At 50.6% G+C, this 104055-nt stretch overlaps 2 protein-coding genes, 2 long non-coding RNA genes and 1 pseudogene across 8 annotated transcripts; 1 reads left to right on the top strand and 4 right to left on the bottom strand.

Moving 5' to 3' along the window:
• Positions 1 to 11580: 11580 nt before the first annotated feature.
• On the bottom strand, positions 11581 to 19372 carry LOC120383462 (C-type lectin domain family 2 member D-like). Its single transcript, XM_039501619.1, has 6 exons — positions 19327 to 19372; positions 16837 to 16929; positions 16251 to 16426; positions 14092 to 14195; positions 12027 to 12471; positions 11581 to 11595 (listed from the first exon to the last, which is right to left on the bottom strand). The coding sequence occupies exons 1-5, from the start codon at positions 19370 to 19372 to the stop codon at positions 12321 to 12323; spliced, it is 570 nt and encodes a 189-aa protein (XP_039357553.1). The 3' UTR covers positions 11581 to 11595; positions 12027 to 12320.
• Positions 19373 to 19574: 202 nt separating this feature from the next.
• Positions 19575 to 24997, bottom strand: LOC120384037. The gene is made up of 3 exons (XR_005588609.1): positions 24651 to 24997; positions 20049 to 20123; positions 19575 to 19639 (listed from the first exon to the last, which is right to left on the bottom strand). It is a non-coding gene; the product is annotated as an uncharacterized LOC120384037 (long non-coding RNA).
• Positions 24998 to 28159: 3162 nt separating this feature from the next.
• Positions 28160 to 56795, bottom strand: LOC120383460 (annotated as a pseudogene).
• A 3124-nt stretch (positions 56796 to 59919) lies between these two features.
• Positions 59920 to 61795, bottom strand: LOC120384038. Its single transcript, XR_005588610.1, has 3 exons — positions 61633 to 61795; positions 61376 to 61485; positions 59920 to 59976 (listed from the first exon to the last, which is right to left on the bottom strand). It is a non-coding gene; the product is annotated as an uncharacterized LOC120384038 (long non-coding RNA).
• Positions 61796 to 65177: 3382 nt separating this feature from the next.
• LOC120382844 (C-type lectin domain family 2 member D-like) lies at positions 65178 to 99359 on the top strand. 5 transcript variants are annotated; one of them, XM_039500268.1, is made up of 7 exons: positions 65178 to 65468; positions 68112 to 68160; positions 78235 to 78447; positions 90772 to 90870; positions 93825 to 93997; positions 96019 to 96125; positions 98114 to 99359. In XM_039500268.1, the coding sequence occupies exons 3-7, from the start codon at positions 78369 to 78371 to the stop codon at positions 98271 to 98273; spliced, it is 618 nt and encodes a 205-aa protein (XP_039356202.1). In that variant the 5' UTR covers positions 65178 to 65468; positions 68112 to 68160; positions 78235 to 78368; the 3' UTR covers positions 98274 to 99359. The 5 variants fall into 5 exon arrangements, with proteins under 5 accessions (XP_039356202.1, XP_039356203.1, XP_039356205.1 ...); XM_039500269.1 differs by lacking the exon at positions 65178 to 65468 and adding an exon at positions 67180 to 67210; XM_039500271.1 differs by lacking the exons at positions 65178 to 65468; positions 68112 to 68160 and adding an exon at positions 68592 to 68632.
• The last annotated feature ends 4696 nt before the right edge of the window (positions 99360 to 104055 follow it).

Below are 104055 nucleotides of genomic sequence, written 5' to 3'. Positions count from 1 at the left end.
AGCTTAACTTTGCTTTATGTTAGCAAAGTCTTGACCATTACTTGAGTTTAGGCCTCAGGCCTCATACCAGGCCTCTGATACTAAGGTTTATATCTCCGGGCCTCCTCTTACTACATTCCCCCACTTTTTGTCTTTTTATGGGGAGGATGTTTACCCATCGTCCCGGAAAAGCATAATGCATGGACTGAAGATAACCCAGTGGGCTAAACACTGTTATGTGGTTACCTTATTTTACTATCCATACACTCATGCCCCATCTGTCTGTTTAGTCTGCACATTCCCTCGTACGACTGGCAGACAGTTTTCATTAGCCAATTTATTTAGGCCCCTTATGATGGGCCTGGGAATGTTAGGCCCGGGACCATGACTGAGGAATGTAATATTATGATTGAGCCTTAGAGGCACTCCCAAATAATTAATTTATATGAATTATATGGATATGGCATATATATTTGTAGCATGTATGGGCATATATGTATAGTAAGTGTACATATGACACCACCTTATATCCAAGCATAACCATGTTTTTCCAGTCTGCTGGTGTACTTTGGCCCTTTTACTTTTGTGACACAGCTAGAAACACACTCATATTAGGGCAATTCCAGTGACTATCTCTCTCATTATTAGTAGCAGGCTGAGTGTTTTAAAATACTGGGATAGGGAGTGTGATAGTGTGTCCCACACTGCTATGTATATGAGAAGTAAAACAAAAATTTGGAGTAGTGACACTACCACTGAGGCCTTTATATATAAATATATTGTAATTAGTTACTACATGTACTGTCCATTCATGTTATAGGTTATCCTTAAGGCTGGTTGTCACCCTCTGGTCAGCTTTACTGGGCAGGAAACAGAAGTGGGTAGCTTTTCTGTTCCATTGGTTGCTGTAGATCCAGTTGTTTCTTATGGATGCTGTCTTCCAGATAACCTACTGAATGGACAGTAACCAATTTATCAAATATTGCTGTGTCAGGATTTAATATTGGTACCCAGACACTGAATAAGATTGTTTTGAATAACATGTGCCTCAGTTAGGATGCAGTCACCGACCCAAATTATGACTGGCACTAACAGGCAATTTGTTTACCCAATTTGTAGTTACTATGTAACTTAGTTTCTTTACCAAATTTTTTTTTTTGCCTTCATGTTGTTTGCTGCCATTCGTTTGTTGATTTTTACCTGTGTGTTGGTTCAACAATTTAGCAAGGTTATACATATTGTACATGTACAGGAATCATACAATACAGCAATAATATAGCAGTACAATGGTAATACAGTAGTACAGCAATAATACAATTGTTTTTACACAGTAACCAAGCTGAAATTAAATGACAGTTTTCCTGGTCCAGCTAGTGGTTTTTAGCTGATTGTTAACTTAATTGTCCATATATGGTAGATAGAGGTGTATTTGACCAGTCTCTTATTTATAAAGCACTTCATTTTCCTTTTCTTGATGCTTGGAGGTTTCTTCACTGTATACTGATATTATCTGGTGTCTTCAGGGTGTGATATTTTCTGGCATCTTTGGTCTGTGGGATGCAACTTAAACAACTTTTGTTAGTTAACAGTAAAGTTTTGTTTGTTTGTTTGTTTGTAAGCCCTCGAGGAATTCCACCGTGATTTTAACAATTTCCATCCCACCATCAACCTCAGCCTAGACCAATCCACACAAATGGTCCATTTCCTAGACACTACTGTGCTAATAAGCGATGGTCACATAAACACCACCCTATACCAGAAACCCACTGACCGCTATACTTACCTACATGCCTCCAGCTTCCATCCTGGACACACCACACGATCCATTGTCTACAGCCAAGCTCTAAGATACAACCGCATTTGCTCCAATCCCTCAGACAGAGACAAACACCTACAAGATCTCTATCAAGCATTCTTAAAACTACAATACCCACCTGCTGAAGTGAAAAAACAGATTGACAGAGCCAGAAGAGTACCCAGAAGCCACCTACTACAGGATAGGCCTAACAAAGAAAATAACAGAACGCCACTAGCCATCACCTACAGCCCCCAACTAAAACCTCTCCAGTGCATCATCAAAGATCTACAACCTATCCTTAAAGATGATCCCTCACTCTCACAGATCTTGGGAGACAGGCCAGTCCTCGCTTATAGACAGCCTCCCAACCTGAAGCAAATACTCACCAGCAACCACACACCATACAACATAAACACTAACCCAGGAACCTATCCTTGCAACAAAGCCCGATGCCAGCTCTGTCCACATATCTATTCAAGTGACACCATCATAGGACCTAATCACATCAGACACGCCATCAGGGGCTCATTCACCTGCATATCTACCAACGTGATATATGCCATCATGTGCCAGCAATGCCCCTCTGCCATGTACATTGGCCAAACTGGACAGTCTCTATGCAAAAGAATAAATGGACACAAATCTGACATCAGGAATCATAACATTCAAAAACCAGTGGGAGAACACTTCAACCTCTCTAACCACTCAGTGACAGACTTGAAGGTGGCAATTTTGCAACAAAAAAACTTCAAAAACAGACTCCAAAGAGAAACTGCTGAACTGCAATTAATATGCAAATTAGATACAATTAACTCTGGCCTAAACAGAGACTGGGAATGGTTGAGTCATTACACTAATTGAATCTATTTCCCTATGTTAAGTTCTCCTCACACCTTCTATGGGTCATCTTAATTATCACTTCAAAAGGTTTTTTTTCCTCCTGCTGATGATAGCTCATCTCAGTTGATTAGACTTTTCCTGTTGGTATGCATACTTCCACCTTTTCATGTTCTCTGTATGTATAAATATCTCCTGTCTGCGTGTTCCATTCTATGCATCCGAAGAAATGAGCTGTAGCTCACGAAAGCTCATGCTAAAATAAATTTGTTAGTCTCTAAGGTGCTACAAGTACTCTTGTTCTTTTTCCAAACTTAATACACAGTTTTAACTTAGTTTGTTTACAATGTAATAAGAACAATGTAATCGGGACCGAGCCTTTTATAACACAAGCTATACTTTTGCAATTGTTGTATAGACATTCATTTTTATTTGGGGTGCATTACTAATATTTAATACTCAATGTAATGCTTAACGGCTAAAATAAATGTTTACAATCTTTCATGAGAAGGTGTATTGCTTTCCCTTGCTGAACACTTTGTTCTTAGTAACATAATTTTAACTAGCTTTTTTAGAGTTAATTTGCTTGTGATACCAACTTCATTCTTGTTAACTGTTTAGAAGCACAAACCTTAACAACCATTGCTTCCCATTAACATAACATAACAAAAGAAAAGCATATAAAACTAAACCAACTATAAAATTAAACCAAAATAATTTTTAAATACAGATACATGCAAATACTTTGAGGGTATTTGAGGGTATACTTTTATGATGCTCTGTTATGTTTGGGAGCCAAAGGTGGAAACCTGTTGAAAATGTGGAAACCTGTTGAAATTGTTTGGTTAGCTTTATGCATAAATTGTTATTTTAAAACATTTTGGTTATGACATTCTTATAACTATATTTAAAAGTGCAAGTTTATAAAAAGCCCAAACAAGAAATTGACATTTTGTTAATGTTATTTTCACCTTAATGTTGAGGTTTCCCCTTACATTTTTTCTTTGAATAACAATTTAAAAAAAAACTTAAAAAACAAAACTGTAATTGATAAAAGAGAATTCTTTTTGTTTGCAATTGCATTATTTGTTGAGGCAGAAATATATGTACATATATTTGTAACTGAAACCTTTTTGAACTTTGCACAAAAATTGGTGCTAATAATACTATGATTACACCCCAACCATGATTTTAAAATAGTGTGGTACCACATCTCATATATATATTTTTAAAAGGGTATAAAATTGACTTTTGTTGCAACAAAATAAAAATAATTTAAAAAAATAGTCACGTGACACACACAACATAGACACAAGACACACACATGACATACAGGACAAACTTACAATTAAAAACAAATGGCGCCAGAATTCTATTCATAACTATACAAAATAACACAACCAAAAATAAAAAGTAAAAAGTTATTACCTTATTTAAAACTTGTAGCATAAATTTGATTAAAAAAATATTAGTGTTTGCCAAATGTACTGTATTCATTTGGTAACAAGGAATTTTGCATTACTTTATATTTAACATTATTTTAAAACTCTGCTATATGGAAATAAGAAAAGCCCATGTTTCAAATATTAGTTAGTGGTTAAGATTAGAAGCAGAGAGTGCATTTCTGTTGCTTGGCAACCATATCTTCAAGAAAGTTAGGAATAATTCCAGCTGTTGCATTCCTGAAGGGTTAAAATAATTAATTTACTGGATTTAAAGTTTTTACCTTGTTTTATTTTTGTTTCTTGTTTTGTTCTGTTTTCAGATACACAAAGTCACTCACACACACACACACACACACACACACACACAGAGTCACTGACACACAGACACAGACACATTGTCTCACACACACACACAGTCACTCACACACACAGACACACAGAATCACTCACACACACACAGACACACACTGACACAGAGTCTCTCACACTTACACAGAGTCATGAACACACACACAGAGTCACACACACCCAGACAGATTGTCACGCACACAACCACAGACACACAGAGTCACTCACACACAGAGAGAATCACACACACACACACAGAGTCGCTCACAAACACAGTCACTATAACACACACACAGAGTCACTCACTCACACACACACAGAGTCACTCTCTCACACACAGACATAGAGTCACTCACACACAGACACAGAGTTACTCACACACAGAGTCACTCACTAACACACACAGACAGACACAGAATCACTCACTCACACAAACACACACAAACATCGAGTCACACACGCACACAGGCACAGACTCACTCATACACAGAGTCAAACACAAACACACACACACACACAGACCCAGAGTCACTCAAACAAGCACACACAGACAGACAGTCACTCACTCACACACACAGTCACGCACACACACAGAGTCACTCTCTCACACACACACAGACACAGAGTCACTCACAGTGTCACTCACACACACACAGATGCAGACTCTCACACTCACACACAGAGTCATGCACACACACACATTGTCACTCACACGCACAGGCACACAGAGTCACTCACACACACACAGACACATTGTCACACACACACAGAGTCACTCAGACAGACACAGACACACAGAATCACGCACACATACACAGAAACACACAGGCACAGAGTCACTCACACACACACAGAGTCATGCACACACACACACAGACACACAGAATCACTCACACACAAACACAGACACATTGTCACTCACACACACAAAAACACAGAATCACTCACACACACACACACAGACACACATAGTCACTCACACACAAAGAGTCACACACACAGAGTCACGCACACACACAGACACACAAAGTCACTGACACACACAGAGTCATGCACACACACACAGAGTTACACACAGACACTGACACGCAGAGTCACACACACACAGTCACGCACACACAGTCACACACACACAGTCACACACACACAGACACACAAAGTCACTCACACTCACACACACACATTGTCACACACAGAGTCATGCACACACACTCACACATTGTCACACACAGAGTCATGCACACACACTCACACATTGTCACACACGCAAACACGACAGACACACAAAGTCACTCACACACACACACAGAATCACACTCACACACAGAGTCACTCACTCACACACACAGAGTCACTCTCTCACACACACATACACACAGAGTCACTCTCACACACACACAGACATAGAGTCACTCACACACAGAGTAACATACACACACAGAGTCTCACACACACAGGCACACACAGACACAGACTCACTCACACACAGAGTCAAACACACACATACACACAGACCCAGGGTCACTCTCACACACACACACATAGACAGTCACTCACTCACACAAACACACACACACACACAGACACAGAGTCACTCACAGAGACACACACAAAGTCAAACACACACACAGAGTCACACACACAGACACAGAGTCACTCACACACAGAGACACACAGAGTCATGCACACACACACAGAGTCACACACACCCAGACACATTGTCACGCACACAAACACAGACACAAATAATCACTCACACACAGAGAGAATCACACACAGACACAGAGTCACTCACACACACAGACACACAGAGTCATGCACACACACACAGAGTCACACACACCCAGACACATTGTCACGCACACAAACACAGACACAGACACAAATAATCACTCACACACAGAGAGAATCACACACACACACAGAGTCACTCACAAACACAATCACTATTACACACACAGAGTCACACTCACACACACAGACATAGAGTCACTCACACACAGACACAGAGTCACTCACACACAGAGTCAAACACACACACACACACAGACACAGAGTCACACACACGCACACACAGAGACAGACACAGAGTCACTCACACAAACACACACACAAAGTCACACACACACAAAGTCACTCTCTCTCTCACACACAGTCACTGAGTCACTCACGCACACAGACACACACAGCCGCAGAGTCTCTCTCTCTCACACACAAAGTCACTCACAGACACACAGACACACAGAGTCACTCACACACAGACACACAGAGTCACTCAGACACAGACACATTGTCACACACACACAGAGTCACTCACACACACAGACTCAGAATCACTCACACACACACACAGACACACTCACAGAGTCATGCACACACACACAGAGTTACAGGCACATTGTCACTCACACACACACACAGACACACAGAGTCACTCTCAAACACACACACAGACACACAGAATCACTCTCACACACACAGTCACACACACACACTGAGTTATGCACACACAGACACAGAGTCACACACCCCCAGACACATTGTCACGCACACAAACACATACACAGACACACAGAGTCACTCTCACACACACAGAATCACACTCACACACAGTCACTCACACACAGTCACTCTCACACACACAGAGTCACACATACACACACACAGAGTCACACACACACACACACACAGGCACACACAGACCCAGAGTCACTCACTCACACAAACACACACACACACAGTCACTCACGCACACACACGCAGTCACACACACACACAGAGTCACGCTCACTCTCACACACAGTCACTGAGTCACTCACACACACCAGACAGAGTCACTCACAGTGTCACTCACACACACACACACAGACGCAGAGTCACACACACACAGAGTCATGCACACACACAGACACATTGTCACTCACACGCACAGACACACAGAGTCACTCTCACACACACAGACACAGAGTCACTGACACACAGACACAGACACATTGTCACACACACACAGAGTTACTCACACACACAGACACACAGACTCACTCACACACAGACACAGAGTCACTCACACAGACAGACTCATGCACACACACACAGTCACACACACACAGACACACAGAATCACCCCCACACACAGACACACAAAGTCACTCACACACAGACATAGAAAGTCACTCACACACACACACAGACACATTGTCACACACACACAGACACATTGTCACACACACAGACACACACACAGAGTCACACACTCTGAGACACAGTGTCATGCACACAAACACAGACACAGAAACACAAAGTCACTCACACACACACACAGAATCACACTCACACACAGAGTCACTCACACACAGAGTCACTCTCACACACACAGAGAATCACTCACTCACACGCACACAGAGTCAATCACACACACACCCACAGAATCACTCTCTCACACACACACAGACACAGAGTCACTCTCACACACACAGAGTCACACTTACACACACACACAGGCACACACAGACACAGACTCTCACACAGAGTCAAACACACACACACATACAGACCCAGAGTCACTCACACACATAGGCAGACAGAGTCACTCACTCACACAAGCACACACACACACAGTCACTCACACACACACAGAGGCACAGAGTCACCCACTCACACAAACACAGAGTCACACACACACAGGCAGAGTCACTCTCTCACACACACACAGTCACTGAGTCACTTACACACACAGATACAGAGTCACTCACAGTGTCACTCACACATACACACAGATACACACAGACACAGAGTCATGCACACACACATAGTCATGCACACACAAACAGAGTCATGCAGACAGTGACACATTGTCACTCATACACAGAGTCACTCACAAGACACACAGAAACAGAGTCACGCACACACACAGATACACAAAGTCACAGACACACAGAGTCACACAGAGTCACTGACACATTGTCACACACACACAGAGTCACTCACACACAGACACACACAGAACACACACACATTGTCACTCACAGACACACAGAATCACTAACACACACACAGACACACACACACAGAGTTATGCACACACACACACACACACACACAGAGTCACACACCCCCAGACACATTGTCACGCACACAAACACATACACAGACACACAGAGTCACTGACACACACACAGAATCACACACACACACAGAGTCACTCTCTCACACACACAGACATAGAGTCACTCACACACAGAGTCAAACACACACACATACACAGACCCAGAGTCACTCACTCACACACACAGACACGGTCACACACACACACACACAGAGTCACACACACACACAGACTCACTCATACACAGAGTCAAACACACACACACACACACAGACCCAGAGACACTCATATACACACACACACAGACACAGAATCACTCACTCACACAAACACACACACATACAGTCACTCACACACACAGAGACACAGAGTCACTCACACACACACACACAGAGTCACACACACACAGGCAGAGTCACTCTCTCACACACACACAGTCACTGAGTCACTCACACACACAGATACAGAGTCACTCACAGTGTCACTCACGCATACACACAGATACACACAGACACAGAGTCATGCACACACAGACAGAGTCATGCACACAGAGACACATTGTCACTCACGCACAGACACACACAGTCACTCACAAAACACACAGAAAGAGTCATGCACACACACAGATACACAAAGTCACTCTCACACACACACAGACACACAGAGTCACTCACACAGAGACACACAGAGTCACTGACACACAGACACAGACACATTGTCACACACACACAGAGTCACTCACACACACAGACACACACAGAACACAGACACATTGTCACTCACAGACACACAGAATCACTCACACACACAGAGACACACAGAGTCACTCTCTCACACACACACAGTCACACACACACACAGAGTTATGCACACACACACAGAGTCACACACCCCCAGACACATTGTCACGCACACACACACACACACAGACCCAGAGTCACTCACTCACACAAACACACACACATACAGTGTGACTCACACACGCAGACAGACACAGTCACTCTCTCACACACACAGACATAGTCACTCACACACAGACACAGTCACTCACACACAGAGTCAAACACACACTCACACACACATACACATACCCAGAGTCACTCACACACACAGTCACTCTCACACACACACAGAGTCACTCACTCTCTCACACACACACACAGAGTCACTCTCTCACACACACAGGCACAGAGTCACTCACACACAGGCACAGAGTCACTCACACAGAGTCAAACACACACACACACACACACACACAGACCCAGAGTCACTCACACACACAGGGCCGGCTTTAGGCCAATTTCACCAATTCCCCCAAATCGGGCCTCGCGCCTAAGAGGGTCCCACGCGCAGGGTGAATCCCTTCCCTGGCTAGAGGCGCCTTTTTAATTTTTACTCACCTGGCAGCGCTCTGGGTCTTCAGCAGCACTTCGGCGGCAGGTCCTTCGCTTGCTCTGGGTCTTCAGCAGCACTTCGGCGGCAGGTCCTTCGCTTGCTCTGGGTCTTCAGCAGCACTTCGGCGGCAGGTCCTTCGCTTACTCTGGGTCTTCAGCAGCACTTCGGCGGTGGGTCTTTCGCTTGTCTGGGTCTTCGGCCGCAGGTCCTTCAGTGCCGCCGAAGACCTGCAGCAAGTGAAGGACCCACTGCTGAAGTGCTGCCGAAGATTCGGAGCGCCGCCCAGCGAATACAAGCCCCACATGGCTTTTTACCCTTTTTTTTTTTTGGGTGTGTGTGTGTCATCCCTGCTGGGGCCCTGTCGAAACTGTTTGAATTGGGCCCTGCACTTCCTAAAGCCGGCCCTGCGCACACACACACACACACACACACACACACACACACACACAGTCACTCACACACACACACAGTCACTGAGTCACTCACACACACAGACAGAGTCACTCACAGTGTTACAGTCACACACAGACAGACACAGAGTCACTCACACACACACAGACACATTGTCACTCATACACACACACAGAGACACAGAGTCACTCACACACACACAGACACACACACAGACACACAGAGACAGACACAGAGTCACTCACACACAGAGTCACACACATACAGAGTCACTCACACACACAGTCACTGAGTCGCTCTCTCTCACACACACAGTCACTCACACACTCACACACAGACACACAGAGTAACTCTCTCTCTCACACACACAGACACAGTCACACACACACAGACACACACACTGACAGTGTCACACACACAGACACAGAGTCACGCACACACAGAGTCACTCACACACAGACACAGAGTCACTCACACACAGACAGAGTCACACACACACACAGACAGGCACAGAGTCATGCACAGACACACACACAGAGACACAGAATCACTCACACAGACATACAGACACAGACACAGAGTCTCTCTCTCTCTCTCTCTCTCTCTCACACACACACACACACACACACACACACACAGAGTCAGAGTCACTCACACACACACACACACAGACTATTTACCGCTCTCCATTCTGAAAACTGATAATTTATTCCTACCCTTTGTTTCCCATCTTTTAACCAGTTACTGATCCATGAGAGGACTTCCCTCTTATCCCATAATGGCTTACTTTTCAAAAGTCAATTTAAATTAAATACTTTTTAAAAAAAAGTATATATTTTTTAGAAATCTAGACCTGTTATGTGTAAGTTGCATTATCCTTATGTTAAATTTGCATTATCCTAATAAAACATTTACTTTATTCATATCTTTTGATATCTCATTGGCCCTGACACCCCCCCGTAAATTCGAACACCCCCCCTAATTTCAATCCTGGGGAAACTACTGCACACACAGACAGCGTCACTCACATACACACAGTCACAAACACACACACACAGAGGGCTGGTCTACACTAGGTTGGGGGATCGATTTAAGATACACAACTTCAGCTACGTGAATAGCATAGCTGAAGTCGAAGTACCTTAGATCGAATTACTTACCGTCCTCACGGCGCGGGATCGACGTCCGCGGCTCCCCATGTTGACTCCGCTACCACCGTTCGCGTTGGTGGAGTTCCATAGTTGACAGGAGCGCATTTGGGGATCGATATATCGCATCTAGATGAGACGTGATATATCAATCCCCGAGAAATCGATTGCTACCTGCCGATACGGCCGGTAGTGAAGACGTACCCAGAGTCATTCACACACAGACACAGAGTCACACACACACACACACACACACACACACACACACACACACACACACAGAGTCACACGCATATTCGCACATAATAAACATATACACTCAAATACAGGGAAACTCGGCTATAAAGTGCCCTGTGATAACACAAATTCGGATATAACGCAATCATAAGGTGGTTCCTGCCGGCCCAAGCGCACAAAAAAAAAAAAAGCGCTGCAGAAGCACAACCCGCCCCCCCCCCCCCCCAAAAAACCGTCTGGAGCGCTTTGCAAGCTCTTTGCAGACTCAAGCTCTGTTCATATTAGAACGGTTCTCGTCAAAACCACAAGGGCTAGAAACTTACACTATAAAAAAAAAGAAGAAAAAAGAAAAAGAAGTTGGGATTTTGCAGAATCTGAGCTTGTTATGAAGGTCACAGAATTATATCAAGGGGAACCCAACGTTCACCTTTTTTAAAAACCAAAAGGGTTTAAAAGCCAGCGTGGTAACAGAGTAATCTTGCAGGAGGTTAGTGTTTGTCACTGGGTTTTCGGCAGGCGTCTGCGCAGAGCCATGGCTGCAGAGGTAGGATGCCCCCTGAAAATGACCATGGTGGAAATTCTTTGATCACTGAAGAGTTTGCAGCGGTCCCTTAAGCTTAGACAGGGTCCCCTCTGGCGGCGCCTGGCTTCCTTCTAGTGCTGTCGTCTGGCCGGCTGCAGATGAACCCTCTCTCCGAGTAGCATCTGGAGCTGCTGACACCGGCGTCATTCAGGAACGCGCACTGCCCTTCCCCTCTCACTGGAAACCTGCAACAGGCAGGAAGAAGGACTGTAAATGAAACCAACAGGCATTCCCTAGTCCATCCAGAGAAACCGCCGGGTCTGCGGCTCAGGAGACCTGCTTTCTAATCCTGGCTCTGTTGCTCTGACAAGGTCGTTTCCCCTTTTATTCTTTGTCTTGTCTGTATAGACCGTGAGTTCCATAGACGCCACGGGACCTGCAGCTCTGTGAAAGGAGACTGTGGTTCCGTTTGATTTGGAAGGACTTTGCTGCTGGCCTGGGGGGGAGCTGGCCGAAGGAACTTGAAGAGGCCAGCTGGGGGATGCCAGCTTGGGGCCTGCCCAACTTACAGCCGGATTTCAACGCCCTGGAAGGGGACTGAACCTTTTGGACAACCAGCCTGGAGGGCTAGGCCATGGGAAACCCATGGGGGCAACCCAACAGGAGGAGGTGACCATGGGGAAGGCCCAGCCACCCTGCACCCAGCCACATAGGGGCACCAGCTGGTGAGTCGCTTCTGGATGTGGAGCTCACTCTGCAGTGGGACCCTAAGCTGCTGTCTCATAAAGGGCAGGAGATTCCTCTTGGTGTTTCTTGCAGGGCTTTCCATGGGTTGATGAGGCTGCACCGTGTTTGGCCTCTGGAAGTGGGAAGGGAAAACCACTCAACTAGCAGCTGTTTCAACATTTGGTGGGAGAATCCATGGGTCTAGGGATGTCCGTGGGGAGCGTGGACTGTGGTTTCAGAGCACAGAATTGCCATACTGTCTCCCCTTTACCCGTGGCTTCCTTGTTGTTCTCCCTGCTTCGCCTTTCCTATTCTCTGTCCCCCATCCTCTTGGTCTCCTAGTCTTCCCCTCTCATTTCTTCCCTGCCACATCTCTCAGGTCCTTCCTACCTCCCAGCCTTTCCCATTCATTTCCTCTTTCAGCCCCCAATTCATCCCCACACAGTTTCATTCCCTTCTTCCCAGCACCAGCTATAAGCCCGCTCCCCAAGGCATGAACATAAGAGCGGCCATACTGGGTCTGACCAAAGGTCCATCTAGCCCAGTATCCTGTCTGCCAACAGTGGCCAATGACAGGTCCCCCAGGGGGAATGAACAGAACAGGGAATCATCCAGTGATCCATCCCCTGTCGCCCATTCCCAGCTTCCGGCAAACACAGGCTAGTGACACCATCTCTGCCCATCCTGGCTAGTAGCCATTGATGGACCTACCCTCCATGAACCTTTTTAGTTCTTTTTTGAAGAACCATGGGAACCTGGCTGTACTTTGTGAGGTCCCAGCTTCGGCTATCAAGTGGCTTCTCCCACAAGCTGTCCAGCCCCACCTCTCTGTAACTGGAGGCCACATAGGAGCTGCAATCTCTCACCTCTAGGGGGAGTCATGTCTTATGGGCTCATCTCTAAACCTCCTATACTCCATGCGGATGTCACCTTGCTCTCTGTCCCCCTCTAGTGGCTATATCATGTAAGAATTGTGCCTATCTCTTTCTTAGTAGGTTTAACCCTTCAGCTGATGTAAGTAGAAGGTTTTGCTTTTTAGATCCCGAGGTCCAAGGTTCTGCTCCTGCTAATGATCCAAGCCCAAGGGATTGCTACAGTTCTCAGTACCCCAGAGAGTGAAGGGAGAGAAAAGGACGCACATGTTGTTGAATTCGGTTCCATTGGGCCATTTCCAGGTCTGGTTCTGCTCCTTCCGTAGGCCAATCCAGTGGTGAGAGGGCCCTTTATAGCACAGCATGAAAACCTACGGAAAGCAAAGCAAAATATCTACCATGCCCCTCATTCTCCGGCCTCAGTTACCCTCCACCTTTGATTCCCCAGGCGCTGCTCTCCCCCTTAGAAGCATATGCTTTGGTATCCACTTAACTCTGATGCATGTCCTCAAAGTTACCCTCTTGCCCCAAATTTAGCAGGAGAAATTTCATAGGTTCATAAAGTTTGGGGCCAGAAGGGACCCTTCTACCTTCCAGTCTGACCTTCTGTCTAACACCGGCCTTCAGCTTTCACCCAGTTCCTCCTGCTATTGAGACCAGTAACTGGTGTTTGGCTAATGCAGATCTTCCAGCCAGGCACCTGGTCTGGATTCGAAGCCCTCAAGAGACGAAGAACCTGTCGCTTCCTTCGGTAGCTTTTACCAGTGATTAAGAACCCTACCATTAAACATTTGTTCCTAATCTCTGACTTGAATTTGTCTTCCGCTCCCAGCCATTCTTGTTATGACTTTCAGCCCTAAGCTAAATGGCCCTTTACTAGGTATGAAGGTATTTATATACCATAATCAAGTTGGATTTGGTAAATAGTTTTTGGCCAAAAAACACTGAAAACCAAGATGTCAAAAATGATTCATTGTGAAAATCTTGAAATTAACTCGTTTTGACCTTCAGTTTTGAACTGACATGGGAAATATTTAGTTTGACCCTGAACTAAATGTCTTGTGGTCTTTCATTTGGTTGAGTTAACTCACCCAAATTCAGTTTCGGTTCAAAATGAACCAAGTTTTCCCCCCTTGGATTTTTCGTTTTGGCCACCAAACCAACAAATCAATTATTCACACACCTGTAGTTGTGAGGTTAAATACTCAGGTACTCCGGGAATGTGGGCCAGCTAAATAAGTTGGCTTGGAAGGATTAGATTATTATCGGTAAATGCCGATAAATGTCTGTTTCATCAACACCCACTCACAAACTGATGAAAAAATATTTTCATCTATAATTGAAATTTACAGCTGGGCAAAATAACAAAAATGCTGCTTGGGAACTTACTAGTGGCTGGTTTAAAGCTATTAACCGTGTTCTTTGCAATATGATGCGGACAATTTGGGAATGTCTACACCGCACGCTAAGCGAAGGTCTTTGGGACTTGTGTTTCCAAGCCCGTGCTGGAATGGAAACCCAGACATTTGAACGGCGCTGGTGTGTCCCTGTGGCGATACACAGGCCTGGACTGAAGTCAGAACTGAAGCTTCCCGGCCTCGTGGCTGAGGGGTGAAAACATTATATTTTTCTAGGGTTCCTAGTGCCCTCTGGGGCGTTCTCCATAGTGGGCTGTGGGAGAACTTGTCTGTCTGTCCTGCGGGAATTGACCAGAAGTATTTTGGGCGGTTTTAGCCCATGAACACATCCAGCCGAGCCATTTTCAGTCTGTAAGTTCCCTGAAGCCAGACTCCTAAAGGTCAAAAAGCTTCCGTTTTTTGAATCTCAACCCCTACTGCAGGAGTAGTCAATACGTGGACTGCGGGCCCATCCAGGCTACCAGACGCTTTGGAACGTGCTCAGAAAACTTTTAAATGATTATTATTATTTTCTCTGGAGTCTGGCCCTTGACCTTGACCAAGAAATGTGGACCCTGACAAAAGATAATTGACTACCCCTACTCTACTGTCATTAAAGAATTATTGCTAACGCCCCCTACTGTCTGAGCCTCCTGCCACTTCCCCATTACTGCGAAAATGTAAATTGATCGTCTTAAAAATATGCTTAAAAACAAACATTGAGATTATCTGTCAAAATAAAAATTGAGTTTGGCCGAGCCTAGAACTAAGTGAGGGCAGTTGCTCTAAATTATGCTGCTGGCTTAGTATCCCTGGTTGACCTCATGCCCATGATGCATTGGGGTTAGCAGAACTCTTGTTTCACAGGGTCTATGCCACCTACACAGCAGAGATTCCCCGAACGCTGGCCGTTCAGGGCCGGCATCCCCTTGCTTTGCACCGCCTGAGCAGTGTGGGTCAGTGGCTCGCTCTGAAGAATTGCCTGGAACCCTCAGCTGTGTTTGCAACACGCAAGCGTCTCTCCCTCACCAGGTCCTGCTGGGAGTCAATCACAGCCAGGGAGGCGCTGAGCGAAGAGCAGTTGCTTTGACTGGATGTCCAGTTCCCTTCCGTCTCAGAGAAGAAGTAGCATTTGCCTCGGTTTCTGATCCAGCCATCCGGGCACGCGGCGTCGATGGGGGGCGGGCAAGCCTGGGGGGTTCTCACTGAAAATAAGCAGGTAGCGCTGTGGTGAGAGATCGTCCTGCTCCTGGAGTTGTGTCTGAATGGGGGTCCCTGCCAGAGAAGGGACTCAGACCACCCAACCGAGACACACCCTACATCCCCCTCAACCTCTGCCTGACCCCCAGGCTCCCCAACCCCTGTCCCCCTGGGGGAGCCCAGTGCCCAGCCTGTACTGTGGGCACTGCTTGGCACTGTAGGTGCTGGAGATCCAGGCCCTTCCTCTCTCTCTGAAGTGGGAGAAAAGGAAAGAGTCTGGAGAGACTTTTCTTCAATGGAGGAGTCAGACTGTGGGATAGGAGGTTGTGGGAAATGGGTGGTCTAGTGATGAGGCCACGAAAGGAGTGACTGAGAATTAGCCTCTGAGATCAGGGGGTCAGGGCTCTGCACTCACCGGCCAGTGCAATTATAACGGAGACCAGCACTGCGATGATGAGACACAGAGCAATTGGAATCTTCTGATCTTGAATGCACTGCAGGCTGAGAGCTGAAAAATAACAATATTGAGGGAGATTATCACAGGCAGAAAATGTAGCAGCCGTAGAGTAAGAACTGTAATGATTGGTACATGCCTCTTGGCAGGAGAGGCTAAATCTAGCTCTGTATATTTCACCACCTCGCCTGCACAGACTGACTGGTCTCCTGTTCCAATGCCACAGCTTTAAACACCCTGCTTATCTTCTAGGGCCAGATGCTAAGGGTGGGTGAATTGTCAACAACTAGTTTTGCAAACAATTTTGAAGTTACTTTCATTTTGGAAGAGTTTGAAAACCCACTTTTTTTTCAATTAAAGAAATAAATTTTGTCTGTTTTTTAAATTATTGAACCTCCCCCCCCAAGAACTGGGTTTTTGGTAAACTCACAGTCCCTCTCCCCTACAGTTTTTTTAGATAATGGTTTTAATAAAAAAAAGCCAAAAATTTGAAAATGAAAACACAAGGAATGATGAATTTGGATAACTTTTTGTGAAAAATCTGTATTTATTTTTAAAAGGCCACTTTTCAATGAAAAAACGTTCAGCCAGCTCTACTAACCACCTTTTGAAGATTGGAGACTTTGGGGCCATATGGTCATTGATGGGGAGAATGGTTTTCATGGCCATCACTCTGTAAGTCGATGCGAGCCACGGTAGTGAGGACGCACTTCACCAACTTAATGCGCTTAGTCTGGACATACGCAATTGACTGTATAAAATTGATTTCTAAAAATCGACTTCTATAAAATTGACCTAATTTCGTAGTGTAGGCATACCCTTCGTTAGTTGAGAGCTACCAGGACAGCCCAGGATTTGTCTTAGAAGAGCAGAGTGCTCAAAAACAGGCATTTCCGTTCCGTGGGAAATTCTGGTTTTTTAAAAAAAAATCATCCTGAATTGGGATGAAACGTCAATATCAACATTTCCCATGTTTTCTTTTGATAATATCGAAATGTCATATAATGTTTTAATATTATGTATAATAAATTAATATATTATCTAATTAATATTGAAATTCTTATAATATAAAAGCCAAACCAAAAATAACAATAAAGGCAAAACAAAGCATTTTCAAACTTTTGTCAAAATTGAGAGTGTTTTGTGGAATGTGTTGATTTCAATGAAACTGCATTTTCCGACAGACTGTTCCATTGACAAATTCTGATCAGCTCTGTTATAGAGGGTATAAAGTCACCACAGGGACAAGATTTTCAATCGCTCAGCTCCCGTTTAGGCACATAATGAATTAGCCAATTTTTCAAAGGCATCCACAGTTGGATCATGTATGAGGATTGAACCTGGGACTTCTAGATTTAAAAGCAGGAGCAGCCACCCTTCCTGTCTAATTGCTCAAGCCCAAGACTTTGAAAAATGACTAGTTATTTGGGGAACCTCAATTTTTGGACATCCAACTTGGAGGCCTCTTGAAGTGGCCTGTTGTGTGTGTATTTTTTAGCACTTTCTGATAATCAAGACCTTCTACAGGGTTTCAGCTATGCAAAACCGGGGGGGAAATTTCCATCCAAACTTTTTCTCAAAGGAAAATCGAAGGTTTGGGGTTTTGGCCAAAATGAAAATTTGCACACACAGTGTCTGGTTTACTTGGGGCAGAGGGAGCGGGGGAATTGTTAGAAAACTGGAAAACAAAGTTTTGAGTTTTGGCAGTTTGGGGCCCAAAATGTTTGGGGTTTGGGCAACAATTTTCAGTTTTGATGTAAAGTCAAAAATTTTCAGCTGGAATCTTAATGACAAATTTTTTTTGTTCACACTCAGTTTTTCTGCAGGGGGACAGGGGGAAGACCAGCATTGCCCAGCAGGCTGTAGTCTTAAGGAGAGCATCCAGTAGACACCCAAGATCATTAGTCATTTTGGAAATCTTGGACCAAATTCCTTAGTATTTGTGGGGTCTCAGTCCTGCCAGTTCTCCATAGAGATTTTCAGGGTAGAAAAATCTCCTGAATTCTTAGTCATCATAAAGAAATTAGTTCCTTCTTAGTATATATTAACGAAGCAAATAAAAGTGCAAAACCTCAATTTATTTTCTCCTTTCCAAGGCACATTATAAGCATCTGTGAAATCTCATATTTAAGCCAGTGATGGCCAATATGGATGGTCCATTGTCCTCAGACTCAAGAGATGTGGGTTCTGTTCCTGACTTTGCTAATGACCTGGTGTTATCACTGTAGCAAAATCACTTCCTTTCTTGGTCTTTGCTTTCCTTCTCACCCTTTGTCTGTTTATTTAAATTGCAAGTTCTGTGGGGTAGGATCTGTGTGTCTGTGTGGTGCCCAGCACAACGGGGCCCTGATCTCAGCTGGGGCATGGACTGTCTCTCCTTGTGTGTTTGTGCAGCGCCCGGCACAATGGAGCTCAACTTAGGTTGCTACTGTAATCCACAGAATTATTTACTTGTGTCTGTTATCCTGTCTTCCACCGCTCTCAGGACAGAGAGCATGTGGACAATCACCTCTACACTTGCAAAAGAGATTGTCTGTTCTACAGCCAAGTACCTTCCCTTCTGCTCCATGCAGGGCCTAACGCCCTGTGAAATGTCCAAGCACCCATCCCGCTCCCTCCATGTCTACAGAGCTGTTTTTAATACAACCATCATTGCTTCTCTCCCTTCCAAGTCTCCAAGTGACTGGCTTTCCACATACCTGGCATCTCCAACCCACACAGACTGTGCCAGTCCACACTTTGCCTGGTTAGAAGACTCCAAGGGCTAGGAGAGGTGAAATGAGAGAGGGATTATATCCCTTCCAAAATCTTTATCATTAATTGATTTAACTGCCGATATTCTTGTTATCCATATAAACATCCAATCCCTCCTTGAATCCTTTCTAGTCTTTGACCTCAATAACTTCCTGTGGCAGTGAGTTCCCCAGTTTAATCACCCATTGTCTGACGGCCTTTCACTACCCCAGTTCTTCAGCTGGCCATAGAACCGTCCATGATATAAAAGATCTGACTGGCTAATATAAAAAAACAAGCATGAAACAAACATACCAAACCCTTTGCAGCCCTTTAGCTCATCAAAAAGGGAGTCACCCCTCCCCCTTTTTCTGGTCCCTCTACAAATCACATCACCAGGTCACTCTGAAACTTCTCCTAACCAAGACAAAAATATTTACTAGGATCTCTAGTTGCTTGTGGCCTCTCTTCTGTTCTCTTGTGGCCAATCAGCAGCAGGACTGTTGTCTCTCCACCTACCAGGAAGCAAAAGAGATTGTCACTCAAGGGCAGTTATTTTAATTGTGCACTTTCCCTTTAAATCCATCAGGAATGGGTTACGTGATAGACCTAATGCAACATGCATCGCCCCATCCGAACCCTCTCCCCATCCAGCTGGGTGTTTTAAATGCATGTGTTGCCTGGCAATCCCCATAGTCATTGCGCCCCCGGCCTTAATAGCGTCCAATGCCTGACAGTCCCCACACCGCTGGCACAGATAAATCACCTCCCTACTCGCTTCTCCCCTGCTCGCATGGCCAAGCATCATAGCTGACATAGCGTCACACTGAGAGCACATGCTGCATTGCTTTGTCCACCACGACCATCTGCCCCCGGCCCCCAGGCTGAGATAACAGCCCCAGGGCCGCCCAGAGGATTGAGGGGGCCTGGGGCAAAGCAATTTCGGGGGCCCCTTCCATAAAAAAGTTGCAATACTGTAGAATACTATATTTTCATGGGGGCCCCTGTGAGGCCCGGGGCCTGGGGCAAATTGCCCCACTTGCCCCCGGGCGGCCCTGAACAGCCCAGCTTTTTCCCAAGCCTGGGCCAGGAGCATGCAACGTACTGGCAGAGTGCGTGTCACATCCCGCTCCAGCAATTGGGCCACCCAGAGGATAACAGCTTACTACTGCTGCCAGATAAGGGTAAAGCTAAAGTGGGCTGCGCTTCTCCCACCACATTCAACCTCCACAGGCTCCTTTTAAGTATCTGAGCCATGTGATCTCCACTGGAGACGTACCCAGGGGAGGCTCTAGAGCCCAGCGGGGCAAGCACCCGCCTGGGGCGGCCCTTTCCCAGGGGGGCGGCAGGCTGGGCCGGTGGACCTGCCGCAGTCATGCCTGCGGGAGGTCCACCGGAGCCCCGGGACGACCGGACTTGCCGCAGGCATGACTGCGGACGGTTCGCTGGTCCCGCGGCTCGGCTGGACCTCCCGCAGGCATGACTGCGGCAGCTCAACCGGAGCCGCCGGACCAGCGAACCGTCCGCAGCTACGGGAGGTCCAGCTGAGCCGCGCGATCAGCGGACCCTCCGCAGTCATGCCCGCGGCAGGTCCGCTGCTCCCGCGGCTCGGGGGCGCCTCCCGGGCATGATTGCTTGGGGCGGCCAAATTTGTAGAGCCGCCCCTGGACGTACCCTCCATGTAGCGGTTACCACATAGTTCCCTTCCCACGGCGGCAATGGGGTGGGGGGCTGTTCAGCTGTGTCAGTGAGACTTTCCCCCTTGCACAGGCACCTGGGAATGAAGATCATTGGGGTCTGCGTCCCTGTCCCTCACTCAAGCCCTTAGCACCTCTTGCTGCTACGAATTCTATCGATCTAGGTGCCTGTGGCTGTAATATTTGAGCACCTACTTTGCTCCCATTGTAATTGTATCTGTTAATAACAATAGCTAATTGTGTTACACTATAACCCAGAGACTGCAGCTGAGATCAGGGCCCCGTTGTGCCGGGCGCTGCACAGACACACAGCGAGAGACAGTCCCTGCCCCAGCTGAGATCAGGGCCCTGTTGTGCTGGGCGCTGCACAGACACACAGGGAGAGATGGTCCCTGCCCCAGCTGAGATCACGGCCCCCTAGAAACCAGGATCCTACCACCAGTAAAAAGAGCCTCTAAATGAATGTGGTCCTGGGGAGAGCAAGAGGTTTCATTCACCACCCGTTGGGCTGCCTGTACATGCAGACGGGAGATAGGCTTATAGGTTTGAGATCAGCAGATGTATTTTTCCCCACTGTCACGGATCAGGGCAACTGCACCCGCGTTTCCCTTCTAGAGTCCATCACGGCTTCTGGCTCCCCAGCTGTCAGCAACCCTGGGCGGAGACACCTGCGTCTCTCCCTCCTGACTGCGAGTTTCCCAGGCTGTGGTGCCTAGTACGACTATCTCACAAGCCCGTTCACCTCTGCAGGCATAGGCTGGAGAGGGGAGATAAGGGGGTAGGACAGGGATGACTCAGTGCAAGCAGGAAAATATTACAGTTCTTAAACTGAAAAGCAGGGGCGAACACACTGGAGAAAATTCATCCCCGGATCCCTTCTGATCACTGCTGGCTCTGCCTCAACCTCCGTTAGCACCGATGGGCCCGATTCATTGTTAGCCGGATCCTGGAACCGCAACGGCTGCTGCACCAGAGCTTTGTGCCGTGTTTTGCACTGGGTGTAAACGAGCTCCGAGTGACTGAGCCGTGGTGGCCTGGGCACATAGGCACCGACTTGTCGTTTTCCCCAGGGGTTCTCCACCCCAAGGCCCCGCCCTCGCTCCGCCTCTTCTCATCCTCCCTCCGCCCCCTCCCCAGAGGCCCCACCCTCATCCTGCCTCTTCCCACCCTCATTCCGCCCCCTCCACCAAGGCCCTGCTCTCAGGGGAGGGGAGGGGCCTCAGGGAGAAGTGGTTGTGTGGGGGTGCGGCTGCAGAGGGAAGGGGCAGTGTGGGGGCGGGAATACTGTTTGGGCGCTTCCCCCACCTCCACTGTGAATAGGGCCGCCCAGAGGATTCAGGGGGCCTGGGGACTTCAGTGGCGGGGGTCCTTCTGCTCCAGGTCTTTGGGGCACTTTGGCGGTGGGTCCCGGAGCGAGTGAAGACCTTGCCAGCCCACAGCGTGTTAGAGACGGTGTTATTTATCATTCAAAGGAATGGTGTGCGGAGTACAATAGACACACACACACACGGGGTTATCTTGTGTCTCTCATCTTACACACTCGCATATAGGTCTCTCCTGAAACCTGATCCTCTTCCCAGCATGAGGTCACATTACAATAGGCACCCGGGAGAGAAAACAGGCGCACAGATCGGGGGGTGCAACGGGTGCACACCCGCACTACGGAACAACTCAGACACACCAGAGCGGGTAGAAATCCGACACGTGTCTTGGTGCGTTGTGTGGGCATGAGGACTAGGATGCACACACTGAGGGGGCGTGAAGAGAGACACATGCCCATTTGGCAGCAGAGACGCAGCGTCGTCCTTACCCATATGCAAAGTACGCAGCTGCGTAGGGTACCGGGAAATTTGGGGCACCAAATTGCCCCAACTTTCCTGGTGCCCTACGCAACTGCGTGCTGCTCCAGCGGCCAGCCCGATCCCCCGGCCGGCTGAGCCGCCCAGGAAAACTGCCCCCACCCCTGCTCCGCCTCTTCCACATGGCCCCCGCCCTGCCTCTTCCCACCCCTGCTCTGCCCCAGCCCCGCCCCCACGCCCCCCCGTCCCCCAAGCCCCCGCCCCTGCTCCGCCCCCGCCCCACCCCCACTCCACCCCTTCCCCAAAGCCCCTGCTCCGCCCCAGCCCTGCCCCACTCCACCCCTTCCCCAAAGCCCCTGCTCCTCTCCAGCCCTGCCCCACTCCACCCCTTTCCCAAAGCCCCTGCCCCTGCTCCGCCCCAGCCCCGCCCCCACCCCTGTTCCACCCCAGCCCCACCCCCACTCCACTCCTTCCCCAACGCCCCCACCCCTGCTCTGTCCCAGCCCTGCCCCACTCCACCCCTTCCCCAAAGCCCCTGCCCCTGCTCCGCCCCAGCCCCACCCCACTCCACCCCTTCCCCAAAGTCCCCGCCCCTGCTCTGCCCCAGCCCCGCCCCACTCCACCCCTTCCCCAAAGCCCCTGCTCCGCCCCAGCCCCGCCCACTCCTCCCCTTCCCCAAAGCCCCCACCCTGCTCTGCCCCATCCCTGCCCCACTCCACCCCTTCCCAAAGCCCCTGCCCCTGCTCCACCCCAGCCCCACCCCACCCCCACTCCACCCCTTCCCCAAAGCCCCCGCCCCTGCTCTGCCCCAGCCCTGCCCCACTCCACCTCTTCCCAAAGCCCCTGCTCCTCCCCAGCCCCACCCCACTCCACCCCGTCCCAACAGCCCCTGCCTCTGCTCCGCCCCATCTCCCCCATCCACCCCTTCCCCTGAGCAACATCCCGGGGGACTGCAGCCGGGGTCAGGCACCCTGCGCTCACTGGGCGGCGGGAAGTGGAGCCACCCGGCCCCAGCCCCCTCCGCTCCGCGAGCTTGTGCTGGGGGGAAGTTTCCCCCTGCCTCCAAACCTGCTCCTTCCCCCTCCCCCACAGAGGCCTGAGAATGTCCCGTCCAACCACACACCCCTGTCCCCGCGGGAGGCTGCGCAGGGCACCAAAATGTCTAGGGACGGCCCTGCAGAGATGGGTCTGTAATGGAAACTGCGATGGGCTGTACAGACCCCACGCTCCCCAAGAAGGGGGTTGTGAGAGCCGGGGGAGGGGGGCAGTCAGCCCCACCCGTTACACCAGTGCCTGGAGAGAGGAGTTAAATGAGGAAAAACCCAGCTCAGAGGTGGATCTCTTGAGCTAGCCCCATGGACGAAGGACGGACACTGAAATGTCAGAGCCTCCTTGGCTGGGTCCTTTTGCTTCCCAGAACTAGTTTGGTTTCCTGTTTTTTAGGATGAACAGAAGAGAACCCGGGAAGAGACTGTGAGAAAGGCCCAGCTATGGGCCGCGGTGGGAAGCAGCCGGGGGATACAGCAGAGGGTCTGAACATACGCACCTTATGTGCTTCTGACAGGGTCCCTGGGCTGGCGCCAAGAGGAGAAGATGGGCCTGGGTCCCCTACCAGCCCACCTTAGGATGGGAGCCTGAAGACTCAAGCTTGAAGTTGTGCTGAAGCTCCGGCGGGAATATACCAGACCCCTGGCCTGTTGGACTCCAGGTGTGGCAGGGGATGTGCTGGCCCGCGACTAGATTCTGTTCCTCTCACTCCCCTGAGGGCCTCTTCACCCACTTTTGCTCTGTGATGTAAATACAAGCTACTTCCAATTCCCATATAAGGAGATTTCCATTAGCACAAGTCCAGGCTGTTTCTCCCTCCTATGGCAGCACTGCCTGCTTTGATCTGATGCCCACAGACGTCTGCGAAAGGCCGGATCAGGCCCCCAGTCTCTTTCGACCTGCCTCATAATTTACCGCTCCAGGAAGGACGGTTAAAGCGCTGGACTAGGACCCAAGGGCGCTGCCACATGTAATTCCTGGCTCTGCCACATGTTAGGGGACTGTTGCCCCCTTACTGACATTCAGGGGGGGTGTTTGGTTGCTAGCTCCCAGCACTAAAAAGGGAGGGGTCGCTGGGAAATCAGGAGCCTGAGACTGACAGTCCCCAGGAACAATGTGGAGAGGCCAGTGCTCCAGGTCAGCCTGACTGACAGGGTGGGCTGGCTAATCAAGGAGTCAGGAGGCCAGGGGGGTCCCGTCCTCCATGTGAGCTGGAATTGTCTGAGTCAGATGGAGTGGGGCCGAGCTAAGGAGAGAGCAGGGGCCCAAGCTGAGCTGATGGGAGCGGAGCTGCAGCCCAAAAAGCCAGAGCACAGCCCAGAGAGAGCAGCCCTGCCCTGGGAGCAGAGCTGTAACAGCTGGAGCCAGAGAGGCCAGAGAAGCAGCCCAAGGAGCTGAAGGCAAAGCAGCAGCAGCAGCAGCCGTGATGAGGCAGAGCGGAGCTGGAGCAGTCCGGAGCTGGGTGCGGTGAGCAGCTAAGGAGAACGAGGGGGACCCTGGGCAGTGGGCCCAGCACAGGGAGGCGCCTCAGCCAAGAGGCCCTGCAGGCCAGACTTGGGGGGGATTGTAACCTCATAGGTGGCAGGTTTGTATAATTTTTGGTGGTGCCCAAAATGCTGGTGGCCCCACTGGCTCTCGCCCTGTGAGCCGATATAAAATGAAGCTACAACGCGTCAGTGCCACAAGATTACAAGGGTCAATTAAAAGTGAAAAGTCAGAAGCAGCACTTGCCTGCTTCAATATACAGTATTATATTTTGTTGCACCTGTTGTGACAAAGTGGGAATGTTCTTAATGTTTTCTCTGAATACTGTGTGGGTGCCTCAGTTTCCCCTGCAAGATGCCAACTGAAGGTGTTGGGGACAAAGAGATTAGGTGGCCTCCTTGTCCGGAAGAGACACAAAGGCCAGAGGAGGGAGTGTCAGTTTGGAGCTGGCTGGGGAAATGGGGAGAGGCCCAGAACTTGGGTCTGGGCTCCCCACCCGCCAAGATGGACCTGACTGAGGGGTCCTATTTTCTGTACCTACAAGCTCTGTTTTAGACTATGATCCTATCGTCTAATAAACCTTCTGTTTTACCAGCTGGCTGAGAGTCACGTCTGACTGCAGAGTTGGGGTGCAGGGACCTCCGGTTGCTCCAGGACCTGCCTGGGCACACTCGCTGCGGAAAGCGCACGGTGTGGAAGGGCTGAATGCTCCGAGGTCAGACCCAGGAAGGTGTCAGCTTCTTGCCCTGGAGACAGTACGCTGAGAGAGAGGAGGCTCCCCCAGAGTCCTGACTGGCTTTGTATGGAGTAGTTCCAAAGCATCCCAGCATCCCCTTCCACACCATGCGCTTCCCAGAAATCCGCACAGACACTGACACTCCCTCCTCTGGCCTTTGTCTCTTTTCCAGGAATTAGGAGGCCACCTGATTTCTTTGTTCTCCAACACCTTCAGTGGGCACCTTGCAGGAGAGCGGCCCAGGCCATCAGTTGCCCGGAGACAGGATTTCAGCCATTCTCTATGCAGACGGCATCACACTGGCCCTCTAGGGCTCTACAACAATCACACCCCCTTATCCCACCATCTAGATCCTTGAGAAATTCATAGGGGAAACTGAGGCACCCACACAGTATTCAGAGAAAACATTAAGAACATTCCCACTTTGTAACACCTGTATACAACTAGTTATATACTTCAAAGGGGTGTAAAATAATCAAGTATTGTGCTAAACACAATGATACTCCAAACTGACCATCACATTTAAGTTGCACGTTTTTCCCCTCAGGTGAGGGCTCTGGGGTGGGGCTGGGGATGAGGGGTTCACAGTGCAGGAGGGTGCTCAGGGTTGGGGTGCTGGGGGCGCAGGCTCTGGGGTAGGGCAGGGCTGGGGATAAGGAACTTGGGATGCAGACTGGCTGCCCCAGGGCTATGGCCAGAGAGGATTCCCCCCACCACCCTGTTACCGGCAGCAGCAAGCTCCAGGGGAGGGACCCCTCCTCTCCCCCGCCCCTGCAGCACACTCACTCTGCACCACAGTCACTGCACATGCTCCTAGGGACTCTCTCAGGTCCAGAAAGCCCACTCGCCTCCCCTATGGTGGGTACCGGGTGTCACGGAGTCCCTGGGCGATGCTCTGGAACTGCTCCCCACCAAGCCAGTCAGGACTCTGGGGAGCCTCCTCTCCCTTGGAGCAGACTTGTCCAGGGCAAGAAGCTCACACGGCTTCACCTCCTGGGTCTCTCCTTGGAGCATTCAGCATCCTCTGCCCCTCCATGCCCTTCCCACAGTGAGCCCGCCCCGGCGGGGTCCTGGAGAAGCCACAGGGTCCTGCCCCCCCACTTTGCAGTCAGACGTGACTCTCAGCCAGCCAGTAAAACAGAGGTTTATTCGACAGGAACACGGTCTAAAACAGAGCTTGTAGGTACAGGGAACCGGACCCCTCGGCCGGGTCCATTCTGGGGGCAGTGAGCCAGACCCCCCGTCTGCACTTCACTCCTCGTCCCCAGCCAGCTCCAGACTCCCAACCCCCTCCAGCCCCCCCTCCTCTCTGCTCAGTTCCTTTCCCGGGCCAGGAGGTCACCTGATCTCTTTGTCTCCAACACCTTCAGCTGGCACCTTTGCAGAGGAGGGGCCCAGGTCATCATTTGCTAGGAGACAGTGTCAGGCATTTAGGTGCACTGGCCCTTTGCTCTGTAGCAATCACACACCCAGATCCACAACCTAGATACTTAAGAACTGCATAGGGGACACTGAGGCACCAACACAATATTCAGAGAAAACATTAAGAACATTCCCAGTTCGTCACACCGGGGCGGGGGGGGGTTACCATCATGTGTGGCCTCCCCACCCCTGCTGCTGCCCTTGGGTGCCGGGGGAGGGGAGCGGGGGAGAGAGCTCCCAGGCACCTGTGTGCCTCCTTCCTCCTCCTCTCTCCCTCTTCCCCTCCCCCGGTGCTCCAAGAGGCTGCTGATCTCTATAGCCTTAGGTAGAAGCAGCACAAACAAAGGAGAGAGTCACTGGCTGTTTTCTTTCAGGCAGGGAAGCTCCGAGGCGGGGGCAGGGGAGAAACCCAGCTCCAAACATTGGTGGAGCAGAGCCCTCAGCCTTGAATATTCCTGGTGCTTAAGCACCTCGAGCCCATATAAGATACCGCCCCTGCAGGAGGTTAGTGTTTGTCACTGGGTTTTCGGCAGGCGTCTGTGCAGAGCCATGGCTGCAGAGGTAGGATGCCCCCTAAAAATGACCATGGTGGAAATTCTTTGATCACTGAAGAGTTTGCAGCGGTCCCTTAAGCTTAGACAGTGTCCCCTCTGGCGGCGCCTGGCTTCCTTCTAGTGCATTCGTCTGGCCGGCTGCAGATGAACCCTCTCTCCGAGTAGCATCTGGAGCTGCTGACACCGGCGTCATTTAGGAATGCGCACTGCCCTTCCCCTCTCACTTGAAACCTGCAACAGGCAGGAAGGAGGACTGTAAATGAAACCAACAAGCATTCCCTAGTCCATCCAGAGAAACCGCCGGGTCTGCGGCTCAGGAGACCTGCTTTCTAATCCTGGCTCTGTTGCTCTGACAAGGTCGTTTCCCCTTTTATTCTTTGTCTTGTCTGTATAGACCGTGAGTTCCATAGAAGCCAGGGGACCTGCCGCTCTGTGAAAGGAGACTGTGGTTCCGTTTGATTTGGAAGGACTTTGCTGCTGGCCTGGGGGGGAGCTGGCTGAAGGGACTTGAAGAGGCCAGCTGGGGGATGCCAACTTGGGCACTGCCCAACCTACAGCCAGACTTCAATGCCCTGGAAGGGGACTGAACTTTTTGGACAACCAGCCTGGAGGGCTAGGCCATGGGAAACCCATGGGGGCAACCCAACAGGAGGAGGTGACCATGGGGAAGGCCCAGCCACCCTGCACCCAGCCACATGGGGCCACCAGCTGGTGAGTTGTTTTTGTGGATGTGGGGCTCACTCTGCAGTGGGACCCTAAGCCGCTGTCCCATAAAGGGCAGGAGATTTCCCCTTGGTGTTTCTTGCAGGGCTTTCCATGGGTTGATGGGGATGCACCGTGTTTGACCTCTGGAAGTGGGAATGGAAAACCACTCAACTAGCAGCTGTTTCAAAATTTGGTGGGAGATTCCATGGGTCTAAGGATGTCCACGGGGGAGCGTGGACTGAGGTTTCAAAGCACAGGATCTCCATACTGTCTCCCCTTTACCTGTGGCTTCCTTGTTGTTCCCCCAGCTTCGCCTTTCCTATTCTCTGTCCCCCATCCTCTCGGTCTCCTAGTCTTCCCCTCTCATTTCTTCCCTGCCACATCTCTCAGGTCCTTCCTACCTCCCAGCCTTTCCCATTCATTTCCTCTTTCAGCCCCCAATTCATCCCCACACAGTTTCATTCCATTCTCCCCAGCACCAGCTATAAGCCCGCTCCCCAAGGCATGAACATAAGACCATAACAGTGGCCATACTAGGTCAGGCCAAAGGTCCATCTAGCCCAGTATCTTGTCTTCCGACAGTGGCCAATGCCAGGTGCCCCAGAGGGAATGAACAGAACAGGGAATCATCAAGTGATCCATCCCCTGTCTCCCATTCCCAGCTTCTGGCAGAGGCCAGGGACACCATTCCTGCCCATCCTGGCTAGTAGCCATTGATGGATCTATCCTCCATGAAATTTAGTTCTTTTTTGAAGAAGCATGGTAACCTGGCTGTACTTTGTGAGGTCCCAGCTTTGCCTATCAAGTGGCTCCTCCCACAAGCTGTCTAGCCCTGCCTCTCTGTAATTGGAGGCCACATAGGAGCTGCAATCTCTCACCTCTAGGGGGAGTCATGTCTTATGGGCTAATCTCTAAACCTCCTATACTCCATGCGGATGTCACCTTGCTCTCTGTCCCCCTCTAGTGGCTATATCGTGTAAGAATTGTGCCTATCTCTTTCTTAGTAGGTTTAACCCTTCAGCTGATGTAAATAGAAGATTTTGCTTTTTAGATCCCGAGGTCCAAGGTTCTGTTCCTGCTAATGACCCAAGCCCAAGGGATTGTTACAGTTCTCAGTACCCCAGAGAGTGAAGGGAGAGAAAAGGACGCACATGTTGTTGAATTCGGTTCCATTGGGCCATTTCCAGGTCTGGTTCTGCTCCTTCCGTAGGCCAATCCAGTGGTGAGAGGGCCCTTTATAGCGCAGCATGAAATCCTATGGAAAGCAAAGCAAAATATCTACCATGCCCCTCATTCTCCGGCCTCAATTACCCTCCACCTTTGATTCCCCAGGCGCTGCTCTCCCCCTTAGAAGCATATGCTTTGGAATCCACTTAACTCTGATGCATGTCCTCAAAGTTACCCTCTTGTCCCAAATTTAGCAGGAGAAATTTCATAGGTTCATAGAGTTTGGGGCCAGAAGGGACCCTTCTACCTTCCAGTCTGACCTTCTGTCTAACACCAGCCTTCACCTTTCACCCAGTTCCTCCTGCTACTGAAGCCTGGTCTACACTACGCGTTTAAACCGGTTTTAGGAGCATAAAACCGATTTAACGCTGCACCCGTCCACACCAAGAGGCCCTTTATATCGATATAAAGGGCTCTTTAAACCAGTTTCTGTACTCCTCCCTAACGAGAGGAGTAGCGCTAGTATCGGAATTGCCATATCGGATTAGGGTTAGTGTGGCCGCAAATCGACGGTATTGGCCTCCGGGAGCTATCCCACAGTGCACTACTGACTGCTCTGGACCGCAATCTGAACTCGGATGCAGTGGTCAGGTAGACAGGAAAAGCCCCGCGAACTTTTGAATATTTCCTGTTTGCCCAGTGTGGAGCTCCGATCAGCACGGGTGGCGATGCAGTCCGAAATCAAAATAAAAAAAGAGCTCCAGCATGGACCATGCGGATGTGATCGCAGTAAGGGCAGGCAAATCCGTTCTATCAGCGCTCCGTTATAGAAGACGAAATTCAGAATCATTTTTAAAAATTCTCCAGACAGATGCCATAGCAGGGACTCAGCGCACTGCAGCGTGACTGCACTGTTAGCTAATGTAACGCCAATATTTAAAAAGGGCTCTAGGGGTGATCCTGGCAATTACAGACCGGTAAGTCTAACGTCGGTACCGGGCAAATTAGTTGAAACAATAGTAAAGAATAAAATTGTCAGACACATAGAAAAACATAAACTCTTGAGCAATAGTCAACATGGTTTCTGTAAAGGGAAATCGTGTCTTACTAATCTATTAGAGTTCTTTGAAGAGGTCAACAAACATGTGGACAAGGGGGATCCGGTAGACATAGTGTACTTAGATTTCCAGAAAGCCTTTGACAAGGTCCCTCACCAAAGGCTCTTACGTAAATTAAGCTGTCATGGGATAAAAGGGAAGGTCCTTTCATGGATTGAGAACTGGTTAAAGGACAGGGAACAAAGGGTAGGAATTAATGGTAAATTCTCAGAATGGAGAGGGGTAACTAGTGGTGTTTTCAGTCCTAGGACCAATCCTATTCAATTTATTCATAAATGATCTGGAGAAAGGGGTAAACAGTGAGGTGGCAAAGTTTGCAGATGACACTAAACTACTCAAGATAGTTAAGACTAAAGCAGATTGTGAAGAACTTCAAAAGATCTCACAAAACTAAGTGATTGGGCAACAAATGGCAAATGAAATTTAATGTGGATAAATGTAAAGTAATGCACATTGGAAAAATAACCCCAACTATACATACAACATGATGGGGGCTAATTTAGCTACAACGAGTCAGGAAAAGATCTTGGAGTTATCGTGATAGTTCTCTGAAGATGTCAGTGTGCAGAGGCGGTCAAAAAGCAAACAGGATGTTAGGAATAATTAAAAAGGGATAGAGAATAAGACTGAGAATATATTATTGCCCTTATATAAATCCATGGTACGCCCACATCTCGAATACTGTGTACAGATGTGGTCTCCTCACCTCAAAAAGATAGTCTAGCACTAGAAAAGGTTCAGAAAAGAGCAACTAAAATGATTAGGGGTTTAGAGAGGGTCCCATATGAGGAACGATTAAAGAGGCTAGGACTCTTCAGTTTGGAAAAGAGGAGACTAAGGGGGGACATGATAGAGGTATATAAAATCATGAGTGATGTTGAGAAAGTGGATAAGGAAAAGTTATTTACTTATTCCCATAATACAAGAACTAGGGGTCACCAAATGAAATTAATAGTCAGCAGGTTTAAAACAAATAAAAGGAAGTTCTTCTTCACGTCAACTTGTGGAACTCCTTACCTGAGGAGGTTGTGAAGGCTAGGACTATAACAATGTTTAAAAGGGGACTGGATAAATTCATGGTGGCTAAGTCCATAAATGGCTATTAGCCAGGATGGGTAAGAATGGTGTCCCTAGCCTCTGTTCGTCAGAGGATGGAGATGGATGGCAGGAGAGAGATCACTTGATCATTGCCTGTTAGGTTCACTCCCTCAGGGGCACCTGGCATTGGCCACTGTCGGTAGACAGATACTAGGCTAGATGGACCTTTGGTCTGACCCGGTACGGCCTTTCTTATGTTCTTATGTTCTTATGTTCTTATGTGACAAGCGTAATGGAAAGCCAAAGAATCAAATGGACGCTCATGGACTGGAGGACTCAAGCTATCCCACAGTTCCTGCAGTCTCCGAAAAGCATTTGCATTCTTGGCTGAGCTCCAAGTGCCTCTAGGGTCAAACAAACAGATTCCATGGTGGTTCAGGGCATAGCTCGGCAATGTACACCCCCCCACCCACCCCAGAAGTAAAAGGGAAAAAATCCTCTCGTGACTATTTAACATGTCACCTTATCTTTACTGAATGCTGCAGATAGACGCAATGCTGCAGCAGTCAACACCAACATCCTTGCTCCCACCTCCCCCGCTATGGGTGGCTGATGGTGCAATATGACTGGTATCCGTCCTCATCATCATGAGCTTTTTGGCACATGGTGCAGTGCAAAAGGACTGGTAACCATGCCGACTAGCATCTGTCAGGTCCCCCAATGTCATGTGCACCTAATTTTTCATGGTAGATGGTGCAGTATGGTTGATAACCGTCTTCATCATAGCAACAGGGGGCTGAGCTTCATCAGCCCCCACCCTTCATGTGTAAAGAAAAGATTCAATTGCCCCTGGACTAGCAGCAGGATGCTGGGCTCCTCTCCTCCACACTCCTTAATGTCCTGTCTGGACTATCATAGCAGCTGGAGGCTGCCTTCCACTCATTTATCACTAACAAGTCACTGTGTCTTATTCCTGCATTCTTTATTACTTCATCACACAAGTGGGGGGACACTGCTATGGTAGCCCAGGAAGGCTGTGGGAAGAACGGAATCAACAGGTGGGGTTGTTGCAGGAGCACCCCCTGTGAATAGCATACAGCTCATCATTCCTGCAGGATCTGACACAGAGCAGCTGTGCTCTCTGGTTCTCTGATACAGTGGTTCTCTAGTACACTTGCCCATATTCTAGGCAGGACTGATTCTGTTTTTTGATACCATAAAGGAGGGATTGACTCAGGGAGTCATTCCCAATTTTGTTTTTGCGCCCTGGCTAAGAGCAGCCAGGGGCACTTATGACAGCAACAGATGGCGCAGTGCAAAAGGACTGGTAACCATGATCATCTTTTTACCAATTTATGGATTGGTAGATGGTACAGTATGGTTGGTAACCATCTCTGCTGTCATGCAAAAGCAAAAGCATGCTGCTGTGTAGCGCTGCTGAATCGCCTCTGTCAGCGGCATCTAGTACACATACGGTGACAGTCACAAAAGGCAAAACAGGCTCCATGATTGCCATGCTATGGCATCTGCCAGGGCAATCCAGGGAAAAAAGCCGCGAAATGCTTGTCTGCTGTTGCTTTCCCGGAGGAAGGAGTGACTGACGACATTTACCCAGAACCACCCGCGACAATGATTTTTGCCCCATCAGGCACTGGGATCTCAACCCGGAAATTGCAAGGGGCGGGGGAGGCTGCGGGAACTATGGAATAGCTAGGGAATAGCTACCCACAGTGCAACGCTCCAGAAATCGATGCTAGCCTTGGACTGTGGACGCACACCACCGAATTAATGTGCTTAGTGTGGCCGCGCGCACTCGATTTTATAAAATCTGTTTTACAAAACCGGTTTATGCAAATTCGGAATAGTACCGTAGTGTAGACGTACCCTGAGACCAATAACTGGTGTTTGGCTAATGCAGATCTTCCAGCCAGGCACCTGGTCTGGATTTGAAGCCCTCAAGAGACGGAGAACCTGTCGCTTCCTTCGGTAGCTTGTACCAGTGATTAAGAACTCTACCATTAAACATTTGTGCCTAATCTCTGACTTGAATTTGTCTTCCGCTCCCAGCCATTCTTGTTATGACTTTCAGCGCTAAGCTAAATGGCCCTTTACTAGGTATGAAGGTATTTATATACCATAATCAAGTTGGATTTGGTGAATAGTTTTTGGCCAAAAAACACTGAAAACCAAGATGTCGAAAGTTAACTTAGAGTTAGAGTTAACTAACCAAAATTCAGTTTCGGTTCAAAATGAACCAAGTTTTCCCCCCTTGGATTTTTCGTTTTGGCCACCAAACCAACAAATCAATTATTCACACACCTGTAGTTGTGAGGTTAAATATATCGTGCTGGAGTGGAAACCCAGACATCTGAACGGTGCTGGTGTGTCCCTGTGGCGATACATAGGCCTGAACGGAAGTCAGAACTGCAGCTTCTGTGGGTCTGAACTATCCTTTTCTAGGGTTCCTAGCACCCTCTGGGGCGTTCTCCATAGTGGGCTGTGGGAGAACTTGTCTGTCTGTCCCGCGGGAATTGACGAGAAGTATTTTGGGCGGTTTTAGCCTGTGAACACATTCAGCTGAGCTATTTTCACACCTGCAAGTTCCCCGAAGCCAGACTCTTAAAGGTCAAAATGCTTCAATTTTTTTTAATCTCAACCCCTACTGCAGGAGTAGTCAATACGCGGTCTGCGGGCCCATCCAGGCTACCAGACGCTTTTGAACGTGCTCAGAAATCTTTTAAATGATTATTATTATTTTCTCTGGAGTCTGGCCCTTGACCAAGACGTATGGACCCTGACAAAAGATAATTGACTACCCCTACTCTACTGTCATTAAAGTATTGCTGATGCCCCCTACTGTCTGAGCCTCCCGCCACTTCCCCATTACTGCGAAAATGTAAATTGATCATCTAAAAAAATGCTTAAAAATATTGATATTCTCTGTCAGAATAAAAATTGAGTTTGGCTGAGCCTAGAACTAAGTGAGGGCAGTTGCTCTAAATTATGCTGCTGGCTTAGTATCCCTGGATGATCTCATGCCCATGATGCATTGGGGTTAGCAGAACTCTTGCTTCACGGGGACTATGCCACCGGCACCAGGAGAGATTCCCCCAACGCTGGCCGTTCAGGGCCGGCATCCCCTTGCTTTGCACCTCCTGAACAGTGTGGTTCAGTGGCTCGCACTGAAGAATTGCCTGGAACCCTCAGCTGTGTTTGCAACGCTCAAAAAATGAGTCTCTCTCTCACCAGGTCCTGCAGGGAGTCAATCACAGCCAGGGAGGCGCTGAGTGAAGAGCAGTTGCTTTGACTGGATGTCCAGTTTCCTTCTGTCTCAGAGAAGAAGTAGCATTTGCCTCGGTTTCCGATCCAGCCGTCCGGGCACGCGGCGTCGATGGGGGGCGGGCAAGCCTGGGGGGTTCTCACTGAAAATAAGCAGGTAGCGCTGTGGTGAGAGATCGTCCTGCTCCTGGAGTTGTGTCTGAATGGGGGTCCCTGCCACAGAAGGGACTCAGATCACCCGACCAAGACACACACCCTACATCCTCCTCAACCTCTGCCTGACCCCCAGGCTCCCCAACCCCAGTCCCCACTGTGGGGGCCCAGTGCCCAGCCTGTACTGTGGGCATTGCTTGGCACTGTAGATGCTGGAGATCCAGGCCCTTCCTCTCTCTCTGAAGTGGGAGAAAAGGAAAGAGTCTGGAGAGACTTTTCTTCAATGGAGGAGTCAGACTGTGGGATAGGAGGTTGTGGGAAATGGGTGGTCTAGTGATGAGGCCACGAAAGGAGTGACTGAGAATTAGCCTCTGAGATCAGGGGGTCAGGGCTCTGCACTCACCGGCCAGTGCAATTATAACGGAGACCAGCACTGCGATGATGACACACAGAGCAATTGGAATCTTCTGATCTTGAATGCACTTTAGGCTGAGAGCTGAAAAATAACGATATTGAAGGAGATTATCACAGGCAGAAAATGTAGTAGCCGTAGAGTAAGAACTGTAATGATTGGTACGTGCCTCTTGGCAGGAGAGGCTAAATCTAGCTCTGTATATTTCACCACCTATTCTGCACAGACTGACTGGTCTCCTGTTCCAATGCCACAGCTTTAAACATCCTGCATATCTTCTAGGGCCAGATGCTAAGGGTGGGTGAATCGTCAACAACTAGTTTTGCAAACAATTTTGAAGTTACTTTCATTTTGGAAGAGTTTGAAAACCCACTTTTTTTTTCAATTACTGAAATATTTTTTTCTGTTTTTAAAATTATTGAAAAAAAAACAACAAGAACTGGGTTTTTGGTAAACTCACAGCCCCTCCCTCTCCAGTTTTTTAAATAATGGTTTTAATTAAAAAAAAAGCCAAAAATTTGAAAATGAAAACACAAGGAATGATGAATTTGGATAACTTTTTGAGAAAAATCTGTATTTATTTTTAAAAGGCCACTTTTCAATGAAAAAATGTTCAGCCAGCTCTACTAACCACCTTTTGAAGATTGGAGACTTTGAGGCCATATGGTCATTGATGGGGAGAATGGTTTTCATGGCCATCACTCTATAAGTCGATGCGAGCCACGGTAGTGAGGACGCACTCCGCCAGCTTGATGTGCTTAGTCTGGACATATGCAATTGACTGTATAAAATTGACTGTATAAAATTGATTTCTATAAAATCAACTTAATTTTGTAGTGTAGACATACCCTTAGTTAGTTGAGAGCTACCAGGACAGCCCAGGATTTGTCTGAGAAGAGCGGAGTGCTCAAAAACAGGCATTTCCGTTCCGTGGGAAATTCTAGTATTTTAAAAAAAATCATCCTGAATTGGGATGAAACGTCAATATCAACATTTCCCATGTTTTCTTTTGATAATATCGAAATGTCATATAATGTTTTAATATTATGTATAATAAATTAATATATTATCTAATTAATATTGAAATTCTTATAATATAAAAGCCAAACCAAAAAATAGAACGATAAAGGCAAAACAAAGCATTTTCAAACTTTCACTTCACATTTTGTGAAAATGGGTATAAAGTCACCACAGGGACAAGATTTTCAATCGCTCAGCTCCCGTTTAGGCACATAATGAATTAGCCAATTTTTCAAAGGCATCCACAGTTGGATCATGTACGAGGATTGAACCTGGGACTTCTAGATTTAAAAGCAGGAGCAGCCACCCTTCCTGTCTAATTGCTCCAAGCCCACTTTTGAAAAAAATGACTGTTATTTGGGGAACAATTTTTTTTGGACATCAAACTTGGCCCTCTTGAAGTGGCCTGTTGTGTGTGTATTTTTTAGCACTTTCTGATAATCAAGACCTTCTACAGGGTTTCAGCTATGCAAAAGTGGGGGGGGGGTGAATTTCCATCCAAACTTTTTCTCAAAGGAAAATCGAAGGTTTGGGGTTTTGGCCAAAATGAAAATTTGCACACACAGTGTCTGGTTTACTTGGGGCAGAGGGAGCGCGGGGGAGGGGAGATTGTTCGAAAACTAGAAAACAAAGTTTTGAGTTTTGGCAGTTTGGGGCCCAAAATGTTTCGGGTTTGGTCAACAATTTTCAATTTTTGATGTAAAGTCAAAATTTTTCAGCTGGAATCTTAATGACAATTTTTTTTTGTTCACACTCTGTGGGGTAGGGACTGTGTGTCTGTGCAGCACCTGGCACAACGGGGCCCTGATCTCAGCTGGGGCAGGGACTGTCTCTCTCTGTGTGTCTGTGCAGCGCCCAGCAAAACGGAGCTCAACTTAGGTTGCTACTGTAATCCACAGAATTATTTACTTGTGTCTGTTATCCTATCTTCCACCGCTCTCAGGACAGAGAGCATGTGGACAATCACCTCTCCACTTACTGCGATGCAAAAGAGATTGTCCGTTCTACAGCCAAGTACCTTCCCTTCTGCTCCATGCAGGGCCTAACGCCCTGTGAAATGCCCAAGCACCCATCCCGCTCCCTCCATGTCTACAGAGCTGTTTTTAATACAACCATCATTGCTTCTCTCCCTTCCAAGTCTCCAAGTGACTGGCTTTCCACATACCTGTCATCTCCAACCCACGCAGACTGTGCCAGTCCACACTTTGCCTGGTTAGAAGACTCCAAGGGCTAGGAGAGGTGAAATGAGAGAGGGTTTATATCCCTTCCAAAATCTTTATCATTAATTGATGTAACTGCTGATATTCTTGTTATCCATATAAACATCCAGTCCCTCCTTGAATCCTTTCTAGTCTTTGACCTCAATAACTTCCTGTGGCAGTGAGTTCCCCAGTTTAATCACCCATTGTCTGATGGCCTTTCACTACCCCACTTCTTCAGCTGGCCATAGAACCTTCCAGGGTAGAAAAGATCTGACTGGCTAATATAAAAAAACAAGCATGAAACAAACATACAAAACCCTTTGCAGCCCTTTAGCTCATCAAAAAGGGAGTCACCCCTCCCCCTTTTTCTGGTCCCTCTACAAATCACATCACCAGGTCACTCTGAAACCTTTCTTAACCAAGACAAAAATATTTACCAGGATCTCTAGTTGCTTGTGGCCTGTCTTCTGTTCTCTTGTGGCCAATCAGCAGCGGAACTGTTGTCTCTCCACCTGCCAGGAAGCAAAAGAGATTGTCACTCAAGGGCAGGTATTTTAATTGTGCACTTTCCCTTTAAATCCATCAGGAATGGGTTGTGTGATAGACCTAATGCAACATGCATCGCCCCATACGAACCCTCTCCCCATCCAGCTGGGTGTTTTAAATGCATGTGTTGCCAGGCAATCCCCATAGTCATTGCGCCCCCGGCCTTAATAGCGTCCAATGCCTGACAGTCCCCACACCGCTGGCACAGATAAATCACCTCCATACTCGCTGCTCCCCTGCCCGCACGGCCAAGCATCATAGCTGACATAGGGTCACACTGAGAGCACATGCTGCGTTGCTTTGTCCACCACGACCACCTGCCCCCCACCTCCAGGCTGAGATAACAACCCCAGGGCTGCCCAGAGGATTGAGGGGGCCTGGGGCAAAGCAATTTCCATTTAAAAAAAGTTGCAATACTATAGAATACTATATTTTCATGGGGGCCCCTGTGAGGCCCGGGGCAAATTGCCCCACTTGCCCCCGGGCGGCCCTGAACAGCCCAGCCTTTTCCCGAGCCTGGGCCAGGAGCATGCAGTGTACTGGCAGAGTGCGTGTCACATCCCGCTCCAGCAATTGGGCCACCCAGAGGATAACAGCTTACTACTGCTGCCAGATAAGGGTAAAGCTAAAGTGGGCTGCGCTTCTCCCACCACATTCAACCTCCACAGGCTCCTTTTAAGTATCTGAGCCATGTGATCTCCACTGGAGACGTACCCTCCATGTAGCGGTTACCACATAGTTCCCTTCCCACGGCGGCTATGGGGGTGGGGGGCTGTTCAGCTGTGTCAGTGAGACTTTCCCCCTTGCACAGGCACCTGGGAATGAAGATCATTGGGGTCTGTGTCCCTGTCCCTCACTCAAGCCCTTAGCACCTCTTGCTGCTACGAATTCTATCGATCTAGGCGCCTGTGGCTGTAATATTTGAGCACCTACTTTGCTCCCATTGTAAATGTATCTGTTAATAACAATAGCTAGTTGTGTTACAATATAACCCAGAGACTGCAGCTGAGATCAGGGCCCCGTTATGCCAGGTGCTGCACAGACACTCAGGGAGAGACAGTCCCTGCCCCAGCTGAGATCAGGGCCCCGTTGTGCTGGGCGCTGCACAGACACTCAGGGAGAGACAGTCCCTGCCCCAGCTGAGATCAGGGCCCCGTTGTGCCGGGTGCTGCACAGACACACAGGGAGAAACGGTCCCTGCCCCAGCTGAGATCACGGCCCCCTAGAAGCCAGGATCCTACCACCAGTAAAAAGAGCCTCTAAATGAATGTGGTCCTGGGGAGAGCAAGAGGTTTCACTCACCGCCCGATGGGCTGCCTGTACATGCAGACGGGAGATAGGTTTATAGGTTTGAGATCAGCAGATGTATTTTTCCCCACTGTCACGGATCAGGGCAACTGCACCCGTGTTTCCCTTCTAGAGTCCAACACGGCTTCTGGCTCCCCAGCTGTCAGCAACCCTGGGCGGAGACACCTGCGTCTCTCCCTCCTGCCTGCGGGTTTCCCAGGCTGTGGTGCCTAGTACGACTATCTCACAAGCCCGTTCACCTCTGCAGGCATAGGCTGGAGAGGGGAGATAAGGGGGTAGGCCAGGGATGACTCAGTGCAAGCAGGAAAATATTACAGTTCCTAAACTGAAAAGCAGGAGCTAACACACTGGAGAAAATTCATCCCCAGATCCCTCCCAATCACTGCTGGCTCTGCCTCAACCTCCTTTAGCACCAGTGGGCCCGATTCATTGTTAACCGGATCCTGGAACCGCGACGGCTGCTGCGCCAGAGCTTTGTGCCATGTTTTGCACTGGGTGTAAATGAGCTCCCGAGTGACTGAGCCGTGGTGGCCTGGGCACATAGGCACCGATTTGTCGTTTTCCCCAGGGGTTCTCCACCCCAAGGCCCCGCCCTCGCTCCGCCTCTTCTCATCCTCCCTCCGCCCCCTCCCCAGAGGCCCCGCCCTCACCCCACCTCATCCCACCCCCACTCTGCCCTCTTCCCCTGAGGCCCTGCCCTCATCCTGCCTCTTCCCACCCTCACTCCGCCCCCTCCCCTGAGGCCCCACCCTCATTCCGCCTCCTGCACCAAGGCCCTGCTCTCAGGAGAGGGGAGGGGCCTTAGAGAGAAGTGGTTGTGCAGGGGTGCGGCTGCAGAGGGAAGGGGCGGTGTGGGGGCGGGGCTACAGTTTGGGTACCAGTGACCCCCCCCCCATTTTTAGGGTGCTTCCGCTGCCCCTGTGTCAATTTCAAATTCTTATCAATGGAAATATGTTTTGCTCCTTTTGAGTGTACGTGCGGTGAAGCTAAACTTTCCCAGCATTGAAGGACAAAAATGTAATCCTTCCAACCCAATGTACAAGGGACTTTGTTGGCTTCTCCCACCAATATGGGGCAGCAGCAAATGCATTGGCCTACAGCAGTGGTTTTCACCCTTTTTTCATTTGCAATTTTGAACGGAGGTGTGGACCCCTTTGGAAATCTTAGACCAAGGCCCTGTCTGCACTGGCAAGTTTCTGCGCAGTAAAGCAGCTTTCTGCGCTGTAACGCCCGAGGTGTGTACACACTGCCAAGCCACTTAGTGCTCAGAAACTGTGTCGTTGCAGCACTTCAAAAAACGACCCCAACGAGAGGTGTCCGGCTTTCTACGCCGGGGCTACAGCGCTGCGGTGCCGGTGTAGACACCATGGTGATTACAGCGCTGCGATTGGCCTCTGGGAGGTGTCCCACAATGACTGCTCTTGCCTCTCTGGCCATCGGTTTGAACTCTACTGCCCTGCCCTCCGGTGACCAACCATCATCCCCAGCCCGTAAATTCCTTGGGAATGTTGGAAGTCCCCTTCCAGTTTGCTCGGTGATGCGTGCAGTGGTTTCAGCGCATCTTTCCAGGTGGCCATGCCTGCTCCATGCTCAGGCCATCCCCTGTTTGGAGCAATGCCGAGCTGCTGGACCTAATCAGCGTTTGGGAAGAGGAGGCAGTGCAGTTCCAGCTAGGGTACAGCCGTAGGAATTATGATATCTATGGACGAATTTCACAATGCATGACAGAAAGGGGCCATGACACGGTGCAGTGCAGGGTCAGAGTGAAGGAGCTGCGGAACGCCTATCACAAGGCAAACCGCCGCTCTGGTGCTGTGCCCACGAGCTGCCGGTTCTACAGTGAGCTGGACACGATACTTCGGCAGCGACCCCACCTCCGCTCTAAACAGGGCCGCCCAGAGGATTCAGGGGGCCTGGGGACTTCGGTGGCGGGGGTCCTTGTGCTCCAGGTCTTTGGGGCACTTCGGTGGCGGGTCCCGGAGGGAGTGAAGACCTTGCCAGCCCACAGCGTGTTAGATGGGTAGTTAAACACTGGGCGTTATTTATCATTCGAAGGAATGGAGTGCGGAGTACAATAGACACACGCACGCAAGGGGGCATCTTGTGTCTCATCTTACACACTTGCAAATGGGTCTCTCCTGAAACCGGATCCTCTTCCCAGCATGAGGTCACATTATAATAGGCACCCGGGAGAGAAAACAGGCACACAGATCGGGGGGGTGCAACGGGTGCACACCCGCACTACGGAACAACTCAGACACACCACAGCCGGTAGAAATCCGACACGTGTCTTGGTGCGTTGTGAGGGCGTGGGGATTAGGACGCACACACTGAGGGGGCGTGAAGGAACACGCATATGTGGACACACACACGCCCATTTGGTAGCAGAGTCGCAGGATCGTCCTTACCCATATGCAAAGTACGCAGCTGCGTAGGGTACCGGGAAATTTGGGGCACCAAATTGCCCCAACTTTCCTGGTGCCCTACGCAACTGCGTGCTGCTCCAGCGGCCAGCCCGATCCCCCGGCCGGCTGAGCCGCCCAGGAGAGCCGCTCCCACCCCTGCTCTGCCTCTTCCACATGGCCCCTGCTCTGCCTCTTCCCACCCCTGCTCCGCCCCAGCCCTGCCCCACTCCACCCCTTCCCCAAAGCCCCCACCCCTGCTCCGCCCCAGCCCCGCCCCACTCCACCCCTTCCCCAAAGCCCCCACCCCTGCTCTGCCCCAGCCCCACCCCACTCCACCCCTTCCCCAAAGCCCCACCCCTGCTCTGCCCCAGCCCCACCCCACTCCACCCCTTCCCCAAAGCCCCCACCCCTGCTCCGCCCCAGCCCCGCCCCACTCCACCCCTTCCCCAAAGCCCCACCCCTGCTCCACCCCAGCCCTGCCCCCACTCCACTCCTTCCCCAAAGCCCCCACCCCTGCTCCGCACCAGCCCTGCCCCCACTCCACTCCTTCCCAAAGCCCCCACCCCTGCTCTGCCCCAGCCCCACCCCCACTCCACCCCTTCCCAAAGCCCCACCCCTGCTCTGCCCCACCCCTGCCCCACTCCACCCCTTCCCAAAGCCCCGCCCTGCTCCACCCCAGCCCCACCCCACTCCACCCCTTTCCCAAAGCCCCCACCCCTGCTCCGCCCTTCCCAAAGTCCCCACCCTGCTCCGCCCCAGCCCCGCCCCACTCCACCCCTTCCCAAAGCCCCACCCCTGCTCCACCCCAGCCCCACCCCACTCCACCCCTTCCCCAAAGCCCCGCCCTGCTCCGCCCCAGCCCTGCCCCCACTCCACCCCTTCCCAAAGCCCCTGCCCCTGCTCCACCCCAGCCCTGCCCCCACTCCACCCCTTCCCAAAGCCCCTGCCCCTGCTCTGCCCCACCCTGCCCCCACTCCACCCCTTCCCCAAAGCCCCCGCCTGCTCCACCCCAGCCCTGCCCCCACTCCACCCTTCCCAAAGCCCCCACCCCTGCTCCGCCCCAGCCCCATCCCCACTCGACCCCTTCCCCAAAGCCCCTGCCCCTGCTCCGCCCCAGCCCTGCCCCCACTTCACCCCTTCCCCAAAGCCCTGCCCCTACTCCGCCCCAGCCCTGCCCCCACTCCACCCCTTCCCCAAAGCCCCGCCCCTGCTCCACCCCAGCCCTGCCCCCACTCCACCCCTTCCCAAAGCCCCCGCCCCTGCTCGGCCCCAGGCCCTCCCCCACTCCACCCCTTCCCCAAAGCCCCGGCCCCTGCTCCGCCCCAGCCCTGCCCCTCTTCACCCCTTCCCCAAAGCCCCTGCCCCTGCTCCGCCCCAGCCCTGCCCCCACTCCACCCCTTCCCCAAAGCCCCGCCCCTGCTCTGCCCCAGCCCCGCCCCACTCCACCCCTTCCCAAAGCCCCCACCCCTGCTCCACCCCAGCCCCGCCCCACTCCACTCCTTCCCCAAAGCCCCCACCCCTGCTCCTCTCCAGCCCCACCCCCACTCCACCCCTTCCCCACAGCCCCACCCTGCTCCGCCCCACCCTGCCTCTTCCTGCCCCTGCGCCGCCTCATCTCCCCCCACTCCACCCCTTCCCCTGAGCAACATCCCGGGGGACTGCACTCACCGGGCGGCGGGAAGTGGAGCCACCCGGCCCCAGTCCCCTCCGCTCCGCCGGCTCGTGCTGGGGGGAAGTTTCCACCTGCCCCTAAACCTGCTCCTTCCCCCTCCCCTGCAGAGGCCTGGGGATGTCCTGTCCATCCCTCCCCCCGCCCCCACCCCGCGGGAGGCTGCATAGGGCACCAAAATGTCTAGGGACGGCCCTGCAGAGACGGGTCTGTAATGGAAACTGCGATGGGCTGTACAGACGCCACGCTCCCCAGGACGGGGGCTGTGAGAGCCGGGGGGGGGTGCAGTGAGCCCCACCCATTACACCAGTGCCTGGAGAGAGTAGTTAAACGAGGAAAATCCGGCTAAGAGGTGGATCTCTTGAGCTAGCCTGTGGATGAAGGACGGACACTGAAATGTCAGAGCCTCCTTGGCTGGGTCCTTTTGCTTCCCAGAACTAGTTTGGTTCCCCCTTTTTCAGGATGAACAGAAGAGAACCCGGGAAGAGACTGTGAGAAAGGCCCAGCTATGGGCCGCGGTGGGAAGCAGCCTGGGGACATGGGTGGCAAGTTTGTAAAAATTTTGGTGGGGCCCAGAACCCGCCCCCAACTCCGCCCCCCCCAACTCCGCCCCCACCTGCCTAAGGCTCTGGGAGGGGGCTCGGTGGGGGAGGTCTGGGGTGCAGATCCTGGGCTGGGGATTAGGGTGCAGGAAGGGTGCTGGGTGCAGGCTCTGGTCTGGGGCAGGGGGTGGGTGTGCAGGAGGAGGTGAAGGGTGCAGGCTTTGGGATGGAGTTTGGGGTTGGGAAGGTTGTGGGAAGGGGAGGGAGTTGGGGGCTAGGAGAGAGGGCATGGTGAGGACTGTGGGGCTGAGGATGAGGGGGACATGAGGCAGGAGGGGGCTCAGGGCTAGGGAAGAGGGTTGGGCTGTGGGTGAGGGCTGTGGATGAGGGGTTCATGATGGCTGGGGCAGAGGATTAGGTGTGGGGATGAGGGCTCTGGCTGGGGCTGAGGATTAGGGTGCAGGGGATGAGGGCTCTGGCTGGGGCTGAGGATTAGGGTGCAGGGGATGAGGGGTTCATGATGTGGGATGCTCAGGGCTGGGGCAGAGGATTAGGTGCGGGAATGAGGGCTCTGGCTGGGGCTGAGGGTTTGGGGTTGGAGAGGCTCAGGGGGCAGCCTGCCTTGCCAGTACTGGCGGAGGGCAGGCAGCAGCAGACAGCAAATTTGCTGGGAGCCCTCCGGGCAGCAGCGCGCTGCGTTCTGTCAGGCAGGGACGCAACACAACGCGGCGGAGGGGGGTGGCAGGCGGGTGCTGGGACCTGCTCCAGGCAGGGTCGCGGTGGCGGGGGGGTGGCTGGGGCCGATCCAGGCAGGACGGGGGGGGGGGGGGGGGGGGGCAGGAAGAGACCCAGCTCCAACTATTGCTGGAGCAGGGCGCCCAGCCCTGAATATTGCTGGGGCCCGGGCCCCACACAAATATATAACCTGCCGCCCATGCCTGGGGATACAGCAGAGGATCTGAACATACGCACCTTATGTGCTTCTGACAGGGTCCCTGGGCTGGCGCCAAGAGGAGAAGATGAGCCTGGATGGGAGCCTGAAGATGGGCTGAAGCTCCGGCGGGATTCTACCAGACCCCTGGCCTGTGGCAGGGGATGTGCTGGCCAGCGACTAGCTTCTGCTTCCCCCACTCCTGCTAGGGCCTCTTCACCTGCATGGCTCTGTGATGTAAATACAAGCCACTTCCAATTCCCACATAGGGAGATTTCCATTAGCGCAAATCCAGAGCCTGCTTGGATCTGATGCCCACAGAGGTCTGCGAAAGGCCGTACTGGGCTTTGGATCAGGTCCCTAGTCTCTTTCGACCTGCCTCATTTAATTTACCGCTCCAGAAAGGACGGTTAAAGCGCTGGACTAGGCCCCAGGGGCGCTGGCTTCAATTTCCGTCTCTGCCACAGACAACCCTGCTGCGTCTCTCTGTGTCTCAGGTCCCCGTCTGTAACGTGGCGCTGTGAAAATTCCTGTGCTGGGAAAAAACGTTTCAGTGGGAGGCTCAGACGCTGCGGTCAGATTCCTTCCCAACCCCCCGAATGCCTCCCTTCCCAAAATTGGCTGTATAAAAGAGAGATTTCTTCTGTAAATAACCCCAGAGAGGCAGGGCTGGGGAGTAAATAAATGACTGAGATCTGTAAATACAGCGTACATTCTTCAGAGACTACTTAAGGACATTGCACGGAATGTCGCCGATTGCTTGATACAAATCATCTGCTCATCGTCAGTTTCAATTTTAAGCTCCTCAGGGAGAGAGGCCGGGGGGGTTAATTCATCATTCTACAGCGTTTGGTGCATTGTTGGTGCACAAAGCGAGGCTCCGTCGTCGGTTCCTCCAAGATCAGAGACCCTTTGGCAGAGAAGAAATGTGAAATCCGAAGACCAAAATCTATTTCCTGTGTCCTTATGCTCAGCAGCTGAGGCCCCTGGGATTCAGGGGGAGGAGATGTTTAGAGCAAGAGAAGCAGCTTTTAAATGACTTTGAGGGAGATACACTGGCACCAGCCTGAAGGCGTGAAGCCTGTCAGCTTAACTATGGACAATGCCGCACTACTGCCCTTAGGCCGTCTCCGTCACTGGCATGAAAATGCACATGTGGTCCTCCCTCCAATTCCACCCCCAAGGAAGGAATTTAAACAGGGCTTCAATTCAACCAGAGCTGGCTGGAGCGGAGTGTCAGTAAATATTTTCAGACCTCTGGGAGGACATGAGCCGGCACTGCAGTTGAAGCCTGGAGCCCTAGGCCTCGACACATCCTGTGGGGTGGAAGCCCCGAGCCCCAGAACCACACAGGCCTGAAGCTCCAGGCCCCCTGACCTGCAGCTGAAGCCTGGAGCTCTGAATAGGGACCTACAATCTCTGGGCAGGTCCATATTTAAAACGCTGCATCAGCATCGCTGCGCCGCTGTGCCACTTTAATGAAGACGCTTTACGCTGACGGGAGAGAGCTTCTCCCATTGGCTAATTAACCCACCTCTGCGAGAAGTGGTAGTTATCTCAGTGAGAGAAGCTCTCTTCTATCTGTGCCTATCCGTCCATCGCGGCAGATTTCTGCGTTCCTAGCTGCCTACCCTTTCATCGTGGCAGAGTTCTTTCTTTTCCTTCTCCGGCCTCGTCTAAAACGTTTTATTGACAAAACTTTCTCTCAGCACAACCCATATTTAATTTAGTGTCCTGCTGAGAAAACCCGCTGCTTTTGCCAGCGTAGAAATATTCCTCCTCTCTTACAGACATAAGCCCCCTGCTGATATAGTTCTGGTATAACGGTGCAAAAAGAGTAGCTCATGGGACGGAACAGAGGGACTCAAGGGAATTTGATCCCAAATTCCTAGAAAGGAACGAGGGTATCCCACAATGCACGGCGGCTGCCCCACAATGCACAGCGACAAGTTCCCACAAAGCAGTGCTTCAGAAGGTGGTTCAGAGGGCACCAGGATGCCTACCCACAACGCAGCCCCTGTTTTGCCAATGCAACCTGATGCTTTGTGAATGCGTTTTGACAAAATTGCTTTGTCGGTAGCAGAATGCTGGCAGAACTCCATGAGGAAGGAGCGGGCTCTCCTCACCCCGCAGTTATGGAATAACCTGTCTCCAGGGGAAGTTCCCTGCTAGCTAGCTGGGTGCCTGCCTGCCTTAATCCCGTTTGAAAACCTCAGTCAGAAAACTTTCCAGTGTAGAAAGGTTTCACATTGCCACTCATCAGTGTTGTAACTGGCCATTTCCAATGAGAGAGGAGAACTGAATCTACACACTTGGTGGCTGAATTAGTATTTCTATTACAGTACTGCAGGATTGGAGCCCCATTGGGCCGGGACATATTCCCACCTAGGCAGTGTAACCTAGTGGATACAGCATTGTCCTGGACTCAGGAAATCTACCTTCTAAGCCATTGGCCTGCAGGGTAACCTTGGGTAAGCTACTTCCCTCCCCCGTGCCTCAGTTTCCCCATCTGTAGAACAGGGATGATGATACTGAGCTCTTTGTGAAGCGCTTTGAGGTCTGATAAGAGCACAAGGTAAGAGCAAGGGATGACTGTGTATATGGACATCCCTAACACACATAGCAAGAAGATGCTCCCCACCCCCACCTCAAAGTCTAAGAGCAGAGCCAGTGGGTTGATACAGACTAGAGGAGAAAAAGACAGCCTGGTGCCAACTGGATGCAACAAACAGCTCCCAGTAGGAGTTCTGGGGTAAGCAACATAATTGGTTTTAAGAGAGAGCTGGACAAGTTTATGAGGGTGATAGCGTGACGGGGTGGGGGGTCAGATTTATGTCTTATGTTCCTAAAAGTTCATGCTTCAGGGTCTCGGCCGGCCCCCAGGAGGGTCAGGAAGGGATTCCCACCCCCCAGCGTATTCTGGGAGGGGGTTTTGTTGTTTAATCTCCTTCCTCTGAAGCATCAGGCATGGCCACGGCTGGAGACGGGACATTGGATGGGCAGGGCCAGCGCTCTGAGGTGGTCCTGAGAATTCTCTCTGTCTGGTGCTTGTCTGGCTGGTTCTTGCCCCCATGGTCCGGGTCTAACTGCTTGCCCACGGCGGGGTCGGTTTATGGTGCGGGGGCTGGCGGTTGCCTGTGATATACAAGAGGTCAGACCGGACACGCTGGTGGCACCGTCCGGCCTTTGGCGCTATGAGGCAGTTCTGACTGGTGCTGGCAGCACACGCCAGCCTGCCTTGTGGGTGTCAATGGACATCCTGGCTTAGGTGAGACTTGAACAGGGACAGCTGAGTGGCTTTGTGGATCATTTTAAAAGGCGCAGCTCCCATTTAGCCGAATGCAGGAGGCTGGATGTGGGAGCTGTTGGGTCTTTGGCTCCTCACACAACAATAATAAAAACCTCACTGGGCACAAATAACCCTGTTTATTAACTGTACACGCCAACGCACACTGCTTTCCCGCCAGTTTCTTCCGGCACCTTCTGAAATGTACAGCACCGCGAGCTCCACTAGAGGGCTCACAAGCTGTTTGAGGGGATACCACCCTATTCCTACACACAGCAGCAGAGCTGTCCCTGGGGTAGAGTGAATTGGGGCAACCGTGTTTTGGGGGGCCCTGCAGGCCGGTGCATTTGGCCGGTATGGTTGGTCCCAGAGGTGATGGGTCTGTCCCGGAAGTGACGCGTTCATCACTTCTTCCCTGGGCCCCGCACCCCGCTAGGGACGGCCCTGCACAACAGGTAGCTATTTAGAGTCAGTAACACATTGACGTCGGTCAAACACACTCGTCCTAGGCACTTTATTTTCGCCTGTACATCATACAGCAGTCTCTCGCTTCAATTCTGTCCTTTCATTCAGGGCATGGCCATCCCAGCCAGGAGCAGGGTCGGGGGCCGCTCCACACGGCTCCTGGAAGTCATGTGCAGCGGCCCCCCTTCAGCTCCTACATGCTCCAATGGCCCCCTCTGGCGCTCCAATGGGAGCTGCAGAGGCGGTGCCGGCAGATGGGGCAGCACGCGGAGTCACCTGGCCACGCCTTCACATAGGAGCCGGAGAGAGACATGTCACTGCTTCTGGGAGCTGCTTGAGGTAAGTGCCGCCCACACCCTGCACCCCTGAGCCTCTCCCCACACCCCAACCCCCTGACCCAGCTCTTATCCCCCTCCTGCCCTCTGAACTCATCGATCCCAGCCTGGAGCACCCTCCTGCACCCCAAACCCCTCATCCCCAGCCCCACCCCAGAGCCTGCACCGCCAGCTGGAGCTTGCACCCCTTCCTGCACCCCAACCCCCTGCTCCAGCCCTGATCCCCCTCCCACACCCTGAACTCCTCATTCCTGGCCCCACCCCAGAGCCTGCACCCCTTCCCGCACCCTAACCCCAATTTTCTGAGCATTCATGGCCCGCCATACAATTTCTATTCCCAGATGTGGCCCTTGGGCCAAAAAGTCCCCCTCCCCCCACCCCGCTTTAGACAGAAAACTGAAAGGGACGGACGATGTGAGGCTATTGCAAAGAGTGTTGCTAGTTGAAATGTGAGACCCGCTGTGCAGTGGACTAAGGATGTGGTTAGCAGAAGGTAGCTAAAAAGGCTCCTGTGAAATATTGTAGGTCAGAGCCTCAACTATAGTAAATTAGCAGAGCTCTGTTGGATTCAGTGGCTCTACAGCTAACGTACATCAGCTGAGAACTAGGGTCTATTGACTCCCATGGACTTTGGGCCAGTTCACAGCAGCTGGGAATCTGGCCCTATTGATTCATAAGAATATAAGAACGGCTATACTGGGTCAGAGCAAAGGTCCATCTAGCCCAGTATCCTGTCTTCCAACAAAAAGAACAGGAGTACTTGTGGCACCTTAAAGACTAACAAATTTATTTTAGCATGAGCTTTCGTGAAAGCTCATGCTAAAATAAATTTGTTAGTCTTTAAGGTGCCACAAGCACTCCTGTTCTTTTTGCGGATACAGACTAACACGGCTGCTACTCTGAAACCTGTCTTCCGACAGTGGCCAATGCCAGGTGTCCCAGAGGGAATGAACAGACCAGGGGATCATCCAGTGATCCATCCCCTGTCGCCCATTCCCAGTTTGTGGCAAATATTGGCTAGGGACACTTCAGAGCATGGTTTTGTATCCCTGCCCATCCTGGCTAAACCCTATCCTCCATGAACGTATCTAGTTCTTTTTTGAACCCTGTTATAGTCTTGGCCTTCACAATATCCTCTGGCAAGGAGTTCCACAGGTTGACTGTGCCTTGTGTGAAGAAATACTGCCTTTTGTTTGTTTTAAACCTGCTGCCTATTAATTTCATTGGGTGACCCCTAGTTCCTGTGTTATGAGAAGGAGTAAATAACACGTCCTTATTTACTTTCTCCACACAGGTCATGATTTTATAGACCTCTATATTCCAGTAGAGCTATGGCTAATTCACTCCAGCTAGAGATCTGACACTATGGCCAATTTGTAGCAGCCAGGAGCCTGGCCCTAACGTTCTGTTAATACTTATTACCAACTGTCAGGAATCCCCATTTTCTGCTGGCCAGAAAAGAGACTAATTTTGTCCCGAGAAGAGCTCGGGTCATGATGCAAAATCAATAGTCAAAGACTTCAGCCAATGGCTCGTGCAGGGGCGGCTCCAGGCCCCAGCATGCCAAGCACGTGCATGGGGCGGCGTGCGGTGGGGGGTGCTCTGCTGGTCGCCGGGAAGGCGGCAGGCAGGGTGCCTTCGGTGGCATACCTGTGGGAAGTCCATCGGAGCTGCAAGACCAGAGGACCCTCCGCAGGCACGCCTGCGGGAGGTCCACCGGAGCTGTGGGACCGGCGAGCGGCAGCGCGCCCCCCATGGCATGACGCCGTACTTGGGGCAGCAAAATGTCTAGAGCCGCCCCTGGGCTCGTGTGACTAGTTTGTTCTTCTGTTGTACCCGATTCTGACCTCTGGTATTCCTGCTAGTAATATACATCCATTGTGTGATAGACCCAGGCCAGTTGGGTACAGCAGAATAGCAGAAGGCAGATATACTGGCCACTGGATTAACAGTTTTCTGTTCCCTGACTGACCAGAGCAGGGGCTGCTCCAGGCTAATGAGAACACCTGACTCCAATTAACCTGCAAAGAGTCAGGTGAGGCTGTTAAGCACCTGACTCTAATTAAGGCCCCGCTGATCCTATAAAAAGGGTTCACTCCAGTCAGGCAGGGGAGAGAAAGTGCAGCTGAAGGGCTGGTTAATGAAGACACCCTCAAACCATCGTTAAGGGAGCCCTAAGGTAAGGGTGAAGAAGGGAGAAGCAGGAGAGCTGTGGGGAAGTGGCCCAGGGAAATGTAGCGACTCTGGCAGTGAAAGGTTGGCTGCCAACAGCTGCTACCAGTAGGGTCCCTGGGCCGGAACCCGGAGTAGAGGGCAGGCCCGGGTTCCCCCCAACCCACCACTACAGGAACACCTCCTGGGAGGGGAAGTCAGGCCCCTGTCAGGACAGGAGGCTAAACAGTTCTTGAATAAGCCCCCAGAGACAAGAGACTGTGGGAGTTCTCTCATCAACCTCCTTGCTGGCCTATGATGAAAAGGGCTCAGTAGACTGTAACCCTGGCCCTAGAGAGAGAAGGGCTACGTGGAGGGTCGCAGTGAGCCACTGAGACTAGCGTAAACCGCCTAGAAGTGCAGGACCCACGGGGGCAAGGTCAGAGCTCTGCCACAATTGTAATAACACCTCGCAGGAACCTTCTGGGCAGTTTAATGTAATTCACAGCAATGGCCTTGGGGAAATACTGCCAGACTGAAACCCCATCCTTAAGACGGTGTTCAAGAGGAGAACAGGGGACGGGCTAGTGATTAAGTCACTGGACGGGATTTCAGGAGCTCTAAAGTCAGTCACCAGCTGCGCCATGAACATGCTTTGTAAGCGTAGGCAAGTGATTTCATCTCGCAGTGCCGTAATTTACCATTGGTAAAGGAGGCTCCCACATCCTTTGACTGTAAACTCTTTGGGGCAGTGTAATAGGCCTGGCTGTCTCCTGTGCACCCCCTTGCGGCCTAGGGTAGCCTGCCTCTGTTTCCCCTTTTCAGGATCCCTTAAGAACTCCGTTCAAAGGTAGTTCAAACACTCCTCTCCTGGGAGTCATTGAGTCATCAAGTACCTATTAGCCACCTAGGCCCCAACCCTTGTTCAGTGTCTCTCTGCTGGAAATCCCCAATGACGAAGGCTTTCCTCACCCCATTCTCAGCTGGGCACAACCCTTCCTCCCTGAGGGACGTTCTGCTTCCCAGAACCTCCTGCCTGGCTTTCTCAACTGGGGCCTCCCCCTTTTAACTCCGGGCCCTGCCGAAGCCTTCTTCCTGCAGCGTCTGCAGGCATAACGGCAGTTTCCTGGGCTCCCCACTGCACCGTCCTGCTCCTTTTCTACTGGAACCATCTGAATCTTCTCAGTTGGAGCTTAGCCCCTGGGGCGAGCCACCCGGCCACAGGCATGGTCTCTCTCTGTGTCGGCAGGGTTCCCAACCCTCCCGGATTGGCCTGGTGTCTCCCGGAATCAGCATCGATCTCCTGGTGACTATTGAAAGCAATCCTGGAGGTTTTAATAGGATATTTTAAGAAAATGACATTGTCATGCTGGGGGGGGGGGGGGGGGGATCACCCAGAATAGCTTCAGTCAGAGTTGGCAACCCTGTGTCTGTGCAGCGCCTGGCACAACAGGGCCCTGATCTCAGCCGGGTCAGGGACTGTCTCTCGCTGTGTGTCTGTGCAGCACCTGGCACAACGGGGCCTTGATCTCAGCCGGGGCAGGGTCTGTCTCTCCCTGTGTGTCTGGGCAGCGCCCGGCACAACGGGGCCCTGATCTCAGCTGGGGCAGGGACTATCTCTTGCTGTGTGTCTGTGCAGCGCCTGGCACAACGGGGCCCTGATCTCAGCCGGGGCAGGGCCTGTCTCTCCCTGTGTGTCTGTGCAGCACCTGGCACAACGGGGCCCTGATCTCAGCTGGGGCAGGGTCTGTCTCTCCCTGTGTGTCTGGGCAGCGCCCGGCACAACGGGGCCCTGATCTCAGCTGGGGCAGGGACTGTCTCTCCCTGTGTGTCTAGGCAACGCCTGGCACAACGGGGCCCTGATGTCTCACTGTGTGTCTAGGCAGCGCCTGGCACTATAGGATCCTGATATTGATCAGAGACCACTAAGTCGCCAATAGTGATAACTTTCATTTAGGTGCCAGCCTATATATAGATTTAGGAACCCAACTTTAGTCATTTTGGTTAGAAAATGTTGTCCAGTGAGCCCATCCCTCATTAGTCCCTCAGGCTTTGTTCAGGATTTTGTCACAATCGCACAAAACCCTCTATTTTTATCATCCCTAGAGGGTTGCACACTTCTTTGCTCCCGTGGCCATCCCCACTGCGCACCCCAGAATCTCCTGGTATCCTTCCACCCCGCCACACAAGCTCCCTGGTTGCCCCCTTCTATTTCGGAGACACAAATAATAGGTACTTGGCGAAGCTTGTATAATGTAATGTATTTCTTTTCTTTCTATCTGGGAGATAAGTCATGCAGGGTGTCACCGTTTTAAATGCTATTTGAGATGGGGGGGTTGTTGTGCTGGAAGGTGTTACTGGCTGCCTCTGATCTACAGACAATTATAGACCTGCTTAAAACTGAGGCCTTGCTAACCAGATGCCAGGGGCTCCATGTGTCCCCCATATTTTCTCCCTTCTGCTTTTCCAATCTTCACCCAAACCCATCTGGTTCTGCCTAAGGATGCCTAGCACATTCCCTGCCCTGTTGGAAGTGTCTGGATGAGGCGTTCAAAAGTTACAATGCTATTGTGCTCACTGGCTTGTGGTTGGAAGGTGTGAGCATATCTCCACTGCAAAATCGCAAGATGTGGCTGCAGCTCGGGTAGGTCTGTTCCAGCTGCAGAGCTTTAAGCTAGCTAGCTCATGTACCAAGACCAGCAAAGGCACAGTGGTGAGGGGTGTACAGCCCTCTCCCCCAGGCCCCGGGGTAATTACAGGCATGGCTGGGCCACGCTGAAGCCCATGCTGTCACACCTTCACTGTCGTCGGTGCTTGCGCTAGCTAGATTCAAGCTAGCGTAGGTTGTCTACGCAAGCGGCTGTGCCACCCTGTCATTATGTACACAGACCCAAAGATTCATTCCATTGGTTTTCAAACGGACTGATTTCTTTTGGTTTTTCAAGTTTCCCACTGGATTTTTTTTTCCAAATTGGAATTTTCAAGATGGAACATAAAAGTGGCCATACGGGGTCAGACCAATGATCCATCTAGCCCAGTGTCCTGTCTTCCAACAGTGGCTAATGTCAGGTGCTTCAGAGGGAATGAACAGAACAGGACAATTTTCGAGTGATCCATCCTCTGTCACCCATTCCCAGCTTCTGCATTTGGTGATGCATGGGGTTGCTGACCATCCTGGCTAATAGCCATTGATGGACCTGTCCTCCATGAATGTATCTCATTCTTCTTTGAACTCTGTTATAGTCTTGGCCTTCACAACATCCTCTGGCAAGGAGTTCCACAGGTTGACTGGGCGTTGTGTGAAGAAATACTTCCTTACGTTTGTTTTAAATCTGTTGCCTATTAATTTCATGAGGTGACCCCTGGTTTCTGTGTTATGTGAAGGGGTAAATAACACGTCCTTATTCACTTTCTCCACATCAGTCATGATTTTATAGACCTCAATCATATCCCCGCTTAGTCATCTCTTTTCTAAGATGAACAGTCCCAGTTGTTTTAATCTCTCTTCCTATGGAACCTGTGGCCTGCGGGAGGTCCACCGTAGCCGCGGGACCAGCGGACCCTCCACAGGCACGTCTGCAGGAGGTCCACCGGAGCCGCGGGACCGGCGACCGCCAGAGCGCCCCTCCCCCCCCCACCCCGCAGCATGCCGCCCTGCTTGGGGCGGCGGAAATCCTAGAGCCGCCCCTGGTTCTAGCAGGTTCCTGATTACTCTAGTGCAGCCCCTGCTCTGGTCACTCAGGGAACAGAAAACTCCTCATCCAGTGACCAGTATATTTGCCCTCTACCAGACTCCTGTACCCCACTGGTTTGGATCTGTCACAAGTGTCACAATCACAAGCTCTTTAAACCATGATTTGAGGACATCAATACCTCAGCCAGAGGTGAAGGGGCTATCACAGGAGTGGGTGGGTGCGGTTCTGTGGCCTGCGATGTGCAGGAGGTCAGAGTAGGTGATAATGATGGTCCCTTATGACCTTAAAGTCTATGATCCCAGAAGCAGGGTCTGTCAGAACACCAAATATCGCAAGACTTGGGATACGAGTTGACATCACTGTTACTACCCAATAACACCCCCTTGACTACAGAGGTTTATACTGACACCCATCACTGCAATACCTGGAAGCCGTCCCTGCTGGAAAGATGTGCATTTATGTTTGTGTATCTGAGTGTGTCTCGCTCCGCTTCTCTTTTTGTGTCTCTCTCTACATGTGCGGGTGAGAGTCCATATATTCCTCATGGGGGTCTCTCTACCCCGGCTTGGCAGAATTCAATCTTTATTTTTATTATCATTTTGATGGATTATGTCAATGTTCATTTTGAAGCATTTTTTTTCGATTTTATCCACTTAAATTTTCACACGTGCAGGAAATTACTGGGGGTGGGGTCAGACAATAAATATTTAGTGACATAGATGCTGAGATTCAGGAGTTAAAGCTTTGGAACCGTTAAAACAGAAATTGTCGGCATCGCATGTCTAAATAGGCAAATCAAAGGCTAAGACGTTCTCAAGCAGCATTTTTCTTATCTGTAAATGTCGACCAGCATTAATGGGAAATATTATTTTATTTCCCATCTCAGCTGAACGGAAGCTTGTGTCATCCAAACCAACCCGGCTCAGCAAGTAACCTCAGCTTATCGTGTCTCTGAGCTGCCCTTTGCCTGGCGCGGTCACTGCCGGTGGAAACCCAGTTGCTGTCCCAGCCTGTGGCCATCATGCACTGCAGGGACACGCGGCCCCTTGCTGTCTACACCGACTCAGCCATCAGCCACACTCGGGGCCAGTCAATAAATATACCTGCTGTGGCTGATGTTAGAGAGACCCGGTGGGGGAGGCGATAGCTTTCGTTGGACCAGCTTTTGTTGGTGAGAGACACAAGCCTTCCAGCTCACACAGAGCTCTTCTTCGGGCTTGTCTCTCTCACCAACAGAAGCTGGTCCAATGAAAGCATCACCTCCCCCACCTGGTCTCTGTAATGTCCTGGGACCAACAGTGCTACAACTCAGCTGATAGTGTGTTTCCTCTGCTGATATGATGTGGGGTAGCGACCTCTAGTGGCTGCTCCGAGTACTGCTCATTCAAGCAGGTATTAAAGCAATGCAGTATGGGGTAACCAAACATTTCCAGAGTAGAGGCCAAACCTGAACAGAGAGATGCGCTAGGCCCTACTGTCTTTTTCTTCCCCCTTACTCGACCCTGCCCCTCTCCTGTTTCCCCTCACCCAGACCCTGCCTCCCTTCCTTCTTGTGCCCAGGGAGAGGTCTGTGACACTGTAAGAGAGAGTTTCAGGGTAGCCAACACCCCGCGATGAGGGACGTTTGTAGGACTGCGGCCCTCTTTGCCCCTAACCCCTGCAGTTCCCTCCTGCACCCCTAACCCTCACACTGTGCCCCCTTTGCCCCAACCCCTCTGTTGAAACGGATCGTTAATGGCCCACGGCTGGGCAGATTGTTACTGGTACCAGTGAAAATTCAGATTCAATTTGCTCAGTGCACAGCAGTTTATTTGAGAATCACATAAGCAGTAAAAGGGTGTTGTGTGCAGCGCCGATATCGCCGTAATGTGCGGCACCAGTACAAACAAAAAGCCTAGATGTCTATTTTTAAACAGTTCATAGCTCTGGAAGAAGAGAGAATATTGAAACAAGGAGTCATTAAGGAGGGGCTCTGCTTAAGATGTTTATTTAATATGAAATCAAATAAAAAGAAAGTTCACACTGCCCTTGGAGTGCATGGATTTTATCCTCCTTTCTAACAACTCAAGCTAGTAAAAACACCAAAATGTGGCACACTGAGGACAGCTATATACCTAAAACAAAGCCATGGCCATTAAGTCAAAGCATAAAAAATATGCATCAGAGGCCCAATTGAATAACCTTCTTCTACCATAGACCACTAAATCTTCAGTGAAAGCTGCTCTTGAAAAATGAAGCATCTGCCAACACACTAGCATCCTACTGACTTCTGCAGGTCACAAAACTATCCCTCTTGTATGCATATTATCTGCACACACAGCTCAGCTTTAAGATGCTAAACAAATCTATGAGTCAGCTGGAAATAGTCATGCTCTCATCGCAAATATTAACGGAATCTTTTCTGAGACTGGAAAGGACAGTACAAGGCATTCGCTCAGGCTTATACATATTCTCTGGGATGTCAACTCGTAATGTGATTAATACGTCACACACAGAGAACAGTAACAATAAAGCGACACAGCCAGCAAACAAACCCACAAACAAACAAGGGACACCACTGAAAATACAAAGGGCAGTAAAACATCAAGTGGTGGGTTATGGGGATTTTACACGAGTGTTTAGCACCCAGGCTGTGCAAGTGCAGCAGAGCCCTGTAGAAACAGGCAAAGTTCTCCTGGTTTGTGTGTGTGTGTGTCCAACTCATTAAATTTTTACAAGCCCCGGAGCACATTAACACCTCAGAGTTTGCAGACAGATCCCCGCTTCAAAGAGCCTGCAGGTAAGGTCTTTATCCTACAAAACACCTAGCACCAAACCTAGTGCTGCTTGCTCCCTATGAGTCAAAGGCCTGGTCTACACTACATGTTTATACCGAATTTAGCAGAGTTAAACCAATTTAACCCTGCACCCGGCCACACAACAAAGCCCTTTATATCGATATAAAGGGCTCTTAAAACTGATTTCTGTACTCCTCCCCGACGAGGGGAGTAGCGCTGAAATCGGTATTGCCAGGATAACTACAGGCATTTCAACATCCCCAGCTGTTATTTTCTGGTCTGGGAAGTACTTCCCTTGCTGCAGCCGTTTAAACAGAGTAGTGTTCCTGAAGATGTGAGCATCATGAACCCTTCCCGGCCATCCCACGTGGATGTTGGTGAAACGTCCCTTGTGATCCACCAGTGCTTGCAGCACCACTGAAAAGTACCCCTTGCGGTTTATGTACTGGGTGCCCTGGTGCTCCAGTGCCAAGATAGGGAAATGGGTTCCATCTACTGCCCGCCCACAGTTAGGGAATCCCATTGCAGCAAAGCCATCCACTATGGCCTGCAAGTTTCCCAGAGTCACAACTTTTCATAGCAGCAGCTTAGTGATTGCTTTGGCTACTTGCATCACAGCAGCCCCCACAGTAGGTTTTCCAACTCCAAATTGATTCCCGACTGACCGGTAGCTGTCTGGTGTTGCAAGCTTCCAGAGAGCTATCGCCACTCGCTTCTCTACTGTGAGGGCTGATCTCATCTTGGTATTCTGGTGTTTCAGGGCAGGGGAAACCAAGTCACAAAGTTCCATGAAAGTGCCCTTACGCATGCAAAAGTTTCGCAGCCACTGGGAATCGTCCCAAACCTGCAAAACTATGCGGTCCCACCAGTCTGTGTTTGTTTCCCAGGTCCAAAATCGGCATTCAATGGCTAGAACCTGCCCTATTACCATCAGGATCTCCAAAGCGCCGGGGCCCGCGGTTTGAGAGAATTCTGTGTCCACGTCCTCATCACTCTCATCGCCGCGCTGCCGTAGCCGCCTCCTCCTCGCCTGGTTTTGCACGTCCTAGTTCAGCACTGAGTGCACGAGAATGCGCGAGGTGTTTACAACGTCCATGATTGCTGTCTTGAGCTCAGCAGGGTCCATGCTTGCTGTGCTATGGCATCTGCACAGTTCACCCAGGAAAAAAGGCGCGAAACGGTTGTCTACTGCTTTCACGGAGGGAGGGGTGAGGCTGTACCCAGAACCACCCGTGACAATGTTTTTTGCCCCATCAGGCATTGGGATCTCAACCCAGAATTCCAAGGGTGGGGGAGACTGCGGGAACTATGGGATAGCTACCCACAGTGCAACGCTCCGGAAATCGACGCTAGCCTCGGTACATGGACGCACACCGCCGAATTACTGTGCTTAGTGTGAATGCGGGCACTCGACTTTATACAATCTGTTTTAAAAAAACGGTTTCTGTAAAATCGGTATAATCCCGTAGTGTAGACATACCCAAAGGGAGTACTCTGAAGAGCCAAAACTATGCCAGATACCAAAGATCAGGCCTTAATGGTTCCCAATACTTCTCCCTCATGGAAATCGCTTGTCTGGAGGTGTCTCTCTGGCCACCAGCAGGGTGACAAGTGATTTCCATTCAGGTTTAGAATTTGTTTGGGGGAGAGGATGGGAGGAACAGACTGAGGAGTGCAGGGAGTCAGGAAGCAGCTCACAGCTCATCCCTGTCAGAGCCCTGACGCCTGTTTCTGAGAGAAGACCCCGGCTGCCTGTAATTGCTCTTGTCCCACTTCCTACTGCTTTCCTCATTTGGAGGGAGGTCCTGATTGCTGTCAGGCTCTGTCACTTTCAGGGTAGCAACATCCTGAGAAGAATTACAGGAAATCCACTGAACTCCATTTTGTGAGGAAAACAAAGACATGGATTGGAGCCAGGAAGGGAGGCAGGAAGGCAAATACATGGCTAGGAATGTCAGGAGCTGGGGCTGGGAAGAGGGGGGGGGTCTCATTCCTGCTGCAGCAGCCCCCAAGTCTGGAGCTGGCTGGGGACGAGGAGTGAAGTGCAGACCTGGGGGTCTGGCTCATTGCCCCTCAGAATGGACCCAGCTGAGGGGTCCAGCTCGCGGTACCTACAAGCTCTGTTTTAGACCCTGTTCCTGTCATCGAATAAACCTCTGTGTTACTGGCTGGCTGAGAGTCACGTCTGACTGCAAAGTGGGGGTGCAGGACCCTGTGGCTTCCCCAGGGCCCCGCCGGGGTGGGCTTGCTGTGGGAAGCACATGGAGGGGCAGAGGATGCTGAATGTTCCAAAGAGAGATCCAGGAGGTGAAGCTGTGTAAGCTTCTTGCCCTGGAGACAAGAAGGTGGGGGGTCTCTCCCCTGCTGTGGCAGCCACTGGGCTGGGGTGGAAGGAGGGGGTGTCTCTCCCTGGCCGCCACAGCCCTGCACACCCAAAACTGCCCCCACCCACAGAGCACTGCACCTACCTCCTATTCCCCCCAAAGCCACCACCTCATCTTAAATATGTGTCCTCTCCAGGGCCCAGGCACCTAATTAGTGGAGCCACCACACCTGCACAGCTCCACTAATCAGGTGCGCGGCCCTTGATGCCCTCATGTGGGGCCGCCCAGGCACACACCTTTGGGGGGGGGATGCAGAAAGGGGGTGGGGAGCCCGTGGAGGCCAGGGACAATGCGGGGGGTGTGTGCCACACCCACAGGGGCGCCAAAATACAAATTCGCCCAGGTTGCCATTTTCCCTGAGCCCGGCCCTGCACCTCCCCTTTTCTGCTTAGGACCCCAGCCCCACTGGACAGTACAGAAGGGAGCTGGGATCTCTTACCTGAAGTGGCTGCAAAAAGCCCAGGCAGGCGGGCTAGAACCGAGAGCCCCAGGAACACACCGACCCACCGCAAGGCAGAGAGGCGATAGGAACGGCAGCGCCTGTAGCAGCTGAGACAAACACACACACACAACTTTCCAAGGGAAGTTGAAAAGGAAGGGAGGTGACCAGAGGCGTAGCGAGCGCCCTCCGTACCCTCCGACCGGAGGGGGCCCCGCAAGGAAGGGGGCCCCTAAAAGTGGCAATAAAATAAATACCGCATTCCAGTTTCTGCATTATAAGGGCCCCCGGACATATGTTCAGAGGGGGCCACATATGTTCGGAGGGGGCCACGTTCTTTGTTGCTACGGCCCTGGAGGTGACAGAAGGGAAACTTAGCTATCCTGCTGTGGGGTTACATCATCCCTATGCTGCCTTGGTGGAAAGTTACAGCAGCAGGACAACAAGAACAGAGGAGTTAGATAAAGTTGTTATGAGAAAGTTGAGAGCTAGCCCGTGGGAGACAGACGCCAGGTGGCCTAGCTGGGATCGGTTTCAAGGTGATAAACGAGGCCATAATCAGATGGATTGCATGGGAAATGGGAAATCAGTAAGCAAAGGGCCATGCATGTGAAAAGCGTGTGTATCGGACTAAGAACCAATCAGCAGCAATGTGATGTTGGTGTGTCTGACGTTTGCTAATATGGAGAAGCCTATATAATATGATGCATTGTACACAATAAACGATTCAGCTTGCAATCATATTGGTTGTTGTGCTTTATCCGGCCCGCTTGTAATGCAACATCCTGTCAAATGTATTCATAAATTATTTAGTTGTAACTATAGAAGAGTTCCTATAATGAGTGTTGCACCTGTACACATCATAAATAATAATAATTTTATTAATACTGGGCCTGATCCTGGGACAAGGACCTGTCTACCCTTATAGTGAGAATCGGGAATGCTTATTCCTAATCTGGAGATCAGGCTACAGTCCCACAAAGACTAGCTACCTGCTTTTAATTGAAAGCTGCGGCTCTCTAAAAATCACATGACTCCTGGAGCCGAGGCTTGAGGGAAAGCACCAGATATCACGAGCCTGTGATAAGCCGGCCATACCGTGTGTGTCACACCCTCCTGAAGTCTGCTGTAATTTGAGCTAGGGGATATCAGCTCAACAGACAGCAGCCCAGAAAGCAAAGGAAGCTGAAGCTGCATCGAGGATCTGGGCTATTGTCCTAACTTGGAACTTTCTTCTAGAGGTGGTTGATAAACAAACATTTCTACAAAATATTTTGAAATTTCAAAGTTCTTTCAAATCCTCCAAACTGTTCTCTCTCTCTCTCTCTCTCTAGCTCTTTTTTGGATGCAGTATTTTTTTTAACATTTCTCCCCTAAATTTTTAAATCCACAATTTTATTAAAATTTTCATCCAAAATGTTATAGATAAGACAGACAGATGATATGTTTGGGAACGCATGGATAGATAGAGCGAGACAGTGCCTATGGGGATGGATGGGTAACTATCTAACAACTGGGCACAATTTTGGCATCTCTCCACCCCAACCGCATGGTGAGTCTCCCATAGCGCACAAAGTAGAGTTGCCAACTCTGACTGAAGCTATTCCGGGAGATTCCCCCCCGCCAGTATGACGTAATGTCATTTTCTTATTAAAATCTCCTCAATTGCTTTCAATAGTCACCGGGAGAATGATGCTGATTCCGGGAGACTCCAGGCCAACCCTGGAGAGTTGGCAACCCTAAATAGGGATAATCGGGTGAGGCAGGGAGACAGTTATGGGAAAGCTGAATCGTGCTCTCCATGCACAGGGGGGACAGATCTGGGGTTAGATTTTCAGAAGGGCTCTGCTCCCATTTAGGTGCCAGATTTCCAAAAGCAGTGGGAGCATAAAATAAGCCCTCTTCTTCCTCCCTCTCCTGCAAGTTCTGTATGCAGTGGGGTGTGGGTGGGTGACAGCCCCCCCCTTGACAGACCTGTCTACCCTGTTATCATTTGGATTGTTTGCTACAAATCAACGGCAGAGAGGCGGAGGTGGGGTGAGTCTCGGTAGCAGGGAATTGCTAGAGAGTTTCCCCACTGCTGAAGTTTTTCCCTGCTACGGCCCATTGACACCAGCGGGGGGATCTGGCCCCATTGACCCCAATGGAGCTCCGGCCCATTGACACCAGCTGGGGAATCTGGCCCCATTGACCCCAATGGAGCTACGGCCCATTGACACCAGCTGGGGGATCTGGCCCCATTGACCCCAATGGAGCTACGGCCCATTGACACGAGCTGGGGGATCTGGCCCCATTGACCCCAATGGAGCTCCGGCCCATTGACATCAGCTGGGGAATCTGGCCCCATTGACCCCAATGGAGCTACGGCCCATTGACACGAGCTGGGGGATCTGGCCCCTTTGACCCCAATGGAGCTACGGCCCATTGACACCAGCTGGGCTCTGGCCCCGTTGAGTCCAGTGGAGCTATGGCCCATTGACACCAGCTGGGATCTGGCCCCTGAAAGTGTTGGCTTGAAAACACAGTGATGAACATGACCCTGTTGGACCCGGATCCTGCAAACACAGAAGCGTTTACTTGGCACAGGTGAGTTGTTTGCCGAGGCTGCTGGAACTGTGAGCTCTTTGGGGCTGTCTTCTACTGAGGTTTGTTTGTACAGCACCCAGCACAATGGAGCCCTATCGTGACTAGCCCTTGGGCCTGGTATTATGAGCCTGGTGTTACAGCACTACAGTAATGCCAGGTGCTGTGTCCCCACCCCCTTTCCTCTATTCGCCAACATCATCCCCAATTCTCCTGCTCATGCCAGGGGCTCTGCATGCCACCCAACCCCCCAAGCCAGAAGCCATGTACGCCCTTCATTCCCCCTTCTCTCCTATAGCGGGGACCCTTCTCCCCCCTGCCAGGTGTTCTGGGAACACTCTTTCCCCCACCATTCTTATTCCTTGGCCAACAGACACCATTCATCCTGCAGGTCATTGCCTTCCATAAGGCTAGAAGTGGAGAATTTGGTGCCAAACTGCCCAGAAACACTCATATCAAATTAAATTTTTTTTGGGTCTTAAACTTCATTCAAAACCAGTTAAGCACTCGTAGAATTGTTATCTACCGCAGCCCTTGAAAGCAAGGAGGTGAATAGTTAAGGACCCTGCCAATCCTTGCTTGCCCGCATAATGCAGATGTTGCTGTTATAAAATCCAGAGAAATGCATAGTGTCACAACCCCCTTAACTCTGTCCCCTTGATTTGCAATTCCCCCCCTCCCCCGGATTTTTGTGATCTCTACTTCAGTATCTTGTATATATTCCAATTTAAAGGAAAATATAAACATATGGCTAGACAGGCTCTAAGGTCCCTGCCCCAGAGAGCTGACAATCTAAGAGACAACAGATGGATACAAACAGACCGACGGGGGAGCACGAGGAAACAATTACACAACAGCAGTCTGCAGGATTGGCAGTGGTCGCAGCACACCTGCTGCCTGATCGTTGTCAAGTTTGCCACGGGTGCTACGGCAAAATGAGTGTCAAGGAGAGATTTGAAGGTGGATAATGAACTAGTTTTGCAGATGTTTACAGGGAGATCTTCCAGAGCTTCATTTATTAAAAGAAGAGGGGCTGGGTGCTGAAGCAGCTAACGGTGGTGTCCTCTGCAAAGCGTGAGCTTGCACGCACCGGCCGTGCGAGGTCACGCCTTGCACGCCACAGGCAGAGGAGGTGCCAGGCTAAGCGCTGAGCTCCTCCCATGGGTGGGAGAAAACTCCAAGGGGTTTGTTTGAAAATGCAACACGCAGGCGAGGGAGGATCAGAGGCGGAAGTTTTGCAACATCCCAAACAGGATGCAGGGGTTGTGAGGCCCCCAGTACCCAAAGATAAGGGGCTGCAGGAAAGCAAGTCGTCCCTTCTAACCGAGCCAGCCAGCGAGCTCCTGGAACCTTTCCTTCTGAACTGGGCTGCCAATGGCAGGGAACTGCTGGCTGCAGACAAACACCCCAGTGCTGCGCCCGTCAGTAACGAAGGGAAAAGCTGCAGCAGCCATGGGGGAGCAGGCGCTTTGCCCCCACCTGCACGGCAGGTGGTGGCCCAGGGATGCAGGTGAGAATTGATTTAATGTGGGTGTGGATGGTGAGGTGGCTATCTGGGGTTGGAGATCAGGTGTGTGTGCGGGAGAAGCAAGGGAGTGGATTGTTATAAGAACCCCTCCTGCTATCCACCCCCACTGCATTCTTCTGCTTAGGTGGTGTTGTCATGTTTCTCCCCACCCCCATCCCATTTCACTCCCCTGTGTCCCTGTAATAGGCTAGGTATGGGAACCTCATTTCCCTCCCCTCCCAGGGATGCAGGCAGCAAAAAGGGTTAAACTTTTCCCAAATTGAAACCCTGGGAAAAGGAACCATGGGAAGTCATCCTGCCTGGTTCTCTAGCCCAGAGGTTCTCAAACCGGGGCAGGGGCGCCGAAAGTATTGGGGGACAAGGCGTGAGAAGCTTTGGGGGGGGGGAACCCCCTTACTGTGCACGTTACCCACAGCAGGGAATAACTAGCAAAGCTGAAAAGAATCCTGTGGCACCTTATAGACTAGCAGACGTTTTGCAGCATGAGCTTTCGTGGGTGAATACCCACTTTGTCGGATGCAAGACTTGCATCTGACGAAGTGGGTATTCACCCACGAAAGCTCATGCTGCAAAACGTCTGTTAGTCTATAAGGTGCCACAGGATTCTTTGCTGCTTTTACAGATCCAGACTAACACGGCTCCCCCTCTGATACTTAGCAAAGCTGATTCCTCCAGCCATGTCAGCTCCTCTGGTGGCGCTGCGCGTTTGCGCTCTAGAGGGCGCGGTGCGTTTTCACAGAATCATGTGATTCTGCGAACATTTGGAGGGTTTGCTGTTCCGTTTACGGAGCGTTATACTAAGTCCCGGCACATCTGGACATTAATCCCTTTGCTGCGATGCAGCCATGCACCCGTTTGACTGTAGGCATGGTGGACCCCACTCGCGGGTTTTCTCTTGCTCTTATTGCAATGGATCGCTGGCTCGGTTTGAATCAGTGCCTTGCTGGGTTGAGTATTTAGTGAGAGTTGTGTGTTGAATTTTTTACTGGTAGATCGTTATGTACTTGTGTGGCGGGAGGATGGGGGAAGAGGCATAAACTGCTACAGACACAGACAAGGGGGTGCAATCAACTGAGTTTGAGATCCACTGCTCTGGATGGGGTCCGGGGCAGGGGTCCCCACTAACTCCGTACAGACCTGGCTGCTGGTTCTGATGCTTGCTACAAGTCGGGGAATGGTACCATCAGGAGGAACCGAGCTACTGAGGCAGAGCATGAAGTCACCACCCTCCTTTCAGGGGAGAGCAGGGGGCAGCGGGTTAGGATTGAAGGCCACCGGCAGAGCTGTGGGGCAGGGGGAGTCCAAGGCTGGGATAGCGGCGGGTGGAGGGAGGTCTATGAGTTTGGGACTGACGGGCATTGACAGAGTTGGGAGGAGGAGGAGCCCAGGGCTGGGCTAACAGCAGGGCTGTGGGTCAGGATTGAGAGGCACTGGCAGAGCTGCAGGGGGGAGCCTGGGGCTCAGGGGGTGGGGGCTATAGGTCTGGTTGAACAGCCATGACAGAGGGAGAGCTCAGGGCTGGGATAGCAGGGGCGCTATGGGTCAGTCGGGTTGAAGGGCACTGACAGAGGGAGAGCTCAGGGCTGGGTAACAGGGTTGGGGGTTATGGGTCGGTCAGAGTTGAAGGGCACTGACAGAGGGAGACCCCAGGGCTGGGACAGCAGGGAGATTGAGGGGCACCAGCACAGCTGGGGTGGGAGCTGAGATTAGACTGGACTGCACTGGTAGGTAATTCGATAGGGCAGCCTAATCTGTGGGGCCAGACACTGTTTCATTGATTATTGTTAACAGCCGACACGCCTGCTATTGTCAAATGAGTAACAATGTCCTGGCTACTTAGGGTCTCTCCTCTATTTGTCTCTGTTCTGTTCTCTTTAGAAAAGTCCCAGCCAAATAGGGGCCGACTCCGTGGGTGCTCCAGCCCCGGAGCACCCACCAGCAACCAAGCTCCCCTCTTCCCCCCCGCCTCGCCCCCTTCCCCGGACCCCAGCACACCAGGTCCCCATTCTTCCACCTACCTCCCACTGCTTCCCGCCTGTCTGCTGCCAAACATCTGGAGGGAGTATCAGAGAGGTAGCCGTGTTAGTCTGGTTCTGTAAAAGCAGCAAAGAATCCTGTGGCACCTTATAGACTAACAGACGTTTTGCAGCATGAGCTTTCGTGGGTGAATCCCCACTTCGTCGGATGCAAGAGTGGAAATTTCCAGGGGCAGGTAAATATAAGCAAGCAAGAAGCAAGCTAGAGATAACGAGGTTAGATCAATCAGGGAGGATGGGGCCCTGTTCTAGCAGTTGAGGTGTGAAAACCAAGGGAGGAGAAACTGGTTCTGTAGTTGGCAAGCCATTCACAGTCTTTGTTTAATCCTGAGCTGATGGTGTCAAATTTGCAAATGAACTGAAGCTCAGCAGTTTCTTTTTGAAGTCTGGTCCTGAAGGTTTTTTGCTGCAGGATGGCTACCTTAAGATCTGCTATTGTGTGGCCAGGGAGGTTGAAGTGTTCTCCTACAGGTTTTTGTATATTACCATTCCTAATATCTGACATCCCATTGTTAATTAAACTGAGTCACCCACCCCTACAGTTCTCAGTCCTATGATTCTTTAGAGGATGTTTCTTCTTTCTTACCAGGCTCAGCTCAGAGACCAGCTCCCTGTTGGTACCAGCAGAAGACAACGTGGTGAGTGAGCTCCCTTCTGCGTCATCCCTGGGGGGCCTGGGGGTTGTAGCAAGAGCAGCTGCTGTAGTTAAATTTACAAACCAGTTGCCATTAGAACCTCCTGCTTCCAGATGCCCGGAGCTGTGTAGCGTTCCCAGAGCAGGGATGTGGCAGTGCCGGAGCGGGATGCTTCGTTCCAGGGACTGGTTGAGTTTGATCCTGAGCTTGTCGCTGGAATTGTGTCTAATTGATGGGGAGGGGTCTCTGGTCTTGTCATAACCAGATAGTTAAGGGTTAAGGTTTTTGTCTACCTGTAAAGGGTTAACAAGCAGTACCTGTGGACACCTGACCAGAGGACCAATCAGAGACAAGATTTTTTCAAATCTCTGTGGAGGGAAGCCTTTGTCTGTGTTCTTTGTTAGAGCTCTCTTTGGATCTAAGAGAGGACAGTCATGTCTCCAAGTTCTCCTGGAGTAGTTTCTACTATTTAATAGTGAGTATTAATTAGAAAGGCGAATTAGTCTTATAATTTGATTTCTACATTTGCAATTGTGTATTTGCTAAAGGAAATTCTTTATTTCTGTTTGCTGATATTGCTTTTACTGAGAAAGTGGGAGGGGGGATTCTCTCCAGAGATTGATTAAATTTAGACCCTGTATTGTTCCATCTTGGATTACAGAGACAAGTTACTTTCTTTTTATTCTTTAATAAATTCTTTTCTTTTCTTTGGACTTGGTTAATCCCTTCTCTTGTGGAAATTCAGGGGAAGGGGAGGGGGGAAGAGACAGTCCTCCTGGGTTTGATTCAAGCAGTTTGAATCAGGTATCTCTTTCCAGGACTAGGGAAGGGGAGGGAGAGGTAGGTCCCTCTTTGTTTTGAGTCAAGGATTTGACTCGGTGTATATCTCTCCAGAGTGGCTAGGAGAGAGGGAGGGGGGAAGTGGGCTGCTTCCCTGTCTGTAGAGATTCAGGGACATTGAATCTGTGTTCCCTAGGGAAAGTTGGGGGAACAGGCAGTGTGTCAAACACTTAAATCTGACTGGTGGCAGCGTAGTAGATCTAAACTAGGATTTTAGTTTAGAGGGAAACTAAGGCAGGTCCCCACATTGGAACCCAACAGCTCCAAGTGGGGGTGAGACCCTATGACAGGTCTGTAGGTGATGGATCGGTCATTCTGGTCTCTCTCCATCAGTAGGTGGGAGACATGGTCTGCGCTGGTCTTATGGCCAACAGAGAAGAGAGTCCGTGTGAGTGGCACTGCTGGCTGAGAGGGTAGAAGGTAGAGCCCGTCTCTTGGTGGGTTGTGACACCACCAGGTGTGTGCTGAGTGCAGGGGCGGCTCCAGGCACCAGCGCTCCAAGCGTGTGCCTGGGGCGGCAAGCCCCGGGAGGCGCTCTGCCGGTCGCCGCTAGAGCCGCCCCTGGATCAGTGGGGAGGATTTGAACCCCGCTTTATCCCCAGTGTCATTGTCAGGTTGAAGCGGGGACATAAGCAGTCCCACTTCTTATGGTTCTATCTATAGATGCTTAATAAATGATGAGTAAATGCTATAAGTATCAGAGGGGCAGCCGTGTTAGTCTGGATCTGTAAAAGCAGCAAAGAATCCTGTGGCACCTTATAGACTAACAGACATATTGGAGCATGAGCTTTCGTGGGTGAATACATGTGTCTGACGAAGTGGCTATTCACCCACGAAAGCTCATGCTCCAATATGTCTGTTAGTCTATAAGGTGCCACAGGATTCTTTGTTGCTTGCTATAAGCATGTTACAGAGAGGAATAATAAAATGCTACAGAGCTGATTAACATTGTCTCACTATTGCCTCGTGGGCCCCCACTCACCTGTTGTCTCATGTCTCATACTTCGATTAGAAGCATGGATCATCTTTCCTCTGCGTTTGCCCAGCTCCTAGCACAGGGGAGTCCACATAGGCACCAAATCCAGGGGTGCTCAGCACCCAGCCGCGACAGCTGTTCAGGTGCCACCAATCAGCTGTTCAGCGGCTCTTGGATGAGGGCAGAGGCAATGAGCAGCGGGCAGGTGAGGTCTTGGGGCAGGTGGTGGAGCGGGGCAGGAAGTATTGATGTAAAATGTTAACGTTAATCCCCAGCCCCAGTGGCCCAGATCCCGGCCCCACAAGCTGGACCCCGGCCCCGGTGTGTGGCCGGACCCCAATCCCACTGTTTGGCCCCTGGACTCCGACTCCCGCCGTGCCCTAGCCCCAGCGCCCGCTGCGCCTGGCCGGCCAGAGCAACCCCAGCCCCTCTCCCTTTAATTTTATCATTTAAACGGGAAGAGTGGTCTGTGATGGGATGTTAGATGGGGTGGGATCTGAGTTACTACAGAGAATTCTTTCCTGGGTGCTGGCTGGTGAGTCTTGCCCATATGCTCAGGGTTTAGCTGATCGCCATATTTGGGGTCGGGAAGGAATTTTCCTCCAGGGCAGATTGGCAGAGGCCCTGGAAGTTTTTCGCCTTCCTCTGCAGCATGGGGCACGGGTCACTTGCTGGAGGATTCTCTTCAGCTTGAGGTCTTCAAACCACAATTTGAGGACTTCAGTAACTCAGACAGAGGTTAGGGGTTTGTTACAGGAGTGGGTGGGTGAGATTCTGTGGCCTGCGTTGTGCAAGAGGTCAGACTAGATGATCATAATGGTCCCTTCTGACCTTAAAGTCTATGAGTGGGGTGAAGGGTCTTGGGGTGGAGCACCCACCGGGAAAAACAAAGTCAACGTATGGGCGACTGATGACTGTACGCTCAGCAGCTGATAACACACATTTTCTCACTGTTCCCTTGTACTCCCCCGTCCTTCTGCCTGGATCCCCCCATTGTCTCTTGTCTCATACTTAGATTAGAAGCATGGATCATCCTTGTTCTGTGTTTGTCCAGCAAGAGGGTTCTGGTCCATGACTACGGCTCCTAGTTGCTTTTGCAATTTACATAATAATAAAGATGCCGTGGGGCTCATCTACATGAGAAAGTTGAACTGAAATCAGATTAAAAATTACTGCATCTTAACCAAATTGAAACATGTTTGCTCTTATTAGAGTTTGAGAGTGGCTTACTTCACTTTAGCTCAGCTCAGCTGGGAATAGGTTTAAGCTAAACTGGAATGAACTGGCCATAAATTCAAAATAAGAGTGTCCATGTGGGGTGGGATTGAGGGTGTGAGTTAACCAAACCAGTTTAGAAACCGACTTCAATTAGATGCAACTTTGGGTTGGTCTACACTAGAGAGTTAGGTCAATGTTGTAGCTATGTTGCTCAGAGGTGTGAAAAATTCACACCCCAGAGACGCATAGTTAAGACAACCTTACTTCCGGTGTAGACAGGCCGTGGTCAATAGAAGAATACTTCCCTTGACTAAGCTACCACCTCTCGGAGAGGTGGATTATCAACAGCAACGGAAGAACCACTTCCATTGCTATAGTGTCTACACTACAGCCGCTGTGCCGCTGTAGTGTTTCTAGTGTAGATGTACCCTTTCTCATGTAGACCAGGCATGGCCGGCTCCAGGCACCAGCTGAGCAAGCTGGTGCTTGGGGTGGCATATTCTATGGGGCGGCATCCGCCCAAACTCAGGGCAGCACGGCCGGGGTTGTTTTGTTTGTTTGTTTGTTTGTTTGTTTGCCGCTCGGCCGCCCTGTAAGGGGCGGCAGTGCGGAGGAGGGGAGCGCCCTGCAGCAAACTGGGCAGGGCAGCCCCTGTTCTTCCCTCTCCGCCGACTGGAGCGGAGCCCTCCCGGCAGGCGGCTCAGTGGTCGGGACTGCGGGACAAGCGCCCCCCTGAAGCCCTGGCTGCCCCCCTGCTCTCTCTCTCCCCCACTCCCTCCCCGCTAGACTGGGCTCACACTCCGCTGCACATCTGCAGCACAGGGAGTCCCCCTGCACCGTGGCTCCGGCTGCCCGGCAGGGTTTTTTTGGTTGTTTTTTTCCCCCTGCTTTGCCGCGCCGGTTTTTTTCCCCCCTGATTTGCCGCTCCGGCCATGCCCCAGGCTTTTTGTTTTGTTTTGTTTTCCTGCTTTGCCACTCTGGCTGTGCTGCAGGTTCCCCCCTACCCCCGCTTTGCTGCTCCGGCCGCACCACAGGTTTTTCTTTTGTTTTTTCCCCCTCCTGCTTTGCCGCTCCGGCCATGCCCCAGGTTTTTTTGTTTTGTTTCCCTGCTTTGCTGCTCCGGCCGCGCTTCAGGTCCCTCCGCCCCCTGCCACTGCTCCGGCCGCTCCGCAGGTTTTTTTGTTTGGTTGTTTTTTTCCCCTCCTGCTTTGCCGCTCCGGCCGCGCCACAAGTTTTTTTGTTTTGTTTTCTTTGCTGCTCCGGCTGCGCTGCAGGTTTTTTTGTTTTGGTTTGGTTTTTTCCCCTCCTGCTTTGCTGCTCTGGCCCCCCCACCTTTTTTTTTTTTTGCTTAAGTCTGCAAAAAAGCCAGAGCCGGCCCTGAGACCAGGGCTTAGTTAATGTCTAACCTGAATCTCCCTTGCTGCAGTTTAAGCCAATTACTTCTTGAGGCCCCACTGGAACTGGTTAGCGGTTCCAGTTAAAATGGTCTTCCAAAGTCTAAGCAAGGTTAAAAATAGGCTCTTAGCTGATTCTCGAGCAACAGGAAACATGTTGCAGGTGTGCTGGCCAGCTGCAAAGGGAAGGGACCATTATATATTTAGTGCTAAACGGGGGAGATGGAGGGGGGGACTTCTTTTGTGGCTGAACAGAAATACCCATATCGAACCCAGATGACACCAGCTGTGAGCCTGAGGTGACGAGACAGAGACGGGGATGGGATGGGGGTTGGAGCGAACGGTGCATCAGCACAGGGGAGAGACGTGGCATTTTTACAGTGTCACACAGGTTTTTTTCCCTCCACAAGTGACGGGATTTCAGAGGATGCTGGAGCTGGTCTGGCAAAGCTCAGAGCCTTCTTACAGGAGGGGAGCGGGGAGCATAGACAGTCCCCCCAGCTCAGGGCAGCTCTGCTCCCCCGCTTCCCCTTCGGTGAGAAAGACAAACAAGGGTTCCTCTGTGTCTCCCTTGTTCCCTTCTGCAACACCCAGCCTGGGGCCAGGGGTGGGGACTCTGCTGTAGCCCCCCAGCAGCTGGGTGTGCGTGAAGAACTCCAGGTGGTGTAGGAGAAGCAGAGATTAGGATGGGTGGGGCAGGGTGTATGTGAGAGGCAGCACTAATCTTGGGGCTGTGGGGCCAGGGCATATGCGGGAGAGGCAGCACTGACCTTGGAGGGGCAGGGCAGATCTTGGAGGGCAGGGCAGATGAGGGGGCAGCACTGATTTGGGGGCAGGGCAAATGTTGGGGTCTAGGGAACCAGACTGATCTGGGGGCTGGGAGGGGAAGGTTGATTTGTAGGTTAGGGGTAGAATGAATGGCTGGGCAGATATGGGGTGAGAACTCCACTTGATAGAACGATTGCATATCAACAAAATAAGAATCTGAAAGATTCACAGGAGGCTGGGTTTTTCTGGGCAGGCAATTTATGTTGGAAAGAGCTATAGAAGAGTGAGGTATTGATTATGGCATCTCATTAGGGGTTGGCATCGATGTTGTAGTTTCCTGCCAAACTAGTCACTACCACATGAATGTGTCCATGGGACAAGGAAGTCACACAGTTTCTTGAACCCATGACCCACACCACCTGAGGGTGACAGAATTTTTCTGCTCATCATGTGGACACTAATTGTTCTCTTATTCCTAACCCGCCTTGGAGCTGGGCCACGTGATTTGCTGCCACATGATTTGCTACCATATGGTTTGTTGAAAATCAATCAGAATATGCATTGCTGTCTGCACAAATTGCAAAGGGATTATAAAGCCAGTTTGGGTTAAATTCCGTTAACTTGTGCCGAACTGTGAAGGAAACCAAGCGGGTGTGTTAACCCTCGTCTTACAATGTTACTTGTGTCCTAGTAGATTCCTGAATGTGATCAGGGCTCCTCCGCGGTGCTTGTACAGTGCCTGGCGCACTGAACAAGACAGTTTCTGCCATAAAGAGTTTGCAGTCTGAATAGACTTGGAAGGAGTAGATTTATGTTGGTAAATGTCGATTTCACTGTACGCGCAGAAACTGGGAAAAAAATTCCGTCGATGATCGAAATGTGCAGATAGACAAAGTAAGAAAATTGTTGCTTGAGAACTTCTTAGAGTTTGATTTAAGGTATCTACTTGGTATAGTTTGTTTGCAGTGTTGTTTGTAGCCATGTTGGTCCCAGGATATTAGAGAGACCACGTGCGGGAGGTGATATCTTTTATTGGGCCAGCTTCTGTTGGTGAAACAGACACGCTTTCAAGAAGAGCAGCTCTGTGTAAGCTGGAAAGCGTGTCTCTTTCCAAAAAAATATATTACTTCACCCACCTTCTCTCTGTATTCTGACATGTGATGTTGACAATTTGTGTTTTAATGGTAATAAAGTTTTAACTTTCTGGACTCTCAACATCCACTATCATTAATCATTGCCTGACCAACACCCCCTGCCTATAATTTCACACAACTGTAAAAATCTAAATAGATGATGATAGAATAAATACTTAAAATGAGGGCTGCCAAACGATAAACAAAAATTGCAATTAATTGCACGATTAAAAATATTCACGATCAATCGCACGATTAAAAATATTCACGATTAATCGCACGATTAAAAATATTCACGATTAATCGCACGATTAAAAAATATTCACGATCAATCATGCAATTAAAAAATATTCGTTTAATCGCAGTTTTAATCACACTGCTAAACAATAAATGCCATTTATTTAAATATTTTTGGATGTTTTCAACACTTTCCAATATATTGATTTCAGTTGCAACACTAGGATACAAAGTGTACACTGCTCACTTTATATTACTTTTATTACAAATATGTAAAAGAGAGAACAGGATTTTCCAGTTCCCCTCATACATGTGCTGTAGCACAGTCTTACAAATATAGAATTATTATTATTTGTACAGAACTCTGCACTCAGTAAGACAATGTCGAACTTTAGAGCCTAGAAGGGGCCACTCAGGTCTGTCGTGAGGGGCACACACCTGCCCATGCAGGGAGCCTGCGGTGCTGCAGGACTGGTTGCTCAAGTCTGAGCATCTGTCTCAGGAATCGCAGGGCTACCAGCCAGGGAAGTACGGGGGTACCTAATCTCTGGGGAATGGAGGGGACTTTGGGACTGAAATGAAGAGGCATTTGAGAGGCGCAGTGTGGTGACCAGTCACACCAAGGGGACTTCCCAAGGCCCGAGCTAAAGGCAGGAGCTGCTGCCGCTTGACTGAAAGTTATGGGGGGACTTTAGCAATTCCCAGCAGCCTGGCCCAACCGTGCTCACTCCCCAGGGGTTTACCCAGACTTTGGGGGAACTGGAGGAGCAGAGCTAATTTGCAAGTGGTTCCCCGCCCCGCTGAACTCAGCCCCTGATTGATGGAGCCCACCATGCTTTCCCTTTGTGGTCACAAGGGAGGGCTGAGACTGGCTCCCCAGGCACAAGAGCGTCTCCTCGCCCAGCCGCGTTGTGAGAGCCGGGTCCCAGGTGAGAGGGCTGGTGCTGGGGGAGGGAGCCCAGGTTGCGGGGTGTCACCGGGCCATAACCTGGGCTGCTCAGGCTGGGGGGAGGCAGCTGGGGCCAGGACCCAGCTGTGGCTGTAGCAGGGGCTCCAGCAGACAAGCAGAGCTCCCTGGGACGCAGTGGGGACTCCTTCCTTCCTTCCTTCTGCTGCACCTGGCGCCTGCAGGGAGGTGGGCAGGGGTGGGGCTGGTGTGGGTGTTTTGGGGGTGTGTGATTTGGCTGAGATGCTGCTAGGGACCCAGTAGTGATCCAGACTGGAGAGCGGGTGGGCGCATTGGTTCTGGAACTACGGCCCGGGTGCTGCCCCTGGCTTGAAGCGGCTCCCATCATAGGCAGGGTTTACAGTTGGGTTCAATGGCTCTGAGCACCACGCTGGACACATCGTTCCAGCCCCCCTGGGCGGGTGGGGTGGGGATATCACGGGGCGCTCTCAGCACTGAGGGTGGGGTCCCTCTGCAGCGAGGTGAGCTGCAGGGGTCCTGGGAAAGGCTAGTGTGGGGGATGGCAGAGCATCGAGTTGGGAAGGGGCTCCCCCTAGGAGATCCCAGGAGGTGGTGGGGACCCCACTGAATCCTCGTGTGGATGCTCTGGGGAATCCCCGGGTGAATCGGGTGTTGGGTGAGGTGCGAGTTGGCAGGGCGGTGAGTCATGGCTTGGGTTCTGCGGGGAAACCACACAGTGGTTGCAATAAAAAGTTCCCCAGAAAAGCTTTGGCTCCCAAATCTATTGTCAGAACAGACAACAAGGGAATCTTCTCGTCCCACAGGAAAAGTCTGCCCCTGGGCATAACAATGGCGTCTAGACCCTCCTCCAGCACATGGACACTGCTGGGTCCAGACACCCCATCCCCGACCCTATTGCTTTAATAGAGAACAGGGGTTGTGCTGCTCTGAGACCATCAGAAAGGAGGATGGGGGGATGAGGGGGAAAGGCGCAGAACATCACAAAAAGCAACATTCCCTGAGCGGGATCCAGCCAACGTATGGCCGTGAACCTCCTGCCAATTCTCCTGTCAGATGCAATAAGAAACGTGACTGCAGCCAGTCCACCCTCCTGCTCCAGACCCTGGCTCACCACGGCTGCATCCAGCTGACTTCTATTTCAAGTACATGTGTATGAGACTCCAAAGACGCTGTTTGTTCTATTGCATTCAGTGGCAACAAACAGGGGGTGAGGGGGAGAAATCTTGTTTTAAAAATAAAAAAAAGTGGAGGGGATTTTTTTTAATCCAAAACTAAAATTTACACTTGGAAATTTCCTGCTGGAAATTTTTGTAAAAATGACACTTTCCTCCCATAACCCTCCCCGCCCCCCGTTAAATGTGGATCATTTTTTGGCAGGAAAACACAGTGATCAAAAATATTTCAAGCCGTTCTACTGGAGTGGGTCTTTGGGCCAGTGGGCTCTGCACTGAGGGAAGTCAGTGGTGCAGCTGTCATCTCTGGGTTGTGTTTTCAGGGGGAGCGCTCCTCGCCCTCAGGGAAGGCTGTCTCTGGGGGGGCAGGGGTTGTGCATTTTGAAAGTACCTTTTGAGAAAGCCAGTAAGGAGTTAAGACAAGTCACTGCACATCTGGCCCCTTTCCAGTGTCTTTTGTTTTGTTCTATGTGCCAACACATTGTCAAGGAACAAAAGAGAAACGTGGCTGGGTTGTTACTGTCCACAGAAAGTTCTGGTTTTAGAATCTGGCCACACATTTCCTTTCTGATACTGGGAAGTGCAGCTGTGTAGAAGAATTTGATAGCTAAGAGGAGGGAGGAGGGCGGGCATGAGATGGGAGGACTCAGTAGCATTGTTGAAGGCAGTGGAGGATGGGGAGGAGAGGCTGGGAATGCATGGCTGGGGTGTGTGTGTGTGGAGAGGGCTCCTGTGTTGAAGAGACTAGAGCTGTGCACAGGGCAAGGGTCCGAAGTGGGGAGCTTAGTCCCACTATGCTGAGGCATCAGCGCTTAAAGGCTCCATTCACACTGAGGCAGCACTGATGGGGAAACTGAGGCAGGAGCGCCAGGCGAGCCTGGTGCTTTGGGGGTGGTGTCCTTCCCTTCTGCACCCCTTTTTGAGCACCAGGTCTCCCCAAAACAATCCTCCTTGCCCCAAAGCTCCCCCACAGCCTGGCTTCCCCCTCCCACCGGAAAGTGTGTGTGTGTGGGGGGGGAAATGGCTGTGTGTGAGAGCATAAGGGGAGGGAATACGAGGGGGGTAGGGCAGGCCTGGTGGGGAGAAGGGCTGTGCCTGGGGAAGGTGCTGGGATACTATACAAAGGGAGAACCTGCGTCTGGGGAGCCCAGTCAGAGCTCTGCTCCGCTCCTGCCTCGGTTTCCCCTGCCAGTGCATCTGAGGCAGCCATGTCTTGGGGAGCAGTTTCAACCTAGTGTGTGGCCTCAGAACCTTTTAAAGAGCGGGGAAAGTCAGGTCTAGTAATCGACCAATGGGAACTTCCCATGCCCTGTGAACCAGGTCTACAGCAGCGATGACACTGTGACCCACCTAGTGATGGTCCATGGAATCTGCCCTTTATGAATTCCGGCTGTTCCCTCTTGCACTGCAGGTCAGCCAAGAGCTGGAGAACGTCAGGAGCAGGAATCTCTCCAGCCGACCGGGACCGACTCTTCCCGCCGGTTATAGCAAGAAAGCGAGGAGCCCAGCGCATGCCCACGTGTCCTGCCGAGACTAGAGAAAAGAATGGATCCTGCTGGGATGAAACTGTGGCCGGAGATTTATCCTGATGTCCCTGGAAACCCTGAGAGCGGAGCGGAGCCAGGTAACTGAAGCCTGGTTCTGACCATTTAAATGGGGTGTCTAGCTTCGTGGATTGTAAAGCCAGGAGGGACCTCTGTGTTCATCTGTTCTGACACCTCCCTTTGCCCCACACACCCCGCCCACACACCTGCCTCTGTATAGCACAGGCCTTGAATCCCACCCACTGCTCCCTGCATCCAGCCCACGCCTGCTGGGGGAGCCAGAGCTTGCAAAAAATGTGCAAACCTCTGGTTTCGTACAGATGGGGCTCTGCAAATGCCAGAGAGCCGGTGTAGGAGGAATCTGACAGTTTTCCGTGCCTGTGATTGTGACACCTATGGGAGTGGGGGGAGTTGCTGGGGTGTTTGCTGTGCCTTAAATATGACTGTGGAAAATACTTGTGAAGGCTGAAACTGAACAGTTCTCTCAGCCCCAGACGGCCCTGGGTTTAATCCCCCAGGGTAAGCAGTTTGCCCAGATGCCAAGCCATCCAGCTCTCCCAGAATCAGGGGGAGCAGGGCTCCTTCACTACCAAGGTTGTCCAGGAGTTTGTGTGCACATAGGGTTAGGGGCACCAGGAGAACTGGGACCCTGGTGTCAGATGTGAGACCTCGCACACACGCACCCCTTCCCCATTGCAAGCCTTAAGAAGCTGGTCTGCCTCCAGCAAGCTACAGCTACATGGTCAGATGCTCATCAAACCCTCTCTGATCCCTTTTGACCTGAGCGACTCACCAAAAATGTGGCGTCTTGCAGCTTGCTCCAGTTACGAGGAGAAACTGACAGCAGGGTCTGGTACCTTTGACGCCGTCTGGCTTATTTACAAAGAAAGTACAAACTCCTGTAACCCCAGACATGAGAAGGGTCAAACCATGGGAGACAGTTTCCTTACTCACAGTTCCCAGCCTCTTTCAGTCAGCACTGTGCCCAAAAGCGCCCTCTCAAGGTTTCTTCTCAAGGTCCCACTGCCAGCGCGTCTGCGTCTGGCTTTCTGGCTGCCTGCTCCTTCAGCTTTTCCAGTGTTTTTTCTTCTCCGTCTTGTGCACCCATACACGCACAGACACAGACACAGACACAAATACACACACGTCTACTCACAAGCAATACCCGGCCACGTCCCTCTCCTACATAACTGAAACTCCCGAGTAGCCCGTGTGTGCCTCTGTGTTGGGCTAGAGGTGCTGTGAAGGGGGTCGGGGTGCAGGAGGGGTGTGGGGTACAGCAGGGGGTCAGGGTGCAGGAAGAGGGTGGCAGGGGATTCAGGGCAAGGGGTCGGGGTGCAGGGTGTGGCATGGGGCTCAGGGCAGGGGGTTCGGCTGCAGGAGGGGTTTGGGGGGTGGGCTCTGGCCTGGCACGGTTGGGGGCAGGGCAGGCTCCCTGACTGCCCTGCCCTGGCCTGCCCTGCCCCCGTGCTGCTCCGGGAAGCGGCGGGAACCTGGGGGAGGAGGGGCACAAGGGTCTGCGTGTTGCTGTTGCTTCAGGCACTGCCCCCAGCAGCTCCCATTGGCCGGGGACAGGGAACCGCTTCCCGGAGCGGCGCGGGAGCAGGGCAGGGAGGCAGGGAGCCTGCCCTGCCCTGCTCTGTCCCCGGTGCGCGTCGGGCCGGAGCTGCTCTAGGTATACGCTGCGGGAGGGGGGCCACGAGGAGCTCGCGGGCCACAGAAAATAACCCCGCGGGCCGCATGTTTGAGACCCCTGATCTAAGGTATAAATGAACAAAACAGGATGTTTTCACTGAGAGTAGGTGAGGAAATTGTCAGTTAAGCTGTTTTTTTTTAACCTGCGAAGACTTAAAGAGGTGTCATAGTCCCGGCTTGTCTAGCTCAAAGCGCGCGTGAGTCATGTTCTCCAGTGGAACCCAGGAAGAGAGTTGGGTAAGCAGCAGAGGAGGCGTGGAGACCAAGGTGTGCTTTCTTGGGCTGAGCTGCATGGGAAACTTCTACTGGGTATAATTTCCTGTGTGGAGATTCCTATTCTGCACTAAGTGTTGCTTAACATAACATAAGAACATAAGAGAGGCCGTACCGGGTCAGACCAAAGGTCCATCTAGCCCAGTATCTGTCCACCAACAGTGGCCAATGCCAGGTGCCCCAGAGGGAGTGAACCTAACAGGCAATGATCAAGTGATCTCTCTCCTGCCATCCATCTCCATCCTCTGACAAACAGAGGCTAGGGACATCATTCTTACCATCCTGGCTAATAGCCATTTATGGACTTAGCCACCATGAATGTATCCAGTCCCCTTTTAAACATTGTTATAGTCCTAGCCTTCACAACCTCCTCAGGTAAGGAGTTCCACAAGTTGACTGTGCGCTGCGTGAAGAAGAACTTCCTTTTATTTGTTTTAAACCTGCTGCCTATTAATTTCATTTGGTGACCCCTAGTTCTTGTATTATGGGAATAAGTAAATAACTTTTCCTTATCCACTTTCTCAACATCACTCATGATTTTATAGACCTCTATCATATCCCCCCTTAGTCTTCTCTTTTCCAAGCTGAAGAGTCCTAGCCTCTTTAATCTTTCCTCATATGGGACCCTCTCTAAACCCCTAATCATTTTAGTTGCCCTTTTCTGAACCTTTTCTAGTGCTAGAATATCTTTTTTGAGGTGAGGAGACCACATCTGTACACAGTATTCGAGATGTGGGCGTACCATGGATTTATATAAGGGCAATAATATATTCTCAGTCTTATTTTCTATCCCCTTTTTAATGATTCCTAACATCCTGTTTGCTTTTTCGACCGCCTCTGCACACTGTGTGGACATCTTCAGAGAACTATCCACGATGACTCCAAGATCTTTTTCCTGACTCATTGTAGCTAAATTAGCCCCCATCATGTTGTATGTATAGTTGGGGTTATTTTTTCCAACGTGCATTACTTTACATTTATCCACATTAAATTTCATTTGCCATTTTGTTGCCCAATCACTTAGTTTTGTGAGATCTTTTTGAAGTTCTTCACAATCTGCTTTGGTCTTAACTATCTTGAGCAGTTTAGTATCATCTGCAAACTTTGCCACCTCACTGTTTACCCCTTTCTCCAGATCATTTATGAATAAATTGAATAGGATTGGTCCTAGGACTGACCCTTGGGGAACACCACTAGTTACCCCTCTCCATTCTGAGAATTTACCATTAATTCCTACCCTTTGTTCCCTGTCCTTTAACCAGTTCTCAATCCATGAAAGGACCTTCCCTTTTATCCCATGACAGCTTAATTTACGTAAGAGCCTTTGGTGAGGGACCTTGTGAAAGGCTTTCTGGAAATCTAAGTACACTATGTCCACCAGATCCCCCTTGTCCACATGTTTGTTAACCCCTTCAAAGAACTCTAATAGATTAGTAAGACACGATTTCCCTTTACAGAAACCATGTTGACTATTGCTCAAGAGTTTATGTTTTTCTATGTGTCTGACAATTTTATTCTTTACTATTGTTTCAACTAATTTGCCCGGTACCGACGTTAGACTTACCGGTCTGTAATTGCCGTGATCACCCCTAGAGCCCTTTTTAAATATTGGCGTTACATTAGCTAACTTCCAGTCATTGGGTACCGAAGCCGATTTAAAGGAAAGGTTACAAACCTTAGTTAATGGTTCCTCAACTTCACATTTGAGTTCTTTCAGAACTCTTGGGTGAATGCCATCTGGTCCCGATTTAGCTTTTTTGGGTTTAGCTTTAACCCCTTCCAAAACAATATTAAATAAACTGGAAAAAGGCCACTTTTGTATTGGAATAAGCATCTCCCCATGGGAGGCTGAACTGATATAACTATTGGTTTAAATTCCCACCTTGGCTTATACCGGGATCACTTTCATAGAATCACAGAAGATCAGGATTGGAAGGGACTCAGGAGGTATCTAGTCCAACCCCCTGCTCAGAGCAGGACCAACACAAACTAAATCATCCCAGCCAGGGCTTTGTCAAGCCTGACCTTAAAAACCTCTAAGGATGGAGATTCCATCACCTCCCTAGGTAACCCATTCCAGTGCTTCACCACCCTCCTAGTGAAATAGTGTTTCCTAATATCCAACCTAGACCTCCCCCACTGCAACTTGAGACCATTGCTCCTTGTTCTGTCATCTGCCACCACTGAGAGCAGCTGAGCTCCATCCTCTTTGGAATCCCCCTTTCAGGTAGTTGAAAGCTGCTATCAAATCCCCCTTCACTCTTCTCTTCTGCAGACTAAATAAGCCCAGTTCCCTCAGCCTCTCCTCATACATCATGTGCCCCAGCCCCCTAATCATTTTTGTTGCCCTCCGCTGGACTCTCTCCAATTTGTCCACATCGTTTCTGTAGTGGGGGGCCCAAAACTGGACACAATACTCCGGATGTGGCCTCACCAGTGCCGAATAAAGGGGAATAATCACTTCCCTCGATCTGCTGGCAACGCTCCTACTAATACAGCCCAATGCGCCATTAGCCTTCTTAGCAACAATGGCACACTGCTGACTCATATCCAGCTTTTCATCCACTGTAATCCCCAGGTTTTCTGCAGAACTGCTGCTTAGCCAGTCGGCTATATAGACAAGCCTTTATACTCCACTGGTGGTCTGCAGTTTGTGGCTGCCTCCATGGGTAGGAAGAGCTGGGGAACGCTGGATTGGAGGAGACTTTCAGGTGTAGGACAGACAGTCTGCCCCCACTTTCCTAGTTAGCTTTAGATGAGATGGCTTGAGATGAGTAGGCAAGGACCAGAGCCACCTAAGGTATGAGCTGAAGCCCCACGAACAGGCCTGATGCTCATTAGAACTGGAATTTGGGAAGGAAATAAAAGGAACCTAAGAAAATTGCCTAGGGAGGTTGTGGAATCTCTGTCATTGGAGGTTTTTAAGAGCAGGTTGGACAAACACCTGTCAGGGATGATCTAGATCAGTGGTTCTTAACCTGGAGAGCGAGATGCCCTTTCTGGGGGTGTGAGACAAGCCAGATTTTTTTAGACGGTAAATGTTTGATAAGGGGGGTGAGAACATATTTTGAGAACCAAAGGGGTGCAGGCTGCAGTAAAGGTTCAGAACCACTGGTCTAGATGGTGCTTGGTCCTGCCATGAGTGCCGGGGACTGGACTAGACGACCTCTCGAGGTCCCTTCCAGTCCCATGAGTCTATAAAGAGGGACAGACACCGCAAACCACCACAAGGCAAAGCCCCGCACCACTCCTGTGAGTCCTTTGTGACTTGTACTCTCAGCCCACGCCCAGTCACTGGACTTGGCAGAGGTTTCCAGGCTCTTTTAGCCCAGTCGTCTTAACTCGAAAACTCAACCATCTTGGGCAGCCTGAAATACGTCAACTGCCTTTCAGTTTTCCCAGCATGCTTTGCGGGACTTGGGCTAAGTGACTTCAAGCCTCTCCCCCAAATTCCAAGTGTAGCCCCTAGGATTATTTTGCAAGCTATTATATCCTACTAATCCAGCCAGACGGATCAGAGAACATGCTTCTCTTTCTGAATTAATCCATTTCATTCTTATATTTTATCAGTATTCGTTCCTTTGAATTTAGGATGTGTTGAGGCATACGATATGTGTTTCCTCATAATTATACATAGAATAAGTTTTGCTGAAATGCAAAAAGCCTACTGGCCTGTAAGATCTGCTATATAGCAAAAAGTATAATCAGTTAAAAATATGTCAGCATAAAACCAGGTAAGCTTTGGCACAGATAAGAATGATCCCTGAACTTTGGGGAACCACAGGGAGGAACTCTATACACATCACTGAACAGGTTTATCCGGTGTCTACAATCGGTGGTTACCGCAGGGTACCCCCCGACTTGGAGGTCACCAAGAGAGCCTAGGCTGGCAGTTCTGGAGTGAGATAGTCCTTATTAATATATAGAGAGTAAGTGTCATAATCCACTAACCTATAGGAGAAGGGTCCCCATTAATTTCTATGGTTACGGAAATAAGATCTGGGTATAGTAGGTTGGGCCTGAATTCCATAGTGTCAAGTATCAGAGGGGGAGCCGTGTTAGTCTGGATCTGTAAAAGCAGCAAAGAATCCTGTGGCACCTTATAGACTAACAGACGTATTGGAGCATGAGCTTTCGTGGGTGAATACCCACTTCGTCGTGTATAAAGTAAAAAGGCATGTCTGTCTTCGTTATGCATCCAACGAAGTGGGTATTCACCCACGAAAGCTCATGCTCCAATACGTCTGTTAGTCTATAAGGTGCCACAGGATTCTTTGCTGCTTTTACAGATCCAGACTAACACGGCTCCCCCTCTGATACTTGATAAAATACCTTGTTTGGAAAAAGTCTGGAGGGCTTTTTTCTGTCGCTCTTTCTTCTCTTTGTTCTCCTATATTCTATAGACTCTCTTTTTATCTACCTATCATTCACACTATCGGCTCAGCTTGTGCAGTACAGTATAACTACTCACCGTTCCTAACTATTGGGGAAGCCAGCACCATTGTGTTATCAGGCATGCCAGGAGTGAGCCTGGTCCTTCACGTCCTATTACCAGGTCCTCAAGGAAGGGTGTGAGTATGTTAGGTTAAGGTACGTATAATAGGAATGTTACCCCCAGGAGTTTTGGAATTCTTTTACTGTTTTGCAGTTATAAGTTTCATTGCATTTATTATTCTTTTGTTAATCTCAATAAAGTTTTTATCAATTTGGTATTGTCCTCAGAGTAAGGGTTTTTGCCAAGCACCCCGAGAGTCCTCTCCCAATATAGAACTCTCAAAGTTCTTGAACCCTGTACTCTGAATTGGACAAGAACCTATGAATCTTCTGGTCGGATGCGATCAGTGGCGAGCCATAACAGCCAACCCATCAAATTCAGGTCAAGACAAGCTAATAGCCCATGCTCCAGAGGCCTCAAATCCAGTAGGGTCTTTTGCACTCTCTTAGAGGCAGGAGCCACTGAAATGGAGGACGTCCATGGTGATAATCCCCAGCTCTTACAGCACTTTGTGACAAAGTGGGAATGTTCTCTTTGAACACTGTGTGGGTGCCTCAGTTTACCCTATACATTTCTTAAGTATCTAGGTGGTCAAGGTGCCAACTGAAGGTGTTGGAGAACAAAGAGATTAGGTGGCCTTCTGGCCGGGAAAGACAAAGGGGCTGGAGCTGGCTGGGAGAGGGCTCCCCACCCCCCAAGATGGACCTGACTGGGGGGTCCTGTTTTCTGTACCTACAAGCTCTGGTTTAGACTGTGTTCCTGTTGTCTAATAAACCTTCTGTTTTACTGGCTGGCTGAGAGTCACGTCTGACTGCGGAGTTGGGGGCTTGGGTGGATTTGGTGTGGAAGGGGGGATGCTGAATGCTCCGAAGTCAGACCCAGGCAGGTTGAAGCCCTGGAGACAGTCTGCTCAGAGCGAGGAGGCTCCCCCAGAGTCCTGACTGGCTTCGTAGGGAGCAGTTCCAGAGCATCGCCCGGTGACTTTGTGACACGCTTGTCATCAGGAGATCTCAACGCACTTTACCAAGGGAAGCTGGTATCGCTCTCCCTGTGCTAGAGGGGGAAACTGAGTCCCAGAGCAGGGACGTGACTTGCCCACAGTCAGGCAGTGGCGGAGTCGATAACAGAACCCAGGCCCCCAGCATCCCAGGGCAGTGAGCTGACGTAAGCGGGTTGCCCCTAGTGAAGCACTGGGGATGGGCGGATGTTGGTCCGCCCACTATTAAAGGCCCCTCCCGCTCCACCTAAGGGGAGAAGCCACTGAACCCAGGGGAGTGAGGATCACAGGTTCAAAATCAGAGATTCAGAGGGGGACACTGAGGAAAAGGAACCAGCACAGCGCCCACCACTCCTCAAAGGTGTCCAGGGAGCCAGTGGTCATGGCCCAGAGGAACTCTGCCCAGAGACGTGACATCAGGAGGGAGCAGGTTGCAGATGGGGCAGAGAGCTAGATTTCCTCCATTGCGCCCACCCTATACTCCCGTCTCCATTTCCCTCCCTCTCTCTGACCGTTTTTTCCTGTTTCATGCCCCCTCCCCCTCAATTCCATGCTGTCCTCTGCAGACCCCTCCAGCAGCGCAAACATCCGGGTGCACCTCAGCAGGGCTGGGGAGGCAGGGTGCGGGGGCTGGAAAGGGAATCTACAGAGCAGCAGCCAAGCAGAGCGGTGCCCTGAATGTGACCGTCTCGTAGCTGAAGCCAAAACCGACCTTTAACTGCCAAGTTGGGATCTGGGTTTTTTTTTAAAAAAGTTTCTAACTCGTGACAGTTGCCAACTAAAATTAACTTGAGTGATTTGAATAGCAGTTTTGGGGAGAGGAGGGGAATTTATTGCCGGCCCACTGATTGCACATGTACTGTAAGTGCCCGATTTTGATTTACCTTAATCAGGGTTTGGGTTTTTTTAAGCGGTTCATTTGCTAGATCAAAACAGGACACTGCTCTGAACATCGAAACTAAGATTGTCGCCGCCCAGACTTGCCAGAGAGCCAACACAACACATTGGTGCAAGTTTGTGTGTAGACCAGTCCTCAACTCTGCAAATGCCTAAGCCCCTCTTTAAGGGACTGTCCGTACTGCAGCCAGGGCATGTGTTTGCAGACCTGAGCCAGCTTTGATTTAGTGAGTGCCGCTAAAAATAGCAGTGGGGCAGTGGCCCGGCTTTCAGCATGGGTGTGACCCCCCCACGTATGTACCTGCCTTCCTAGCTCGCACCAAAGCCTGCACCAACACTGCTTCGCTGCCAGGTTTTAGTGGCGCTCGCTAGATCCAGGCTAGCTCTGGCACGTCCATCCAAGCTGCAGTCACACCTGCTGACTGCAGTGTAGACGTCACCTGGTCCCTTCCACGCCATGTTCCGGCTGAGGCTGGAGGAGGGTGAATCAGCAGCAGGAAGGATGCAGTGACGGGTGGGGGAAGAGGTCAGCAGCCAGGGGATGAGGAATGGTTAGGAAATGAAGGGGTCAGCTGTGGGTGGGGGAGATGGGAAAGCAGCAGTGGGGAAGGGAGGGGAGGCAGCAACGGGGTGGGACAGGAAGCCGGCAGCAAGGGAGAGGGTGTATGGGAAGGAAGGGGCCCGCAATGGGGGTGGGAGGAAGCAGCAGTGGTGGGGACTGGGGAGTGAGGGGGGCAGGGGGCCTGCAGTGCTCAGTGGAGGGGGATTTAAACCGGGAGCCGTCAGGAAGGGGATGTGGTAAGAACAGTAGCGTTGTAACGTGTAGTAAACCTGCCGTCGTGTATAGAAAACGAGGGCAGTTGGTGTTCGCCTTACGGAGACTCTGAACAGCGTGGATGCCACCTGCTTCCTTTTGGGGTTAGATCTTCCCCTGCCAGACGGCTGGGTGGCCTTTGAACCGGTGAGCGATGCAGACTGGAAACCCCTGAGCAGCGTGACAGGGGCACAAAGCGATCACAGGATGTCATGCGATCCGCAGGGGAGACACTCATGCCCACGCCCTGCAGGAGCGTTGGCGTCGTCACTCGCGCGTGGCTCAATATTTATAGCATCCCGGAGGCGTAAGTGTCCCCGTGTGGATGTTGGTGCAGGAGGCTGTAGCGCAGTCCGAGGGCCGGGACACTTGGGGAAAGCAGGGAAGACAGCTGTGAAGGCAGCGAAGGGGAACTGCTCCTGGGAGCGTCCCTGGCTGGAGACAGAGGCTGCGGCTTGCACAGGTGGGGCTGAATTTTCAGCGTTGGCTGTAAATGGCCAGGCCCTTTGGGGGAGCAGCGGGGAGCTGATCACGGTTAGGAGAAGGGCAGCCAGTTTGCACTCGCAGCTGCTATATCCTGTGTGTGCATCCGGGATCAAGGCCATTCTCCTGCCTTCCCTGCCCTTTTCCTTCTATTGTTGAGGGGTCACATGTGCACCCACCCCAGTGGGCTTCTCCAGGCCTGAACAACCAGCTGGGATCCTGACTGGGTGTGGGTGTAGTGGTGGGGGGGCAGATGTATCCTGGGGGGGGGCTCATATTACACCCCCATTGGAAGATCTGGCCCATCTCTCTCCCTTCTCCACCTCACGTTCCTTTTTCTGGCTGTTCTTTGGGGCCAGTGTTTCCCCGCAGGTGTGTGTGGAAACAGGCGTTCCTGCCGCGTGTTTCTCTCTCTCACAGCGTGTTACGAACCCACCCCGTGTGAACCCAGCCGTCTTGCACAGCTGCTGGGCCGGGACTGCAGCTCCCCCAGCTCAGTGCACCTACCTGACTGTTTGTGGTTGTGGTTCACATTGATTGGGGGCAGGAGTTTTCCCATTCACCCCTGACTGCTGAGGGAAGGGTGGCCTAGTGGTTTGGGGGCTAGGCCAGGCATTGGAAGACCTGGGATTGATTCCCTGTGTGACCCTGGGCAAGTGCTAGTCTCTCTCTGCCTCAGTTTCCCATCTGTACAATTACTGTACAGAACACTAATTCCCTCTCTCACAAGGCTGCTGTGAGGGTCAATTCATTACCAGACTGTGAGGTGTTCACATATTATGGAGATGGGGGCCAGAGAAGACCTTACCTAGATAGGGCAGGAGACTTTTCTTATATTGGGGGCTGACTCAGAGGGCTCCTCTCCCACAGGGTTCTGAGATCATCATGAATCATCAATGAGCAAAGATTCAAAAAATCCTTCAGAGGAAATCAGTAAAGCGGGTGGGAACATTTTCTATCAAATTATGCAGCTTCATTTTGGCTAAAATGTTTTGCAGAGATGTGTCAATTTTGATGGAAAGGTTTCTGAGGTCCACAGCCAGAGGTGTGGGTGGGAGGCAACTGCCATCCACCGCCCATTTGAACCAGTTGTCCCTGTCCACAGCTCTCTGGTTGCTTCTGCGGAGAGGGAGGAGCCCATGTCTACACTGTGGGAAAAGGTGTGTTCTCAACTGCGGTGGGTAACCCGCATTAGATAACTTGGGTGAAAATAACAGCAAAGACACGGCAACTCGGGCTAGCAGCTCACATTAAAGCCTGAAATGGAGCCTGGGGTTGAACGTAGGGGGCTAACCCCAGTTGCTTTAAAGGACTTTGCTGCTGGTTTAACCCAAGTTAGCTAATGCAGGTTAGCTAATCCTGAGTTAAGAACACACTTTCTTTTCCAGTGTGGACATACACAGAGGCACTTCCAAAAGATTTGGGTTTGGTTCAAACCACGCTGAGAACTATTTTCCAAAGCTCAGAAACTATCACAAAATGGAATTGACATCAGCTGGTCAACTCAGAATGGGTTCTTGTGTGAAGAAAGAAATGCATTACTGTCCCTGGAGCAACCCAGCCTCTTATAAGGAATTGGGCACAACTAGGCTGGGGGAGGGCACAGGCTGGGCAGGGCGCACAGACTGCCAAGTGAGGGTGAGTCCCAAGTTCCCATCCCTTCTAACCGAGAGCCAGCCACCCTTGGGACATTCTGCCTGCCAGCTCTGGGAGAGTCCGGGAAGGAGCAATGAGTGGAATTAAGCAGCCCCATTCATCTTGTAAGTAAGCCACAGATGTGAGTAAGCCACCATCTGTGCAGTCATCCCTCATGCGACCAATGAAATCATTGCATACAAATTGGGTATAAAGTAAGGCTGGTTATTGGTTGAGTTACCTCTGATATCACAGTGGTTTAGGCTCTTGGCATGGCATAGACATATCCCTTATTGTAGTTGTCTAAATGGCTGAGAACGTAAAAATTAGGTGATAACAGGCCGTGGATCTTAGTGATGAATGAACCTGGTGATATTGCGAACAAAAAGAGCTCTCAGCCATGCTTAAGAACATAAGAACGGTCATACTGGGTCAGACCAAAGGTCCATCTAGCCCAGTATCCTGCCTTCCGACAGTGGCCAGTGCCAAGGCCAGAGGGATTGAACAGAACAGAGTATCATCAAGTGATCCATCCCCTGTCCCACATTCCCAGCTTCTGGCAAACAGAGGCTAGGGACACCATCCCTGCCCATCCTGGCTAATAGCCATTGATGGACCTGTCCTCCATGAATTTATCTAGTTCCCTTTTTAACCCTGTTATAGTCTTGGCCTTCACAACATCCTCTGGCAAGGAGTTCCACAGGTTGATTATGCATTATGTGAAGAAATACTACTTTTGTTTGTTTTAAACTTGCAGCTTATTAATTTCATTGGGTGACCCCTGGTTCTTGTGTTGTGAGAAGGTGTGAATAACACTTTCTTATTTACTTCCTTCACACCTGTCATGGTTTTATAGAGCTCTATCATATCCTTAGTCGTCTCTTTTCCAAGCTGAAAAGTCTCAGTCTTATTAATCTCTAGTAGCTTGTACCTACTTCCATTGCTTCCCATGGTAGGCTCCAGAGTGACATGGAGTGACAATCCTGGAATCTTAGGACATAGATAGATAACAGCAGCCATTCAGGAAAATGCTGCTTGGTAGCTAAGACCCTGATGTAGCTACTGACTCTGAGTACCCCCGTCTCAGGAAAATTAAGGGTTTTTTTCTCTTTCAGATAATGGCTGTAGCTGCAAGCTCAGGAAACGTGCTGCATGTACAGTCGCAGTCATCATTGTACTTGTCATTCTGATTGCTGCTGTTGTTGCTCTGACAGGTGAGTGGCTAATCCCAGCATCTGTATCACGCAGGGCTGTGAATAATTTCATGCCCGGAGCTCCACAGTTAGGTCAACCCAGCCACCGGTGGTGTAGACCCAACTGCATCGACAGAAGGATCCTTCCTTCCGTCGACCTAGCCGCTGCCTCTCGGAGAGGTGGATTAACGACAGCGAGAAAACCCTTCTGTTGCTGTAGGAAGTTTCTATGCTCCGGCACTACAGTGGCCCGGTGGCAGCACCATCGCAGTGCTACTGTAGTGTAGACATACTCACTGGCTCTCTCCTCTCGGGCTTCAGCCGTGGGGGCCGGGAACACATCTTCAGACTCACTCTCCTGCTGCCTTCTGTAGCCTGGTTTGTGATGACAAAACTGGCCCTTTAAATTGTACTTCCCCTGGGGAAGTACGTATCATTGTAACAAACCAGATAATCTTCTGTAACTGAGATAATACAAACATGAAAAGAATTTCTCCTCCCAAGAGCTCACAGTCTCGGGGTTGTCCACTCTACAGAGTCTATACTGGCCTGGCTAGGTCGCTGTAGCTACATTGGCATAACATCAAAGCATAGACCAGTGGTTCTCAACTGATTTACCACTGGGTTGCATATGCAGCTCTCTATGTGTTATATGGGCCGCATCTATACAATATCTATACTACCCCTATGGCCCTGAGGAGGTCACATGGACTGCAGCAGCTGTGTGCTGACTAGGCCGCAAGCAGCCCATGGTTGAGAACCGCTGGTGTAGACCCAGCCTACACTGACCAAAAGATTTTTTTTTCCCCCCATCGGTGTTGGAACACCACCTCCCCGAGCAATAGTACCTACGTCAAAACCAGCCTTCTTCCGTCAGTGTAGACGCGGCGTGGCTGTGTCGCTCAGGGTGTGGATTTTTTTTCCAACCTATCTCTTAAGCATAGACCAACGCTTCACAGTCTAAACAAACTGAGAATGAATGGCCTGACAGAGACTGTTAGAAGAGCTTGGTCATATCCCCCTAAGTTTTAACGCACACATAAATGTGGCTCTATAGATCTTACTAAATATTGTACAACCACTTCGTAATAGTCACTTGCAGCTATCTAGAGTAGCTATATTTCTAGTCACCCGAAGCATGGGAAAATCCACCAGCCATGCCCCCAAAATTCTGAGTTGGGCTTAGAAATCATGTGACTTTGAACAATAAATGTGGCTTTGGCTGGCTGAAGTCACTGCAGTTTTATCGCCCAGCAGGCAGCCTGAGCCCCATGAGCCTGAGACAGCTGACAGGGGCCAGCCGCGGGTGTTTTATTGCAGTGTAGACAGACCCTACGCTGCATCTCTCTCCCCTGCATTGACAGGAAACAGCCGCACTAAAGGCCTGTTACATTGAATCTCCCCTGTACTTACAGTGACACCTAGTGGCTGGTTAAAGTAATTCCAGGGAGCATTACATTGGCAGTACTGTAACTAGCTGATTTCAGTATAGAAAGCTGCTAGGTGTGTATCCCATTTCTAGCCTGCAGGGGGCAATGGGCCAGGCTCAGCTTTCCTGCTTAACAAGGGGTGTTTGACTGTGCTGTGGGATTTTGATTTCTAGCTGCCATATCCCCCAGATCTCCTTTTCCACCTCCCCACTGTCAGGGGAGTGGCCAGATTTTTCAGGACTCTGGACCCCAGATGAATTCATCACACAACCCTGCCCCATTCTTTGCACACTGAATGAGGCAGGGGTCCTGTGGGAAAACATAACAGGTGACCACATAAAGATAGTATCATAACTAGGTCCTGACAAATTCACGGTTGTCAAAAATGTGTCACGGACTATGAAATCTGGTCTTTTGTGTACTTTTACTCTATGCTATAAAAGTACCCTATATTATATGGTAAAAGTATACAGACGTACACAGTGTTTCTCAAACTGGGGGTCCCAACCCAAAAGGCCGTTGCAAGGCTATTATAGAGGAGTCATGGTATTGCCACCCTTACTTCTGTGCTGCTGCTGGCGGCGACGCTGCCTTCAGAGCTGGGCACCCGGCCAGCAGCCGCTGCTCTCCAGCCACCCAGCTCCGAAAGCAGCGCAGAAGTGAGGGTGGCCAATACCATAACCTCCCTGCAATAGCCTTGTGACCCCCTTTTGGGTCAGGACCCCAGGTTGTGAAACGCTGAGTCTTAAGGGCTTTACATGTTTATATTTTGCCATTTTTAAATATATATTCATGTTTTGTTGCAACCCCGTGAAATGTAAGATTTAAATACCTGAAACTGTGAAATTCAAGATTTTTAAAATGGTGTTGTTGCCGCTCAAAGAGCCCGAGGCGGAGCAACAGCAGGTTCGTTGCCCGGTGTGCGTAGCACTAATTGACACACCAGGGTGGAGAAGCATAACCAGGTTTATTTGAGCCCAAATAAGGTGCCAGGGAGAAAAAGCATTCTCAAATCCTACACACCCGCTCGCAGGCGGGGTCCCAGCATTTATACCCCCCTTGTTTGTGTAAGCCTTTTGTTCGGTTTTCCCCCTCACCCCTCCCTTCCCAACAGCAGTTACTTAAAACATTACATTTCAGCGTGTTAGAAAAGTTCTCATCCGCATGTTTATCTGTTGGCCTTGAAGCGGGACTGCAGCTGTCTGCTAAAAAGCTGACTCTCACAGATTCTGCTTTTAGGCTGTTAGCATGCAGGTTGGTTAAAGTTCACAGCATGTAAGAACTTTGGTTCACTTCAGGCCCAAAGTCACAACTTTGGTTTACTCAGGCCTAGTGACACCAACAGTGTGACCATGAAATGCAGGGAAATGAACTGTGAATCTGGTAGAGCCCTAATCATAACTGATACACATAAAAAGGGAGGATCAGGGAAACCAGGGTTAAGGTTGCACTTTGGAGCCTTTCCTCATTTCCATCTGGTGGGTATTTGCATGCGGGGGAGGGAAAGGTTGATCTCTTACCCTTATGTCGCTCTTTCAATTTCAGTGCTGGTACTTAAAGCGCAGCCCCAGTTCATGGCCTGGTGCTCAGACGGCTGGATCGGATACCAAGGGAAATGCTACTATTTCTCCGAGGCGGAAGAGAACTGGAACCGCAGCCAGAGACACTGCTCTGTGCTCGGTGCTTCCCTGGCTGTGATTGACAGTGACCAAGACCTGGTGAGAAGAAAAACAGACCCTGGGGACGATGGGCTATGCTGGAGTTATGGTCAAGGCCTTCAAGGCGCTCCCTGGCCTAGGCCCAGTGTGTCTAAAAGAGCCTAAGGCTCCAGGATGAAGACCGTGGTTGACATCTCTGCTCCTCTGGCACCATTTAAGGGCAAAACTTCTCAGTGAGGGAGATGGAGCTTCCTTGGTGGCTAGTCCTAGCTTGGGGAATGACTCCCCCAGGAACCAAGGACTGTCCAGAACCTCACCACCTTCTGCTCCAAGAGCGAGGTGCACTTCTTTGAGCTGTCTTCTCAGGTATCAACGTGACCCACTGGTGAGGGTGCCACAGATTCCACACTGTGGTCATCCACAGAGGATCTGAGCCTTTACAGCCCCTGACAGGAGAGGGTTGCTTCTTTACATAAGAACATAAGAGCAGCCATACTGGGTCAGACCAAAGGTCCATCTAGCTCAGTGTCGTGTCCTCTGACAGTGGCCAGTGCCAGGTACCCCAGAGGGAATGAACAGAACAAGGAATCATCAGTGATCCATTTTTAGCTCCCGCTGGCGTGACTTATGCCTTTTCATTATGGAGGTTCCTGGTTGAAGTCCCCAGTATGTCAGCCAAGATGGTCGCCTTCACATAAACACATAGTGTGTGCATTTCAAATAACAAAACCCTACCAAAACAAACCACTCTACTACACACGTGATTCTCCCCCTTGGGAGAGAGAGAGCGAGAGAAAGAATCACATGCAATGTGTTAATCACATCACTTAACTCATGAGTGGAAGAGGCTCCGCTATAAGGGGGGAATGGGATAAGACCTTGTGTGGAATAGTGTAGGCACACGGGATGATGTATATTGTTAAAATTGCCTAAGCCAGTGGTCCCCAAACTGCGGGGTGTTCCACCCCGAGGGAGGTGTGGAGGAATGTGCAGGAGGCGTATGGTGGGCCCAGGCCAGCTACCATGCGGGGGAGGAAGCCCCAGCCACAGCTCCCCACTGCCCCCTAGCCCCACCCCCAGCCCAGTCCTGGCCCCAACCGCAGCCCCACCCCTTGGGCCACCCCCAGCCTAGCTCCATCCCGCCCCCAGTTCCAGCCCCAGCCCCAGCTCTGCCCTGCCCTCAGCCCAGTCTGCCCTCATTCCCTCTCTGCCCCGAGGCCAGCTTCAGCCCCAACCGCAGCTCCACTCCTCCCCCAGCCCACCTCTGCCTCTAGCCCCAGCTCCTCCTCCAGCTCCGTCTTCAGCCCGAGCTCTGCTGCGGAGCCAATTGTGCAGTAATGTGTGTGTGTGGGGGGGGGGGGGAATGCGGACAGATTCCATTATTGGTAAGTGGGGGCACGACAGAAAAAAATTGGGCACACCGATCTAAGTATTTCCATATTTCAGTTGCTTATAACTGTCCCCCAGGTTTTTTGTTTGGTTGGTTGGTTTGGGATTTTTGAGGGGCTGCTGGGTTGTCTGAACTTTACTCTCTCAAGGGGAAGTTTTTCCCTGACAGTGTCAGCAAATCCACTTTCATTATTTCTCTCGTGGTAGCACCTAAGAACTCCAGCCCAGACTTTTTCAGTGAATTTACAAGTCACCAAACATTGGCCCAGCTCTAACTGGCAATAAGTCAAAGCTCCCCAGTGCCACCTTAACTCTGGTTTTCCTTCTCCTTCCCATTGGTGTGGCTCAGTTATGAGCCAATCTTTAGTTATGTGATTCCCCTGCTGTGTTTTCCCACGGGACCCCTACCTCATTCAGCGCCCAAAGAATGGGGCAGGGTTGTGTGACGAATTCCTCTGCGGTCCTGTTTCTTGCCATGTTCGCTGCACTGGTTGTACCCGGCACCGTGACTGAGGCGGGGCTGAAGGGGCTTGAGGTTAAGGCACTAAAGTGGAACCCAGGAGCTCTTGTTTCAGTTCCACACTTTGCTTTAACTAACTCGGGAACATTTCTGTATAACGTGACTCTGTGCTGCCCGGAGCCCTGTGAGCAGCACACGTGGAATCAAACTCTTTGCTTTTTCTCTGTTACAGACTTTCATGATGCGATACAAAGGCATCTCGGAGCACTGGATCGGCCTCTGGAGAGAGCAGGAGGGGCAGCCCTGGAAATGGGTGAATGGGTCTGAATTCAACAGCTTGTGAGTCTTTTTTCTATTTGTTTAGGTTCTGAACTCTAGGCTGTGGGGCTGAATTCAGACGGGGCCGACGTTCACCATGTGAACCCCAAAATACTGGCGGGGAGGGAGGGAAATCTGTGTTCTCTCCGGGATTTGGGGCTCACTCCCACCTGCTCACACCTGGATCCACAACGGAGCAAGGAATGCTGCACTGTTAGGGGGATGGTAACACTAGGGTTGTCAAGAACTAACTTTTCACTGAAACTGTTTTATGGTGGAAAATTGGGGTTTTGACCATTTCTTTTCACAAAATGTCTTTTCATGGAAAAAATATTTTTTTCATTTAACCCCTGCCCCCCGCTCTCCCAAAGCAAGAAACTACTGAACTATTTCAGCTCAAAATGCTGCCCTGGTACCTCCTGGGAGTTGTAATTTGGTTTCCTCATATCCTCAATCTCCCCTTTATGAGCGGGGCTCCCCAACTGAACTACATCTCCCATGGTGCAGCATGGCCAAGGAACTACCTCCTCTTTGCCAAGAGAGATCAGAGCACCATGAGAGATGTAGTTTGGAGATGGAGCTTGGCCTATAGAGAAGAATGGGAGTATGAGGCACCTGCACTACACCTCCCATAATGCACCGCTTCCCCTTGACCAGTGGTGAGACCATGGTGCACCCTGGGAGATGTAGTTTGACCAGTGAACTTGGTGTATAGAAGAGAAGGGGTGCATGAGGCACCTGAACTACAGCTCCCATGAGGCACCACAGCAGCTTTTCCAAATTAAAATATTTTAAGTTGTGATTTTTTTTGGTCAAACTTGTCTGAGCCAAATCCATTATAAGCTCCCACCTCAGCTACTCCCACTCAGGCTCCAGTCCCTGGAGAGCTGCAGGCCCGATGCCTTTGGAGATTTGGAGGCTGGAGGAAAGGGGTGAGATCTGGCCCCAGGGATCATATGTTTGAAGTCCGTGTCTTAGACCAAGACAATGTCAAAAAGAGGACGCAGACAGCAGCTCCTCTGAGATTCAAGGGAAAGCAAAAGGCATCACAGTTAGTTACACCACAGCTAGCAGACATCACGGTTTGAGTTATTTACATGGTAGCAACCATCAGTACAAAAGGGGCAGCAGTTTTCTGGGTGAACAAACAGGTGAAGTTGTTGTTTTTTTAGTTTCAGGTCAAATGAAATTTTTTTTGTTCAGGCATTTTTAAACCACTTTTCTTTTATTAAAAGCAAAGGAAATTTACAACCATCATGGACAAACCCATACTCCATAGCCCCTGGTTAGGGCACTCAACCTGAGTCTCCTTTATCTGACATCAGGTCCTCTCCCTGCCTGATTTGGAGTAGGGACTTGAACCTGAGTCTTCCTCATCCTAGATGACTGCTGTAATGACTGGGCTATCAGATATACCACCACCTCCTTCTCCAGTTTTGTGAAGGTACCCCAGTGCCCTTGTCAACCTAGCCTGAAGAAAAAATTAGTTTGGGTTGAAAAGTTTCAGTCAACCCAAAATTGCATTTTTTGGTGAATAAACTCTTCATCTAAAAAACTTCACCTGGCTCTAGCTAGAACCTCCTTCCCCGCCCACACGCACCTGCAATAGTAGATGTGGACTCATTTGGCCACCCTCACACATTAGGGAGAGATACAGTGATCCAGGCTGGAGGTGTTAGAACAGCGGTTCCCAAACTGTGGGTGGCAACACCAAATGAGGTCGCACCGTTGGCAGACAGGGTGGCGGTGGTCCCTAGTGTGAGGAAGGTGCCATTTTGCTCTATACGGCATCACCTTGCCTGTACGGTTCCTGCGAGGTCACGATGCACGGAAGACGCCATTTTTCTCTACAAAATGGCGTCCTCCACACTGCCTGGGGTCATGGGAGGAAATAATTCATTAACATGGGGTCATGCTGGCAAAGAGTTGGGGGCCCCTGCGTCAGACACATTCTCCTCCCGGCAGTAACGTCAGCTGGCTGACGATGGCTTCGTTATCTCTCATTGCAGGTTTCCAATAAGAGGAGGAGGGGACTGCGCGTACCTGAATGACGGGAGCGTCAGTGCTTCAAGGTGCATCACCGAGAGAAACTGGATCTGCAGCAAACCTGACGCGTATACGGACCAGAAAAGTGCAATGCAGGGGAGTCAGAAGCTGAAAAGCTTTTGACAAAGGCTCAACAGGGGCTACTAGAGAAACTGCCTCTTGCACAACTTGTCTACTGTCAACTTTATGCATCAGGACTGAAGAGTAAAGGAGTCAAATTTCCAATTATTTAGGTTAATCCGGCTGAAAAACATCTTCAGCGGGATCTAGCCACAAGAGAGGAACGAATCACCCAATGGCAAATGAAATACAGTGTGATAAATGCAAACAGGGTCCAGAGGAGGAACAATTGAGGATTACTCATCCATCTTCCTAGGTGCTAACATGACAGCAATAGCTCAGGAGAAGGAGCAGGGGTGAAATGTTGACCCCACTGAAATCTATGCACATTTTCCCATTCAGTTCAATGAGGCCAGCGTCTCACTCAGGGGGTAATTGTAGATAGTCCAATGCAGACCTCGGCTGAGCATGCAGCACCTGACAACAAAGCAAACAAGATGTTGGCATCCATAAAGAACGGGGTAGATGATAATTCAAAAAATTATAAATATAAATCCAAGGGACACCCTGATGTGGAATACCGTATGCAGTACTGATCACCCGTCTCCAAAAGGACACTGCAGAACTAGAAGTGGTTCAGAGACTGGTAACAAGAATGATGAGAGGCCAGGAGGGACTTTTGTGTGCTGAGATTGGAGCTGTTCTTGTCAGAGAATAAGGGGACATGAACAAGGGGGAAAAAAACAAAGACTGGAACAGGGAAGGTAGATTGAGGTGCTGCTATTCAACCTGTCTCTTGATACAAGAACACCATGGGCACTTGACAAAACTGCAAGTCAGCAAATTTGAAACTGAATAAAAGACCTGTGCTTTCACACAAGGCACAATTAGCCTGCGGAATGCACTGCTACCAGATGTCATTGAAGCCAAGAGCTTGGCAGGATTTTTTTTAAAAAGGACTGGTACATTAGATACTGTTGTTCGTACAAGAGAGGAAATGGACAGGAGTTTGGGAAGGGATCCAAACCTTCTTACTTCAGGGCATGAACCACCATCTAAGGGTATGTCTACACTACAAAATTAGGTCGATTTTATAGAAGTCGATTTTTAGAAACCAATTTTATACAGTCAATTGTGTATGTCCACACTAAGCGCATTAAGTTGGCGGGGTGTGTCCTCACTACCGTGGCTAGCATCAACGTACAGAGCGGTGCACTGTGGATAGTTATCCCACCGTTCCCGCAGTCTCCGCTGCCCATTGGAATTCTGGGTTAAGCTCCCAATGCCTGATGGGGCAAAAACATTGTTGCAGGTGGTTTGGGGTACATGTCGTCAGGCCCCCCTCCATCCATGAAAGCAACGGCAGACAATCGTTTCGCACCTTTTTCCCTGGGTTACCCGTGCAGACGCCATCCCAAGTGCGGAGTGCATCCTCAAGTGCAGAATGGTGGTGGAATGTGCCTTTGGACTTCTAAAAGCTCGCTGGTGCTGTTTGCTGACTAGGTTAGCCCTCAGCGCAACCAACATTCCCATTGTTATTGCTGCTTGCTGTGTGCTCTGTAATAGCTGTGAGAGTACGGGGGAGATGTTTATGGTGGCGTGGGAGGTTGAGGCAAATCACCTGGCGGACGATTTTGAACAGCCAGACACCAGAGCGATTAGAAAAGCACAGCAAGGCACACTGCACATCAGAGAGGCTTTGAAAACCAGTTTCATGACTGGCCAGGCTGCGGTGTGACAGTTGTGTGTTTCTCCTTGATGCAAATCAACTTTGTTGATTTTAATTCCCTGTAAGCCAATCACCTGCCCCCTTCAAAAAATAAAGTAACTATCGTTTTGAAACCATGCATTCTTTCTTTATTAATTAAAAAAAAAAGATAACTGACAAGGTATCCCGGATGGGGTGGGGTGGGGGAGGAGGGAAGGACAAGGCCACATGGCTCATTGTAGTCACACTACAAATCAAAACTGTTTGAATGACAGCCTTCTGTTGCTTGGGCCATCCTCTGGAGTGCAGTGGCTGGGTGCCCCCCGCGTTCTTGGGCGTCTGGGTGAGGAGGATATGGAACTTGGGGAGAAGGGCAGGCAGTTATACAATGAATGCAGCAGGGTCTGTGCTCTTGTTGGTTTTCCTGCAGCTCCAACAGACACTTCATCGTATCCGTTTTGTCCCCCATTAGCCTCAGCATCGCCTCCTGCCTCTGCTCTGCGCGCTCACTTAATGCTTTCCTGGCCTCTGCCGCTGAATGTCTCCATGCATTGAGCTCTGCCCTATCAGTGCGGGAGGACTGCATGAGCTCGGAAAACATGTCCTCACAAGTGCGTTTTTTTTTCGCCTTCTCATCTGCGATAACCTCAGGGACGGATGATAGGGGAGCATAGAAACATTTGCACCTGCGGGGGGATGAAACGGGAGAGTAGAATTTAAGATGATGCATTTCTGAGAACAAACGGGAGACTCTTTCACAGTGAATCAAGCAATTCACAGCAGACAGCATATGTGCTTTAGGTACAAGGTCACATTTTGCCTTTGATGTTGAGTGCCTGCCAGTATGGTGACACATCGCACATGGCTGGGCCACAGAATTCGGTTTCCAGGCAGCCATGGTAAGCCAAAGGGTACGTGGGGTTGGCTTCTTCCGCCTTCATAACATGTGGGAATGGTTGCTAACTGCAGCGCCCTCCTTTCCCATAGCAAGCAATGGCGGTTGGGTTTCACATTTAAAAGAAGGGGCTGCGGTTTTGGGGTGGGTGTGCAGCACACCCCTCCCCCCACCCCACCGCGTGGCTATTCTCTGGGGTGATCCCTTCACCCCTCCCCACACCGCATGGCTATTCTCCGGGATGATCCCTTTTAGCCAAGCGCAAACAGCCCAGCATGACCAGGATCCTTTTACTGTTCCCTTACAAAATTTCCCCTATTTCAACTAGGTGACCATAAATGATATCACTCTCCTGAGGCTGACAGAGAGAGATAAAGACCAAATGTTGTTTGAATGTGACCAAAACCCAGGACCATTCGCTGCCATGCTTTGTGCTGCAATGATTCCAGACTACTTGCTACTGGCTTGGTGTGGTAAAGTGTCCTACCGTGGAGGATGGAATAAGGCAGCCCTCCCCGGAAACCTGCAAAGGCTTTCAGAGTATCTCCAGGAGAGCTTCATGGAGATGTCCCTGGAGGATTCCCGCTCCATCCCCAGACACATTAACAGACTTTTCCAGTAGCTGTACTGGCTGCGAATGTATCCCAAGTCTTCAGGGCAAATCAAACATTAAACACTATTGCTTTTAAACCCTGTACTGTAGTTACAAATGTGCAGAGGTACCTTCTCCGGCTTCAGGGTTGGGGATCCCACCTTCAGAGGGTATTGGCTCCAGGGTGATGAAAAGGTCCTGGCTGCTGGGGAGAACAGATTCACTGCTTGTCTGCTGTGTATTCTCCTCCTCCTCCTCATCCACAAAATCCTGCTCCCTCTTGCGTGAGACTCCCCCCTTGCAGGTGTCCACGGACAGTGGTGGGGTAGTGGTAGGGTCCCCCCCTAGAATGCTATGCAGCTGATCATAGAAATGGCATGTATGGGGCTCTGACCCAGAGAGACCGTTTGCCTCCTTTGTTTTTTGGTAGGCTTGCCTGAGCTCCTTAACTTTCATGCGGGCACTGCTGTGTGTCCCTGTTGTAGCCTCTCTCCATCATGCCCTATGAGATTTTGGAAAATATATTTGCATTTCTTCTTTTTGATCGGAGTTTGGCCTGCATAGATTCTTCTCCCCATACAGCAATCAGATCCAGTGTCTCCCTTTCGGTCCATGCTGGACCTCGTTTGCGATTCTTGGGGACTGCATGGTCACCTGTGCTACTGAGCTCGCCACACTGACCAAATAGGAAATGAAATTCAGAAGTTCCCAGGGCTTTTCCTGTGTACCTGGCTAGTGCATCGGAGTTGAAAGTGCTGTCCAGAGCGGTCACACTGGAGCACTCTGGGATAGCTCCTGGAGGCCAAATACGTCAATTTGCATCCCCACTACCCCAAATTCAACCCAGCAAGGTCGATTTTAGCACTACTCCCCTCACCGGGGAGGAATACAGAAGTCAATTTTAAGAGCCCTTTAGGTCAACGGAACAGGATTGGTTGTGTAGACGCATTCATTTTAAAATCAACCTAACGTGGCTAAAACCGACCTAACCCCGTAGTGTAGACCAGGGTCTGGGGAGATATGATAGAGGTATATAAAATCATGAGTGGTGTGGAGAAAGTGAATAAGGAAAAGTTATTTACTTGTTCCCATAATAAAAGAACTAGGGGCCACCAAATGAAATTAATGGGCAGCAGGTTTAAAACAAATAAAAGGAAGTTCTTCTTCACACAGCGCACAGTCAACCTGTGGAACTCCTTGCCTGAGGAGGTTGTGAAGGCTAGGACTATAACAGCGTTTAAAAGAGAACTGGATAAATTCATGGAGGTTAAGTCCATTAATGGCTATCAGCCAGGATGGGTAAGGAATGGTGTCCCTAACCTCTGTTTGTCAGAGGGTGGAGTTGGATGGCAGGAGAGAGATCACTTGATCATTACCTGTTAGGTTCACTCCCTCTGAGGCACCTGGCATTGGCCACTGTCGGTAGACAGGATACTGGGTTGGAAGGACCTTTGGTCTCACCTGGTATGGCCATTCTTATATTCTTATGTTCTTATGTCATAGACTTGTGGATTCCAAGACCAGAAGGGATCACTGTGCTAAGCTAAAATGACCAGTATAACACAGGCCATAGGACTGCCCTGAATTAATCCCAGCTTGAACAAGAGCCGATCCTCTAGAAAAACATCCCATTTTGATTTTTAAAATTGTCAGTGTGACGGAGAGCAGGCTGTAGGGGGTGGGGGAGAGATCCCAGCGATGGAGAGCTGGGTCATGTGGGGTTCCCATGCCAGAGCCGGAGGGGAGGTAGGTGACATGGAGAGCAGAGGCCAGGGCGGATTCAGGGTGTACGGGCTGACTCCCAGCAGTGGGGGAGATTGTGACAAATTTTTGTTACCAAGCTGCCTGAGGCGTCAGGTGATCAGGCTGAGGCTGCAGGATCGTTAGGGGAGGAGATGACGAAGCACACCAAGTGTCTAAGTTTTAAAGCTTTATTAATAAAACAGCAGCAGAGAGTGCTGGGGGTTCCCATGTCACTCAGAGGAAGGAAGAAAGCGTTAGTGCCCCAAGCCCTAACCCCCTTTCATACTCACACCCACACTACCCAAGGCTGGCCAAGCCGGGGTGTAATGTAAGAAGAAGAGGGGGGGTGGACAGGAGTTCTTGTCCCATGCACGAGTCATCCAGTGTCCACTGTTTTCTCCAACTTGCTTTGGCTCTTGGGAGGGTTTTTAAGTCCTGGGTTCTTCTGGGGGTGTTTTGTTCAGGGACCTCTGTTCCTGGTGCTCTTTGTTCCAGTCCAAACCGACTTTCTGTGGCCTCCTCAGCTTTCCCAAAACACACCGGCTCCAGGGATGCGAGACTTTGTTTTCCCCTTCGCTGACCTTGCCGTCTCGCTCATTTTTGAAATCTCTGCGGCCCTGCTCAGGTTGTCGAGCGCCGGGACCTTGGACTGGGGCCAGCATCTTCTCTTCGGAGCTGAAGTGTCAAGGTAACCCGTTCTCTGCACTCTTCCTTCCTCCCTCTTTGGCCTCTTGCAACCTGCAAAGGAATCATCCACTCCACTCTCACACCTTTAACCCTTCCCAAAATGCCTTGCGATGCTTGCAACATTAGCAACATACAATGCTGATCTGCCTCCCCAAGGGACCTGAGGGAGGGGGCCATTGGGTTGTGACAAGGTGGGGAGCATGTGAGCAAAGACCGAGGG

The sequence above is a fragment of the Mauremys reevesii genome, linkage group 15 (assembly GCF_016161935.1).
Source record: "Mauremys reevesii isolate NIE-2019 linkage group 15, ASM1616193v1, whole genome shotgun sequence".
NCBI classification, from domain to species: domain Eukaryota; kingdom Metazoa; phylum Chordata; order Testudines; family Geoemydidae; genus Mauremys; species Mauremys reevesii.
This window is presented reverse-complemented; position numbering and strand designations above follow the sequence as displayed.

What these genes read in the sequence shown, in the direction of transcription:
- LOC120383462 (XM_039501619.1), bottom strand. Translation starts at nt 19,372, where the DNA reads ATGCTCTCTGTCCTGAGAGCGGTGGAAGACAGGATAACAGACACAA. An exon ending in AGACAGGATAACAGACACAA is followed by an intron (nt 16,930 to 19,326) that starts GTAAATAATTCT and finishes GTTATTTTTCAG; the next exon opens with CTCTCAGCCTGCAGTGCATT. An exon ending in TTGACTCCCAGCAGGACCTG is followed by an intron (nt 14,196 to 16,250) that starts GTGAGGGAGAGA and finishes TGCTTTCCGTAG; the next exon opens with GTTTTCATGCTGTGCTATAA.
- LOC120382844 (XM_039500267.1), top strand. Translation starts at nt 87,746, where the DNA reads ATGTCATGCGATCCGCAGGGGAGACACTCATGCCCACGCCCTGCAGGA. An exon ending in AGAGGCTGCGGCTTGCACAG is followed by an intron (nt 88,002 to 90,771) that starts GTGGGGCTGAAT and finishes TTTCTCTTTCAG; the next exon opens with ATAATGGCTGTAGCTGCAAG. An exon ending in GGGTCTGAATTCAACAGCTT is followed by an intron (nt 96,126 to 98,113) that starts GTGAGTCTTTTT and finishes CTCTCATTGCAG; the next exon opens with GTTTCCAATAAGAGGAGGAG.